General features: G+C 50.6%; 14 protein-coding genes and 1 long non-coding RNA gene across 26 annotated transcripts in view; 7 read left to right on the top strand and 8 right to left on the bottom strand.

Moving 5' to 3' along the window:
• Positions 1–9,066, bottom strand: part of LOC112585214 — a 13,527-nt gene extending 4,461 nt beyond the window's left edge. For all 3 annotated transcript variants that reach the window (XR_003109659.2, XR_003109658.3, XR_006551405.2), the window contains exons 1-3: positions 8,907–9,066; positions 8,523–8,674; positions 7,489–7,604 (exon numbers count right to left, since the gene is read on the bottom strand). This is a non-coding gene — a long non-coding RNA (uncharacterized LOC112585214). The remainder of the gene's footprint in view (positions 1–7,488; positions 7,605–8,522; positions 8,675–8,906) is intronic.
• A 10,162-nt stretch (positions 9,067–19,228) lies between these two features.
• Positions 19,229–26,427, top strand: SYVN1 (synoviolin 1). Of its 4 annotated transcripts, none has more exons than XM_044943695.1 (16): positions 19,229–19,443; positions 20,285–20,433; positions 20,659–20,751; positions 20,841–20,993; positions 21,121–21,169; positions 21,590–21,693; positions 22,331–22,457; positions 22,552–22,651; positions 22,726–22,791; positions 22,887–23,003; positions 23,098–23,261; positions 23,551–23,679; positions 23,772–23,927; positions 24,038–24,194; positions 24,991–25,142; positions 25,218–26,427. In XM_044943695.1, exons 2-16 carry the CDS (start codon positions 20,302–20,304, stop codon positions 25,322–25,324), a joined length of 1,806 nt encoding a protein of 601 aa, XP_044799630.1. In that variant the 5' UTR covers positions 19,229–19,443; positions 20,285–20,301; the 3' UTR covers positions 25,325–26,427. The 4 variants fall into 4 exon arrangements, with proteins under 4 accessions (XP_044799630.1, XP_006056554.1, XP_006056555.1 ...); XM_006056492.3 differs by having other exon boundaries at positions 19,231–19,443; positions 24,008–24,194; XM_006056493.3 differs by lacking the exon at positions 19,229–19,443 and adding an exon at positions 19,464–19,644 and having other exon boundaries at positions 24,008–24,194.
• On the bottom strand, positions 26,335–30,369 carry MRPL49 (mitochondrial ribosomal protein L49). Its single transcript, XM_006056491.3, has 4 exons — positions 30,237–30,369; positions 28,711–28,861; positions 27,804–27,928; positions 26,335–27,692 (listed from the first exon to the last, which is right to left on the bottom strand). Exons 1-4 carry the CDS (start codon positions 30,312–30,314, stop codon positions 27,546–27,548), a joined length of 501 nt encoding a protein of 166 aa, XP_006056553.1. The 5' UTR covers positions 30,315–30,369; the 3' UTR covers positions 26,335–27,545.
• Positions 30,370–30,438: 69 nt separating this feature from the next.
• On the top strand, positions 30,439–32,109 carry FAU (FAU ubiquitin like and ribosomal protein S30 fusion). The gene is made up of 5 exons (XM_006056494.3): positions 30,439–30,581; positions 30,849–30,931; positions 31,025–31,169; positions 31,716–31,771; positions 31,936–32,109. The coding sequence occupies exons 2-5, from the start codon at positions 30,857–30,859 to the stop codon at positions 32,059–32,061; spliced, it is 402 nt and encodes a 133-aa protein (XP_006056556.1). The 5' UTR covers positions 30,439–30,581; positions 30,849–30,856; the 3' UTR covers positions 32,062–32,109.
• Positions 32,110–34,661: 2,552 nt separating this feature from the next.
• ZNHIT2 (zinc finger HIT-type containing 2) lies at positions 34,662–36,003 on the top strand. The gene has a single exon (XM_006056495.3). The coding sequence runs from the start codon at positions 34,768–34,770 to the stop codon at positions 35,965–35,967; it is 1,200 nt and encodes a 399-aa protein (XP_006056557.2). The 5' UTR covers positions 34,662–34,767; the 3' UTR covers positions 35,968–36,003.
• A 154-nt stretch (positions 36,004–36,157) lies between these two features.
• TM7SF2 (transmembrane 7 superfamily member 2) lies at positions 36,158–40,930 on the bottom strand. Its single transcript, XM_006056497.3, has 10 exons — positions 40,697–40,930; positions 40,116–40,312; positions 39,956–40,010; positions 39,339–39,533; positions 39,156–39,259; positions 37,582–37,701; positions 37,324–37,492; positions 37,050–37,130; positions 36,840–36,962; positions 36,158–36,546 (listed from the first exon to the last, which is right to left on the bottom strand). Exons 1-10 carry the CDS (start codon positions 40,746–40,748, stop codon positions 36,386–36,388), a joined length of 1,257 nt encoding a protein of 418 aa, XP_006056559.1. The 5' UTR covers positions 40,749–40,930; the 3' UTR covers positions 36,158–36,385.
• Positions 39,413–57,319, top strand: TMEM262 (transmembrane protein 262). Of its 4 annotated transcripts, none has more exons than XM_025286648.2 (4): positions 39,413–39,550; positions 56,563–56,852; positions 56,958–57,057; positions 57,166–57,319. In XM_025286648.2, the coding sequence occupies exons 2-4, from the start codon at positions 56,676–56,678 to the stop codon at positions 57,240–57,242; spliced, it is 354 nt and encodes a 117-aa protein (XP_025142433.1). In that variant the 5' UTR covers positions 39,413–39,550; positions 56,563–56,675; the 3' UTR covers positions 57,243–57,319. The 4 variants fall into 4 exon arrangements, 3 of the variants coding, with proteins under 3 accessions (XP_025142433.1, XP_025142432.1, XP_025142434.1); XM_025286647.2 differs by lacking the exon at positions 39,413–39,550 and adding an exon at positions 53,038–53,175; XM_025286649.2 differs by lacking the exon at positions 39,413–39,550 and adding an exon at positions 53,050–53,175 and having other exon boundaries at positions 56,582–56,852.
• Positions 41,078–53,180, bottom strand: VPS51 (VPS51 subunit of GARP complex). 2 transcript variants are annotated; one of them, XM_006056496.3, is made up of 10 exons: positions 52,851–53,178; positions 52,257–52,386; positions 44,932–45,078; positions 44,639–44,858; positions 43,812–44,529; positions 43,225–43,440; positions 42,809–43,027; positions 42,262–42,383; positions 42,077–42,164; positions 41,078–41,462 (listed from the first exon to the last, which is right to left on the bottom strand). In XM_006056496.3, exons 1-10 carry the CDS (start codon positions 53,073–53,075, stop codon positions 41,202–41,204), a joined length of 2,346 nt encoding a protein of 781 aa, XP_006056558.1. In that variant the 5' UTR covers positions 53,076–53,178; the 3' UTR covers positions 41,078–41,201. The 2 variants fall into 2 exon arrangements, with proteins under 2 accessions (XP_006056558.1, XP_044799628.1); XM_044943693.1 differs by lacking the exons at positions 42,809–43,027; positions 43,225–43,440 and having other exon boundaries at positions 52,851–53,180.
• ZFPL1 (zinc finger protein like 1) lies at positions 54,315–61,374 on the bottom strand. 2 transcript variants are annotated; one of them, XM_025286645.3, is made up of 8 exons: positions 61,190–61,374; positions 60,760–60,869; positions 60,338–60,449; positions 59,025–59,218; positions 58,860–58,932; positions 58,640–58,786; positions 58,275–58,398; positions 54,315–56,087 (listed from the first exon to the last, which is right to left on the bottom strand). In XM_025286645.3, exons 2-8 carry the CDS (start codon positions 60,859–60,861, stop codon positions 56,069–56,071), a joined length of 771 nt encoding a protein of 256 aa, XP_025142430.1. In that variant the 5' UTR covers positions 60,862–60,869; positions 61,190–61,374; the 3' UTR covers positions 54,315–56,068. The 2 variants fall into 2 exon arrangements, with proteins under 2 accessions (XP_025142430.1, XP_006056561.1); XM_006056499.4 differs by lacking the exon at positions 54,315–56,087 and adding an exon at positions 57,290–57,765.
• A 97-nt stretch (positions 61,375–61,471) lies between these two features.
• On the top strand, positions 61,472–67,000 carry LOC102411827 (sororin). The gene is made up of 5 exons (XM_006056505.3): positions 61,472–61,633; positions 61,859–61,953; positions 62,027–62,203; positions 64,632–65,069; positions 65,261–67,000. Exons 1-5 carry the CDS (start codon positions 61,588–61,590, stop codon positions 65,339–65,341), a joined length of 837 nt encoding a protein of 278 aa, XP_006056567.1. The 5' UTR covers positions 61,472–61,587; the 3' UTR covers positions 65,342–67,000.
• Positions 67,001–70,926: 3,926 nt separating this feature from the next.
• Positions 70,927–79,088, top strand: LOC123333856. Its single transcript, XM_045165906.1, has 7 exons — positions 70,927–70,985; positions 75,045–75,121; positions 75,919–76,121; positions 76,312–76,421; positions 76,640–76,738; positions 77,672–77,738; positions 77,878–79,088. The coding sequence occupies exons 1-7, from the start codon at positions 70,927–70,929 to the stop codon at positions 78,190–78,192; spliced, it is 930 nt and encodes a 309-aa protein (XP_045021841.1). The 3' UTR covers positions 78,193–79,088.
• A 6,043-nt stretch (positions 79,089–85,131) lies between these two features.
• NAALADL1 (N-acetylated alpha-linked acidic dipeptidase like 1) lies at positions 85,132–101,889 on the top strand. Its single transcript, XM_006056502.3, has 18 exons — positions 85,132–86,350; positions 86,436–86,608; positions 86,691–86,812; positions 87,202–87,324; positions 95,304–95,587; positions 95,690–95,794; positions 96,831–96,916; positions 97,057–97,176; positions 99,084–99,169; positions 99,252–99,315; positions 99,399–99,466; positions 99,692–99,783; positions 99,865–99,955; positions 100,693–100,774; positions 100,858–101,028; positions 101,103–101,190; positions 101,297–101,389; positions 101,703–101,889. The coding sequence occupies exons 1-18, from the start codon at positions 86,151–86,153 to the stop codon at positions 101,887–101,889; spliced, it is 2,235 nt and encodes a 744-aa protein (XP_006056564.2). The 5' UTR covers positions 85,132–86,150.
• A 469-nt stretch (positions 101,890–102,358) lies between these two features.
• Positions 102,359–106,112, bottom strand: SAC3D1 (SAC3 domain containing 1). Its single transcript, XM_025286641.2, has 2 exons — positions 104,983–106,112; positions 102,359–102,948 (listed from the first exon to the last, which is right to left on the bottom strand). The coding sequence occupies exons 1-2, from the start codon at positions 105,554–105,556 to the stop codon at positions 102,446–102,448; spliced, it is 1,077 nt and encodes a 358-aa protein (XP_025142426.2). The 5' UTR covers positions 105,557–106,112; the 3' UTR covers positions 102,359–102,445.
• A 134-nt stretch (positions 106,113–106,246) lies between these two features.
• On the bottom strand, positions 106,247–117,795 carry SNX15 (sorting nexin 15). The gene is made up of 8 exons (XM_006056507.3): positions 117,619–117,795; positions 112,589–112,624; positions 112,258–112,378; positions 110,788–110,903; positions 110,519–110,687; positions 110,066–110,209; positions 107,092–107,349; positions 106,247–106,804 (listed from the first exon to the last, which is right to left on the bottom strand). The coding sequence occupies exons 1-8, from the start codon at positions 117,715–117,717 to the stop codon at positions 106,710–106,712; spliced, it is 1,038 nt and encodes a 345-aa protein (XP_006056569.1). The 5' UTR covers positions 117,718–117,795; the 3' UTR covers positions 106,247–106,709.
• A 7,513-nt stretch (positions 117,796–125,308) lies between these two features.
• ARL2 (ADP ribosylation factor like GTPase 2) lies at positions 125,309–132,930 on the bottom strand. Of its 2 annotated transcripts, none has more exons than XM_006056509.3 (5): positions 132,775–132,930; positions 128,502–128,612; positions 128,244–128,406; positions 126,630–126,710; positions 125,309–125,790 (listed from the first exon to the last, which is right to left on the bottom strand). In XM_006056509.3, exons 1-5 carry the CDS (start codon positions 132,837–132,839, stop codon positions 125,656–125,658), a joined length of 555 nt encoding a protein of 184 aa, XP_006056571.1. In that variant the 5' UTR covers positions 132,840–132,930; the 3' UTR covers positions 125,309–125,655. The 2 variants fall into 2 exon arrangements, with proteins under 2 accessions (XP_006056571.1, XP_044799627.1); XM_044943692.1 differs by lacking the exon at positions 132,775–132,930 and adding an exon at positions 132,562–132,667.
• Between the last annotated feature and the right edge of the window lie 310 nt (positions 132,931–133,240).

Raw genomic sequence — 133,240 nt, 5'->3', positions numbered from 1 at the left:
CTGAGCACCAAAGAATTGATGCTTTTGTACTGTGGTATTGGAGAAGACTCTTGAGAGTCCCTTGGACTGCAAGGAGATCCAACCAGTCCATTCTGAAGGAGATCAGCCCTGGGATTTCTTTGGAGGGAATGATGCTGAAGCTGAAACCCCAGTACTTTGGCCACCTCATGCGAAGAGTTGACTCATTGGAAAAGACTCTGATGCTGGGAGGGATTGGGGGCAGGAGGAGAAGGAGACGACAGAGGATGACATGGCTGGATGGCATCACTGACTCGATGGATGTAAGTCTGAGTGAATTCCGGGAGTTGGTGATGGACAGGGAGGCCTGGCGTGCTGCGATTCATGGGGTTGCAAAGAGTCGGACACGACTGAGCGACTGAACTGAACTGAATTGAAAGTATCTCCCCTCACCCAAGATATTTACTAACTACAAAGGGGAAATGAGTCAGTTTGCACTGGAGAAACCTGGCAGACACATCCTAACCAAGTGATCAAAGTTAATGTGACCAATAATAAGACAAGCCAATTTCACATACCACCCAGTAGGATACACTGAGAAGAGCACATCACTTCTGTATTATTCTTGCCCCTACTGAATAACCTCAAAGTAAGCATTAGAAAACATCAGATAAATCCAAACTGAGGGATCTTCTACAAAATAACTGGCCAATACTTTTCACAAGTTTCAAGTTCATAGAAGAAAAAGAAACCTGAGAAATTGTTCCAAATGGAGAAGACCGAGGAGACAGGACAGTTGTGGTAGCCAGCCTCCCAAGTGGCCTTCAAATGAGCCGGATATTCATGGAATAAGGCTGACCTGTGTACCAACAGGACATTGTGGAAATGACATCGTGTGATTTCTGAACCTAGATAGTAAAAGACTTTGCAACTTCAACCTTACTTTCTTTTCAATATGAAATTAAAAGACACTTGATCCTTGGAAGGAAAGCTACGACAAACCTAGACAGCATATTAAAAAGCAAAGACATTACTTTGCCAACAAAATTTCATATAGTCAAATCTATGGTTTTTCCAGAAGTCATGTCTGGATTTGAGTTGGACCATAACGAAGGCTGAGTGCCGAAGAATTGATGCTTTGGTATTGTGGTGCTGGAGAAGACTCTTGAGAGTCCCTTGGATAGCAAGGAGATCAAACCAGTTAATCCTAAGGGAAATTAACCTGAATATTCATTGGAAGGACTGAAGCTGAAGCTGAATACGTTGGATGCTGAAGCTGAAGCTGCAATACTTCGGCTACCTGATGCAAAGAGCCAACTCATTGTAAAAGACCCTGATGCTGGGAAAAATTGAAGGTGGGAGGAGAAGGGGACGACAGAGGATGAGATGGTTGGATGGTATCACTGACTTGATGGACATGAGTTTGAGCAAGCTCCGGGAGTTGGTGATGGACAGGGAAGCCTGGCATGCTGCAGTCCATGGGGTCACAAAGAGTTGGACAAGACTGAGCAACTGAAATGAACTGAATGATACCAATGAAACTGACAAACCTTTGGCAAGCTGCAATCAGAGTAATTTTTAAAAGAGAAGCCACAAACTAACAATAACAGAAATGAAAAGTGAGATGTTAGACAATAAAAATTCAAAGATGTTATAAACAACTTTATGCCAACTTTTATGTTTTATGCAATTTAAATATATTTATGGCAACTCACTCCAGTACTCTTGCCTGGAAAGTCCCATGGACGGAGGAGTCTGGAGGGCTGCAGTCCATGGGGTCGCTGAGGGTCGGACACAACTGAGCGACTTCACTTTCACTTTTCACTTTCATGCATTGGAGAAGGAAATGGCAACCCACTCTAGTGTTCTTGCCTGGAGAATCCCAGGGACAGGGGAGCCTGGTGGGCTGCCGTCTATGGGGTCTCACAGAGTCGGACACGACTGAAGTGACTTAGCTTAGCTTAGCTTAAATTATATAAAAATCGACAAGTCCTATACAAAAATAAAACTCAGCAAAACTAAAACAAGTAGAAATATTAATCGTGATTAGGGACTTCCCTAGTGGTCCAGTGGTTGAGAGTCTGCCTTTCAGTGCAGGGGACGGGGCTTCCATTCCTGGTCAGGAAACTAAGATCCCGTATGCCTCAGGGTGACTAAGTCCTTGAGCCACAACGAAAAGTCCACACAACAACAACAACAAAAATGCTGATTAATCCTATAATATTAAATTGAATCACTAGATAAAATGTTATCACAAAGACGTAGAGTGGATAAACAAGTTCCTATTATATAGCACAGAGGACTCCATTCAATATGCCATGCTAAACCACAATGGAAAAGAATATTTTGAAAAAAGAATGTGTACATGTGCATAACTGAATCATTTTGCTGCACACTGGTAACTAAGAAACACAACATTGTAAATCAACTATACATCAATAAAAAATTTTTTTTAATCTTATCACAAAGGAAAGGCCTCAATGGAAAATTCACTAGACATTCAAAGAACGAACACTTCTATCTTGTACAAATTCTTCCAGGGTATATAAAAAGAGGGACCTTTCCCATTCACATGTCATAAATGTAGCATCTAATCTGTTAAAGGGTAAATTACATTAATTAATTTTCTTATTCCTCACCTTGCAGTTTTGGAATAAATCCAACTTGGGGACAGTGTGTTATCTTGTTTATATATTACTAATTTGATTAATAATTTGCTTAGGTTTTTTACATCTGTGTTTATGAACCTGCAGTATTTTTTTTCTTATGCAGACCTTTTTAGATTTTGGCATCAAGTATGTTCGTACTTCAGGCTTCCCTTGTGGTTTAGCTGGTAAAGAACCTGCCTGCAATGTGGGAGACCTGGGTTCAATCCCCAGGTTGGGAAGATCCCCTGGAGAAGGAAATGGCAACCCATTCCAGTACTCTTGCCTGGAGAATTCCATGGATGGAGGAGCAGGACAGTCCATGGAATCGCAGAGAGTCGGACACGACTGCAACTAACTTTCACTTTCCCTTTCATGCTCATAATACAGGCTCATAAATGCAGATGTGAAAAACCGAAGCAAATTATTAAACTGGACCTAGTAATATATAGAAGGAAATGGCAACCCACTCCAGTGTTCTTGCCTGGAGAATCCCAGGGATGGGGGAGCCTGGTGGGCTGCATCTATGGGGTTGCACAGAGTCGGACACAACTGAAGCGACTTAGCAGCAGCAGCAGTAATATATAGACAAGATAAGACACCCTGCCCAAGTTGGATTCATTCCAAAAATGCAAGGTTAGGGATAAGAAAATTAATGTAATTTACCCTTTTAACAGATGAGAGGAGGGAAAAAGTGCATCATCTCAGAGAATGCCGAGGCTCACTGTGCTGTGCCCAGTGATAAAGACCCCATGAGGCAGAGGGGGACAAGTGGTTAGAGCAACAGTGGTTGAGATGGGATCAAAATACTGGCAGCTTTATCTGGAATGCAGTCAATTTTGCACTGAAAAGCAAATCCATTCAGTGATTAACTGGAACATTTTTGCAAGCATATTTACAATAAAATAACCACTTGGGTTTATGAGAAAAATAAAATCAAGGTAATGAGTTTAAAACCACTTAATATTTAAAAATAATATAATTGGGAATATGGTATCTTGGGGTGGGAGACAGGGAGGTGTCACGGGAGAGAGAAACAGGGAACTGGCGATGTTGCTAATAGTCTGATTCTCAAGTTGGGTATTTATTTTGACTTCACTCCATTGCTTAAGTATTTGTTATTGTTGTTTAGTCCCTAAATCATGTCCAACTCTTTTGGGACCTCACAGACTGTAGCCCACCATGCTCCTGTGTCCATGGGATTTCCCTGGGCAAGAATACTGGCGTGGGTTGCCATTTCCTTTTCCAGGGCATCTTCCCAACCCTGAGATCGAATGCAGGAGGATTCTTTACCCCTGAGCCACTGGGGACGCCCTTGCTTATGTATATTTGACATCAATTACTTTGTACATGTCAAGTATCTCATTACCTTACAAAGCGAACTCGACATGCTGCGTGCAAATCTGCTGTCTCTGGGAAGCCCCATCCTCAAGAACAATTCTACCTTCCACAAGAAGACTGGGGCAGGTGGTTCAGAGATTAAGACTCCACACGTCCACTGCAGGAAGCGTGGGTTGGATCCCTGGTTGGGGAACTAAGATCCCACATGACTGCCGTGCAGCCAAAAAAGGAAAAAAAAAATAATAATAATAAAATAAATATTTAAAGAGAGAAGACGACTGGGGCCTCTGAGGTCCTTCCCCCGCACACACAGTTAATCAAACACGGCCTCCTGGCTGTCATACCTTCAGCCTGTCCACCCTGCTCAGCCCAGCACCACTGTCTTGATCACTCCCTGAGCAGTTGTATCAGCTTCCTGACCACTCTTCCTGCTCCAGCTGAAGCTCCCCTCCCTCCTCCAGGCTGGTGCTTGTGCAGATCTGTTCAGCTATCTCTTGCTGAAACCCTGCAGGGTCTTCCTACTGACCTGGATAAACCCCAAGTCCTGTAGAAACTGTCGACAGGCCCCTGTGCCATCTGGCACATCAGGCCCCACCCACCTGCTCTGAACTCCTTTTTGGCCATTCTCAGCCTCTCTCCCCAAGCTCCAGTCGCCCTGGGATTCTCTTTGCTTCCTAAAATACAGACTTTCATGCCAGAGATATTCCCACTGATCTGTATGCCTTTCTCCCTTCCTACCCTCTAATCCTCTTTTGGCTCCATTTTATATGTCACTTCCTCATCCCACTTTTCATTACTCTTTATTATTCATTACCAGATACGGCCTTTGAAAACCTCCATCTCTTACAATCTCTCTCACTTTCTATATCCTCGACTTTCAGCCAAATGCAGAAGAGTTGCAGAGAACTCCAAAGGCCCCTTTGGGAATAGCAGGGCCATCAGATAGAAGGAGTTGGGTTCTTGAATATGCTGAGAGGAAGCCCACCCTTCAACTGCTCCTTAATCTATCCATGACACCTGGTGTATGAGTTAACTGTTGTTGTGTAAAAATTATCCCAGGACTCTATGGCTTAAAATTTTAAAAAGCAATTTATCTCACTGTTCTGTGGGTCAGGAATTCAGGAGCAACTTAGCTGGGAGGGTCTGACTCACAGTCTCGTGAGATTTGTAGTGAAGCTGGCCAGAGCTGCAGTCATCTGAAGGCCTGGCTGGGGCTGGAGGATTCCCCTTCCCCAGGGGTCACTCCCACGGCTGTGGGCCTCAGTTCCTCAGCACCTGGACGTGCCTGTTGGGCTGCTTGAGTGTCTTCTTGCCATGATGGCTGGCTTTCTCCAGAGCGACTGATCCAAGACAGAGCAAGCAGGAACCCAGAGTGCCTTTTGCGATTGGGTCTCTGAAGTCTCTGCGGAAACACTGCAGGGTCCTCCCACAGACCTGGATAAACCCTAAAGTCCTGTAGAGGCTGTCGACAGGGCCCTGTGCATCCGGCTCCACCCACCTCCTCAGGCTCCTTTTCAGCCATTCTAGGCTTCTCTCCCCAAGCTCCAGGCATGCTAGGATTCTCTTTGCTTCCTAAAATACAGACTTTCAGGCCAGAGGTCTTTCCACCGATCCTTATTCCTTTCTCCCTTCCTACCCTCTACTTCATTTTATTCTATTCATTACAAGCCAATCACTGAGTATGGCTTACATTCAAGAGGAGGAGAATTACGGTCCACCTCTTGAAATGAGAGGTATCATGAATGCATGGACATGTCCCCAAACTGCCACGCCCAGGAGGTTCCATCCCTGACTGAACACTTTCACCAACTCAGTACCTGTGCGGGGGTAGAAATCAACTCAGATAACCAGAAGGTTGTTTCACTTTGAACTCAGGGCCGGAGGGCCATAAAATTCTTTGGACACGTATGCTTCCTGGTACTCCTGCTGCAGCTCAATACAAAGTTCCTGTTCCCTCTTTCTGAGACAATTAATCCCAGCTTCTCCCCACTCACTTCTCTTTTCCTGCTCCTGTATCTACCTGAATCCACATCTACACCCACCTCCAGCTCAGACAGAACGGTCTCTCCACTTTTCAAACACTCAGGATCCTCCTCATCTGCTCCACCTTCTCTACCTTTTTTTAATTTTTAAAAATATTTTTTGTTTGGGATCTAAACTAAAGTGGGATCTTTAGTTTCGGCATTTGAACGCTTGGGCTTCCCAGGCGGTGCTGGTGGTAATGAACACATGGCTACTGCAGGAGACATAAGATGTGCTGGTTTGATCCCAGGGTGGGGAAGATCCCTTGGAAAGGGGCGTGGCTACCCACTCCAGTATTCTTGCCTGGAGAATCCCACGGACAGAGGAGCCTGGCAAGCTATAGTCCATAAGATCGTAAAGAGTCGGACATGACTGAAGCGACAACACACACACACACACACACACACACACACACACACACATGCTAACTCTTAGTTGCTGCTTGTGGGATTTAGCTCCCTGACTAGGGATCAAACCCAGGGCCCCTGTGTTGGGAGCTCAAAGTCTTAGCCACTGAACCACCAAGGGAGTCCCTCCTCTCCCCTCCCCTGTAGATTTCCCAAAGTCCTCACTTCCCTATGTGTTTCCTTGTTTGTCATCTTTTATTGACTGCATGCTCCAGGAGGGCAGAGATTTTTATCTCTTTTGTCTACAGATTCATTCTCTACACTTAGAACAAGGGCTGGCTGATGGTGACGACTCAGTATATACTTGTTGGATGAATAAAAACCCATGGGAGGAGGGAAACTCTATCTGTTCTAACAGGAAGAAGACAGGAGCAAGAGAGAAGCAGGAGGAAAGGTGTGTGCCTTAGGTTTCTTATCCTGGGCAAGAAGGCTCACGAGGGCGGAAGGGGTCTTTTTGCTCACAACTGAGTTCCCAGCACCCAGCCCTACTCTGACGCAGAACAGGTTCCACACAAGTGTGTTGATGGGCTGGGTGCCAGCTGATTGCCCAAGCCACACCTTTCTTTGTCTGTGCTAGACCTGGGCAATAGGTGCTGTCCCTGGACCTGTCCTCTGTGTCCCTTTCACTGAACCCCTGGTGGCCCAAGCTGAGTCCTGATGTGGCCTCAGACCTGGCTGCCGGGCAGAGACTTGGACTTCGGGCCCTGCTCTGCCCTCCTAGGACACCCAGGTGGTCTAACCCAGTGGCGGCTGTCCCCTGGCTTTGCCCAGAGACTGTTGGGAAGGACACAGCCCCCTGACCCTGCTTGGATTGGAGGTGGATTCATCACAGACCCTGAGGGAGCTAGGGCCAGACAGTGGGACCTGGTAGCTTACAGGAGGGCTGTGGTGTGTCAGGGAGCCCGACAGTCCCACCTCGGCTACTCTCCAGGTGGACTTAGGGTAAGTCCCTTGCCCTCTCTTGAGCCACTGCTTTTTCGTCAGTGAAACAAGTTGTCACAAGATTGAGAAGATGGACATGTTGCTAAGTAGGGAGGGTGAGAGTGGGGCTGTGGGGCCGCACTGCCCGCTTCACTTATTTATAGAAGTTCTCCTTTTTAAATTTAGTTATTTACCTTTAGCCGTGCTGGGTCTTCGTCGCGGTGCTCGGGCCCTCTCGTTGTGCCTGGGCTCTCTAGTTGCGGCGCTCGGGCTTCTCCTCGCAGTGACTTCTCTTTGCAGAGCACGGCCTCTAGGGTTCACAGGCTTCTTAGTTGTGCTGCACAGGCTTAGGTGCCCCTCGGCATGTGGGATCTTAGTTCCCTGACCAGGGATCAAACCTGTGTCCCCTGCATTGGCAGGTGGATTCTTACCCACTGGACCACCAGTGAAGTCCCCACACTGCCTGCTTTAAATCCTGACTTTGTCTTCCCTTATTAGCTGTGCAAACCTTGGGCAAGTCACTTAAATTTTCTGTGCCTCAGTTTCTTCATCTATAAAATAGGCATGAGAATAGGACCTGACTCACAGGACTGTTTTGAGGGTTAAACATGTGTCTGGTAGACAGTCCAAGCTCAACATGCAATGGGCTGTGTAACTATCCTTGGAATTTACAGCACATGTACAGAACTATTTTTTTTTTTTTATTCTGAGTCCTGCCCTGATGGAGGTCACAGACATTGGAGCAATTACAACATAGGGTTGCACAAGACTGTTACCATTGGGTCAAGGCCACTGGTGCCAAGACAAAGGAGAGACTCACTCAGATTCTTAGCTGATGCTAAAAAGTGTTTCTAGGTATGTGAGAAGGGTTTTCTGAGCAAATAGGAGACAGAGAGCATCTTACAAAAAGAGGAGCCAAAGAGGAGACAGCTAGTCTGAGGAACAAACATATTTCAGGGAATGGGACAAGTTAGTCGGCCATAATACAAAGTGGATCATGTGGAAAGGGGGAGGCAGGCTGGATACAGATTGTGCAGGAATCCAAATGCCCAATTGGGAAGGTCTTCGGCAGAGCAGCCGGTAAAAGCGGAAGTGGGTGGAGCCGACTGGCTCACTCAGCATCTGTTGCCACCTCCTCCCAGCTGCCTTCCTGGACTACAGAGGCTGGAACAGTAAAAACCACGTGTTCCAGGCACTCCTCGAACAGTTGCAATCATGCGAGACTTACATTTGGAGCTGAGTGAAATGGTGGCTCTCAGGCATCACTTCAGCCGCTGTGGTTCTGGCAGGTACGGTGTGGCTCTGGAACCCCTGCACCACAGAGGCTTCCACGTCTCCAGTGCAGTTATCATCTCACCCGAACGGCTGTGAGCACACTGCCTGTAATACGCTGCCCCAATTAGACCTAGCAGGCACTCTGCATTTATAAAAATCCCAGCAAAGACTGTTGCCTCATCCTCCACAAAGTTGTTACTCTTGGGATCCCTGATTCTGCCACAACCTACCACCCCCAGGTTACCAGGCCCAAGACAGTTCACTTATCCCTCCATCACCCATTCTTCTATCCATCTATTCAACCATCCATTTGTGCATTCACTCCTTCAATACTCACTGAGCTCTTATTTTTGTACCGGGTCCTGGAGCTGGGTCTGGGAACAGGGAGACAAACCAGACATGCTGCCGACTACCTGGGTTGTCAATGACTGTGGAAACAAAACGAAACACCTGAAACTTAGAGGTTTGCAACAAGAACAATCGTTTATTTCCTTACCATTTCGCAATTTGGTCAAGGCCTTGCATGAGCCTCACACGTGGTGCAGTTCTGCGGGGTCATTCTAGGAAATCGGGAGAGGCTGGGAGTACCTGGGAGTGTTCCATCAAGAAAGTGGACAGGACAGGACTTCCCTGATGGTGCAGTGGCACGATTCCAGGCTTCCAATGCATTCTATCATGCCTGTGTGCTAAGTCACTTCAGTCGAGTCCAATTCTTTGCAACTCTATGGACCATAGCCCGCCAGACTCCTCTGTCCATGGGATTCTCCAGGCAAGAATACTGGAGTGGGTTGCCACACCCTCCTCCAAGGGATCTTCCTGGCCCTGGGACCGAACCTGTGCTTCTTACATCTCCTGCATTGACAGGTGGGTTCTTTACCACGAGTGTTGCCTGGGGAGCCCAGCATCCCCTGCATGGATATATAATGTAACCACTTCCTGTTGACGGATGTGTAGGTTGTCTCTCAATTTTCTCTATTACAAACCCTGCTTTAATGACGTCTGTGTGAGGATAGGTTCCTAGAACTGGAATTCCTGGGTCATTGGCATCTGAATTTTCTGATTCATTGAAATGTTCAAAATCATTTTATAAATTATTGTACAAGTACTAATAAACAGGGTAAAACACAGTAATCTCCCCTCACAACACTCCACCCCCATTCTTTCTCTAGAGATGTCCATTGTTTAACATGTACCCTTCTTTAATAGGTGCATACAATACATATGTATATAGATATACACACATAGCTTATTTGTGTTTACGTAAATGAGATAGTGTTCATGTTTTTCCAAAAGTTACTGTTTTAAAACAATCATTTCTTAATTTACTCTGGGCTGTGCTGGGTCTTCATTGCTACACATGGTTTTTTCTAGCTGTGGCGAATAGGGGCTACTCTCCGGCTGAGGTGTGCCAGCTTCTCACTGAGCTGGCCTCTCTTATTGCAGAGCATGGGCTCTAAGGCTCAAGGACTGCCACAGGTGTGGCCCCTGGGCTCAGGAGTTGCGGCTCCCAGGCTCTATCTAGTGCAGAGGCTCAGTAGTTGTGGCGTACAGTTGCAGTTGCCCAGATCAGGGATCGAACCCATGTCTCCTGCATTGGCAGGCAGATCCTTTACCACTGAGCCACCAGGGAAGCCCTAAAAGTTACTTTTTTAACTTCATAGAATGTCTTAGAAATTTTTCTATAACAGGATACACAGATTTGCCTCATTCTTGTTACTTAAATATTTCAGATTACAAAAAGAGAGAAATGTAAGCACACACACATACCCCCCGACCCAGTGCAGGAAAAGAAACACCATAAACACAGCTGAGTATCTCTGTAGGACCATGTTGTTCTTATGTTGCCCCACTTCCATCCTAAATTTGGTGCAGTTCTTTATACTTTCACTAGTAAGTAAATATCTATCCATAAACAAAATGTAAGAAAGGGTGTCATATTCTATGTGTTCTTCTGTAACTCATTATTTTGATCAACACTTTCTAGAGATTTCTCCATGTTGAATTTGTTGTTCTGCTGCTAAGTCATGTCCAACTCTTTGTGACCCCATGGACTGCAGCACACCAGGCTCCTCTGTCCTCCACTGTCTCCCAGAGTTGCTCAGATTCATGCCCATTGAGTTGGTGATGGTATCTAACCATCTCATCCTCTGCCAACCCCTTCTCCTTTTGCCTTCAATCTTTCCCAGCATCAGGGTCTTTTCCAATGAGTCAGCTCTTCCCATTAGGTGGCCAAAGATTTGGAGCTTCAGCTTCAGCATCAGTGCTTCCAATAGACATTCAGGATTGATTTCCTTTAGAATTGACTGGTTTGATCTTTTTGCAGTCCAAAGGACTCTCAAGTCTTCTCCAGCATCACAATTCAAAAGAATCAATTCTTCAGTGCTCAGCCTTCTGTACAGACCAGCTCTCAGATCCAAACATGACTACTGGAAAAACTATAGCTTTGACTGTACAGATCTTTGTCTGCAAAGTGATGTCTCTGTTTTTCAAAATGCTGTCTAGGTTTGTCTTAGCTTTCAAGCATCTTTTCATTTCATGGCTGTGGTCACCATCTGCAGTGATTTTGGAGCAGAGTCCAAGAAGATAAAATCTTTCACTGCTTCCACTTTTTGCCCTTCTATTTGCCATGAAGTGGTGGGACTGAATGCCATGATCTTAATTTTCTGATTTTTTCACTCTCCTCTTTAACCCTCATCAAGAGGCTCTTTAGTTCCTCTTCACTTTTCGCCATTAGAGTGGTATCTTCTGCATATCTGAAGTTGTTGACATTTCTCCTAGCAATCTTGATTCCAGCTTGTGATTCATCCAGCCCAGCATTTCAAATGTTGTACTCTGCACAGAAGTTAAATAAGCAGGATGACAATATACAGCCTTGTCATATTCCTTTCCCAATTTTGAACAGTTGTTCCACGTAAGGTTCTAACTGTTGCTTCCTAACCCACATACAGGTTTCTCAGGAGACAGGTAAGAAGGTCTGGGACTTCCATCTCTTTAAAATTTTTCCACAGTTTGTTGTGAACACAGTCAAAGGCTTTAGTCAATGAAGCAGAAACAGACGTTTCTCTGGAACTCCCTTGCTGTCTCCATGATCCAATGAATGTTGGCAACTTAATCTCTGTTTCCTCTGCCTCTTTGAAACCCAGCTTGTATGTCTGGAAGTTCTCAGTTCATGTACTTCTGAAGCCTAGCTTGAGGATTTTGAGCGCCTTGCTAGCATGTGAAGTGAGCACAATTGTAAGGTAGTATTCTTTGGCACTGCTCTTCTTTGGGATTGGAATGAAAATTGACCTTTTCTAGTCCTGTGGTCACTGCTGAGTTTTTCCTCTGTTCATTTTCAGTATACAAAATTCCATCACATGATTAAATTACAACTTACTTATGCATTCTCTTCTAAGAATGCCTACTTGGATGTCTCCTCTACTTATGAAGAGCCACAGTGAATATTCTCTGTATGTGTCCTTTCTGTACACATGGGAGACTTTCTCCCATGTGAGTGAAATTGCTATGTTGAAGGGCAGCTATGTGTTTAAATCTACCAGATATTGCCAAACCACTCTGCTTTACCTTCTTCCACCAGAGTTGCTTTGCTTTACATTCTTTTTGGCCATGCCTCTTGGCATGTGGGATTTTGGTTCCCACCAGGATAACTTGTGCCCCCTGTGGTGGAAATGTGGAGTCTTAAACACTGGATCACTAGGGACAGGGATGTTAAGACTTTTACTTTTTGTCAACACTATGAATAAAAAATTGTATCTCATTTTTATTTGTACATTCATTTCCCTAATTATTGGTGAGGTTGAGTACCTTTTTAAGTTTTGTGGATTAACTGGTTTTATTACACAGTCCAGGAATCAATACAGCATTTCATCTAACAATTAGAAAAGCGCTCCAACCATTTTTCTTTCGGGTTTTCTTGTTGATTTGGAAGAGTGCTCTTCATATTCTGGACACGAATCCTTAGTCTTCTCCCAATCTGTCATGTATTGTTCCCTTTACTTATGGAATCTATTAATTTTTTTAAATGGCATAACTTTATTGATGCTTATCTGACATATGTCATTTGCCCACTTCAAGTGCATAATTCAACAGATTTTTAGTAAATTTATCAAGTTGTATAACCATCATCATAAATCAGTTTTAGGACATTTCCATCACCTCAGTATGATTCTTCATGTCAACTGTTAACCCTATTTATGGAATCTTTAGTGCATAGAAATTTTATGTTTTAATGAAGTCAAATTTATCCATATTAGTTTTCCTTTATAGTTTGTGCTTTTTGGGTCTTTTTAAAGAAATCCTTGACTACCTCATATTTCCCCATATTTTCTTCTGAAAGTTTAAAATTTTTGCTTTTTAACTTTTAAGTGAATCAATTTTCCTAGAACTGATTTTTGTATACAGTGTGAAATAGAAATCCAGTTATTTCCCACATGGATAATCAGTTGTGTCTGGAGGAGAAATGGAGATAGTTAATACTGAGTCATCTTAGAAATATTTATTGGTCTATTCATGTTCTCTATTCTGTGTTGGGTCAGTTTTACACACCTTTTCTTTTCTAGGAAATTATTCCTTTCACCTGAGTTTTCAAATGTATTGCCATAAAATTACACCTACTATATTCTTATTATTTTTAAATCTTTGCTGTGTTTATTCATTATATTATTTACTTTTACCTTCACTTTATGTTCTTAATCAGTCTTGCCAGAGTTTTGCCTATTAGCTTATTCAAAGAGCCAGCTTTGTACTTTATTCATCTTCTCCCTTTTATTGACATCATAGAAGTATTGAGTGTTCTGCTTCACAGATATGGTATATCTCCCCATTTATTTAGTATTTAATTTCTCTTGGCAATATTTTGCACTTTTCAGTGTACAAGTCTTGCATATTTTTACACCTCCTGACCTGGGAAGTTCATCTTTCAGTGTCATATCTTTTTGCCTTTTCACACTGTTCATGGGGTTCTCAAGGCAAGAATACTTAAGTGGTTTGCCATTCCCTTCTCCACTGGACCACATTTTTGTCAGAACTCTCCACCATGACCCATTCGTCTTGAGTGGCCCTACACGGCATGGTTCATAGTTTCACTGAGTTAGACAAGGCTGTGGTCCATGTGATCAGTTTGATTAGTTTTCTGTGATTGTGATTTTCTGTCTGTCCTCTGATGGATAAGGATAAGAGGCTTATGGAAGTTCCCAATGGGAGAGACTGACCGTGGGGGAACTAGGTCTTGTTCTGATCGGGGGACCATGCTCAGTAAATCTTTAATCCAATTTTCTGTTGATGGGTGGGGCTGTGCTCCCTCCCTATCGTTTGATGTCACCACCCTAATGGCAGAAAGTGAAGAGGACTAAAGAGCCTCTTGATGAAGGTGAAAGAGGAGAGTGGAAAAGCTGGCTTAAAACTCAACATTCAGAAAACTAAGATCATGGCATCTGGTCCCATTACTTCATGGCAAATCAATGGGGGAACAATGGAAACAGTGACAGACTTTATTTTCTTGGGCTCCAAAATCACTGCAGATGGTGACTGCAGCCATGGAATTAAAAGACGCTTGCCCCTTGGAAGAAAAGCTATGACCAACCAAGACAGTGTATTAAAAAGCAGAGACATTACTTTGCTGACAAAGGTCCGTCTAGTCAGAGCTATGGTTTTTCCAGTAGTCGTGTATGGATCTGAGAGTTGGACCATAAAGAAAGCTGAGCGCCGAAGAATTCATGCTTTTGAACTGTGGTGTTGGAGAGTCCCTTGGACTGCAAGGAGATCCAACCAGTCCATCCTAAAGGAAATCAGTCCTGAACATTCATTAGAAGGACTGATGCTGAAGCTGAAACTCCAATATTTTGGCCACCTGATGCAAAGAACTGACTCATTGGAAAAGATCCTGATGCTGGGAAAGATTAAAGGCAGGAGGAGAAAGGGACGATAGAGGATGAGATATTTGGATGGCATCACCGATTCGATAGACATGAGTTTGAGCAAGCTCCAGGAGTTAGTGGTGGACAGGGATGGTGATGGACTGCAGCCTGGCATGCTGCAGTCCATGGGGTTGCAAAGAATCAGACACAACTGAGACTGAACTGAACTGAAGTAGTATTTTTAAAGTTTTAATTTTCAATTGTTTACTACTAATATTTAGAAATGTAGTTTCTCTTGGATCCTGACCTTCCATCCTACACCTGCTGAACTCACTTAGTTCTAGTGGCTTTCCTGTGGATTCCTTGGTAGTGATTTAGCCACTCAGTCATATCCAACTCTGTGCCTTCATGGACTATATAGCACACCAGTTTCCTCTGAGATTTCCCAAGCAAAATTAGTGGAGTGGATTGCCATTTCCTTCTCCAGGTGATCTTCCTGATCCAGGGACTGAACCTGGGTCTCCTGCATTGCAGGTGGATTCTTTACCAACTGAGCCACCAGGGAAGCACTTAGTAGTATTATTTAGACAATAATGTTGACTGTGAGCAAAGACAGTTTTATTTCTTCTTTTACAATCTGTAATTTTCCCCCTTTCCTTAGTCTCCTGGCCAGGACCTCCAGCACAATGTTGAGTAGAAGTGGGAAAAACAGACATCCTTGCCTTGCTCATCTTCAGTTCAGTTCAGTTCAGTTGCTCAGTCGTGTCCAACTCTTTGAGACCCCATGAATCACAGCACTCCAGGCCTCCCTGTCCATCACCAACTCCCTGAGTTCACTCAAACTCATGTCCATTGAGTCAGTGATGCCATCCAGCCTTTTCATCCTTTGTCGTCCCCTTCTCCTCCTGCCCCTAATCCCTCCCAGCATCAGGGTCTTTTCCAATGAGTCAACTCTTTGCATCAGGTGGCCAAAATATTGGAGTTTCAGCTTCAGCATCAGTCCTTCCAATGAACACCCAGGACTGATCTCCTTTAGGATGGACTGGTTGGATCTCCTTGCAGTCCAAGGGACTCTCAAGAGTCTTCTCCAACACCACAGTGCAAAAGCATCAATTCTTCAGCACTCAGCTTTCTTCACAGTCCAACTCTCACATCCATACATGACCACTGGAAAAACCATGACCTTGACTAGATGGACCTTTGTTGGCAAAGTAATATCTCTGCTTTTCAATATGCTATCTAGGGTGGTCATAACTTTTCTTCCAAGGAGTAAGTGTCTTTTAATTTCATGGCTGTAATCACCATCTGCAGTGATTTTGGAGCCCCCCAAAATGAAGTCTGACACTGTTTCCACTGTTTCCCCATCTATTTCCCATGAAGTGATGGGACCGGATGCCATGATCTTCGTTTTCTGAACGTTGAGCTTTAAGCCAACTTTTTCACTTTCCTCTTTCACTTTCATCAAGAGGCTTTTTAGTTCCTCTTCACTTTCTGCCATAAGGGTGGTGTCATCTGCATATCTGAGGTTATTGATATTTCTCCCAGCAATCTTGATTCCAGCTTGTGCTTCTTCCAGCCCAGTGTTTCTCATGATGTACTCTGCATATAAGTTAAATAAGCAGGGTGACAATATACAACCTTGATGTATTCCTTTTCCTATTTGGATCCAGTCTGTTGTTCCATGTCCAGTTCTAACTGTTGTTTCCTGACCTGCATATAGGTTTCTCAAGAGGCAGGTCAGGTGGTCTGGTATTCCCATCTCTTTCAGAATTTTCCACAGTTTATTGTGATCCACACAGTCAAAGGCTTTGGCATAGTCAATAAAGCAGAAATAGATGTTTTTCTGGAACTCTCTTGCTTTTTCCATGATCCAGCAGATGTTGGCAATTTGATCTCTGGTTCCTCTGCCTTTTCTAAAACCAGCTTGAACATCTGGAAGTTCACGGTTCACGTACTGCTGAGGCCTGGATTGGAGAATTTTGAGCATTATTTTACTAGCGTGTGAGATGAGTGCAATTGTGTGGTAGTTTGAGCATTCTTTGGCATTGCCTATCTTTGGGATTGGAATGAAAACTGACCTTTTCCAGTCCTGTGGCCACTGCTGAGTTTTCCAAATTTGTTGGCATATAGAGTGCGACACTTTCACAGCATCATCTTTCAGGATTTGAAAGAGCTCAACTGGAATTCCATCACCTCCACTAGCTTTGTTTGTAGTGATGCTTTCTAAGGCCCACTTGACTTCACATTCCAGGATGTCTGGCTCTAGGTGAGTGATCACACCATAGTTATTATCTGGGTCGTGAAGCTCTTTTTTGTACAGGTCTTCTGTGTATTCTTGCCACCTCTTCTTAATATCTTCTGCTTCTGTTAGGTCCATACCATTTCTGTCCTTTATTGAGCCCATTTTCCAAGGATTTCTCTTGATTGAAATTTAATTCTATTGTGGTCGTAGAAATACTTTATATGACTTGAATTCTTTTAAATTTATTGAGTCTTGTTTACTGTCCCACAATAAATCCATCTCCCTAGAGCAGAAAGTGGCAACCCACTCCAGTATCCTTGCTTGGAAAATCCCATGGACAGAGGAGCCTGGCAGGCTACAGTCCACAGGGACAAAGACTAACACGAACGAGCAACTTAGCATACACACACTATCAGTCTAGGTAAATGTTCTGTTTTCATTTAAGAAAAACATGTATGCTTTAACAGAACATATATAAAGTGTTTTGTAAATGTTAATCAGGACAAGTTATTGATATTATTGCTCAAGTCTACTATGTCCTTGCTGATTTTCTGCCTACTTATTGTTCAGTCAATGAATGAGAGAAGATTATTAAACCCTTTGACCATTATTATGGATTTGCCTATTTCTCTCAGCAGTTCAACCAGGGAAGTCTCATCAGTCGTGATACTATTTGCTTGGAAATCTACTTCTGTTCAGTGTGGGGCAAAAAGACTCAGGCCTCCATCCTTAAGCTCAGCGCCTCTAAAAATGAGAGTCAAGTTCATTGCCAATGTCAGCCCAGGGTGCTGAATGCCACTATACTGGAAGCACAAGACATCATGGGAACACACAGAAGGGGCCCCCATCCAACTCAAGGAGTTAAGCAATGTTTACTGTGTTGATAACTGAGGAGAAAGACATTCCTTGGAGAAGGAAAGGACTTTGTGGACAACATTTAAATGAAGGAAAGAGGAAGAGGGCAGATACATAACTGGGGGGAACACAGAGGCATGTGGGGTCACAGAAGCTCAAGGAGAAGACTTTTAAGAATCAGAGAGATGGGGATGTCCCTGGCGGTCCAGTGATTAAGACTGGATACTTCTACTGCAGGGTGCACGGATCCCATCCCTGGAGGATCAGAAATCCCTCATGCTAATCGGTGCAGAAGGAAGGAAGGAGAGCGCGGTTGAGTCACGAAAGAACTGAAAGCTGCCCACTGGATATAGTCATTAGAAAGTCATAGATGGTCTTATAGGGGAGCCAGCTCAGTGACAGGCTACAAGTTAAACTGGTCAGGCCAACCCAGGTTAACAAGTGGTGATAAAGGTGACTGAGACTAACAGTATGGGAATTGAGTTTGACAGATCCGGTGTCCATCCCAGGACTTGCTAAATCTCTATACCTCAATTTTCAACATATAAAATGAGAATGTATAAAATAAGAACACATAAAATGGAATGCAGGAGACATAGGAGACGCGGTTAGAACCCTGGATCGGGAAGATCCCCTGGAAAAGGGCTTGGCAACCCACTCCAGTATTCTTGCCTGGAGAATCTCCTGGATAGAGGAGCCTGGCGGGCTACAGCCCATAGGTCGCAGAGTCGGACACAACTGAAGCAACTGAGCACACGGTACAAAACGAGACTAGCACCACTAGCTTATCATCTTTAGCGGCTGATGATTAAATGCTATGACGGAGAAACACGCAACGCACGGTGGGCGCATTAACTCTATTCTGTCAATGAGCAGACGAGGTTGGCTGACGACAGCCAAGATCTGGCGAACTGTGGCTACGGCGGCCCGACAGAACGATCTAAGAACAGCAACGCCGTAGGCTTGGGGAGGGGTGAAAGCATGCTACGGTGAAGTCACTCCCTTTGCATAGAACACTCCCATCGCAAGGTGAACCGGAATGAAAGGTCTATCTTCTACTCAGTCCCAGGTACACCTCCCTTTCGCGGCGCAGCAAACGTTCCCCTGGGGTACACTCAGAACACCCGCCCATGGATTGCGCCCTCTCTACTCGCTACCCTTCTGGGTTTGGAGCTAGCCCTAGGCAACGCTACCTTCCGCCCCTAGCAACGGCTCAACTGCTTTCCTCTTCCTATAGGCCAGCAGTTTTCGTTTCTTTTTCTGATTGGTCCGCGTAACTCTATTTTGAGCAATCAGTAGCAGCCACGGGGATCTAACACACTCCCACCCATTCTGGGGGTGATCTAGGAGGGAACACGTTTTTATTTCCTGCATCCAGTTCTCTGAGAAAGCGCCTAACTTATCAAACTGTTATGAGTCCCCTTGGAATGAGTCTCTAAGACATTCTGTTTATTTCTCTTAGGCCCGTAATGTCTTTCCCTTGCCTACGCAGCCCCTCCGAATGGTACGGCCCGCACGACTCCCCTCCCGCCCTCCTCGCCCGCTGGCAGCTTTGAGAGCCCGAGTCCTCGGCTAAGTTAAGTCCACTCAGCGGCGGAGACGCTACCATCTGTGCTTAGTAAATGGGGAGACTCTAATCTTCGGGTGCCCCTCTGCCGCTCAGACCACTTCTCGCCTCTCTCATCTGTTGCGCGAACAGTAGGCGCGAACCCCACACGGGTGGTGGCACTGCCGCTCCCGGTGCCACTGGCAGCGCGGGCATGGGAACGGGGCGCGTGGTACGACCCACGCCCCGCCCCGCCCCGCCGGAAGTGAGGTGTCTCACCCTCCAAGTTCCGGCTCGCAGGGGGTGGGGAGTGTTGTTAACCGGGGCCGCCTCCGCAGTTGCGGGCATTGAGCGGGCTCGCGGTGCTGGGCTCCTGGTGAGTGGGCCGGGGTCGGGCCGGGGTTGTGGTTGGAGTCGGGACCTGGGCGTTCCCCTTCGAGGCCTCCGGGGTTGACGCGCCCCCTCAGCCCCGCCGCCCGCTGTCGGCCTGTCAGCTGGCGGTAGACGGGCGCCCGCGCGGCCGCTCTCCCGGAGGCCCGGCCCCGCCTGCGACGCTCGCAGCTCCCGGCGCTTACAGGTGCGCGGCGGTGGGGGCGACCCGGCTCCCTATCCGTCCCACTCCTGCATCCTGACGGTCGGCCGTTTCTCCGGTGCCCCGAGTTGACACTGCCCCGGGGGGTGGGGGGCGCCAGGGTTCCAGGTTGACGTACCCCGCCCCGCTCCTGCGGGGCGCGCGTCAGAGCTGCCCACCCTGACCGAGCTGTCACTGGCGCTGCCCCTGCCCGTCTGCGCCCCCCAGCGCCTTGCCTTCTCCCAGACCAGGCGGCCTGTTCCCGCTTCTGGAGGTTTCTGCTTTTGTATCCCACCCCATCAAAGTCACTTTTAGGGGCAAAGGGAGCAGCTCCCTCCTCCGACTTTGCCGCCTTTCCTCATTCTTCCCTAGAGGCGGCGGTCTGGCAGGCAGCGTGGAAAGAGCCCTAGATTTGAAACGGGACTAACCCAGGCTCCAGGCCTTGCGTCAGTGTGACCACTTAACCCCTTTGAGTCTTATCCTTCTAATTTGTAAGATAGGGAAGCATATGTTATTCTTGACGCGATGATGGTGAGGACGAAGTGAGGTTTTCTTTCCTTTCTCCTGTTTGTTAACGCTGCGTCTCAGGCACGGTGCTAAGCTTGCACGGTGTGGGCATCAACAGTTCTTTCTTTTCCCCTTGCAGGTCCTCAGGCCAGGGCAATGTTCCGAACTGCCGTGATGATGGCGGCCAGCCTGGCGCTGACCGGGGCCGTGGTGGCTCATGCCTACTACCTCAAGCACCAGTTCTACCCCACGGTGGTGTACCTGACCAAGTCCAGCCCCAGCATGGCAGTGAGTTCAGGGCTCAGGGAGGGAGGAACTCCCTGGGAGGCAAGGAGGAGTCTGCTTCAGACAGGGGTGGGGCTAAAGGTCAGATAGGTAGGACAAAAGTGAAGTAGCTGCCAGACCTAATTTGGAACCAGTTGTGATGGGGATGTGGAGAGGTTCTTGAATGATGAGCCCCGGACAGAACAAGGCAGAAAGTGACCTCGAAACATAGCCTCTCTTCACTCCTAGGTCCTGTATATCCAGGCCTTTGTCCTTGTCTTCCTCTTGGGCAAGGTGATGGGCAAGGTGTTTTTCGGACAGCTGAGGGCAGCAGAGATGGAGGTAAGATGTTCATGGCTCCGAAGGTGAGGGGCAGGGAGCTGGGCAAACAGAATGTCTGAGTTCCATATCCTTCCTTGTTCAACCTCCAGCACCTTCTGGAACGTTCCTGGTATGCTGTCACTGAGACTTGTCTGGCCTTCACCGTCTTTCGGGACGACTTCAGCCCCCGCTTTGTTGCTCTCTTTACTCTCCTCCTCTTCCTCAAGTGTTTTCACTGGCTGGCTGAGGACCGTGTGGACTTTGTGAGTTGGGTCAGGGGATTCTCTGGAGCAGAATGGCTGGAGGGCAGACTCATGGAGTGAGGGCTGGGTTGGGGGTGTGGGGTGAGCCCCAGACTTCCTGACAGGCCCCCTCTCTGCTCTGCCTCAGATGGAACGCAGCCCCAATATCTCCTGGCTCTTTCACTGCCGCATTGTCTGTGAGTGAGACCCACGGGAGTGGAGAGGAGGGAGCTGGAGGGAGAAGAGGCGCCATGAAGGACTGGAACATGAAAAGTCATTAACCATGGAGCATGCTGTAGAGCATAGGCTGCCCGCTCCACCCACAGCTGTACAGGAAAGATAATTTAGGAAGTTAATTTGCATCATCTCTGCCCTGTTCCACTCCAGGGCTTCTCAACTGCCTGGCCCCTTATTAGCTCTTTGCCTCCTCACCTGGAGCTTGGGCCACCCTTAGGCAGAACCAGAGATCCCAGGGGGCTGGGTTTGGTGGAGTGTGCCCACCTGACTAGATGGCTGGGGCCATGGTGGGCTTGAGGGTGGGAGCTGTCTTGGAGCAGGAAGTGGCTGTCAGGCCCTGGGCTGACCCCACCAACCTCCCATTTGGGGGGTCCCCACAGCCCTTATGTTCCTCCTGGGTATCCTGGACTTCCTCTTCGTCAGCCATGCCTATCACAGCATCCTGACCCGAGGGGCCTCTGTGCAGCTGGTGTTTGGCTTTGAGGTAAAACTGGCTTGGGAGGTTGGGAGGACAAGCCTGAGGTGGCACTGCACGTGCCTTGAATCACTTCACAAACCTTTACTGAGCACCTGCTCTGTGGCCAGCCCGTGTGGCCACCAAGGAGCAGCTGTCAGTCAGTCCCAGCCCTGCCCACTACACACTCCTGGAAGAGTGGGCAAAGCCTAGAAAGGCACGTGTGGAGGAGCCCTGACCTGTTGCTCAGGGAAGGCGTCCTGGAAGTTGATGCCAGAGGAGCTGGCTGTTAATGGACAGAAGGAATTAGCTGGATGGACGGCTGGGGAGGCGTGTCTGGTGGTGATGGTTCATCTTTGTTGAGTGCTTTCTGTATGCCGGGCCCTGTGCTGAGCATGACCTGCGTCTGTTTTAATCAGCAAAGCAACACTGTTACACAGGAGCAGTTAATTCTGTCATTGACAGACATGCAAACTGAAGTTCAGAGTGGTCTAGTGAGTTGCTGAAAGTCACATCAGCTAGTGAGTGGAGAAGTGAGGAGGACCCTGGTGGCATCCAAGCCTGTGCTTGTACCGTGGCACTCTGCTGTGCACAGGCCTGGGGATAGCAGAGTTGGGCTGGAGCAAGGGGGCTGCATTCTTACGTTCCCTGCCCCCCTGCCCCCCAGTACGCCATCCTGATGACCATGGTGCTCACCATCTTCATCAAGTATGTGCTACACTCCGTGGACCTCCAGAGCGAAAATCCCTGGGACAACAAGGCTGTGTACATGCTCTACACCGAGCTGTTCACAGGTGAGGAGCCTGGACCTCCCCAACCTGTACCAGCGTCCCCAGCCCTGCCTACCAAGTCCTGTGACCTGCCACTCTCTGTCCCCCTGACGCCCAGGCTTCATCAAGGTCCTGCTGTACATGGCTTTCATGACCATCATGATCAAGGTGCATACGTTCCCTCTCTTCGCCATCCGGCCGATGTACCTGGCCATGAGGTGAGTCTAGCCGGCCCTGCCACACCTTGAACCCCTCCCCCTGTCTCCCTCCTCTACTGAAACTGTCCTTTCAGGCAGTTCAAGAAAGCTGTGACTGACGCCATCATGTCTCGCCGAGCTATCCGCAACATGAACACACTGTAAGTGGGCCTGTCCCAGCTGCTTGCCCAAGCTCTGCCCCAGGTGCCCCGCCTCCAGCTCTGGTCTTGACGTGCCCTTGGCCTGTTCTGACCAGGTATCCAGACGCCACTCCAGAGGAACTGCAGGCGATGGACAATGTCTGCATTATCTGCCGAGAAGAGATGGTGACTGGTGCCAAGAGACTGCCCTGCAACCACATTTTCCATACCAGGTGGGAGAGGCCCAGAGGAGCCTGGGCATCAGGGGTGGCTCTGGGAGGCAGAACCCCAGGGACCTGCCAACCACTGCCTGGTCTTGATCCCCAGCTGCCTGCGCTCCTGGTTCCAGCGGCAGCAGACCTGCCCCACCTGCCGTATGGACGTCCTTCGGGCATCGCTGCCGACCCAGTCACCGCCGCCCCCTGAGCCTGCAGATCAGGGGCCACCACCTGCCCCCCACGCCCCACCACTCCTGCCCCAGCCCCCCAACTGTGAGTGGCCCCTTCATCTGGCCGTCCAACACTGTTGGGTACTTGCCCTGAACTGGGAATGGGAAATCTTGAGGTGAAAGAGTCCCTGCCCTCTAGACGGGGTGGGGGGGGCCACAAGGGCTGGTCACAGGAAGAGACATAGATGATTGCGGTCACAAGTGATCTGTGCTGAGCTCAGAGAGGGCCTGTGGGGACAGAGGACAGAGGACGTCCAGACCCCCTCCCCCTGCCTGCATCCTGGATCTGTCTCAGTTTGGACCTTTTCTCACCACCGGTCTTCTCTCTGCAGTCCCCCAGGGCCTCCTGCCTCCCTTCCCTCCAGGCATGTTCCCGCTGTGGCCCCCCATGGGCCCCTTCCCGCCTGTCCCACCTCCCCCGGGCTCAGGAGAGGCTGCGGCCCCTCCGTCCACCAGTGCAGGTGAGCCCTTTGGAACCACATCAGCCAGGGGATGGAAGCAAGGGAAGCAGAGGCCCGTCAACACTTGCTGACTTCCTGTTCTTGCTCTTCAGCTGCCCTTTCTCGGCCCAATGGAGCAGCCACAACCACAGCCGCTGCTGCCGCCTCTGCCTCAGCACCTGGTCCTGCCTCCTCCCCGGAGGCCAGCCCTGCCCCCGGCTTCCCCTTCCCCCCTCCCTGGATGGGCATGCCGCTGCCTCCGCCCTTTGGTAAGTGGGGCCTCTCCAGGGGTGGTTTGGGGAGGTGGGGGGGTGTCAGGCCCAGGCTGAGCCTCTCTCTCTCCCTTCAGCCTTCCCCCCCATGCCTGTGCCTCCTGCAGGCTTTGCTGGGCTGACCCCAGAGGAGCTGCGGGCTCTGGAAGGCCATGAGCGACAGCACCTGGAGGCCCGGCTACAGAGCCTGCGCAACATCCACACGCTGCTGGACGCCGCCATGCTACAGATCAACCAGTACCTCACCGTGCTCGCCTCCCTGGGGTACGTCTACACCTGGGGCCAGGGTGGGCGGCGGGGGTGTGGAGCTGCCGAGAGCAGGCCCCCAGCGGTGGTTTTCGGCCCTTTTCTCCTGCCACCCGTTGATTCGGGCATTCTACCTGTAGGCACACCCAAGGTGTCAGGGTTCTCGGTGTCTTTTTATCCTGCCCCTGCACAAGGCCTGTCTGGATCTACGGAGGAGTGGGGTTTATCAAAGAGCTGACCTGAATCTTGTTCCTTTATACTTTCCTAAAGTCAAATTACTCATAATTCCTGGTACTTCAGTTTTATCATGTACACCCTCTTGACACAGGGTGACACTTTGGGAATCACGGCCCTTGATCTGAGACAGCAGATGAAGTCACCTGGAGCTAGCCTGGCCCAAGTTCAAGTCCTGATCCTATCACTCACTCACTTTGTGACCTTCGTTACCTTGTTTGAATAGAGGTGTTCTAATTCCTATTCGCAGGGAACGTGTACAAAGTGCTTGGTACCCAGCAATGTCAGTACAGACTTGGAGGGGAGCCTGAGTCTGAGACTCGTGTGCTTTGTGGGTTACTCCGTGGACTGTCTTAGTTGGGGGGACTCGGCAGTGTAACAGTGAATGCGGCCCGCAGTCCCTGCCTGTTCGTGGTTTACAGTCTGTGGTACAGAATTTCAAGGAGTCACGCAACACGTGTTCACTGGCGTCCGCTGGTGACCACGTCGGTGCTGGACTTCACCCTGCCAGGCGCGCCGAGTGCAGTCTGTCCAGTCAGGCCAGGATGCCACGCCCTCCTCTCATCCCTTCTCTTCCTAGGCCCCCCCGGCCCGCCACCGCAGCTCAGCCCACTGAGGAGACTGCCCCTAGCGCTGTCGCTGCCACCTCTTCCACCAGCATCCCCAGCTCTGAGGCCACCACCCCATCCCCAGGAGCCTCCCCACCAGCCCCTGAACCCGAGAAGCCTTCAGGTAGTTGCGGTCAGCCCCCAGGGAGTGGGCCAGGGGCCTTGTCTGGGTTCCACTCCTAGACCTCTCTGTCCCCAGCTCCTGAGTCAGCGGGCACTGAGGAGCTGCCTGAAGATGGGGAGCCTGATGCAGCGGAGCTGCGCCGCCGCCGCCTACAAAAGCTGGAGTCCCCTGTTGCCCACTGACAACGCCCCAGTCTTGACCTGCCCCCTCTCGAGCAGCCCTCGCTGGGACACATCCTGCCACCAAGTGCCAGCTCCCTCCCTCCCTGCACCAGGGAGCAGTAAGCCCCAGCTCTGAGGCAGAGGAGGTGGCACCCTAGACCAAGTGCAAAGAGGCTGGAGGCCCCAGCTGACCCCAGCCCTTGCAGTCCCCTGGCAGCCATGGGGATTTGGGGTCACTTCCAGGCTTCTTCTCCAACCTTTCAGCCCTGTATTCTGCTGGGCCCGTGAAGGCAGAAAGGTGCAGCATCTGAGACGCCCTCTGACCCCCCAGTGCCCTTCTGGGAGAAGGGGCAGCCCCTCTGAGCCCCGCTTGTGTGTGGAGTCACGCTGCAGTGCCGAACAGTATTAGCTCCCGTTCCCGAGTGTGGACTCAAGGGGCTGGAGGCAGGCCAGGAACTTGCTCCTGGCCCGTCCACCAAGACTGGTACCTAACCTCTTTTCCTACCTAAACTCTCCGGAAGTTCTTTGCGGTGGTCTGCTGTGCCCTTTGTGCCCTGTGGCACTTCCATGTCTTACTGGCAACCACACAACTCAGGGAAAGGAGTATCTGGGGGTGGAGGGGCAGGCGACAGCACCGAGGGGCCCTGCTGTGCCCCTCCCCCCCGGGCCCTTTTCTCCCTGTAGTTTAAGGTGAGACTCTGGTCTCACCCAGCAGGCACCGGGCAGCCTCACTCTAGGCTGAGAGCTCGTGTGTCTGATTCTGAACCACTGCAAGCCTCAGAACCTACGGAAAGGCCACTTCTTAACTTGCAGAATTTTTCTTGAGTTTAGAAGAATGGGAGTTACTTCCTTGCTGTCTTCTGGCTTAAATTTTGAATTGGAATGCCTGACCCCCAGGAAAGGGAAGCAGGAGTGCTGACTTCCTCATCTTTCCAGTTTAGAAAAGGCTCTGGGCCAGGTAGGGCCCACAGGAGCCAAGGCCTTGCCTGCCGTCTTTTTCCCCTTGGTTTTATGTTACAAGAGTTGCTAGAGACAGTTTCAGATGATTATTTAATTTGTAAATATTGTATAAATTTTAATAGCTTAAATTGTATATACAGCCAAATAAAAACTTGCATTAATGACTGGTGGAACTGGTGTGATAGGATTGGTGTGCCACACTCCCTTTTTCTAAACTCAGGTTGTAGACTTGAGAGTGGCCTGGAATCTGCGGGTTTATTTATACAAAGCAGTACTGTCCCTGGGCAGTGTTGAATTATTAAGGTCTTACTGAACCCCAGAGAAGGTAACTACCTTGCCTGAGGTCAGAGCAAGTAGGGGAGCCATGCTTTGAACCCTGTCTTGAGGCAGCCTGATGCTGAGGTGGGGGTGGGGTTGGATCTCAGGTCTCGGGCCTTTAGGACTCCCAAGGTGAGGCAAGTGTGAAGGTTCCTTGGCTGGGGCAGGATAGGACGATAGGGACAAAAGGTCAGTATCTTCCTGCCTCAAGTACGTTGTCCAGCCTTGATACCAGGTCAGTAACCTGGAAAGGATGGCCATGGGCTGCGCCAGGAACTCTCAAGGAGCCCTGCAGGCCAGCTAATCACTTAGCTTCCTGGAGCTAGAAACCCAGTCAGGCCCAACTCTAATACAGAATGAGATGGAGGCCACTTTTTACCTCTCCATGGGTAAAAGGAATGAGCCCAGGGTCTGACGTGCATGGCACTTGGAAATGAAGACCTCCAGGATCTGTGTCTGAGTCATCCTGGTTTCTCTGTAGTCTCTACCAAGCCAGGTCTGACCTAGAAGGGCTCAAGGATTTTTTGCAGCAGTGAAGGTCTGTGGGCCAAGGAAGAAATGTGCCCAATGGGTCTGCCCTGGGCTACCCTCCGGTAAACCAGGCTGGGCTATTGCTTTCGAGAGAGAGGCAGTTAACCTCTAAAGCTTGAGTAGCTCAAGTCAAGGAGCTCCAATGAAGGGAGAGCAGGATCACGCCCAAGTGGGGCCGCGAGGCAATTAACACTCCCCTCAAGCTTGGCTGTTTCTGGTGTGTCTCCAATGTCAGACAGCCCTCCCCCAGTGCTGGCACCCATACCGACTCCCATTTCCTCCTTTATGCATGCAATGCCTGCTCCAAAAGCCCTAAGCCCTGGTCTCTGTACCCCCTCTTTCCTTGTTGCTCCAACAGCCTCCTCCCTCCTCCTGGGATCCCCGGGACTGCAGTCTGAGGGGCATGCTGTCACGGAGGCTGCTCAGCTGGGCATCAGAAGCCCTTCTCCAGGAGCCAGGCTTTGAGCTGCTGATCAAAGTAGCCCTTGATCCGAAGGGTACCGGTCACCTCATTGACCTGGGTGATAGGTGTCTTCCCCAGCAGTGGGCTCAGAAAATCTTCCACATCCTTCTGCAGGGCCTGGGGGAAGATGACGGATCAGGCCTGGTCAGGAGACCCTTCTCTCCAGAGGCTCCTGTCCCTTCAGCCCTGAAAAGTCAGAATTGGACCCTGACCTACCCACCTACTTACCCAAATGTCCCCCTCCACCTTCCGGATCACAGTCATCTGACGGTTTCCATGCGTGATGTCCTTGTAGACTGGAATGTTGTGCATCCGAGAGCGCCGCACGAAGTAGGGCAGGTTGGGTGGGGGGTCTGTGACAGAGAGGGACAGGGATAAGTCAAATGTCCTCAGACTTCCTCTCACCTTGCCTTTCTCCCCGATGTGTAGAGGGTCAGTGAACACAAGGGCAAAGCCACCTCCAGACTTCAGATCAGGAGACCCGCGCTTTGCGTAAGCTGAGTGCCAGGACCAGCTTGTTCACACTGGTACCTCAGGGCCCAGCACGGGCCCGGCACCAGCAGGTGCTTAAGAAGTGAAGTCGGGGCTCTGCCTCCCTGGATCTTTGGATCCCCCTCTGGAGCCAATCGTTGCCCTTCTCCACTAGGTCAGGGAGGCTAAATTCAATCTGGCACAAAGGGATGGCGATTTACAAGAACCGAATACCTAGCACAGACCGAGCTCTGCACAATCCACTTTAATGTGCTAAGCAGATGATCTCTATTTTGCTGAAACTAAGGCTGGGAGAAGCTAAGCAACTAGATCACACTGGAAATGCATGGCAAAACCAAACCTGGACACAGAACTGCCCAACTCCCAAGCCATGTCTCAATTATGGCCAGGGTGGAAGTTTTTGGATCATCTCTCTATGCTTCACTTTTCCCACATGAGAACACCTCACCCCAACAGTGTGAATGGATGGGTCCTACTAAAACAGGTATGCAATCCCCGGCCCTTTGTTGAACCTAAGATGCTAGCTCTAAGTGATTTCAATATAACCCTCTGGGGAGTTGAGAGCCTGGGCCAGGGCAGACAGACCACTAGGGAGGGGGATGTTTCCCTGCAGCCTTCAAGTTATCCCCATCACCCAGCTCACCTCTAGGGGGCTGCCAACCACAAGGAGTGGGATAATGTTCGTGCTCTGGGGGCTTTGGGATGCTGGTAGGGGGTAACAGGCGCTCCACAAAACGGTATTCATCCACAGACTCCAGGAAGCGGGGGTAATCAGGAGTCCCCTGGGTCTGGCTCTGAGACAAAAAAAAAAAAAAAACCTCTCCATCAGCTGGCAGAACTTCAGTTAAGTAGAAAAAGGAAACATTACAGGCAAAAAGAATAGCATAAATAAAAGGCTGGAGTTTAACTAGTATAAAAAAAAGGCCGCTCACTGCACTGCCACCCCTTTCCTGGGGTCAGGAGGTAGGAAAGCACCAGACTTGAGTTTGCCAGGCTGCAGGGTACAAGTCTGAGGGTACAGGGTTACCCTCAGGGTACAAGGCTGAGGATATGATGGTTAGCGCCACGGACTCAATAGACAAACTCTGGGAGATAGTGAAGGACAGGCACAGCAAAGACTGGTGTGTGCTGCAGTCCATGGGGGACACGACTTAGTGACTGAACAACAAAGGGTACAAGTCAGGAACTCAGAAGGGCCTGCCTCTCAGGATTTTTGTGGGACTCAAATGAGAAATGTGTGTATACCTCTGGAAAGACGAGTAACCCTAGGTCTGACCAATCCGGCATTTTTCAATATTTTAGCTTCCTCTGAAGATTCTACTGAAATATTCTACCTCTGGGTTAGGGACTTTTAGCAATCGTGATAATTTTCCACTCACACTCATCTGACGTGACCTTCCCTCACCTGGAACATTTCACGCTCAAATTCTTATGGACATAACCAGGCACTAAGTGCTTACGGGTACTGTTTTCACTTAATTCTTTTAATTCGACATGTTAGGGGTTTTACTACCTCCTTCGTACGTCCAAGACAGATAAAGACATTAGCAAACAATATACCTAAGGTCACATTACAGTCTGTTCTTCCATACTTCTCCCAACAGAAAGCCCGGGTTCCCAGGGTTACAATGAAAATGAAAAGATGAAGCGGCCTATATATCTTGAGTCCTAGGTTCCCAAAAGCGTCGCCAATGATCTGGGGCCAATCCTCAACCTTTGCAACGGCTTCTTCAAAAAAAAAAAAAAAAAAAAAAAAAAAAAGGAGGCAGCCAAAAAAAGAAAAAACTAGAGAGCGAGAGTCGGATGTGCTGATTAACTCAAGTTGTCCTGTTAATTAACTCAAGTTGTCCTCCAATCATATTTCAATCCTGTTAATTTAATTAACTCAAGTTGTCCTCCAATCATATTTCACCTGTTAATTTAATTAACTCAAGTTGTCCTCCAATCATATTTCAATCCTGTTAATTTAATTAACTCAAGTTGTCCTCCAATCATATTTCAAGCCCCACGTTCGGAAACGCGCTCCAGGCCCTGCAACCTTCTCTGTCAATCTTGTATCTGAGCTCCAGAAAAGTGCCCCCTAGGGAGGGCGCAGTTTTTAGATTATAAGGCACACAGTGAGCCTCACACCTAGCCCTCTGCCCCCAGCTCCAGGATCAGCTCTCTCACCAGTCGCCGTAATCCGCAGCCCGGCGGGACACCGGTTCTCCAGCCCCGCAGCACAAACCGAAACGTAGCCACCGCCATCTTGAACTGTCCCCTAACTAGCTTTCTGCGCGCGCAATCAGCCTGGTCCCGCCCCTTCCTGTTCGCCCCGCCCGGGACCGAGAAGGCGCCTGCGCAATCACAAGGAGGCGGAGCCAGAACGGCTTCGGGAGGTACAAATATCAGAGGCCTTGGCGGTCGCTCCTCAGTGACGTCGCACGCAGCAGGCGGAGAGGACGTACGCTTCCTCGCTCCTTCCTCTTTCTCGACTCCATCTTCGCGGTAGCGGCAGCGGTGTCTGCGATCTAGGTAAGAGTTCGGCTACGGGTGGATCGGAAGGACTTAATAGCATATTGGCCTCGAGGTTAGAAGACGCGGAAAAAACAGGGAACGAGGGACTGTTCTTGGGGTTGATTCCCGTCGATCCTCCCTGGCAATTCGGGCCTTACCCACGTGAGACCCCGAGACCACCTACTTCCCTGCGCAGTCGTCCCCAGCCGCCCACCCATTTACCGATCCTCGTCTCTCCCAGAGTATTTATTCTCTTAGAAACCACCCTCCCTGTATTTTTTTCAGTCGCCAACATGCAGCTTTTTGTCCGCGCCCAGGAGCTACACACTCTCGAGGTGACCGGCCAGGAGACGGTCGCCCAAATCAAGGTAAGACTCCCTGGTGCCGTCTGGTTTTTGTGTGTGTGTGTGTTCTTCATCCTCGCTCCTTGCGGGAACGCTGAACCTTGTTTTTGTCCGTAGGCTCATGTAGCTTCGTTGGAGGGCATCGCTCCAGAAGATCAAGTCCTGCTCCTGGCTGGCACGCCCCTAGAGGATGAGGCTACTCTGGGCCAGTGTGGGGTGGAGGCTCTGAGCACTCTGGAAGTAGCCGGCCGCATGCTTGGAGGTGAGTTGGGGAGGACTGTATTTTGAACCGCTTGTAATCTTATGGGTGTAGAGTGTGTCCTCAATCCAAGGTGGTTCTTCCTGTTTACCTCCCTCAGAAGGAACTTTTGAGCGGTCCACAGGAGACTGAGCCAGAGTGTAGTTCTGTTTCAGTCACTTACTAGATAGACTCTTGTCTGTGTCCTAGTTTGCTCGCTAAAACTGGGTCGTCAGACCAGATCACCAAAGGGCTCTTTGTCATTCAGTTGCTAAATGTGTTCTTCTTTTTGCGACCCCATGAACTGTAGCACACTAGGCTTCCCCATCCTTCACTATCTCCCGAAGCTTCCTTAGGTCTTGTTTAAAGTCAGGAGCTAGAAAATTCTGAAGTGACACCCCAGAATGTACCAGACTAGACGTTCTTGGTCAAAGTTCAAATCTCTATGACTTTGTTTTCATTTCCTCTTGGGCCCATCTTGCCTTTAAAACCTTAAGTTGAGGGAGAAAGGATTTTGCTCAGTGGTGCCTTCTTGTTCTAACTGCTTGCTGTCCTCCTTTCCCACTACAGGTAAAGTCCATGGTTCCCTGGCCCGTGCTGGGAAAGTGAGAGGTCAGACTCCCAAGGTAAGTGAGAGTATTGGTGGTGGTGTTTGGATTTTGTTTTTTCTGGCACAGCTAAGCCAAAACCCTGGGCTCTTGCCCTGTTCGGTTTCTTTGTTATTGGCAATGAGCCAGAGGGAAGGCCTAGAAGAGGCAACCCAGGTCTGATCATCCCTCCCTTTTCCCAGGTGGCCAAGCAAGAGAAGAAGAAGAAGAAGACGGGCAGGGCCAAGAGGCGTATGCAGTACAACCGGCGCTTTGTCAATGTTGTGCCCACCTTTGGCAAGAAGAAGGGCCCTAATGCTAACTCCTAAGTCCTCTGTAATCTTGGCTTTCTCTAATAAAGCCACTTAACCCAGTCATACCATTGTTTCATCTTCATTTCCAGGGCCTGAGGGAATGATGTGGTTTCTAGGGCTAGTGGTATGAACAGGCCTCACTTTGGTTTCCTGGCATTATGGACTCAGTGACTGGACGGGAGTGGAAGAATGGTAAACATGTTTTTAAAAAACTTCCTGTGAAAATTGGTAACCACAGAGACCAGCCCTTGGGGGAATATCAGTCTAGTGTTTCTCTGAACTGGGAATAGGTGTGGCCTTCCTGGAGTTCAGGTCAGGAATCTGGTCTACCCTAGCTTTAGAAAGTCTTGCCTGATCACATTGGCACTGCAGTGATCATTTGTTGTGATTTCCTGACTGGCCTTGCTAACCTAATCATAGACGTCACAGGTGAGGTTGCTTGGTTGATGGGCTTAGTGCTCCCAGAAGTGGAGTTATCTGGAGCTGATTAAGGTTTCCTAGAAACACATGTATACGCATTCATTGATTCTGCTAAGGTTTTTGAACCTCATGGTTCTTGGGCTACAGCATACTATGGGGTAAAGACCTTGGGCTCTAGACTTAGGACTGTCTTGAGTCTGTATCCTTGTTCCATTTATTCATTGGCTTTTTTTTTTTTAACTGTGTTATGCAGCTTACAGGATTCTGGTTTCACAACCAGGGCTCGAATCCAGGCCTGGCAGTGAAAGCACTGAGTCCTAACCACTGGACTGCCCGAGAAGTCCACTGCCATCATCTCCCAGATCTGTGTAGCTCCATGGGGAACTTTGGTTGCACCATCAGGGATCTAGTTCCCTGACCAAGGATTGAACCTGAGCCCCCTGCATTGGGAGTGTTGAGTCTTAACCACTGGACCACCAGGGAAGTCCTTGCCATCTTCTCTTGAGAGTTGCTTTTGAGGATTAAAGGATATAAAGTGTTTATATCAGCTCCTGCCATCTAGAAAAGTACACAAATGTACTGGCTATTTTTGTCTTTTATAGTGAGCTTTCTAGAAAGACACTGGCCCCATCTCTTTTAGGAGTTTAGTTTCTTATGAGGAAAGCAAGAAAACTAGTTAAAAGTGTTACTAGTTACAAGAAAGTAAGCAGGGTGCTGTAATGAAAGAGGAAGTGAGTGGTGGACAGACAACTACCCTAGGAAGGTCTCTGAGGATGGGATATGTGAGACCTTAAACAGGAAATGATTAAGTGGTGACGTGAATTTTGCAGCCAGGAGAACTCTGGGGGTGTGGAGCAGATCCTGCAGGGTCTTGTCAGATGTGGAGAGGAGTGTGGTTTCAGTCCAAGTGCAGACCAGGGTTTTAAAGTAAGGGCCTGCTGGGATATGACTTGTGATCCACTTTCTCTGGCTGACTTTTCTGGAGGGCTGGCAAAAGGAAACTGGTTAGGCTGGTGTCATCTAATTGAAGAACAAGAAGCTTAGACCACCAGGGGTAGTGTGGGTGTATGTACACTGTTGCTCAGTTATGTCCGACTGCAACCCCATGGACTGTAGCCTGCCAGACTCCTCTGTCCATAAGAGTTTTCCAGGCAAGAATACTGGAGTGGGTTATTTCCTCCTCCAGGGGATCTTCCTGACCCAAGGATTGAAGCCCTGTCTCTTGCGTCTCCTGCATTGGCAGGCAGATTCGTTACCACTAGTAACACCTGGGAACCCACTTCCCTGGTGGCTCAGATGGTAAAGCGTCTGCCTGGAATGTGGGAGACCTGGGTTCAATCCCTGGGTCGGGAAGATCCCCTGGAGAAAGAAATGGCAACCCACTCCAGTACTCTTGCCTGAAAAATCTCAGCGACACCTGGGACGGGGGGATGCAAAAATGAACAGACTCTTCAAATCCTTCCAGATCTTGGTAGGGAAATAGATGATCCATATTGAGAGAAAAACAAGGTATTTTAAAGGTAGAACTGACTAGTTGTGGGACTGGATATGAGTTTTAGTTGAGGCAGGCACCAAAGAACCAGAGCTTTCATGGGTGCCATAAATCGAGGCTTAATGGCTTTGGGCACAGTTGGTGAGTCATCATCCCCAGTCTACCACAAACTCAGTTCCATTAGGACAGGTACCCCATCTCATTTTGCTCTTCGGTGTATTTTCTTTGGAAGTCAGGGAGGAGCTCAAAAATTTTAATGTTGCTTCCTCAAGAGGGGAAATGCCCCCAACACACCCTGTCTAGGCTAAGTACCCCTCCTTGGTCTTCCTTTCACTCTCCTTCCATTCTTCCCTAGTAGAATGGTTGCCCCTCCAGCGCAGAGACGCCTCATGTCCCATCGACTTGGCACAGTTAGTGGCCTAGAGTAGGTCAGTTCAGTTCAATTCAGTCGCTCAGTCGTGTCCGACTCTGCGACCCCATGGACAGCAGCACGCGAGGCTTCAAGTTTAGTCAAGATTGGGTTTTGCCAAAGCGCTTTATGATGCTAAAAGCAACCACTAGGGGGCGGGCTGGTACCGACCGAGCTCCCATCGCTCAGGGCGGGGCTACCTCACCGACGGCTCCTGTGCCGTATCTCGGGTCATGTGGGGGGCGTGGCTTGACCTCCGAATGCGGGCGGAAACTGCAGAGAACGGCTTTGACGAAGCGCTCCGTCGGCCCCGCAAAGAGGCGGAAGTAGCCGAGAAGCGCCGGAAACATCCGACCTGCGGCGCGTGTGTGGTCCTTGGTGGTGTGTTGCGCCAGTTGCCATGGAGCCGGCCGGGCCGTGTGGTTTCTGCCCCACTGGGGAGGCCCAGCCGGCTCGCTACACCTGCCCTCGCTGTAACGTGCCCTACTGCTCGCTGCGCTGCTACCGGGCGCATGGCAGCTGCGCCGAAGAATTCTACCGTGACCAGGTGCTGGGAGAACTGCGCGGTCGTAGCGCCTCGCCCAGCCGCCTGGCCACCTACCTGCGCCGGCTGCGTCAGCAACGTGAGACCGAGGATGAGCCCGGGGACGCAGGCCTCAGGCCTGGCCCGGCTCCCGGCGGCCTCTCAGGACTCTGGGAGCGGCTGGCCCCGGCCGAGAAGGTGGCCTTCGAGCGGCTGCTGAGCCGAGGCGAGGCCGGGCGGCTGCTGCCTCCGTGGCGGCCATGGTGGTGGGGTCGCGGGGCCGGGCTGCGGCTTCTGGAGGAGCTGGGTGATACCCCAAGCGGTGATGCCGAGGAACTGGAGCCCTCCCCCGCGATGATGCCGCCGGAACCCGTGAGGGATGAGCCCGCGGCCGTCGGGCCGGTTCTTGGAGACCTCCCCGGGGCCTGCCCTCCCGCCGTGCCCACCCGGATCCCCGCGCTGGCCAGCCTGAGCAGGGGCCGGACGTCGCCGCTCGTGCGCTTCCAGCTACCCAACGTGCTGTTTGCCTACGCACACACTCTGGCCTTGTATCACGGCGGCGACGAGGCGCTGCTCTCGGACTTCTGTGCCACACTGCTCGGCGTTTCCGGAGCCCTGGGCGCCCAGCAGGTCTTCGCCTCTGCCGAGGAAGCCCTGCAGGCCGCAGCCCATGTGCTGGAAGCAGGCGAGCATCCCCCCGGACCTCTGGGCACACGGGGTGCCATGCGCGAGGCCGCCCGCATCCTGCTGGGTGAGGGCCCGGCCAACCAGAAAAGCTACACGCTGGCAGCGCTGGGGGACCTGGCACAGACCCTGGGCCGGGCCCGGAAACAAGCTGTGGCCCCCGAAGAACGAGATCGCCTCTACCGAGCCCGAAAGAAATGCCAGTTCCTTCTGTCTTGGACCAACGAAAATGAGGACGCCCTCACACCCCTGGCTTTAGACTGTGCCACGGCCCACCGAGCTCACACTGTGGCGGCCGAGGAGGTGGCAGCCCTCACGGGGGAGCTGGAGCAGCTTTGGGGAGGCCCCCTGCCACCTGCCCGGAGGACTCTCATTGAGGAGCTCCCCGGCTGAACCCTTTGTCATTAATAAAAGGCTGTGACCGCTCTGCCCTGTCGCCAGTGCCCATTTCTGAGTGGTGGTTCTTGTCCCACTGTCCCCCAGACTCTTGGGCCCACAAACTACCTATCAGCTTCTCCTTGACTGGGGCTGACCCAACCAGTCTTTAAACAGCCTGGCCCCAGAAAGGGAGAGAAGCAGCACCAAGGATTCCAGCTGTTTATCTAAGGAGGAAGAGCAACACACACCCGCCTACACAGGCACTCCATTTTGGAGCACTGGCTTCATTTCCCCCTTGCTCCAGCCACCTATCAGGCTGTTCATCCCAGTGTTTTGGAGCTCAGGGCAGGGTAGGGTACAGGCCCTTGTGTCCAGGGTGCGTCCAGGCTCCTGGTGCCCAGTGTGCCGGCAGCCTGGGGTGTCTGGCGCTGCTTCAGTAGACGTAGGGCACGATTCGGTAGGGCACACGCCGGCAGTACTCGTGCCAGGCCAGGCCGTACTTCTGCCGACACTGCCTCTCATCCCGGTCCTCACGGTGCACCAGCAGCGCGGTGAAGTAGATGAAGTAGAAGTAGGGCAACAGGTGGAACACCCCTGTGGGGAAGGGGGTTTTTCTGACCACTCAACCAGCCTACCAGTTCACAAACGTTTCCACCGCTAATGGCTCACGGGGGCATCGGCTCAATGCTGAAAGGGCCAAAGTGTGCAGGGAGAGCTGGCATGCTAGGCTGTTCAGAGGTCTGCCCACCACAGCCTGAGTGCATCCCCAGCTTCCTGATTACCCCCTCCACTGGGGTGCAGCCCTGTTCTCCATTCCGCACCCAGACTGGGCATCCTCTACCTTGGCCCCCCACACACACACCTGTAGCCCCTCTCAAATCACTCACCACAAGGCAAGGACCAGGCCAGAGCCATGATGAGGTCTCCAAGGTAGTTGGGATGGCGGACCATACCCCACCACCCGGACACCAGCAGCCGTCGCCCTGTGGCTGTAGAGATGGTCTCAAGGTCTGGAGAAAGACACATAGCGGGATGGGGGGACCCTTGGAAATCCAGCTGCCCCATCTCACTCATGGCACCCAAGAAACCCAGCTCACCAGCCACTCTGGGATCAGAAGGATTCTTTCGGAAGGTGTTTTTCTGAGAATTGGCTCCACGGAAGATGTAGTAACCAACAGCTGGGGGAAAGCATGAGCAGGCGGTTAGGGGCCTTCCATCTGACCCTGACCAACTACCCACAGCCTAGACTCAGTCTGCCAGGAGACCGAGGACCCAGCCCTTAGCTTTAAAGAAGCATGTGAGGCTTAGCACCTACCCAGGGGGTGCTCAATAAATAATGAAAGGGGAAGGGAATGCTCCTTCCCCACTGACCATTGATGAGGCAGATGAATGAGGCCAGGGGCCACTCCAGAGGCTGTGGGTGATACAGCAGGAACTGGGCCTGCAGGCTGTAGGTGAAGGGTACCCAGGCGAGGTCCCCAAAGGCCAGCATGAAGCCAAACCCGTCATGGATGATGTCCATGGTGGTCAGGACTGCCTCCTGCAGGGACAGGATCCAGACACACTGGCTTAGTCCCCGCAAAGTCCTCAGGCACCCTCCCCTGCCTCCTCTGCCTCGTCCTGCCTCACCTCGTACCAAAGGGCATCACCCACATACAGTAGCTGGAAGCCATTGACCAGCCACATGGCCAGCGAGGGACTCCCCCGAAGTTCTGCTTCCTGCATCAGCAACGCCAGGTTGATGAGGACCTGGGGGTTAGGCGGAGGGTGAGACAGGGCAGTCTGTCCCCAGTCCACTTCTGCAAAGGTGACAGTGCCTGGAAAGGCAGTGACCAGCCTGTCCCCTGTCTCAGCTCTCCGTCGCTAACTCTCCAGGCCTGTGTTGAGTGGCTCCAGCCATGTCCCCAGGGACAGAGAGACTGCATTTGTCTGCCTCCTGACCTGTTTTCAGTGTTCCCTTTGGGAGAGCAGCATAGGGAGCAACTGGACACTGCAGGCTTGAGAGTTAAATCAGACCTGGTTTTGAATCTCAGCTTTGCCTCCTGGGCAAGCTGCTCACCCTCTCTAAAGCTCACCCTCCTTTCCCACCTCCACGTAGAAAATGGAGATAATCATGGACTTAATGTGTGTGCAGTGCTCAGCACGTGTGTTTGGCCATAGGAAGTGCTCAGTAATGACTGCTGCTGCTGCTGCTGCTAAGTCGCTTCAGTCGTGTCCGACTCTGTGCGACCCCATAGACGGCAGCCCACCAGGCTCCCCCATCCCTAGGATTCTCCAGGCAAGAATACTGGAGTGGGTTGCCATTTCCTTCTCCAATGCATGAAAGTGAAAAGGGAAAGTGAAGTCGCTCAGTCGTGTCCGACTCTTAGCGACCCCATGGACTGCAGCCTACCAGGCTCCTCCATCCATGGGATTTTCCAGGCAAGAGTGCTGGAGTGGGGTGCCATTGCCTTCTCCGCAGTAATGACTAGCTGGCATCGAATCTGTACTGAGCGTCCCCATTCAGGTAGCACTGGGCTTGGTGCTGTCAGTCAGGCTACCAATTCTAATCCTCACCATAATCTTGGGAGGAAGCTCTTACTCCATTTCACACATGAAGAAATAGCCTCGAAGGCCAGGATCCAGGCCCCTGATGGGCACTCAGCATTCCTCCCGCCTCTGGATGAAATAGTTTCCAGGGTGACGGGGACCTTGCCCAAGACACGCTTCAGGAAATCGTGACCATAGACCAGTATGCAGTGATTATAAACAAAAAACACAGTTGGCTGTTGTCAAGGCCACCAACAATGGATAGGTTCCTAAGTCCACTGATGAGTTTGAAGTTCTGCACCGTTCTGACCTCTAGCAGCACAGAATCATCTCTTCAAAATAGATTTTGCACTTGACAGCTTTATTTAAAATTGTCTCTCCTAATTCCCTCCGTGCTTTTTCCTTGTAGCATCCCCTGACATGTGACATATTTTATTCCTATTAGAATGTAGGCTTCATGAAGACAGACTTTTTTTCTTTCTTCCCTGTAACTATCTTTCTCTTTTGTCTCCCAGTACCTGGAGCAGTGCTTAGAGCACATGATGAACTCAACAAATATTTGTGGAATGATTAACGACATGTCAGCACAATTTTGGCCCTGCCCTGCCCAGGCACTGCTCACCCATCCCACCCCTCCCCCTGGTTGGAGGTCCACTTAGCCATGCCCAGCATACCCAGCCGATGAGGCCAGGCCGAAGTTCGCAGAAATATTTGAAGTCAAAGGAACAGATGCGTGGGTTGAGCTCCCGTCCCAGGAAAAAGTCGTAAATGAGATTGCCTGGAGAATAATGGAGGGTGAAGGTGCAAGCCAGCACCCGCATCTGCCTCTATCCTTACCCGACTGGGTGTCCTCTCACCTGAGTTCCCTCCAGGTGCCAGGGCCGAGGCAGGTGCTAGCAGAGCCTTCAGATACAGAAGGAGGCTGAAGATGAAGGCGGTGAGGGTGGCCGCAAATGCCAAGGGCAAGAGCATTTCCGGGAGCGCGCTCAGGGGCAGCCCGGCTGACACCCCCAGGCCCACCAAGAGCGCGGTCAGCACCAGGGCCTGGAAGCCTGAACCGCAGCACATGGTGAGTCCTGGGATTGAGACCCTCCACCTCCGCCGCCCCCACCCCTAAACACACACACACACACACACACACACACACACACACACACACACCCTAAAGCCCAGGGAGGTTGCCCCACACACACACACACACACACACCCTAAAGCCCAGGGAGGTTGCAGACCTAACCAGTAATCTGACACTTTGGCTCTTGGAGGCTCACCCCAGCCACTTCTCTGAGTGCTAGGAATGGAGGAAGGAGGCGTGTGGAGAGAACCAATGAAACCCCCTATGTCTGTCCTGGGTGTAAAAGAGGAGCAAAATAAGAGTTTGGGGTCGCGGGCGCATCTCCATGACCTTTCCATTGGGCCTGGGGCTCCACCCCCCAAACCCGCAGCTCCACTCAAGGACCTAGCCCCCAGGCACCGTTAATGGGGTAGCGCAGTCGACTCTTGTCCTTCAATTCCTGCCCCTCAGCCACCTGCGGGCACAAAGAGGTTCTGATAAGCGTTGAGGGGGGCCTTCCTTCTCGCCGAGCCCCCGCCCTCCGCCGCCTCCCCGGCGCGTTCGCGAGCAGAGGCCACACCTTGCGCGCCGGCAAGAGGTAGAGCGCCGCCTGCAGGCCGAGCCAGGTGAGACAGAGCAACAGCGCCCACGGGCTCCACAGCTCCTCCAGTCCCGGCAGGTAGGGGGGTGGGCCCAGGAGGCGCGCCGGGCCCGAGCGGGCCACCAGTAGCAGGTGGAACATAGTGACCGGGAGCAGCAGCATCAGCGCCGCGGCGCCTGGGAAAGGGGGCGATCGCGTCCGGGGGTCCGCTCTCCGGCTCTCCCTGACCCCCACAGGCACCCTTTCGTATCCAGGGCTCCCTTGGCATTCCCATTGCCCTCTTCCATATCCGGTTCTCAGCCCTTGGTCCCGTTCTCGGACTTCTATCTTGCTCCCCTCGAGGACTCCGCTCCTATTTCCCCTGGTCCTCCCAGTCCTCCACTGCACAAATCCCCAGCTCTGCAGCCCCTTCTCCCAACACTCCCCTGCAAACCCGTAGATCCCACTGCTCCCCGATACCCCGCAAAGTCTTTCACCCTCAGATCCCTGTTCACAGCTCAACCCTCCAGTTCTCCCTCTAAGTCTCAGGCCTTAAGTACCCCCTCTCTGCCCCCCATTACCCAAGGGTCCTCCGAATTCCAGCGGGGCCCGAGAGCCCTGAGGAGGGGCCATGGTCTCCGCTGTGCTGGGGGCTGGAACCTCTCAAACGTCTGTCAAGGAAACAGCCCACCCCATCCCCCAGGAGATGGGCTCACTGCCGAGGAGGACCGAGCCCAGCTGGGCTTGCACCTGTCTGGGCAGCAGACAGCGACCGCTTTTGTCCCGAGGTCTTTAAATGGACCCACCCCCGGCCCATGCTGGGCCCAGCGGGTCAGCCAATCGGCTCTCGGGGGCGAGACCAACGTGAGCACCTCCAAAGCCGCCTCTGCAGTCTCAGGCAGGCTCACAGCTCCACCCCAGTCCTCCAAGTCCCGCCCCGCCTCCCCGCAAGCGACAGAGAGGAGGAGGCAGCACGACTTTATTAGGCAGTAGGCAGAGCTTGACGGGAAGGGCCGCCGGGGCAGGAGACCAGGGGATGGGCGGATTGAGGCGACTGGGCAAGCCTGTGCATGGCCGTGACGGAGCCTAGCCGCGCTCACAGATGACCTCAACGACACTGGGTTCCATGGGCACTGGGTCCGGGCAGCGCAGGGCAGCTGAAGCCACCACTTCGTCCAGCAGCAGGTGCACAAGCTCCTCATCAGCCACGAAGCGCCACAGGTAGAGCTGCAGGAAGTGGCAGTCCACCTGCACCTGCTGCAGCCCGAAGCGCCCGAAGGTGCGCAGCCGCACGCACTCCAGCAGCGTCTTCAGGCTGATCTTGATGATGCCGGTCAGCACCGACACCTGTGGACAGGGACACGGGGATGCAGAGCCGCTACAGCAGGTGCTGGGGAGGGGTACTAGATCCCTGAAGGCACCTGCGTTCCGTGCAGGGGCCAGGGAGCCAGTAAAATGCCAGCAGCTGTGATGGGGTAGAAAGTCCCAGAACCCAGGTAAGAGGGAAATAGGGTGTCGGCCTCATCACCTGGGGGGGAGCAGACAAAGAGGGCCCAGCGATCTGAGGCAGAGATGGGGTCAGCATGGACATAGGGAGGGAAAGGCTTACTACGTTGGAGGGAGAGCACCAGGTCCCTGAGCACGGGCTGGGTGAGGGCAGAGATCATGGGGTGAACAGCAATCCCCAGGGAAGAGCCACGACTATGGAGGGCGTAAGAACAAAGGCCAAAGAAGCAGACTAGGTGACCCCTCAGACGCAGGCTTAGAGCACACCCAGGGCAAGGCCGAGAGCGATGAGATGGTCGTGGTGGGGCGCTGGGTGAGCACTTGCTCCTAGACACATTTCCCAGGAACAGAGACAAGGGGACTGAGTCCCAGGGCTTCCTGGGACCAGTGTGGGGCTGCTTCAGCTGACCTTCCCAAGGGGCCCAGGGAAGGCAGGGTCACTGGGGAATTCGAACCTTATTGAACTCCACAGGGCTGAACACATCAATACGCTCAGAGAACAGTTTCTGAATGTTGCTCAAGAGGTTGGTGTCCATTGGGGCACTGGATGGGGAGAGACAAGAAGTCAGAGCCCACCCCTGCACCCCAGTCTTCCTTCTTCCGCCCCCACCGCCCCCGGGGCTACTCTGACCACTCAGACCTGGGTGTATAGCTGGGTGCGTAGCGGCCCTGCTGCCGGGAGCTGCTGTAAACCGAGAAGGTCCTCTTGCTGGAGTCGCTGCTCTGGGCCTTCCGAACGCCCTCCTCATACAGGAGCCCCACCTGGTGGCAGAAGGAGAAACTGCAAGGAGGCCCGAGCATGGGCAACTTCCAGCCCATCAAGGATGCCCTAAGTTACACTCATGTTACAAGAATCACATGTTATAAAATAAACACAGGGTGGTTGGGGTGTGGAGGGGCAGCCAGGGGCTGTATACCTCGCTGGTACCCAATCATTATTTATAGAACCAGTGGAGTGCAGCAAAGGTGGAACGTGAGTTGGTACTGAGGCCCAATCTTCAGTGTCAACCCTGCCCTGATTTCCCCGGTGACTCTGGGCCTCAGCTTCCTCCTCTGAGGTGAAATGGGGGTGATGATGCCACCATGGCTGAGGGGAAGGAGGCCAGATGCAGGCACTGCCTGACCCCAGCTGTCTTGATCCTTAGAGGGCTGTTCCCCCAGCACCGCCGGCCAGCCTGGGGCAGCACCTGCACATCGATGGCTGTCGTGTCCTCCACCACCCGCTTCATGACAGCACGCACGTTCCGAGGCTCCAGGGTACTGAGCCAGTCCCGTGTCTCCACACTCTTGCGCAGCATCTGCGATATGACCAGGCCCTGCACCTTCACATAGTGGGTCAGCAGTCGTCGTGCTGTCTCCCTGGCCTCCGCACACAGTGTGCTCACGGGCGTCACTGGAGACTGGTCCTGAGCCACGGATGCAGAGAACAGGCAGTCAGTGGGTCCTGGGGGCAGCTCTGCAGCCAGTGCCCACGAGGAGCTCCGCACAGGCTTGGCAAGGGGGAGGCTGAGTTGGGCCCAGGCAGCCCTAACTGTGAGGGCACTGGCCAGTCTCCCGTGTTCCTAGCATCGCCACCCCCACCTTGCTATGGGTAGCAGTTCACCTGCACCAGAAACTGTTCATCGGTGAGGGTGAGGATGTAGGAGATGGTGGCCGTCTCGTAGTCCAAGCAGAGGCGGGAGAGCAGCAGGAGCAGGGCAGGTGGCGTGGCACCCCCCTTCTCCCCGGGGCTGTCGCAGAAGCTCTGAGCCGTCTGGCACATGGAGCGGATGAAGCCCACGATGAGGCTCTCACGGACACCCTGGCTGCAGAACTCGCCCTGTGAGGAGGAGGGGCCTAGATACACAGCAGGTCCCCTCTTCCAGGCAGAGGCTGCCAGTGATGTTCTACTGGGACCCCAAGTGCCCTGGCCTCTCTCATCCTGTTTCCAGTACCCGAGAGCAGATCCCCTGCTTGGAGAAGGGACTGCAAGGGGGCAAAACCTGCACTGGGGACCCTGCTTGCAAATGCCCTCAGAGCCTGTCCCACCCCTCCAGGCTGTGGCAGTCTTCAAGACAATCTGAAACCACATCCAGTCGGCGTGAGGCAAAGACTGAGGGCCCTGGAGCTGTCAAGTCACGTGCAGGATGAACAAAAGAATGCCATAAAAAGGAAAAAAAAAAAAAAAGGATGCCCAGGGACAGGCCGTACCCGGAAGTAGGGCTTGTTGGAGAAAGACACCTCCTTGGCGGTGAAGAGGTGCACAGAAGCCAGCGAGGCCTTAATGTGGCTCAGGATGGAACTGGCCACATTGGCCAACAGCTCTGCCAGGCCGGGGCCTTCCTTCCCAGCAATTCGAGGGGCGGCCAGCGCCTGCCGCACATCCGTCAGGCTGCCCAGGAAGGCCGCCTGCAGGCCCTGCAGATGGTGGCCCAGGCGCTCGCGGGCCACGCGTTCCACGATCTCGGTGGCAGCCTCCGCCAGCCCGGCAGCAGCCAGCAGGGCCCCGGGTGCGCGCAGGCGCCGGTGGAAGCGGTCCAGCGCCCGCACCAGCAGGGAGTTGTCTCCGCTGCCCTGCTCCTGCGCCAGCCGCCGCTCCACCAGCGCGAAGTAGCGGCTGCCCAGCTCCCGGGCAAAGGCTGCTAGCTTTTCGGCGCCCGCCGGGCCCTGGGCGGCAAACAGCTCCTGGTAGGCCGCTGCCACTTGGCAGAGGCCACCGACGAAGCCGCTGCCGCCGTGGTCAGTGAACTCTAACACGTCGGGAGCTGGAGGGGAGGGCCCCAGCTCAGCCTCCAGGCTTCTCAGCTCCTCCTCCAGCCGCCCTCGGGCGTGCGCCAGGAACTCTTCGCACAGCTCCTCCGCAGGCTCGCCGAGGGCCAGCAGGAGCTCCACGCACTCAGCTTGCTCAGGGGCGCCAGAGCCGCCCTCCCTGCAGGAAGGGAAACGGAGGTGAAGGGCAGGAAGACAGAATTCGGGGGGTAGGGGAGGAGCAGACCCGGGAGCCCAGCGGCAGCGGCATGGTGGCCCAGGACCCACACCTGAAGCGCTGCCGTAGCTGCTGGGCCAGGCGAGCCGTAATGACCTGGCAGTCGTCCTGGATGGCGCGGAAGGAGGGCAGGTGCTGGTACTGCTGCAGCACGGCCTGCGCGCGGCCCTGGTATCGCACGGCCTGCCCGTAGGCGCCCAGCTCCACGCACTTGGTGAGACGTGAGGGCAGCTCGAAGAGGAACTGCAGCTTCCGCAGCAGCGCGTGGACCCCTGGGGGACAGGCGGAGGTGGTGTCAGCCTCAAGGGTGGCCCACTTTAACACCGGCTCTGGGGCGCGGCCCACCTGCCAGCTTGGTGATGCGCTCGTGGCGGTCCTGCAGTGTGGCGCTGATGCGCGCGCTGAAGTCCGTGATCACCGCCATGTTGGTGGCCAACCGGTCCATCTCGTCCTCCATCTTCCGGAAGTCGTTCTTCATCTTCCGGATGGTGTCTGGGAGGACAGGGGCGCAGGAGGGAAAGGCGGATGACTAGGGGCGCAGGCGGGATTCTCAGCTTGACACGCGGCCCGGGTGCCCTCACACACTCACCCCCTCCCCAGACGCGCCTGAGCTCACTTCTGGAGGGTCACATGGATGACTTGGTGCTTGAAATGGGCGGCAGTGGTGCTTGGTCACTAGGAGCCAGGGTGAGGTGTCATGTCAGTGCCCCTAAGGTTTTTTGGGCACCCCCTGTGTGCCCCAAGCTTGGATGCAGAGAGAAGATGGCCCATGAAGCCGCAGTCTTTGCTCTCAGAAGATGCCCAGATTCAAAGGAGGGTACAAGGACCTGTCCGCTGGGTCCCAGGGGCATCCTCTATGCCTAGCACCCTGCCTGGCACAGGGCAGACAGTAAATACTTGTACACCCTTATCTTTTTCCTGGCCTTCCAAGCCGTTGGCCTTTTGGAACATGGGTGACCGTTTCTGAAGGGCCCTTCCTCTTCAGTCCTGACAGAAACCTACCTAAAGAGGCTGTTCTTCCTTTCCATCCAGGTGCCTCAGGGCTTGGCCCCTTAAAGCTCCTACACAGCTTCTTCTTCTCCTACCTTTGAAGACCATGGCATCAAACCACACCCCTTCTTGTTGCCATCCCACTGTCCTCTTTGCCATGCCTCTCAGTTGGGGATCACTCACCTTGAGCATCCACAAGGATGAAGCTTAGGACATTCCTGATTGTTTGCTGACCTCCTTAATCCATCAATTCCTGCCTCTGTCTCATCCATGCCACCCTCTCCTTGCCCTCACTAAGAACTGCCTCCTCTAAAACCTCAAAGCTTCCCTGGTGGTCCAGTGGTTAAGAATTTGCCTGCCAATGCAAGGGACACAGGTTCAATCCCTGGTCTGGGAAGATCTCACATCCTGAGGAGCAACTAAGCTGGAGTGCTACAACTTCTGAGTGCACGAGCCGCCAGTTACAGAAGCCTGTGTGCCCTAGAGCTGGTGCTCCCCAGCAAGAGAAACCGCCTCAATGAAAAGTCTGTGCACTGAAATGGATAGTAGTCCCTGCTGGCCACAACTAGACGAAGCTCTTGCATGGCAACAAAGACCCAGAGCAGCCAAAAATAAATATATTTTTTAATTTAAAAACATTAAAAAAATAAAATCAAACTTCAGCTTCAAGTCTCACTGCCTTCTGTAATTCCAACCACTCATCCTGTGGACCACACTCTAAAATTCCTTTGGCTTTTTCAGGAACTCCAGACCCATTGGCCCAACCACTGGTCACTGTTTGTAATGCCTCTCATGGCTGCACTGCCCTGCTCACTCTTCTTAGAATCGGTGGGCCCCCACCAGCATTGTCACCCATTTGCAAGCCCCCTTGCCTCTCTTGACCCTGACTCCCATTATTTATCAGCAAGACCTTACCACAGGTTAAGCCCAATTTGCAACCCACCACCTAAGAAGGAACAGTTGAAAATGGGCCACAAAATCACACCAACTGGCCTCCCCCTAATGTTACTGAATAGGACTTAGGTCCCAAAGCAGCACTACGTATTGGTCAGCCATCCTTCAGATGAATCTGTGTTCCCATTTTCCAAACTAACATTTCCTCCTCAGTCCTCAAAACTCCAATACATTCCCCCAACTCAAATGGTGACCCTGATTCACACTTCACAGAGAAAATACAAGTAAACATCAACTCCTTCCAAATCTGCAGAGTGAACAGACCCCTGTGGGGTCTCCTCCAGTCCCATGGCTGTGATGACTCAGACATTTCTGCCTCCGGGCCTGACCAGAGCCCTGCTAACAACTTACTTAACACCATGATGCAGATGGCAAACGGGCACCTCAAATATGACAGGTCCAAAACAGAATTCCTGACTCTCCCCAAACCTGTTCCTCCACTAATCTTTTCCATTCTGGCTCCTTGCCATTTCTTAAGAGTCGTCTTTGATTGTTCTCTCTCCTTTACCCTACATTCAGTCCATCAGCAAGTTGTGTAAAGTTTACCTCCAACATGTTCTTTCCAAGCCACTATCATTTTTTATCTAAATACTTCTAGTATTTCCCAACTGACTTTCCTAACTCCACTCTGGAACTCATCATCAATATGCGTAACAGAGAGCAATGAGGATGAAACTGAAACATATCTATTATAGGAGACTTTAACCCACTTCTGTCAATCCATGACAGATCAAAAAGACAAAAGCCAAATGAAGCTACAGAAGACCTCAATAACACAATATGGAAGACCTACTTGATTTATATTCAAGATTCCATAATACACCAAAACCTTACCATGTATCAGGTCATAAAGGAAATCTCAATACATTTACAGAAGAAACTGAAAAGATACAAAAAGCATTCTCTGATCACAATGCAATGAAATTAGAGATTAATAACAAAACTAAAAAATAAAAAGATCCCATTATTTAGAGAAAATCCTCATTCTTGTCAACTATTGGATCAAAAATGGAAATCCAAACAAAGGAAGCTGGGTCTTCGTTGCTGTGCTCGGGCTTTTCTCTAGTTGCGGAAAGTGGGGGCTGCTCTTTCTTGCGGTGCTTGGGCTTCTCATTGCAGGGGCTCCTCTTGTTGCAGAGCACGGGCTCGAGGGTGTGCAGGCTTCCAGTAGCTGCGGCACGAGGGCTCAGCGGTCGCGGTTCCCAGGCTCTAGAGCACTGGCTCAGCCGCTGTGGCACATGGTCTTAGCTCCTCCGCGGCGTGTAGGGTCCTCCTGGACCAGGGATAGAACCCATGTGTCCTGCACTGGCAGATGCATTCTTGACCACTGAGCCACCAGGGAAGGCCTGCTACACTTTCTTGAATTATTACTTCTCCTTTATGGCAATATTTTTTTAAATCTATTTGTCTACTTTCTAATTGTCATGGTTTTATTTTTCACTTGTTAAATAATATTCAAACATAAAAATGATCCATTTAGGAATGTATTTATTATGCATGATAATGTTTATCTTTTATAGATATGTAGCTCTTTCAAAAGCTACTACAGGTACTAGGAGAAAAAACCTGATTTTTTTTAAGTTATTTTTAGATTTGCTTTGTGTTTGAAACAAGGCATTAAACATTGTGTTTTACCTATAAAATTTTGACTGAGTTATTTAGCATCTCATTACCTGTTTCCCCATTTGTAAAATGGATATATAGTAAACTACTTCATATATGTGTAAGAATTTAATTAATATATGTTAAGCACCCCAATCAGTGGTTTTATATTAAACACTCAATAAATATTGTCTAGTATTAGCCAAAGTTGCTATTATTTATAATTACTAATAAACTAGTTATTACCAAAAAAATTCTATTCAATTAATCTGAAAGCTTACCCTATACCAGTATTATACTGTCTTGATTTTGTAGATTTGTAGTAAATTCTGAAACCAAGAAATCTGAGTCCTCCAACTTTGTTCTTTTTCAAGATTTTTTGGCTATTCTGGATCTCTTGCATTTCCTTATAAATTTTAGGATCAGCTTGTCAATTATGCAAAGAAAAAAAAAAAAAAAAGGCATTTGGAATTTTGTTAAGAACTGCACTGAAGGAAATGGCAACCCACTCCAGTGTTCTTGCCTGGAGAATCCCAGAGACGTGGGAGCCTGGTGGGCCGCCGTCTATGGGGTCGCACAGAGTTGGACACAACTGAAGCGACTTAGCAGTAGCAGCAGCACTGAATCTGTAGATCAGTTTGGAAGTATTGCCAGCTTAAATATAAAATAATAAGTTTTCCAGTCTATGAATATGGGACATCTTTTTATTTATTTAGGGATCCTTTAATTTCTTTCAAACTGTTTTAGTTTTCAATGTACAAGTCTTAAACTTGTACAGGTGGTAACATCCCCTTTCTCATTCCTGGTTGTAGTAATTTGAATACTCTCATTTTTTTCTTGGTCTAGCTAGGTTTGTCGATTTTGTTGAGCTTTTCAAAGAACCAACGTTTGGTTTCATTGATTTTCTCTATTGTTTTCTATGCTCTTAATTCTAATCTTTATTATTTCCTGACTTTTACTTACTTTGGGTTTAGTTTGCACATTTTTCCTCAACTTTCTTAGGTAGTAGGTTATTGATTTAAGATCTCTGTTTTTAAAACTTTATTTTTGGCTGCGTTGGGTCTTCGTTGCTGCGCACAGGCCTTCTTTAGTTGCGTGAGCAGGGGCTACTCTCTAGTTGCGGCGTGTGGGCTCCTCATTGAGGAGGCTTCTCTTGTTGCGGAGCCTGGGCTCTGGAGCTCACAGGCTTCAGTAGTTGTGGCGCACAGGCTTAGTTGCCCCAAGGCATGTGGAAGCTTGCTGGACCAGGGCTCGAACCCATGTCCCCTGCATTGGCTGGCAGGTTCTTAACCTCTGGACCACCAGGGAAGTCCTCTCTTTTTTCATGTAAGCATTTACAGCTATAAATTCCCCTCTGAGCACTGCTTTTGCTTCATCTCATAGGGTTTGGAATGTTGTTTTCATGCTCATTCATCTCAAAGCATTTTCTGACTTCTTTGTGATTTTTCCTTGACCCATTGGTTACTTTGGAGCATACTGTTTAATTTTGACAAATTTGCAAATTTCTCAAATTCCTTTCTGTTATTGATTTATAATTGAATTCCACTATGTTCAGAGAACACTAATCACTTGATTCCAATCCTCTTAAGTTTATTGAGACTTGTATGGCCTACGATATGGTCTATCCTGGAGACTGTTCCATGTATACTTAAGAAGAATATGTATTCTGCTGTTGTTGCAGGAGAGGGTTTTGTATGTGCCTGTTAGGTCTATTTGGTTTAAGTGTTGTTTTTTGTTTTTAAAAATTTATTTATTTTTAATTGAAAGGTAAATTGCTTTGCAGTCTTGTGCTCGTTTCTGCCATACGTCAACATGCACCCGCCATAAGTATACATATGTCCCCTCCCTCTTGAACCTCCCTTCCACCTCCCACCCTATCCCACCCCTCTAGGTTGTCACAGAGCCCCAGTTTAAACTCCCTGAGTAAGTGCTGTTTAAGCCTTCTATTTTCTTGCTGTCTTTCTAACTGTTCGCTCCATTTTTGAAAGTGGGATATGAACATTTCTAACTATTATTGCTGATTTTCTTTTTTCTGTCTTTAATTCTATCCAATTTTGCTTTATGTATTTGGGATTCTGTTGTTAGGTCCATATGTGTTTATATTCGTTAACATCTTAATGAGCTATTATAAAATGTCCTTCTTTCTCTTTAGTAACAATTTTTGTCTTACATATTATTTTGTCGGAATTGGTACTACTATCCCAACTCTCTTCTGGTTACTGTTTGTGAGAAGTATCTCTAGAGTTCTTATATCAAGACCATAATCCTTATCTTGTCTATAAAGGGCCCTCCTAATGTGGCCCCACAGGCTCCTCCAGGTTCAGGTCATGCCTTACTCCCCTTAAAAACAAAAACAAGAAAAAACCTAGCTCATTACGTTTCCATTCTTACACCAGATCTTGCAGTTTCTCACCACATCCGCCATCCAGTGTTCACATTGAAACTAGGGCATTCTGTTTATTCAAAGCTCCTCAACACTATGTCCTGCCAATGGTGCCCCTAACACTTCTCAGTTTACTTATCACTGTCCATCTCTACCATTATCATCTGGAGTAAGCTCCCAGAATCTCTGGTCTGGACTACTGAAATGGCCTCACTCTAACCACCTCTCCAATCTACTCCTTCCAATGCAGTTAGGAGGAGCTAGAGGGATCTTTTCAAAACAAAAATCATAACAGCTTGATTAGCTAAGTATGCTTTAGATAAAGGTTAGATTCCTTAATGTGCCCTGGAAGGTCTCTAGTTGAACTCTACCTACCTATCCACCTGGCTGGCTCTGGCCACAGTCTGCTTTCGCTCCTGCTAGAGTAGGCGGGCTCCTGGCCTTGTGTTCAGGCGAACCTCTCCACTGTGCACTGCTCCACCCCACTCCTTTCCTGAGGAACTTGCTTCTGTAGTTTCTCCCTCTCTTGCACCACTGATGAGCACTCCATGAGCTAACATATTGGTCAAGCTTATCAATTTCTTAGAATGCTTTTCTTCATTTATCTTCTAAGACACCCAGGGTCCTGGTTGTTCTCAAATTTCCCAAACGTTTGCTCCCTTGAAAAAGAAGATTTGTGAGAGTTTCCTTTTCTTCGTGACTTCCAGATCTTAGGATGCCCCAAGCTTCAGTCCTCAGACCTCTTCTTTCTGTACACTCCCTCCCTAGATCTCATCTTGTTCCACTTGTGTCTCAAGTTCCAGCCTTCTCTGAAGCTCAGATCCCTCAACTAACAAACTTTTAAGAATCTTGAGCCATTCTACTTTTCCACTGTACCCACCCTGGTCCATACAACCAGCATCTTGCCTGAACTTTTAAAACAGCCTTCTAATGGGTGTCTCTACCATCCTTGCCTCCCTATAGTCCATTTTCAACAGGGGACAGAAGAGTCCTTTTAAATCAAAAGTCAGGTCACCCCATCTCCTGTTCATTTCATCTCACTCAGAGTAAAGATAATATACACTGCAGGTAGACCCAAGAGATCTGCCTCTAGGACTAAGTATATGTGGGTCCAAAATTATTACAGAAGTCTGAGCAGTACATTTCCCCAACACAACACGGAAGCTAGCATGGATGAAAGATGAACACTGCCTAACACTGTCTTGAACAGAGAATAAAGGGAACAGAAGGGGGTGTGGGGAAGTCTTTACATGATCTTTGTCCCTTAATGACATACATTTTCTGTCTCTTTGCTTCATTTACAAAAAAACAAAGGAAGAGGAAAAGGGGAAAGAGGAAGGAAGAAAGGAAAGAAGAGAGAGAAAAGGAAAGAGAGAAATAAACCCATTCTTGATTCAGACTTGAAACAGAAGAAAGCTACCACTAATGAAAGAAACTGTTACTGAGGCATCCTTAGTGTCAGAGTGCTTCAGATAAACTCAAGTGCTTCAGATAAATTCATTTCTTTTTAAAATTTCATTTTGTCTTTTTCTCCCCTTTGGTCCTCAAAATAACCCTCTGAGAACAGTTATTACCTCAATGGTTATCAAACCACAAAAGCTCTAAGAGAGATGAGAGTGGATTCGCGTCAGGGCAGGACCATAACCTGGGTCTGCTCTGTCTAAACCCTCTGCTGGCTTCCCCAACACTGGCGGAACTGGGGGGTGTGGGACGTGAGGATTTGTGTCGCAGTAGGAATCACCTGTCGCTGAGATGAACTTGTTGTAGTTCTCATAGACCAGGGTCTGCATGTCGCTGTCTAGAGCCCGGATCTGCCGCACCATGTCCGTCTCACTGTCCATCAGCTGGGCCAGTGGGCACTCTCTACGCAGCTGGAGGAAATTAGGTGGTTAGTGTCCAGGACAGGGGGCATGTCCCCAACTGGTAGGCTTTTGGTGCAAGAAAATCCTGATCCCACCCGTGTCAAGAATTTCAGACAAGGAAACTATAAGTGGCATAGCTCAAGAGTTACCAGGTTAGACCCTACTTGAGGTTTGTCAGCATTTCAAAACCTCAGATTTAGCAAGTCCTGGTCCTTCCTACGCCAGTCAGCGCCTGGGACACGCCCTCTATCTCGGGTCTATCTGAATATCAGCCCAGGAGACCTCAGACTTCACACCACTTCAGGCCAGTTCAAGTCTGCCCACGCCCCCTTATCCTCCAGCTCTGCCCCTACAGCTCCGCCCAGGGCTGTCCTGCTTTTATGAACCCTTCCTCCCACACCCCCGCAAAAAGTCAGAGGCATGATCTGGGGCGTAATATATCGGGGGCCTGTTCCCCCTCCCCCTACACACACCTTATCCAGGTATACTTCCGGGTCGAAGTGCGCCCCATTGAGATCCGTAGGGTCCAAGGGGTCCGGCCCCGAGGGGCGTCCCGCCGCCTCCCCCTCTGAGAGGCCATAGTAAAGCTTCAGCATTCCGTGCGCCTTCCGCCGACGATCTGGACCCTCCGCCTCGGGTCCTTCCGGGGAGTCCCCAGGTCCAGACCCTGGGCCAGGCGCAGCGGCTGCCGCCGCCATGGCTCCAAGTGCAGCCCACAGGCGTGAGGCTGGGCAGGGGACAGGGAGGCGGCACTTCCGGGAGCCATAAAGTTGTTGCTGAAAAGAGGCAGTCCTTCAGGTGAAACGTCCCCCTGCAGCCTCGAGTCCTTCGAGGCTAGAGTTCCCCCCGCATGTTTTCTCCCCGAGCTCAGAGGTTCCGGGAAAGCCCTGGGTTCCCATCCCCGCACCCCCTCACCCCCTTCTCCAGCTTCTCAGATGGAAAGATTTTGCGAAACTGGTTGGGTCGCTGTCTTCCCGGAAGGAGGACGAGTCGTGGCTTCCACCCTATGTCCCTATATGCAGGCAGTGGAGGCAGCGTGGGCCAGTGGAGCCAGAGAGCGTGTGCCTGGCATCCTGCCACTGCCTTGTTGAGGGGAGAGGGGGAGGGCAGCAGCTTTTTCCTTCATTCCTAATATCGGGGTACATATTTAACAAGGGGACTGTGAGGGTTAAATGCATATATTCTCGCCTGGAAAAATCCCATGGAGCCTGGCGGGCTACAGTCCATGGCGTCTCAAAGACACTACTTAGGGACTAAAGGACCACCACAGTGCCTCAAGGGAAGTGTCTCTCATGGCCTGGTCCTCTGACGCATCAGAATAGCCTTCAGAATTACCTGTGGCGAGTTGTAAAGACTCTGGGCTCCCCTCAGACCTAGCTTCTTTTTTTAAGTCTTTAAGTAATTCTGATGCACTTAAATTTGAGAACTCCTGTTATACCCTGAGAAGACACACTTGGTAGATCTTAAGTCACTGATAAGGCTTCCCTGGTGGTTCAGTGGTAAAGAATGTGCCTGCAATGCAGGAGACCTGGGTTCCATCCCTGGGTTGGGAAGATGCCCTGGAAAAGGGAATGGCAAATCGCTCCAGTATTCTTGCCTAGGAAATCCCATGGACAGAGGAGTCTGGCCAGGCTACAGCGCATGCACTACCGAAAGACTAACTTTGTTTCCTCAAGTGACTGTTGAAATGCGCTGCCTTGAGGGGTTAGGTGGAGGTGTTGAAGGTAATTCTCAGGTTTCTGGTTGGGACAAATGTGCAGCTGTTCACTGAAGTAAAGAGCTGAAGGTAAGGAAAGACTTGGGAGTTCAAATTGAGACACGCTGAGTTTGAATGGATGAAAAAGGAGAAAAGACTTTGTCAGTGTGGTCTTTGAAACATATTATGGGTTGGGGGTCCAGGGTGGAATGGAAACTTTATTTATTCTTTGGCGCGGGCAAAACCTAAACCATTTAATATCTTGTTTTTCACAGAAAGTTTGTTGACCCCTAAATCTATGGGATATTCAGAGACTGTCTAAATATATATATATATATATGACGATTTCAGCTTAAGAAGCTATAATCTTAAGAAAAATGAAGACAAAAGTATAAAGATTTAGATCTACTCCAGGAAATCTATAAACTTAAAAAATCACAGAATACTGTTATGAAAAATTATCCAACAGTTGGAATAAAGACAGTGTAGCATGACCTTCCAATATCATACTGGGGCATTGTTTCACAAGCCCACCCAAGGACTATTTAATTACCCATATGAAGTTGCTCAGTTGTGTCTGACTCTTTGTGACCCCATGGACTGTAGCCTACCAGTTTCCACCATCCATCGGATTTTCCAGGCAAGAATACTGGAGTGGGTTGCCATTTCCTTAATTACCCATAGAAGTGTACATTTGTTTTTAATCTTGCTATTTAGATAGTGTTGGAGAGATGTGAAACATCTCCAGTGGAAATATCCAGTGGAAAAATAACCTCAAATTTTTTATTGCCCTGTAGGACATCAACCAATCTTATATCTAGTAATCATGTCCTAACACTCTTCTTTAAATGCCTATCAATACCTAGCTCTTCATGATGCATTACACATGAGTGAGGCGGAAACCCCTTCACTGAAGAGTTAATATATCTTAGTTGTGTTTATTCAAGTATATTTTTAACTTTTAAAATATTTATTTGGTTGTGCCTGGTATTAGCTGTGGCATGTAGGATCTAGTTCCCTGACCAGGGACTGAACCCAGGCCACCTGCATTGGGAATACGGAGTCTTAGTCACTGGACCACCAGGGAAGTCCCATGTTAACTTTTAAAAAATTATATTTTAACAATATGTGTGGCATGATTTTTTAAAATTATGCATGTAGATACATACATGCAGGTGTATGAAGTTACATCAAGGGACTCCAAAGATGCCCACTCACCAAACTGTTGAAGGGGTTACTTCTGTGGGGGGAGGGGTGTGGAGGAAGATTCCTCTGTATGCTTGTGTATCATGCAAATCTTCCTCAAGAACATACTCTACTTGGATAACTTTTTAAAATGGCATTGAGGTAGGAGACCTAACCAAAAAAAAAAAAAGTTCATCTGTATTCAAATGAAAACTAAAGTGTGAACAAGTATTTCAACAGTGTGAACACAGCGGGGGAACAGGCATCACCCCTTCAATGTGTTAAGATGAGGCCTGAGGGTTTTGTGATTAATGACACTGGGCAGCAACCATGGTTGATGGGGTCAGGTTCTAACCTTACTCCTTCCAAAGGCAGGAGATTTCAGATCTTGGCCAGGCCTGGAACCGGACTTCTGGGGCAGTCAGGCAGGAGGAAATGGGGCTGGCCAAGTTCAAAATCAACTTTTTCTACTTTAGTTCCTGGGAGATTGCACGTCCCTCCACACCATCTTGGGCCAGTTTTCGGCCTTATTTTGTTGACAGTCCTGGAGGTCTCACAATTTTCTTTTCTTGGCTTCTGTTCTTGCCCATTCCACAGCCTTGGGTAGAACTGGATCTTAGTCTCAGTACCAAGTCCCTTACTGTCTGTGAAAACTTGAGCAGACAATCCCTCTCTGTGCCCCAGGTCTGTGTGTAAAATAGGCTTTGTGCCACCAATCCCAGCTTTCTCCTGGGACTCCTGGCAGAGTAGAGGCTATGGGTGTGAAGATGCTAAGCGTGGGAAGGTGGCAGACGGGAGAGCTGGTCGGCATCATATGTTGGAAGAACATCTAGGAGAAGATGGAAAAGCCAGTTGCTCTCCAGGCCATGCCTGGGAGGTTGTGGGAAGGTCCCTTCCCTTACATCAGGAGTTGGAACAAATACTTGTAGCTTGTGATCCAGCTCAGGCCTGCCCTCACCTGGTTAGATAGGATCACATCTGACCTCTCACAAACCTAAGACGCCCTGAGGATCTACATGCCCCTCCCCTTTTCTGGATCCCAGTTCTTCATCTGTGGAACATGACCACACTACCTCCTGCGTGGACATGTTGCGGACTCAGTGAGAAGACTCACACCAGAGCACAAACTGGGATGAGGAGCGCTGTCCCTTCCTCTGCACGATAGGGCCCCCCGCTCTGTATGTTTAGCCCGGCGCCCTCCACCAATTCAGAGCTGCCCTGGCCACCCATGAAACACCCCTGTACTGGCTGGAACCAGCCCATGTTCTAGAATCTTGTTCTCTACAATGTCCTTCTTATTCTAGAATCCCATGGCTATTCCAGACTGGGCGCTCCAGAACCAGAGGGGTCGGCTGCTCTTCCTGGACAGTGTCCGCTGCTCAAGCTCTGCCGCCCGCCTTGAGTCTGTACTCCTGCCATGATGCGCTGGCGGGACCGTGTGGCTGTGCTCTTCTTCCCACAAGGCATGATTCTCACCATGGCCGCGCTGATGCTCTTCTTCATACACCTGGCTGTTTTTGCCAGCGACGTGCACAATTTCTGGGTCACCTACCGCTACGACCGCATGAGCTTCCGCTACACCGTTGTCCTGATGGTAGGCTGGGGCGGGGGCTCGAGAGGTGGTCCGGGGAGGCCCAGGGGCTGATGGAAACCCCACTGTTGTGTCAGGGGCCACTCTCCCAAGGGATGGGGCCTACAGTTCTCCCAGGTAATCAGCATCTGCTGGGCCGCCATGGGGTCACTCTACGCGGAGATGACATATGACAAGTTTCTTCGCTGCTTTTCCCTGACCATCCTGAGTGAGTAGGGAAGGGAGGTGGGCTTAGGGGGAGGGGGGAGCTTTGGAACGCAGAGACACAGCAAGGAGGGGGCAGGCAAGGCTGATGGGGGCTCTCTCCTCTGCCCAGTGCTCAATGGGGCCATGTTCTTCAACCGCCTGTCCCTGGAGTTTCTCGCCATCCAGTACCGGGAAGAGAGCCACTGAAGCCTGGGACCCGGGCTGAGAAGGGGGAAGGAAAAGGCTGCTTCGGGTGTTTTAATAAAGTCTATCATTTATTTCCACCTGTTGGCTCCTTTTGGTCGGCGGGAAGAATGGGGAAGCGGGGTAAGCTGGAGACCCAGGAGGAGCAGGTCAAATGCTTGATCCGCAGGGACCCCAAGCCTAGCCTGCAACCACTCTGGTGGACTTGACTTTGGGTCTGGGATCTTAGTGTCTCAGGCTTGAGAGAGAGAGGAACAGAGAAGGGCCCCCCCAGACGGCCTCCCCTACCCACCTCCTCAGGCCCCCAGGTCCTAGGCTGGCCCAGCCATAGGCAAGGATTCAGGAGGGACCCACACGGATGTGAGGGTTCATGAGTGGGTCCAGGTTGGGGTCGCTGTCAGCAGCAGCCCGGCCCAGGCGAGACATGAGGGCCAGCAGGGCCAGGAAGCCCAGCAGCCCCAGCAGCAGCAGCAGCCCCGCCCGCTGCAGCAGGGTCAGCGGCCGCTTACGGGACCCAGCCCGGCTCCTGGGGGGGTGAGGGGAAAGTCAGGTCAGGCCTTAGGACCCTGGTGGCCCTGTGGCTGGGAGAGGAGTGCCAGCCATGACCCTTGTCTTCTGGCCCCAGTGCCACCAGCCCTGAGCCTTGTTTCCTCAGATGTGCCATGGGGACAAAGGGGGCGGCTCATCCCTGAGCCTGCCCGCTACAAGGATGATTGTGCAGCTCAAAGCAGCTGAGGCAACAGCTGTGTTCTGGAAGCCAGAATGTGTCAGGCGTAAGGGGAGTCACCAAGACCAGGGAGGTGTCAGAGCGGGAAGGGCCTCAAGAACCTGAGTCTGAACCTCATATGCAGCAGGCGAGTAAAGAGCTGGAGAGGGGCAGACCCCAGCCCAGACCTCCATGCAAGGCCCCAACACCAGGTCCTGTTATTACCCAGGACAGGCCTCCTTTATCATGAAACCGTCCCCCCAGGGCCTCTGGCTCTCACTTCCCCCACTCCCCGTCCCTAGCATCCTGCCTCACATGACCCCATGTACCTGAGCAGCTGGGCCAGCCACCCCAGGGCTGGCCGGCGCCGGTACTTGTCATCGTCACAATCCCGGTGGAGGCCTGGTGCCCGCTCATCATCCCGCGTGTCATACACCTTCCTTGGGGCTGAGGCTGCAGGGGCAGAGCCACCGGCATCCACAGGCTCAGGAAACTGGGCCAGAGAGGGGTAGGGATGGGGGAGGGCAGGAGACCCTGGCCCTATTCAGCCTGACAGAGCATCTTGGGATCATGGGGAGGTGATGTCTGATGGAACAGGAAGGGTTCTGTGGTTGGGTGGGTGGACTGCCGAGGTCCCTCCGCATACCCACCCCCCATTCTATCCCCCTCTTGCCTGGACAATTGCCCAGCTCACCGTGAGTCAGAGGCTCGGGATTGCCCATGTGGATCACCGTGTGCTGTTCAGGCCGGCTCGGGGAAGCAGGGGGCCGGGGGACTTGGCTGTAGAAGGCTGGGGCAGCAGAAGTGCTGGCTGTCTCCTCCTGTTCGGGGCTACCGCTGGCTATGGGCAGGAAGAGAGCGGTCAGCAGGGTGGGGAGGCAAGGACCCCATCAGCAGTGGAGGCTACCACTTACCATTAAAGCTGGACCAGTCAGAGAACTCAGACGTGTTGAGGGGTTCAGGCTCTGGGCTCACCAGCTCGTCAATCTGGAGGAAAGAACTGATGTCACCAGTCTGCCCGGTGCTGTCCCCACCCACCCCTCTGGCCCAGGTGGGACCCAGGGCAGAAAGATTCTCACCAGGGGAAGACCCAGTCCTGCCCGGGCCCAGTTGACCGTGGCCAGCTTCTCTCTCAGCGCAGAGGCCACAGGGCCAGCCAGGTTGGTTGGAGGGAAGATGGGGCCACTGCAGCTGGGGCACTGGTAGCCAGCAGGTGCTGTGTTTCGGGGGAGCTGGGCAGCACGCTCATTGAGGCAGGCCCAGTGGAAGAGATCTTAGAGCCCACGAAGTAGTGGAGGAGAGACATGAGGAAGACTCTTAGGACCCCTAGTCCACTAGCCCACTGCAGAGATATCTGCACACGTATGTGTAAGCCCAGGGCCCCCTCCTTCCCAGGTCGATTATACCAGTGTACCTTAAGACTTTGGTCTTCCTGGCCACCACTGTCTGACTAAGACAAGGCAGATGCTACCAGGCTGCCCAGCCCCTAGGGGCTCAGGGTAGGTGGGAAGAATATGCCACCTAACCTCTCCGTGAGTCCTCTCTGGACCTACACTCATCACAAACTCACTGGGCTAAAAGCTCAAAAGGTTATTAGACATATACACAGGTACCTGTATGCGTGTACATATCCATTGGCACAAATGTACACGTTTATATACATGTAGTCAAACCCAAGTGCCATCCCCTATATCCACACTTATGGGCACATTAACTCTCACATATACTCAAGTATGCTAACACCCAAGCATTCACACCCAGGAATTCTGCAAGCACACAACACACTCATATGTTCATGTACAACACTGACCCATTCACTCACCCACAATACCAACGAACACACTAACAGGTAAAGACACAACGCACATTTAACACATGTACATATAAACACACACTCACAGTGAGAAACACATATGTTAAGCTCACTCTTTTACACTAGTTCCTTCAAAAAGTGGAGCTAAGGCTCTTACAGCAGAGTCGGGTCAAGACCATGACACATGCCTCTGCTGACTTCTTTTAACTGACGTCACTGTGGGAAATTCAGTTCCTCTCTGTGTAATGCTGGAATTAGAAATGGATCCTGAACGTCTGAGAGCCCCATGCTTTCAGCTCACTACAGGTACAGCCAGCTACTGCTCACAGCCACAACCACACCCGAGAGATTGGCAGGGAGGAAGCTAGGAGCTTAGTTTTTAGGGAAAAACACTAAGGCCTAGAAAGGGAAAGTGACTTGCCTGAGCTCACACAGCAGGTAAGTTACCTAGTGGGACCAGAATCTGAGTTCCAGCCTCCCAAGCTTGAAGGTCTCACTGTCCTGCTGCTTGGGGAGCCGCTGGAAACCAGGCACACTGGTCTTGTCCAGATCCCCACCCCCAAGGTGCCCAGGCCTCACCATAACAGATGAGGCGGGTTGTCTCCCGAGCAGCCAGGGGTATGTTACACAGGCGGCAATTGGGGTTGTAATCGCTATCTTGGAGCCACTGCAGGTAGGACTGGACGATGCACTGAAGTGGGAGAAGGGGGTCACAACTGGAGCCAGGGCTCCACAGCCCATCTCCCCAAGGCCCAGGTGCCTCTTTTTCTGTCATCACAGAGGAGATTCATTCTTTTGTTTGACCAATCAATTAACATTCATTGAGCACATATGTGCCAGACTCTGTCTTAAGCATTGGGGATACAACAGTGAACAAAATAAACTAAGTCCCTGCCCTTGCGGAGCTTCCATTCTAGGGCCGGACCTTTCATAAATTTGGAGGAAAGTCAGTACGACCTGCCCACCTAGCGCCCTGCTCAGTCTCTACCCTGAACACCCACCTTGGCGTGATTGGCTACCAGGCAGTGCTCGCAGACGTTGACCCGGTGTTCGAAGCAGAATAGGTTGGTCACCTTCCTCTTGGGGCACTTGCAAAGTCCCATAGTCGACCCTGAGGAAAGCGGCACAGTTGGCAGGGAGCCAGATTCTGCTGACCTCGACACATTTACCAGCCCAGTTTGTTTCCACTCTTATTAACTTCCCTAGACACCGCTCGTATCCGCCCCAACACCAAACTCCTGCCCACCGTCCCTCTACATTCTGGGCCACGGCCCCTGCATAAATCCCGCCTCCTGAGACCCCCGCATTCGTCCCGCATCCCATCCTTGGGCAGGCCCCTCCATCAGTCTCTCCGATACCACCGGCCCCGCCCCCAGAGGTCCCTCCTGAGCCCCACCCCCTCCATGCCCCGCCCCCACCTTCTCCACAGACCCCACTCTCTGTGTTACTAATCGGCTGCGGCACCGGTCCTCACGGGCGCGAGCGCCGGTCCGAAGCGCGGAAGGTCAGACCGCGTTCAGCCAAGCTCTCGCCCAGCTCTCTTCAGCTCACAACGCTCCGATTATCCCTCGGCTGCCACGTCTCTTCCGGGTGCGGCGCGCGCTGATGACGTCAGGGAGACAGTGACCACCCCCCCCCCCCGCCCTCCCCTGTAGACGCTAGACATGGAGGAGGGTGGAAAAATGAGTGATCGAAGCTCGCGGCCCTCCCCCTTACGTCACTTCCGCTTCCTCCCGGGCAAGGCGGGTAATTCGAACGTTTACCTTTCGGGTTGGCGCGCGCTCTGGTGGCGGCACCTGCGGCAGAAGGGATAGAGACCAAAGCTAGACATGTCCGAGAGACGAACCCGGTCCGGAGGGGCATTCCAGTGCCTCGGTGAGCGGAGGGGGCGCGCGGGAAAGGGGGTTAAGCCGTTTGAGGGACGCAGTTCGGTGAGGAACGCCACCCCACCCCCCGCCCTCGAAGGCTCTCTCGTCTCCTGGCCAGGAAGGCGCCCCCAGAGGGCCTGTTTGGGAACCTTCTCTCTCTTTCTTCAGAACCTGTTGTCTAGACTCTGAGGCCTAGAGTCCTCCCCTACCTCCTACATTTTTCTGATTGCAGGACCCAGCGCCCCAACTCCCACTCGGTCTCTGCGGAAGTCCCAGCGGAAATCAGGCTCTGATCTCTCAAACACCCTTCCGGAAATCTGGCCTAAGGTGAGCCTCAGGTTCCTCCTGCTCTGGAAGCCTCTGGGCTAATATAGACCTCATGTTCACTCCTCTTCTCCAGGCGCCTCAGGAGGCTCCAGCCAGAAAGCCCATCGTCTTGAAGAAGATCGTGGCCCATACTGTAGAGGTGAGGGCTGAGAGAGGAGTTGTAGGTGGAGAGCCAGGATCGGGAGTCGACTGTGTGATCAACTCTTCTCCACAGATCGCATCCATTAACTCTCCTCGAAGAAGCCCCCGGGTAAGTTCATTTCCATTTCTTAGTTAAGGGGAATGCAGGACAGACACTCTAGAGCTGGGGCGGGATATAATGGCTGCTCATGTGTCGTGGCTCCGCTGGTAAAGAATCCGCCTGCAATGCGGGAGACCTGGGTTCGATTCGTGGGTTGGGAAGATCCCCTGGTGAAGGGAAAGGCTACCCACTCCAGTATTCTGGCCTGAAGAATTCCATGGACTGTATAGTCCATGGAGTCGCGAAGAGTTGGACACAACTGAGCGACTTTCACTCACTCACTCATGTCTGCCCAGGGAGTTGTTTTTGCTGTATTTTGAAACAATTTGCCTTTGGACACCTGCATATGTTGCCAGGCTTGCTTACTTCTTACACACTTGGTGCGTTTAATGCCCTGGTATTCTCAACCATTTTCCTTTTAAAGTTGAGCTGCGTCTTACTACTCTTTTTTCCTTTTGGCCTCTTTTTCTCAGTAACTTATAATGTCTTGAACTGTTTTAGCTGAAGTTATTGTTAAAGGTGTCTCATTAACAGAAGATCTGCATGTGAAGATATAATGAATGAGAAATGTTACCTGCCTTTGAGTAGCTCATGAGGCTTGTAGTCAGTTGGGGAGAAAAACAAGTGATTAACATAGTATGCTGAGGACTGTAATAAAGAAAGTAGTAGATGCTGTAAAGATACCTAACCCAGACCAGGTAGCTCGGGGAACGTTTCACAGACGTGTTTGAACTGAGTCTTTGAAGACAAGTTAGCAGCGTTCCATGCAAAGGAAGCTGTGTTTGTAGACACCTGGAGTCCACAAGGAAATGCACAAAGTTTCAGGAACAGCACTTTTGGTGTGTCTGCAGTAGACCTTGTCAGGAGAGGGAGTGTGCTGAGCCAGAGCAGATCCTGATGAACTTGGACTTCATCCTTCGTTCTGTGGGCAGCTTTGGAGAGTCTCAAGGTAGTGACTGAGGCAGCCTTGGGTTTTTTAGAAAGATCCTTCTTGGGTCTGGTTGGAGAATAGGTTGGAGAAAGCCTTCTGGGGACTCCAAGACCAAGTAGGAGGACATCAAAGGAGTCCTAAAGTGAGACATTGGGTGCATGAAGTAAGGTAAAAGCAGAGCATTGCTGGAGTACTGCTGGAGAGCCCCATCACACAGGACTCAGCTCAAAGGATACCTCCTCCCTGAAGCCTTCCCGATAGGCCTTATGAATAGCCAAGAGTACTTTGTCTTGAGGGCAGGCTTCTGTCTCCCTGATGGTGGCCATTCTTATTGGTTGAATGATAGATTCATGAGATATTGGACCAAAAAAATGTGCAAGGACTTGGATGGCTATAGGGACTGACAAAGTGGTAGTCTGGGTGAGCCTCATTTTGTTCAGCATCCCTTTTACTAAGACTGATGGGATAGATTCCCCAGAGCCTATAGCCAGGAAATGTCTCATGATAACGTAATTCTTTTAAACCACAAGGGTCACTAAATTTGTCCTGTTTCTCACCTTAGTTATCAGAAAGCTCAGTGTCAAGTTTTGTGAAAGTCAGTTAAGTCTTTATGTATTGAACACCTACTCCATGCAGGGCTCTGCTGAAGGTGCTGGGCGTAGGCCAGGTCAACCAGACAGGTGAAGACACCTGCTCACGTGTGACATGCACATTCTAGCTGAGGTCTCAGCCAACCAGCAAACAGTCAAAATCAGGCAGTGATCTCGCTGGCCAGGAAAGGGGTGACAGGCAGAGGTAAGGAGGGGCTGGCCTCCATTCCATGGTAAAGGACCATCTCTGAGGAAGCAGCTCTAGAGCTGAGACTGGAATTATGAGAAACCAGTGTGTGAACATCTTAATACACATGTCAGATTAAGCATTTTCCTGTTCACAACCTTGCCGTGGCTCCCTGGGCCTCCCCTTGAATAGTGGCCTGTAAAACATGCCCTATAACACCTGCATTACCTCTTGAATCCCATCAGTTCCTCGGCTCACTCCCTCTCACTTCACCCTCACTGCCCTTCTTGTTCCTTGACCCTGACTGGCACAGTTTCACCTCAGGACTTTGCACTTTCTGTTCTCTGCCTGGGACAGTTCTCTGGATGACTGACTCCTTTGCTTCCTTCAAGTGCTACCTGTATCTCGGTGAGGCCTACATTGACCTACACCTATTTAAAATTCCCGTGCACCCCATGTACGCTCCATCCCGTTCTGTTTTTTTCCCAAGGTGCTTAGCACCTCTAACATGTGACACGATTCCCCCTGTGTCTTTTTTCCCGCTCGAATGGAAGCCCTGTGGAAACAGGTGTGTATTCTTTGTTTTCTTCCCTGCTGTCTTCCCAGTGCCTGGCAGGTGACCAAAAAGGACTTAGTGACTGGATGGACATTTTAGATCCTTGGGCCTTTCTTGAAGTCAGTAACACAGTTAAATAACTGGGAGGCATTCTCTCTTCTGTCCTGCTACAGATCGCTTTTTTATTGGAGAAAGAAAACAACCCTCCTAGCAAGAAGCTTACTAAGGAGGACCTCTTCCAGACCTGCAGTGTCCCTGTCACCACCCCCTCCACTCCTGTGCTATGCCCCGTGAATGCTGAGTCCAACTCCTGGAAAGGAGACTTGGACGCCAGAGACTTGGAAATGTCAAAGAAGGTCAGGCGCTCGTACAGCCGCCTGGAGACTCTGGGCTCCGCGTCCACCTCCACCCCAGGCCGCCAGTCCTGCTTTGGCTTTGAGGGGCTGCTGGCAGCTGAAGACTTGGCTGGAGTCTCGCCAGTGGTGGATTCAAAGTTAGCTGAGGTCCCCAGGGTTTCTGTGAAGCCCTGGGCCCCAGACACAACTCTCCCTGGAATCTCCCCTCTGGTTGTGAAAGAGAAACGAAAGAAGAAAAAGGTGCCGGAGATCTTGGTGAGTGAGGGGCAGGGATCTTCCTCTGCTACCACTCCAGACACACGGGGAGACACATCAGGACACAGGCAGGGCAGGGGCTCAGCCCTGGCTGTTGTGGTGGAAGGGCAGTGCCTGCAGAGTATGGGTGGAGATGCACAGCTGACGTGCCCCCTTTGCCACTCACCTGCCCTCCATTTCTCTTCCCCCAGAAATCGGAGCTGGATGAGTGGGCCGCGGCCATGAATGCTGAGTTTGAAGCCGCTGAGCGCTTTGATCTCCTGGTTGAATGAGATGAAGTGGGGGTGTCCCTGGCCAGACTCTGCCCTCCTCCTGTTGTACATAGTTCCCTCTCCTTGTGGAAAAGACGCTTGGGGTCCCCTGCCCTGGTCTTGTTCCCCACGCATGTGCTGTTGCTGCACGTGGGGCCTGTCCTCTGGGGGTTGGTGCAGTGGCGGCAGCCATCTGAGCTTCCTGAAGGGGGACCTCCCTGGCTCAGCATCGCATTGGTGTCCCGTCTGTCGTCAGTGACCTACCATCCTCTCCCCCCACCTCCCAGAGTATCCCAGCCACTTTCCAGTCAGGCCACAGACTAGGGAGCAGGCATCACTGGCCCAGCCAGAGGAGGTTAAAGGGCTGGGGGTCGGGGGGAGAGAGGGCACCTCTCTGCTCCTGTGGGGAAGTGACGCTCTTCTGCACCAGCCCACCGGAGACAGGTGTGGGGGCCATGGCCAGCCTCTGGCTTTCTCTACTGAGTCACCTCTGCTGGGGCTTGGTTCCCCTCCTTGAGCCCATCTAGGTAGCGAAGCTTGGGTTTCCTCTTAGATTCTGTAGATGGTCCGGGAGCACTGAACCCGTGGATTGGAGAAGTCCTATCTGTGAGGAAGAATCTTGACCCTGGGCCTATAGAGTCTTTTTTGTAGGAGAGAGGGAGGCCTTGGTTGCGTCTCAGACAGTAAATGTCTACTACAAGGAAGCTGTATTTTATAGTTCTGTGTGTTGCTGCTGAGATGTTGGGTTAAATGCAGGCTGATGGAGCAACGGCTGCTTGAGGTGAAGAAGGTGTCTCGAGAAAACGTAGAACCTGAGGCTCAGGGATTCTGGGGCGATGCCTGCAGTGGCCCGGGAAGGGGCCATGGCTGAAGGCGCCTGCTCTTGTTACTCATACCTGTTTTTTACAAAGTGTACAGTCTACTCAGCTCTAGAAGAAAAACTTTGGGGTTGTATGGTCCTGGCGACCTTAGTGTTTTGTAAAGTTCTAGGAAGCTTTCCTCACGTACCAGAAAGGGGCCAGGTTGAGAGCAGCTTTAACTTTCAGCTTCCTTAGCGTCCTCTCACACGAGGACCCTGCCTGAGGTAGGTACTAGGAGTTGAGCTGGGGGAGGAAGGGGTCATCTCATTGTCTCTGGTGAGCCTCATGCCCCCGCCCTTGTTTCTCTTTTCTCAGTGTTGGTAAAAGGTGAGCTTGCAATGGCTGCCCAACCACAGCTTCCGCTGTAGCCCAGGCCACTGTACCTTTTGATGATTATGGATTCATGGAAGTAGAAGCTAAGAGGAGTGCGGAGGGGCTAGTGGATAGCAGAGGACATCAGGGAAGATGAGTGTTTGCTTGGTTAGGGTCCCTTAAATGGCACGGGCCTGGTGGGTACCAATTAAGCTCTGCAAGGCCGAGGAGCCCTAGGCTACCTGTCCGGTGCTTCATGCTTTGTCACGCAAGCCCCTTTGCCAGGGTGAACCCAGACGCCCTTGAACTGGACTGTACCTGGAGAGTTGTCCTTGCTGACTGGCAGGACAACTCCTGGGAAATGTCTTTGTCCTGAAAGCCGGAAGTCACCAGATGATGTTCAGTTGATGTTGTTACTACAGACTTTTCTCTGTCCCTGAAAAACTAAGAATAGAGTTTAAGAGAAAACTGGGACTTCTTTTCAAAATTAAAACAAACAAAAAAAGTTTCTGCCTGTTCATAGACTCTTTTCTTTTGTTGGCTCAAAGGCAGAGCTGAGGGTGTGGGACCCAGGAAACCATGCTTTCTTTGGGCTGGTTGTCTGTTTTTAAGGGGGACTGCCAGCCTGGCCTCCAGTAGCCCTGTGGTAGATCACTCCCACCCCCAGGTCTGTGTTTTCTGTCCAGTCACTCCTCCAAGAAGGGGAGCCCCATACCCTCATGTCCCAGCAGGAAAGAAGTCGGTCTGGGGTGAGGCTGCTAAGAGCTTCACTCTTAGCACCTGGGCACCAACCCTCCACCCGTCCCTGAGTCCAGCTCTTACCCTGCTTCCTGTCCCTGACAGATTCCTGTGAAGGAGCCAGTTCCGCACTGGCTCAGCCTGGGTGCTCGACAGCAGTGGGTGCAGAACGCCCTGGGGAGCTAGTCAAAGCTGTGATTCCCAGGAATTCTCCCACCAGGCCAGAGGAAGCCCAGGGACATAAACGCATCTTTATGCAGGTGGCACACCCACTCCCTTTCCTCATCCTTTCTATACTTGCCCTTGCCTCCTCGTTTTTAGAATAAATGCGCCACCTCCTTGCTCAAGACTTCCTAGGTTTTTTTTGCTGTACTGAGTCTTCCTTGCAGCGTGCAGGCTTCTTTAGTTGCGGTGCACAGGCTCTCTAGTTGTGGTGTGTGGGTTTAGTTGCCCAGCGGCGTGTGGGATCTTAGTTCCCTGACCAGGGATCAAACCTGCATCCCCTGCATTGGAAGGTGGATTCTTAACCACTCCACTACCAGGGAAGTCTCAAGATTTTACTAGTCTTTATCTCCAAACCATACGTCTCTACTGAGCTCAAACTGGAATCTAGAACTGTCTTCTAAAACTATCTCAACTCAGAAGTCATCTCAAATTCAGCTCATCCACCAACGTGCCTTTTTCTGTGCTCTTGTTATCAACACCACCTGCTGACCCAGTCACACAGCCAGGAACCTGGGGTCATCTGTAGGTCTACCCTCTCCTTCACCCCATCCCATCAGCCAAAACCTCCTCAACACCCCTCCATCCCACCTCTGTGGCCCCTGGACATTCGCCCTGGCCTCCTAGTGGATCTCCTTAGAATGAGTTCTAAGAGACAAAATATGATGCTGTTTCTCTCCTGCTTAAAACCCTTTGATACAATAATCCCACATGTTATCTGACTCAATCCTTAACAACAGCCCTGTGTATTACGTGGATTTCTGTCCACTGTACCATCAGGCAAGTCCAGAGTGGTGGTTTTTTTTTTTTTTTTTTTTTTAATTTATTGTGACAAAGTACATAACATAAAATTTACCATTTTAAGCATCTTGAGTGTACAGTTTGGTAGCATTAAACACTCACAATGCTGTGCAGCCACCACCATCATTCATCTCTAGGACCTTTTCATCCTCCCAAAGTGAGACTGTCCCTGTTAGACAGCAAGTAATTCCCTATTCCCTATTGCCTCAGCTTCTGGCACCCACCAGCCTACTTTCTGTCTATAAGGAGTCAGAGAATGTTTGCCCTTTTGTGTCTCATTTCTTTCTTAAAAGTTTTTAAAACTTTGTTTATTTTTATTTTGGCTGCACTGGGTCTTCATTGTGCCACTCCGGCTTAGGTGCCCTGTGGCACACGGGATCTTGCATTGGAAGGCGGATTCTTAACCACTGAATCACCAGCGACATTCCTTTATGTCTCATTTCACTTACCCTGTTTTCAAGGTTCATCCATGTTACAGCATGTGTCAGAATCAATTCCTTTTAAAGACTGGATAATATTCCATCGTACCTATTGTGTATAACAAAAATGTATATTGATACAATTCACTTCTGGGTACAATATCCAAAAGAAGTGAAAGCAGGGTCTCAAGATATTTGCACCCATGTTCATAGGAACATTATTCACAGTTGCCAGAAGTTGGAAATAGCACAAATAACCATCGATGGATGAATGGATAGAACGTAATATATACATTTTTTTATATTCTGTTGTACGTATAAGTACACAAGTTTGATCTTTGGTCCAGGAGTATCCCATGTGCTGCAGAGCAACTAAGCCAGTGTGTCACAGCTGCCTAGCCTGTGCTCTAGAGCCCACGAGCTACGCTGAGCCCGTGTGCAACTGCTGAGCCCGTGTGCTTAGAGCCTGTGCTCTGCAAAAGAGAAGCCACTGCGATGAGAAGCCCACAATGAAGAGTAGCTTGCTGCAACTTGAGAAAGCCTGCGTGCAGCAACAAAGACCCAGCACAACCCCCCCAAAAATAAAAGCAGCCATGAGAAAAACACCCTTTGTTAACTTCCCATTGTCCATGCAGTCGTGTAATGGATGTTATCAGGTTTTGGCTGCCGAGAGTGTCAACCCCTACAAATGGCCCAATAGCAAGACCCGCTTTTCTTCTTGGGCATGAAGGGGTCAGACACTTGCTTGCTCTGATCCCAGTGACCAGAACATGCACATCTGACCTGAGTCAACCAGTCAGACTGTGCATGAGGACCTGGACCGAGGACCAGGAGGAGAGGGAAGGATCGTTGAGGATTCAGTGAGGTGAAGGCCTCACAGGTCCAGTGGCAGCCCTGGACCTCTGTGGTCCAGTGTGGAGATGGCAGAGCACTGTGGTGGGGTCCTCATGTGGTTCTGGCAGCCAGCATCCCACACCTCTGGTCCTTTGAGTCTTCTTCCTCAGAGTTCCCTGACTCCCCAGTATCCTTCCTTGTTTGCTCAAATTACCCAATGCTGTTTTCTCTTATTTGCAACCCAGAGCCCTGCTGGTCCAGACTGCTTGCTGGCGCTCATGAGGACTCCAGGGTGAGGCTGCTGGCCAGGTCTCCAGTGTAGGGTCCAGAGACCCAGCGCAGGCCCTGAGCTGCTGCAAGGTCCTCACCTGCTGAGTTCCGCCTTGATTAGGTGTGGCTTTGGCTCAAGTGTCACATCTGCTCAGTCTTTCCTACCCGCCTATCCCAAGGTTTCAATCCCTGATCCAGGAGGATCCCACGTGCCCCGGGCAACTAACCCCCTGGGCCACAACCACTGAGCCCACGGGCCCTAGAGCCTGTGCTCCACGATGAGAGAAGCTACCACAACGAGAAGCTCGTGCACCGCAACTGGAGAGTAGCCCCCACTCATTGCAACTAGAGGATAGCCCATGAAGCAACAAAGACCCCAAACAGCCAAATATAAATAAATAAACATTAAAAAAAAAAAAAAAACTATAGGCTTCCCAGATATCTGAAAATAGAGCATTCCTGTGAAACCTTTTGTAAACCGAAATGGTGTAAAGTGAAGAAGCAGTTACCTTAGGACACAACAGCTTGCTAACAGAAGCATAGCATAAATCGAGGTGGAGCACAGATGCTCACGGTGCTGCGATGGGTGCAGTTTCTGGTGGAGTTGCTTGGCAGGGCTATTCTGGCTGCTTGGAGTGCAAGCTGCCTCCAAAACTGCTCCCTGCAAAACCAATGCTGAATGCTGTTTTGCTTCTTGCCTTTTTTCCTAAAAATGAGAATTTTCTCCACTTTCCTAAAACTGAAAATTTCTTTCAGTTAGCAAGAACAGATGCTAGTGTTAGGTCTTTTCGTAAAAGCAAGTGGCATAAAGTGAACTTTGGATAAGTGGGGAATAGCTGTCCCCACCTCATGTCGTTTTGATGAGAATGAGAGGAAATGATATGAGTAAAGTGCATAGTACATGATAAGTACTCAGTGAACAATAGGTATTTACAGGTAGGCCTGACCACGCCCGCCTTTCTAACTCCCCAGACCGTGTGCAGACCCCTCACAGCACCTTTAAGCTCGCAGTCTGTCTGTTGGACATAAACATTGACACGGTAGTCTGAGCTCTGAGGGTGGAGGTGGAATCAGTCATATTTAGCTCTCCTCCCAGCGTCCAGACACATGAAGGATGAAGAGGCGTGATGATTTCCCTCCAGCCTGGCCCATGGCAGCTCACAGCCTCCTGGAGAGCTTCGAGCACTCTGGAGGAAAGAGAGGGGCCGGGTGAGTCAAAAGCAGTGGCACCTGGGTGGCCTGAGGCAAGCATGAGACCTCAGCACCCCCGCCCCTCCGCCCCCAGTACGAATCCTGGACCCAACCACAGGGTTCACACTGATCCCCATGGCCCTGGGTGTAGACTTCACTCGCACAGGACAGCTCCCTACCCAGCCCCCACCCCTCCCCCACCTCTTCATCCTGAGTCCTGAGCCCCTGTGACCTGCCACCTCTTCAGGCTTGAATGAAGAGGCTTGAAGGCCTTGGCCCAAGGCTTGAATGGTCCTGAGAAGGCTGCCTTCCCCACTCCCACCACCAGCCCGTGTGCTCCCACCATGTGACTGGCAAGTTGCCAAACTGACAGCCATCAGACTGGAACTCGGAAAGCCCTGGCTCTGAACCCCACCTTTGTCTCTTCTGAGACCACAGCCAAGTTACTTAGCCTCTTCGAGTCTCGCTTTTCTCTTATGAAAAGTGGAGCTGATTCCACCTCTATGACTGAGTTGCTCTGGTCAACTGGTTGTCCAGGTTGATGGTCACACGCATAGCTCCTGGTAGAATATTTAATAATTGACCCCTGGCATCCTTATATGAGGTCCATAACAGACTCCCCAAAGGAGGGAATTCCTTTTTGTATCCTCTCCACATTCAGGGCAGGGCCCGGTACAAAATCAAGGCTCACTGAATATTGGTGGAGTGGAATTTTAGTTGAGCTATTTCAAATCCTAAAAGATGATGCTGTGAAAATGCTGCACTCAATATGCCAGCAGATTTGGAAAACTCAGCAGTAGCCATAGGACTGGAAAAAGTCAGTTTTATTTCCATTCCCAAAGAAAGGCAATGCCAAAGAATGCTCAAGCTACCGCACAATTGTACTCATCTCACATGCTAGCAAAGTAATGCTCAAAATTCTCCAAGCCAGGCTTCAACAGTTTGTGAACCGTGAACTTCCAGATGTTCAAGCTGAATTTAGAAAAGGCAGAGGAACCAGAGATCAAATTGCCAACATCTGTTGGCTCATCGGAAAAGCAAGAGAGTTCCAGAAAAACATCTACTTTTGCTTTATTGACAATGCCAAAGCCTTTGACTGTGTGGATCACAGCAAAATGTGGGAAATTATGAAAGAGATGGGAATACCAGACCACCTGACCTGCCTCCTGAGAAACCTGTATGCAGGTCAAGAAGCAACAGTTAGAACGAATGTGGAACAACAGACTGGTTCCAAACTGGGAAAGGAGTACATTAAGGCTGTATATTGTCACCCTGCTTATTTAACTTATATGCAGAGTACATCATGTGAAATGCTGGGCTGGCTGAAGCACAAGCTGGAATCAAGATTGCCGGGAGAAATATCAATAACTTCAGATATGCAGATGACACCACCTTTATGGCAGAAAGTGAAGAAGAAATAAAGAGCCCCTTGATGAAAGTGAAAGAGGAGAGTGAAAAAGTTGGCTTAAAACTCAACATTCAGAAAACGAAGATCATGGCATCTGGTCCCATCACTTCATGGCAAATAGATGGGGAAACAATGGAAACAGTGAGAGACTTTATTGGGGGGGTGGCTCCAAAATCACTGCAGATCATGACTGTAGCCATGAAATTAAAAGACACTTGCTCCTTGGAAGAAAAACTATGATCAAGCTAGACAGCATATTAAAAAGCAGAGACATTACTTTGTCAACAGAGGTCCGTCTAGTCAGAGCTATGGTTTTTCCAGTAGTCATGTATGGATGTGAGAGTTGGACCATAAAGAAAGCTGAGCACTGAAGAATTGATGCTTTTGAATTGTGATGTTGGAGAAGACTCTTGAGAGTCCCTTGGACTGCAAGGAGATCCAACCAGTCCATCCTAAAGAAAATCAGTCCTGAATATTCTTTGGAAGGACTGATGCTGAAGCTGAAACTCTTAATACTTTGGCCACTTGATGCAAAGAACTGACTTATTGAAAAAGACCCTGATGCTGGGAAAGACTGAAGGCAGGAGGAGAAGGGGACGACAGAGGATGAGATGGTTGGATAGTATCACTGATGCAATGGACATGAGTTTGAGTAGGTTCCGGGAGTTGGTGATGGACAGGGAAGCCTGGTGTGCTGCAGTCCATGGGGTCACAAAGAGTCGGACACAACTGAGCGACTGAACTGATATCCATTTTATAGGCTAGGAAACTGAACCTGAGTGCTTGGGGCTGCCCCATCTTTGAATCGCAGAGCGAGACTCCAACATGGGTCTATGGATTTTCAGCTTGGAGCTGTCTTCTGTCTAAATCTGAATTAATCACCTCTAATGCTTGGCCAGTGGAACCCTGATGGGGCACCAAGGGAATGCCAGGCATTCTCTGGGAAAGTGCTCGGTGGCCTGGGGGAGAGAGCTTTCATGCAGTCAGCTGTTAGACAGCCAAGCTGAGGCTGATGTGGACACAAAGGGAAGTCAAAGAACTAGTGACCCTGGACTCCCTATCGTGTTACAACTTTCCATATTTCTTATTGTTCAGATACTCTCCTATATCTCCAATCATCTTTTCCAATACTTTCTGGTTACTAATTCTAGCCAGAAAGCTGTTCGTGCCTCCCAGTTTCCTCTGATGGGCACCAATAGGTGGGCATGGCGTTAGGGTTGCCCACAAAAATATGCAGGATTCCTGGTTAAATTTGAATGTCAGATAAACAATGAATTTTCTACTTAACGTAATCATGTCCCAAATTCAATAAATAATAATCTTGCAGGACAAGTATGTCCCTTGCAATATTTGGAATATCATCACACTAAAACAAAACTCATTGTTTATCTGGCACTCAGATTTAACCAGGCATCCTGTATTCTATTGGGCAACCCTGTGTGGTGCATTGGTGCGTAGCATATGCAGACCATGTGAGGCCTGCGTTTGTGGCCTGACAGCGTCTCATGCTCGCCTTCCATGGTACAACTCAGAGTAGACACTTGTCACAGGCAGCAGTCGTGAATGCCACTCTCCTTCACCCTCAAGGCCCTGAGCTTCTGCCCCCAGGGTCTCCTCCTCCCGTCCACCTGCCCAGCCACGGCTGAGACGATCAACAGAAACACCCAAAGATCTCCCACACTGACGCTAAAATCTTGGCTCCCGGTTCACTGATGCTGACTAGAAATACAGAGACAGAGTTTGGAGGAAAAAAGGAAGAGTAGCTTTATTCTTTGCCAGGCAAAGAGGAAACTGCAGGCCAGCACCTCAAGAACTGTGCCCCCAGAAAAGACAGAGGTTTTATATCCTCATGAAAGTCTTGTGGTTTTTTGTTTTTTTTTTTTCCTTTTGCAAGATTTCAAAACAGGGACTTCCCTGATGGTCCAGTGGTTAAGAATCCACCCGCCAATGCAGTGAACTCAAGTTTGATCCCTGGTCCGGGAAGATCCCACATGCCATGGAGCAACTAAGCCTGTGTTCCTAGAGCCTGTGCTCTGCAACAAGAGAAGCCACCACAATGAGAAGCCCTAAGTACTGCAGCAAAACAAGCTCCTGGCAGCCACAACTAGAGAAAGCCTGCGTGCAGCAATGAAGACCCAGCACAGACAAAATAAATACGTAAAATTTTTAAAGAGAAATAGATATTTTTTTAAAAATTTCAAATCAGCCACAGCTGGCATCAGGCAGATGGTAACTGGGGTTGGTCTTTTCTGGTTATCGGCCCGTGACCGTCTTTCTGAAATGAAGAATGCTACGGAAGAGTGTGGGGGAGAAGAGTGCTGGGTGCAGAGTGTGATTCATGTGGAGTCAGAGAGTGATTTGCTCTGTTTGGCTTTGTGAAGGACAAGTCCAGCTAAAAGCTGTTTGTTAGCTTTTGTAACAGTAAAGAATACCCAAGATTGCCTAACTATTTCAGGCCTGTTTGTGCTGTTTCCCCAGCCTGTTCATTGTTTCCTTATTTTTCTTAGTTATCAGGAAAGTCTCATTTCTATCTTTGCTGCAACAAATTCCCCACCATTACTTCATTCCCTCCATATCAATGGAGGAAGGAAATGGGGCATGGTTCTCACCTGGCTGAGGACAAAGCTTCAATTTTATTCCACTTGACAAACACCAGGTCTCTGGCCCAGGGGCCCATCTATCTCCTACTTCAACTCTTCCTTGTCCCCTGGGGGCCACAGCCCAGGCCTGCTCACCCTGGCTCTCAGTGGGAGCACCCCACGTCTGAATGTGTAATGTCCGTTGGCATCATCCTGCCCAAGCCACTTCCTCTTTTGGATTGCCCTTCTTCCTTCTTTGGCCAAGACACTCCACTCGTAGATCAAGCAGCACCCGCTGGTGGAGTCTTTCTGGATTTCCTAAGCCAAGTGGCCCTCTCAGTCAAGGCTTTCTTTACAGGCTTCTGGATGGCACATGTCCCTACACAGTGGGCATCTGAGAGCCTCGGCCACCCCTGCCCCCATCTCTGGGGGCTTCTGGGCAGAACTTGGTCACAATCATCTGTCTGTGTGGTCTCAGTATCCAGCGTAACGCTTGGCTCAAGGACAGAGTTTGGTGGACCAGTGTTTACTGGAGACCATTAACTTCAGAGTGGATTGCATTCTATCACAATCATAAGTCATTGCTTACTTCCCTCTCCTTGTATTTGGGCCCTTTAGGCAGGTTTCAGTTTTTCTTCTGGCTGTCAGTCGGCTACTGTGGACCTCTGTGTGAATTATTTTTATTTCTTTTGGAGATATTTCTAAAGCAAAGTTTCCAAGCAAAGTTACCAGGAACACCTTGCATTTGCAAGAATTCAGTTGACAAGATACCATTACCATATAGCTTTGGTAGGGTTGCCAGATAAAACACAAGACACCCCAGTGAAATTTGAATTTCAGATGAAAAACAAACACTTTTTAAAGTATGAGTGTGGCTTGTGCAATGTTTGAGATATGCTTGAAAAAATGACCATTTATTCTGAAATTCAAATTTCACTGGGTGTCCTATATTTTACCTACTGAGGCCACTGCAAGAAAAGCAGGGGAGGCTGGAAAGGGGAGACCAGTGGGACAGTGGGGGTGGCTCACCAAGTGAGTTACCATCTCCCTCAGTGTCCCTGGGATGGACAAACAGCCCACTCGGAGCCCGAGGAGAAGCCAGCGCCGCCACCTGCTGCGGAGCAGAAGTCAGAAGACACTCAGATCTCCGGAGAGCCGGACACAGAGGTGACCGGACCTCCCAAGGCCGAGGGTAGCGGGGGTGGGGGGGCTGGAGAAATTCTTCTTCCTGGAGGGAGGCCTGAACCCCTCGCCACTGCACTCATCCTCTGACTGTCGGGTGTGGGAAGACCCCAGTTCTCAGGCGGCCAGCCAGCCTCATGCCGCCTCAGTCACCAGGGCACCCTCTCTGCCAAAGCCATCTTTTTCAGATTCTTCAGAGCAGCAGCTGGGCCAGGAGCAGGAAGCCAGCGCCCCATTCCTGTTTACCCTCCTGACCGCAATCGAGCCCGCCAGCGACCCTGCAGAGTAAGGCCACGTGAGCCGGGTGAGAGGGGAGGGGGCAGAGGGTGCCTCTCCACCATCAACATTCAGACCTGGGCCAGGACTCAGCCTTGAGGCGTGTGTGTGGGGGTGGCCCAGGCAGGACTGAAGAAGCCTGGGCCTTGGGCTGGGTTTCCCCTCTGCTCACCCCACCCTCCCCAGCCTCCAGCCTCAGGTCCAGTCCTCACTGTGCACCCACCCAGGGACTTGGACCTCCAGGAGTCCCAGTTCCTGGATAAGGAAGACTGGGGCCCTCAGCAGACCTCAAAGGAAATGAGCCATTTGCAAAATGTTTGCCTGAGGTGAGCCGGACAGGGCCAGGTGGGGACAGGGAGGGGGACAGGGTTTCCCAGAATGGAGTGCAGGGCCTGGGGCTTGATGTAAGTTGGCGCCTTCACTGGGCCCTCTTCCTTCCCTCCTTCCCTTTCCTGCTCTCTGTTCTGCTCTGGGTGACCTCCTTACTAGCCAGTAGGTCCCTTCCCTCTCAAGCATCAGTGGCTTGTATGTCCTGTCCCAGAGGAGTGGGGGCCACAGCCCTTTCCCATCAATGTGCCCATGTGCCCGATTAGCGGGCAGTCTATGACGTTGCCTGCAAGGGGCCGCCATCTTTAAATGTCCAAGAACTTGAGAGGTATTTTGGTCTGTGGAGAAAGGGGATGGGGGTGGTCAGTTCTCTGGATGTCAGGCTCTGGAGCTTAGGTCTGCACAGTCCCATGGCCGCTTGTCTATCAGTGGCGATGCCAGGGTCCAAACTCCACCTGGAGACAGAGGTCTTGGGGTGGGAGGAGTGTGACAGTCATTCCCCAAGGCTGCAAGAGATTCCCACAGCCATGGATCTGAGTGGTCAACACGTATTCATCTACAGCTGGCCAAGGAGCTCGGCCAGGCTAATTCCACACAGAAACCACACAGAACCCTGCCACAGCCCCCACTGCAGACCAGAGGGGTGGGCGGCTAGCCCAAGGCTCCTTTAGAGGGTTCCCGGGCCAGTACATGCAAGACAGCAGCTGGATCTCCCCTTGCTAAAGAAGAGAAGCAGGATTCATCTGCCTCTAGGTCCCCTGCTGCCAGTCACAAGGGGGAAATGAATTCCCTCCCTGCCTATGGCTTTGCCAGAACCAGACCGGGCTCCTGGTGAATCCCTGGGCTTGTGGCTATTCCAGATCAGGAGCTCATGGGGGGCTGCCTAGGACAAGTCTGGGGGCTGAGGGGGCGGGTCTCCCTTTCAACCCTAGGCTTCAGGAGTCGCTCAGCACTATCCAAGCCGACAATCTGGCTCTCGGGGAGAAGCTTCGAGACCTGGTGAGACCTCAACCCAGGACCCGCCTCCTTTGTGGTGCCCCCTCCCCACCTCTCAGCCCTGCTCCTAGGCAGGCCCCTGGCAGGCTGTCCTGCCTGGCGTCGTCTACCCACCTCTGGCCCCTGCAACCCTTTGTTCCAGCCTGACTCCTTGTATAAAAGCCTGAAAGAGGAAGCAAGGGCCATCCTGGAGGGAGAGAAGGCCATCCAGGAGGAGGGTAAGGCCTTTCAGGAGGAGGGTAAGGCCATCCAGGAAGGAGCCCAGGCTGTCCAGGAGGGGGCGCTGTTCCAGGTACCAGGAACTCCACCCAGCTCTGGGTGGGGTGAGACGACCAGTTTGCCTAGCGCCACTCAACCGGTTCCCCCCTGTCTGCAGCAACCCAGCTCCCAGATGGCAGGACTGGTCATCCTGCAGCCTGACCCTGCCCTCAACAGCAGAAACACATGTCAGCCCTAGGCCCTAGCTGAGCCAAGGCTGGAGACAGCACATCTCCTTGGGGAGCCCCCCTGGCTGTTCCTCTCCAGCTCCCCGCAGTAAACTTTACCAAATCTGAGCCATGGCTCCCCCTGCCTGTGTGTGGGCCCTGGGAATCGGAGCCCACCAGCTCCAAGTAGGCCATCCTCCAACATCCTCCACCTCCCTGGGTCCTGAGCTGCCCCCACCCCAGAGGAGGCTCCAGATCTGGCTGTTATCATCCTCAAGGTCAGCAATCCTGTGATAAGCGCTGGGGTGGGACTGGAAGGGGGCCGCACCCTCTCCTTGGGAGGCTGGAAGCCCCAGGTCTAACTCCAAAGGGCAGATTAGGGAGGGGCAGGAAGAGCCACTTTCCACCCTGTGGCCTTGGATGAGTCTCTTCTTTTTTGTCAGTCAAGTCATGGGGGAGGGGGGAGTGAGAGCCCCAAAGGGGCCCCAAACCCACATACTTCAGGCCTGGAAATGCTGCTGGAATTTGAATTCCCACTCCCACCTCCAACCAGGGTCTCCTGGGGCCCTGCCCTGAGACCTGCTCCCCTTCACCAATGATGGTCTTCCTGTCCTGAGTCATAGATTCCACCCCTACCTCATCCATGGACCCGAATGTCCAGCTGTAGTCCCTGTGCTCCAGCCACCGAAAGGCCCTCAGGGCTTGTACCCCTCATCTTCATTGCCCTCAGACTTGGCCCAGCCCTGGGAGCCTTCTTAGGCATACCCTGATTACTAATGTAATGAGAGAGAGAAGACAAGAGACAGATGCACAGAGAATGTATAGGTAGAGTATTCAAAAACTTAGAAATTTTTCCCATACCACTAAACAAATAAAGTGCTTTAGATATTTTTTTTTAACTCCCTAACGAAGGAGATGACAGAGCCAGCAAGATGACAAAGCCTGTTCAAAGGAGGATACAAGAAAGCAAGACACATATATGTTCAAGGGAGAAAAAGAGGAGGAATCCTGAAACAAGATTGCTAAATGAGATACAAAATTGGTCAGCATGCTATAGGACAGCTTTTGGCAAAGCCCCATAACCCTAAGGGCGGCATTGTTTACTGGGCAGAATCCTCTAGTGTGGCATGGAAAGAACCATGACCATCTCTCTGCCTTCATATACCCACTGCAGGGGACACTAGCTGGGGGGGTGGAAGTCCAGGTTGGGCCCCTTGTCAGACCCAGTTTGACTTATACCAGACCCGTGGGATCCTGCCCAGGCCAAAACCTGATGATTCACTGGACCAGTGAAGGTTTGATTTGGTCACAGCTTTAGACCGAGCTGTGTGTGTGTGCGTGCTCAGTTGTGTCTGACTCTGCAACCCCATGGACTGTAGCCTGCCAGACTTCTCTGTCCATGGAATTTTCCAGGCAAGAGTACTGGAGTGGGTTGCCATTTCCTACTCCAGGGATTGAATCTGAGTCTTTTGTGTCTCCTGCATTGGTAGGCAGATTCTTAACCAGTGAAACCTATATGTAGGTCAATAAGCAACAGTTAGAACTGGACATGGAACGACAGACTGGTTCCAAACAGGAAAAGGAGTACGTCAAGGCTGTATATTGTCACCCTGCTTATTTAACTTCTATGCAGAGTACATCATGAGAAACGCTGGGCTGGAAGAAGCACAAGCTGGAATCAAGATTGCTGGGAGAAATATCAATAACCTCAGATATGCAGATGACACCAGCCTTATGGCAGAAAGTGAAGAGGAACTAAAAAGCCTCTTTGATGAAAGTGAAAGTGGAGAGTGAAAAAGTTGGCTTAAAGCTCAACATTCAGAAAACGAAGATCATGGCATCTGGTCTCATTACTTCATGGCAAATAGATGGGGAAACAGTGGAAACAGTGTCAGACTTTATTTTGGGGGGGCTCCAAAATCACTGCAGATGGTGATTGCAGCCATGAAGTTAAAAGACGCTTACTCCTTGGAAGAAAAGTTATGACCAACCTAGATAGCATATTGAAAAGCAGAGACATTACTTTGCCAACGAAGATCTGTCTAGTCAAGGCTATGGTTTTTCCAGTGGTCATATATGGATGTGAGAGTTGGACTGTGAAGAAGGCTGAGCACTGAAGAATTGATGCTTTTGAACTGTGGTGTTGGAGAAGACTCTTGAGAGTCCCTTGGACTGCAAGGAGATCCAACCAGTCCATTCTGAAGGAGATTAGCCCTGAGATTTCTTTGGAAGGAATGATGCTAAAGCTGAAACTCCAGTACTTTGGCCACCTCATGTGAAGAGTTGACTCATTGGAAAAGACTCTGATGCTGGGAGGGATTGGGGGCAGGAGGAGAAGGGGATGACAGAGGATGAGATGGCTGGATGGCATCACCGACTCAATGGACGTGAGTTTGAGTGAACTCTGGGAGTTGGTGATGGACAGGGAGGCCTGGCGTGCTGCGATTCATGGGGTTGCAAAGAGTCGGACACGACTGAGCGACTGAACTGAACCTGAGCTGGGCTCTGATTTACCTGCCCTCCACTCCCAAGACTCCACCCTCTTCCCTTAGCCAACCAGTGACCCAGGGGTACAGCTGAGTTCTTTTCCTGAAGGGAGTCATACCATAATGATAATGAAGAGGATAGATCAGCTAAATGATTAAATCAGTTTAACCACTTCTATCTCCAAGATATTGCATGGTCTCGTTTGATAGGTGGCAGGTTTTTAAATTTTTATTTTATTGAAGTATAGTTGTTTTCTGATGTTGTGTTAATATCTGCTGTGCCTGCATGCTCAGTCACTCAGTCATGTCTGAATGTTTGCAACCCTATGGACTGTAGCCCACCAGGCTCCTCTGTCCATGGGATTTTATAAGCAAGAATACTTGAGTGGGTTGCCATTTCCTCCTCCAGATTTCTGCTTGTATAGCAAAGTAATTCAGTTAAATAGGATTGGCCAAAAACTTCTTTTGGGTTTTTCCATAACATCTTATGTGCATATGCATACATTTTTTTTTTTCTCTAGACTGCCTCTTTTATAAAGATTGGATTAGGGTAGGTGAGAATCACAAGTGAATCACTCTTTTCTCCCCCATGGACTATACAGTCCATGGACTGCTCCAGGCCAGAACACTGGAGTGGGTAGCCTATCCCTTCTCCAGCAGATCTTCCCAACCCAGGAATTGAACCAGGGTCTCCCGCATTGCAGGAGGATTCTTTACCAGCTGAGCCACAAGGGAAGCCCGAGAATCACAAAGATTTAAAAAATAAAGAGGAACCCATGTCAAAGCTGCCATCAGGTAGCACCAGTGACAATTTCTTGCACTTTTCTTCCCTGTCTCAGTAATCGCCTCCACAGAAGGCAGACTTGATTGGAACAGCTCTGTCTTCCCTGTCAAGTCTCTGCTGGCACCAGTTTTCTGGCACTGCCCAGCAAACCTGGACAGTGGGGGAATGCCTGCCTTAGGCTGGTTTTATCACAGGATATTGGATATAGTTCCCTGTGCTGTATTTGCAGCATGGGGGATCTTTAGTTGCAGCATGTTTTAGAACCTTGCTTTTTTCTATTCTATATGTAATCATTTATACCTGCTAATCCCAAACTTTTAATACATCCCTCCCTTACCCCACCTCGGCAAGCTATGCAGCAGTTTCTATTTTATGCATTTATTTATTTTAGTTTAGTTTTATGTATTTATTTGTTTTAATTTTGGCTGTGCTGTGTCTTCATTGCTGCGTGAATTTTTCTCTAGTTGCAGAGAGTGGGGGCTACTCTCTCTTTGCAATATGCGGGCTTCTCATTGCGGTGGCTTCTCTTGTGGAGCCCGGGCTCTAGGGCACTGGGCTCAGCAGTTGTGGCTCCCAGGCTCTAGAGCACAGGCTCGATAATTGTGGCACACAGGCTTAGTTGCTCTGCGGCATGTGGGATCTTCCTGGACCAGGGATCGAACCCAAGTGTGCTGCATTAGCAGGCAGAGTCTTTACCACTGAGCCACCAGGGAAGCCCACGTGCCCATATTTTGTATCCCTGTGCTTGCCCTGGACACCCCTTAAATATCAGACAGCTGAGTATGAATGCCCAGGGTGGAGGAGCTGAGCTCATTTGGGTCAGGTTTTCATCCATTCTACAAGTATTTGTTGAGTGCCTCCTATGTACCTGGCACTGCTCTGGGCTCTGGCGATTCAGTGGTGAATAAAACAAAGACATGGGCCCTAGCAGAACTTACATTCTACAAGGGGAGATAAGGGATAATTAATATCAGAACAGTGATGGATGCAATAGAGAAAAATGAAGCGGGAGAGGGGAGGGAAAGCCTGAGAGGTAAAGGAACACAATTTAGAGAGAGTGGCAGGGAAGATTGCTTGCAGAAGTGACATTTGAGCAGAGATGTAGAGGACCTGAGGGAGGGACCACAGTGGGATGTACAGCCATGAGATCGCCTAGGAAATGGGTGTAGCTAGGGAAGCCATCCAAGGCTGAGCCCTGGTCGTCTGACACTAAGAGGTCAGGAGATGAAGAGGACCCAGCAAAGGAGACTGAAAAGAAAGAAACCGGGCGAGTGAGATGTCCTGGAAGCCAAGTGACCAAAGCACAGAAAGATGACAGGTGATCCGCTGTGAGCAGCACGGCAGCCGATTCAAGTAAGAAAAGAGGACAGAACTGACCAGTGCATTGAACAACATGGAGCAAAGTGGACCTTTTCAAGAGTGATTTCAGTGGAATAAAGCCTAAACGGAGTGGCCTCAGGAAAGAATGGGAGGAGAGACTTTCCTGGTGGTCCAGTGGCTGAGACTCCTCACTCCCAATGCAGAGGGCCTGGGTTCAATCTCTGGTCAGGAAATAGACCTCACCCACTACAACTAAAGATCCCGCATGCCGCAACAAAGATCACATACCCCAAGTGCCACAACTAAGACCTAGCACAGCCAAATAAACATCTAAAACAAAGAAGAAGAATGGGAGGAGATGAATTGGAGATAAGCATGGTCCACTCTTCTGAGTTTTTTTGTAAAAGGGGACAGAAAATGGGACAGTTACTAGACGAGCAAGTAGAATTGAGAGTTCTTTTTTTTTTTTTTAAGATAGTGTTAAGCACCATAAACAGGTGATTTAGGTGGGTGGAAGTGATCCAGTAAAGGCAGGGAGACTTGTGGGGCCACATCCTTGAGCGGTGAGGGCAGGGTGGGTTTTGCTCAGGGTAGAGGCTCCCTTGGATGGAAGTGTGGATCACACAAGGGGATGTTCCTTCTGATTTTCTCAGTGAAATAGGAAGCACAGTCTTCAGCTGAGAGTAAGGGTGGAGAAGAACGAGTTGGAAGCTTGAAAAGAGAGGAGGGAATATGAAACCACCATCTAGGATGAGGGGAGGGACTGCGGACCAGGGAAGGATGGTAGGACTGCTGGGCAGTGTTGAGGACCTGCTTGAGGCCCCGGATTATAAACTTAAGGTGAGATGAGTGAGGTCATCTGACTGCACAGGTACATTTGGGGTCAAGGGTGAAGGTGAAGTGTAGGCAGAGGGGCGTGTGTAACCAGGTCAGGGGTTTTTCCAGTGAATGTGACCAAAGCAGAGAGGATCAAGGCAGTGGAGAGGGTTTGCAAGAGACTCCGGCTGGGTGAGGAAGATAAGCACACTTGGGAGTGGAGAGAGGACAGGAGCCATCACCAATGGACGGGCCGTCACGGAGGATCGAAGAACTCTGAGCCTGAGGGATGGAGGGAGTGAGGTGGGAAGATAAGGAAATCAAGAGACTTCCCTGGCGGTTCAGCGGTTAAGACTGCACGCTCCCACTGCAGGGGTGTGGGTTTGATCCCTGGCCAGGGAACTAACATTCCACATGCTAGGCAGTGCGCCCCAAAAGTAAGATAAATGGATGAGTGGCTGGACATAATCATTCACTAAAGGAAATCAAATGCATTAGCTCTCTGAAGGGATTTCCATCAATATCCACAGTCCATCCAAAATGTTCAGAGGGACCATACCATCCTCCCAGTCAAAATGGAGAAAGAGTGATCAAGTTAACGTCTGGTGCAGACAGCAGAGTTGATGTCAGTTGATTCCAACAACCTGAGCTGGAGTTCTCCAATGTCACCCGCTCAGATGTCACACACTCTTGTCCAGGTGTCATGTCTGTGGCCTCACACTTTCCAGGACAGGGGTAGGGCAGGATCATGGGGTTTCTGTCTCATGGTGTCATCACCACATCTGTTCTTTAATTATCAGTTGACCTTGATGTCTGGCTGGCTGCCCAGGGGTGACTGTCCTCTCATGCCCTTGTAAAGGAATGTGTGCACTCCCCACACTGATGGGCTACAGATAAGATCACATCCTGGGTGCTGATAATCATCTCTCCAATACATGGCTTTTGGGGGAACCTCCCTGAAGTCCCTGATCACACTGTACCCCACCCCTAGTCCTGACACGCTAATGTGCTAACACTCCTGACCAATAGCAAGAGGGAGGTGGGCACCGTGGCACAGGTGAATAGGGCTGTAAGCAGTAGGAAGGGGGCTGCTCTGCTCTGAGAGGGTGCTGTGAAATCACACACACACACACACACACAAAGTCTACCATGCCCAGCTCTCCTGGATCTCCAGGAATCTTTGGGCCGATCAATAGATTGCAGCCTGGCTGGACAAAATCCCAAGGCAGGATAAGCCATGGATGGTGGAAGGAGTCACATATGAGTCCCAGGGATCTTCCCAGTCCTTCCTGGCTCCCTTTGAAGTCAGAAAGAGGCTAAACACTTATACTGAGTACTTGGTGGCTCCCTCTCCACCCATCCTCATCTGTATGGATGGCCTGCCCCTTGCCTTTTCTGCATGCCAAATACTATCTTATCATTGGAAGATCCCCTCAAATGTTCCCTTCTGGACAGAATTTGTCATTCATTCCACTGGGAGCACGCTGGTCCTCCCCTCTATAGGGGTGCTCACCACACGGCTCAACACAAAGCCTGCCTGGCTCCTCTGCTGGACCCGAGTTCCTGGGCACTCTGGCTTCCCCAGAGCCTGGCATGGGTCTGGCATAGGGCTGAATAAATGAAATATGCTGGCAGTTAGAGTGAAGGAATGAATAAATGAATGGATGGATGGAGGGGAGGGCAGAGGATGGGTGGATGGGAGAATGGGTGAATAAATGTGGGGGTGGGTGCATGAACAGATGGATGGATTCCTGATACAGTCAGGGGATGATGAGGAGGAGGAGGTCACCTTATCAAGAAAGTGTGGGCTTCCCCAGCTCCATCCTCTAGAACAGTTTTAATTTTAAGGGTCCCACTTCCTTCCGTAAGCTCAGATCCCTGCGGGATAGATACAGAGAGTTCTGGGTCTCTCTTCTTCCCTTAGCTCTAGGCTTAGCATTTTTAGGGGGTTCAGATGAGGCAGAAATGGCTAAAATATACTGAGTTCCCACTATGGGTCTAACACCAGGCTAGACATTTTTTACAGATGTGGCCTTGTTTAAAAAAAATAGCACCCCAGTTCTGTGAAATTGGTTCTATTATATTATCTCATTTTTACAGTTAAGAAAATGGGCTCAGAGACACTAAGTGAATTGTCTAAGGTCTTACCGCTAATGTCTAGCAAAGGGTGGGATTTGAACTTAAAACCTACTCAAGGAGCCAGGGCTGGATGGGCTAGAGATCAAGTGACAAAGAGGAACCAGAGGCTGGGATGGCGAGCAGCAGGGCCAGCCCTGCTCTGGATACAGGGGCTCTGAGTTCTAGTCCTGGCCTGGCCTCTTTTACTGGCAGACAGTGGGTGAGACTTTGCCCATCTCCAAGCCTCAGTGTCCACGCGTGGATCTGCTGCCCCTCGGGGGTCTCTTCCAAGTGAATGTTGCAGAAATAGAGGTGGATGTAAGGAGCTCCTGGCCCTTCCTTGGGACGTCCCCTCTTTTCTCTGCCAGCTAGTGACCAAAGGGCAGGGCTGCCCATTAGATAATAGTTAACTGGGTCTGAGGTCCCATCTATAAGGAGGCCACCGAGCTGGCCAAGATTCCACAGGATGCAGTGGGTGAAGGTGCTGGGAGGGGTGGTGGGGGCCGCTGCCCTCTTGGGGCTGGGGATCATTGTGGGTCACTTTGCCATCCCCAAGGGGGCTGACTCACCAGCCCCCAGTGCCTCAGCCTCCCAGGACCTGGACCTGAAGATCCTCGAGACCGTCATAGAACAGCTAGATGCCAACAGGATCCGGGAGAACCTTAGGTGAGAGGCCTGCCTTTGCACCTCTCCCGTGTGCCAGAGGCCCCTCCCTGACCCTGGACCCACCCCTCTCTGGCCCACCCTGCAGAGAACTCTCCAAGGAGCCACATCTGGCCACCAGCCCCCGGGATGAGGCGCTGGTGCAGCTGCTGCTGCAGCGCTGGCAGGACCCGGAGTCAGGCCTGGACTCAGCCAGGACCACTGAGTACGAAGTGCTGCTGTCCTTCCCCAGCGGGGAGCAGCCCAACCGTGTGGATGTGGGTGAGTCCCGGCCCTGGCTCCGGGATTCCCGTGGGCTGGGGGAGCCGCCGGGCCCCGCTCCTACACCGCCCTCTCTCAACAGTGAACTCCACTGGGGCCATCCTCTTCTCCTGCCGACACAGTGAAGAGAACCTGACTGGGGAGCAGGGGGGCCCCAATGTGGTGCCGCCCTATGCTGCCTATGCTCCCCCCGGAACCCCGCAGGTGGGCCTGGGATGCCCTCTCCCCACTGCCGGCCCAATTCCCCCTTGTTCCCACCTCAGCTGCTCCCATCCTGACCCCAGGGGCTGTTGAGAAGTGCCTCAACTGGGGCTCAGCCCCCACCCAGAATGTACTCGCTTCCACACTCCATTACTACTCCTTTTGCCCATTGCTTAGTCATTCAACAAACACTAACGGGCCCTGCTCCAGGCCTGGCCTGATACAGGGTACCTGGACACAGAGCACAGAGAAAACCAGGTGTGACTTGGTCTTGGAGAGCTGAGAAGCTCTGGGTGAGGTGGGGGGCACGGGATCTAAACCCTTCATCCCGCCATTCAGCCTTTCCCTCTCTTTCCTGGGCCTGGCTTCAAGTCACCTTCTCTTGGGAGTAGGGCCCCCTCGTCTATGCCAACCAGGGCTCGGAAGAAGACTTCAAGGAACTACAGAAAAAGGAAGTCAAACTCCAAGATAGCATCGTCTTGACCCGCTATGGGGGTGTAGGGCGCGGAGCTAAGGTAAGCAGCAGCCCCCAGTGCAAGGGGCTGGGTGGGGAGAGGGGCTGGCAGTGGACAGGAGGAGTGAGGGAAAGGGGATGAGCAGTGCTGAGTGGGGCACCAAGCCCTGGGCTTGGGGCAGAAGAAGGGGGTGATTCCTCCTTCCACCCACGATGGCTGCTATGGACTCCGCCCACCCAGATTCTAGTCCATGGGTATGCCCAAAGAATACTTCTGTGCTATGTAACCATGTAACCATGGGTGCCTCCCCCAACATCCCTGAGCCTTGGGAAATAAAGGAATTGGGGAAATTTTTCAGCTTTCATATTCTGGAAGTCTAAGTCCTCCTGTAAATATCTCCTGTGAAGTTCTCCTGAATATCTGACTTAAATCCCTCCTGTTGTCCCCTTCCACCCACCAGTTTGCTTTGTGTCAATACAGAATTTTGACAGAGGATTCCATGCCTATTGCTATTCATTATTATTTTATTTATTTATTTATTTTTAGCTGCACTGGGTCATGGTTGCTTGGTGCTGGCTTTCTCTAGTTCCGGGAACAGGGTGGGAGGCTATTCTTCATTGCAATGCACGTGGCTTCTCCTGTTGTCTAGCACCAGCCCCAGGGCACTCGAGCTTTAGTGGTTGCAATGCATAGGCTCCACAGTTGTGGCTTAAGGGCTTACTTGCCCTGCTGCACATGGAATCTTCCAGACCAGGGTTTAAACCAGTGTCCCCTGCATTGCAAGGCAGATTCTTAACCACTGGACTACTAGGGAAGCCCTGTCTATGGTTTTTAAATGTTTATTTACTTACTTATTTTAAATATTAAAAGGTATATAACAAGAGATGGGACTAGGGAATTAGTGTTTAGTGGGTTAAGAGCTTCAAATTTGCAAAATGAAGAGAGTTCTGGAGATAAATGGAGGTGATGGTAGCACAGTAATAGAAATGTGCTTAATGCCACTGAACTGTACTTTTTTTTTCCTTAATATTTATTTGTTTGGCTGTCCTGGGTCTTAGTTGTGGCACTCGGTACTCTTTAGCTGCAGAATGCGAACTCAGTTGTGGCATGTGGGATCTAGTCCCTGAACTGTACACTTAGATACTAAATTTTATGTTATGTGTATTCATCACAGTTTTTTCTACAATAGTAAAGCATATTTATCAGTTTTCAGAATCAATAGCTAGGAAAAAATAAAAGATTATAATTGCAAGCCATAATGAGAATATGATTAAGCTAACAATATAAAGCATCTGCCTGCAATGTGGGAGACCTGGGTTCAATCCCTGGCTTGGGAGGATACCCTGGAGAAGGAAATGGCAACCCACTCCAGTATTCTTGCCTGGAGAATCCCATGGACAGAGGAACCTGGTGGACTACAGTCCATGGGGTCGCAAAGAGTCGGACATGACTGAGTGACTTAACTTTCTAAATTTCTAACAATATAAAATAATTACATACAATTTGGGGGATCAAGCAGAGTGATGTGGTAAGTGGAAGTGCATACATACACATGTATGCCACCCAGCCAGTCTATATCTCTTGGTTGGTGCATTTAATCCATTTACATTTAAGGTTATTACTGACATGTATGATCCTATTACCATTGTCTTAATTGTCTTGGATTTATTTTCTGTAGATCTTTTCCTTCTGTTGTGTTTCCTACCTAGAGAAGTTTCTTTAGCATTTGTTGTAAAGCTGGTTTGGTGGTGCTGAATTATCTTAACTCTTGCTTGTCTGGAAAGCTTTTGATTTCTCCATCAATATGAATGAGAGTCTTGGTGAATATGGTATTCTTGGTTGTAGGTTCTTCCCTTTCATCACTTTAAATGTATCATGCCATTCCCTTCTGGCTTGTAGAGTTTCTGTTGAGAAATCAGCTGATAACCTGATGGGAGTTCCCATGTATGTTATTTATCAATTTCCCCTTGTTGCTTTTTAAAAATATATATATAATATTTATTTATTTGGCTGCCCCAGGTCTTAGTTGCAGCACATGAGATCTTCAGTCTTCATTGCAGTCTATGGGATCTTTAGTTTCCATGTGCAAACTCTTAGTTGTGGCATATGGGATCTTTGTTCCCTGACCAGGGGTCTAACCTGGGCCCCCTGCATTGGGAGCGAGGGGTCCTAGCCCCTGAACCACCAGAGAAGTTCCTCCCTTGTTGCTTTTAATATTTTATCTTTGTCTTTAATTTTTGTCAGTTTGATTACTATGTGGTTCAGTGTGTTCCTCCTTGGATTTATCCTGCCTGGCACTCTCTGTGCTTCCTGGACTTGGTTGACTATTTCCTTTCCCATGTTAGGGAAGTTTTCAGATATTTTCTCAGGTCTTTTCTTTCTTTCTTCTCTTTCTGGGACCCCTATAATACAATTGTTGGTGCCTTTAATGTTGTCCCAGATCTCTTAGGCTGTTTTCTTTCTTTTTTTTTTTTCATTCTTTTTTCTATATTCTATTCTCTGGCAGTGATTTCCATATTCTATCCTCCAGATCATTTATCTGTTCTGCCTCAATTATTCTGCTATTGATTCTTTCTACTGTATTATTCATCTCTATTTCTTTGTTCTTTCGTTCTTCTAGTTTCTTGCATCTTCTCCATTTTCCCAAGATCCTGGATCATCTTCACTATCATTATTCTGAATTCTTTTTCTGGAAGGTTACCTAACTCCACTTAATTTAATTGTTTTTCTGGAGCTTTATCTTGGCCCTTCATCTGGGATGTAACTTTCTGTTTTTTCATCTTGATTAACTTTCTGAAATGTGGTTTTTGTTCTAACCAATTGTGGTTCTTCTAGCTTCTTTTGTCTGCCCTCTGATGGAAGAGGCTAAGAGTTTTGTGTAAGCTTCCTTATGAGAAGGACTGAGTCTTGCTCTGGTGGGCAGGGCTGTGCTCAGTAAAGCTTTCAGATCAGATCAGTCGTTCAGTCGTGTCTGACTCTTTGAGACACCATGAATCGCAGCACACCAGGCCTCTCTGTCCAACACCAACTCCCGGAGTTCACTGAGACTCATGTCCATTGAGTCAGTGATGCCATCCGGCCATCTCATCCTCTGTCGTCCCCTTCTCCTCCTGCCCCCAATCCCTCCCAGCATCAGAGTCTTTTCCAATGAGTCAACTCTTCACATGAAGTGGCCAAAGTACTGGAGTTTCAGCTTCAGCATCATTCCTTCCAAAGAAATCCCAGGGCTGATCTCCTTCAGAATGGACTGGTTGGATCTCCTTGCAGTCCAAGGGACTCTCAAGAGTCTTCTCCAACACCACAGTTCAAAAGCATCAATTCTTCAGTGCTCAGCCTTCTTCACAGTCCAACTCTCACATCCATACATGACCACAGGAAAAACCATAGCCTTGACTAGATGGACCTTTGTTGGCAAAGTAATGTCTCTGCTTTTGAATATGCTATCTAGGTTGGTCATAACTTTCCTTCCAAGGAGTAAGTGTCTTTTAATTTCATGGCTGCAATCACCATCTGCAGTGATTTTGGAGCCCAGAAAAATAAAGTCTGACACTGTTTCCACTGTTTCCCCATCTATTTCCCATGAAGTGATGGGACCGGATGCCATGATCTTTGTTTTCTGAACGTTGAGCTTTAAGCCAACTTTTTCACTCTCCACTTTCACTTTCATCAAGAGGCTTTTTAGTTCCTCTTCACTTTCTGCCATAAGGTTGGTGTCACCTGCATATCTGAAGTTATTGATATTTCTCCCAGCAATCTTGATTCCAGCTTGTGTTTCTTCCAGTCCAATGTTTCTCATGATGTACTCTGCATAGAAGTTAAATAAGCAGGGTGACAATATACAGCCTTGACGTACTCCTTTTCCTATTTGGAACCAGTCTGTTGTTTCATGTCCAGTTCTAACTGTTGCTTCCTGACCTGCATACAAATTTCTCAAGAGGCAGGTCAGGTGGTCTGGTATTCCCATCTCTTTCAGAATTTTCCACAGTTTATTGTGATCCACACAGTCAAAGGCTTTGGCATAGTCAATAAAGCAGAAATAGATGCTTTTCTGAAACTCTCTTGCTTTTTCCATGATCCAGCAGATGTTGGCAATTTGATCTCTGGTTCCTCTGCCTTTTCTAAAACCAGCTTGAACATCAGGAAGTTCACGGTTCACATATTGCTGAAGCCTGGCTTGGAGAATTTTGAGCATTACTTTACTAGTGTGTGAGATGAGTGCAATTGTGCGGTAGTTTGAGCATTCTTTGGCATCGCCTTTCTTTGGGATTGAAATGAAAACTGACCTTTTCCAGTCCTGTGGCCACTGCTGAGTTTTCCAAATTTGCTGGCATATTGAGTGCAGCACTTTCACAGCATCATCTTTCAGGATTTGGAATAGCTCAACTGGAATTCCGTCACCTCCACTAGCTTTGTTCGTAGTGATGCTTTCTAAAGCCCACTTGACTTCACATTCCAGGATGTCTGGCTCTAGGTCAGTGATCACACCATCGTGATTATCTGGGTCGTGAAGATCTTTTTTGTACAGTTCTTCTGTGTATTCTTGCCACCTCTTCTTAATATCTTCTGCTTCTGTTAGGTCCGTACCATTTCTGTCCTTTATCAAGCCCATCTTTGCATGAAATTTTCCTTTGGTATCTCTGATTTTCTTGAAGAGATCTCTAGTCTTTCCCATTCTGTTTTCCTCTATTTCTTTGCATTGATCGCTGAAGAAGGCTTTCTTATCTCTTCTTGCTATTCTTTGGAACTCTGCATTCAGATGTTTATATCTTTCCTTTTCTCCTTTGCTTTTCACTTCTCTTCTTTTCACAGCTATTTGTAAGGCCTCCCCAGACAGCCATTTTGCTTTTTTGCATTTCTTTTCCATGGGGATGGTCTTGATCCCTGTCTCCTGTACAATGTCACGAACCTCATTCCATAGTTCATCAGGCACTCTATCTATCAGATCTAGGCCCTTAAATCTATTTCTCACTCCCACTGTATAATCATAAGGGATTTGATTTAGGTCATACCTGAATGGTCTAGTGGTTTTCCCTACTTTCTTCAATTTAAGTCTGAATTTGGTAATAAGGAGTTCATGATCTGAGCCACAGTCAGCTCCCGGTCTTGTTTTTGTTGACTGTATAGAGCTTCTCCATCTTTGGCTGCAAAGAATATAATCAATCTGATTTCGGTGTTGACCATCTGGTGATGTCCATGTGTAGAGTCTTCTCTTGTGTTGTTGGAAGAGGGTGTTTGCTATGACTAATGCATTTTCTTGGCAAAACTCTATTAGTCTTTGCCCTGCTTCATTCCGTATTCCAAGGCCAAATTTGCCTGTTACTCCAGGTGTTTCTTGACTTCCTACTTTTGCATTCCAGTCCCCTATAATGAAAAGGACATCTTTTTTGGGTGTTAGTTCTAAAAGGTCTTGTAGGTCTTCATAGAACCGTTCAACTTCAGCTTCTTCAGCATTACTGGTTGGGGCATAGACTTGGATTACTGTGATATTGAATGGTTTGCCTTGGAAATGAACAGAGATCATTCTGTCATTTTGAGATTGCACCCAAGTACTGCGTTTCGGACTCTTTTGTTGACCATGATGGCTACTTCATTTCTTCTGAAGGATTCCTGCCCTCAGTAGTAGATATAATGGTCATCTGAATTAAATTCACCCATTCCAGTCCATTTGAGTTCGCTGATTCCTAGAATGTCTACATTCACTCTTGCCATCTCTTGTTTGACCACTTCCAATTTGCCTTGATTCATGTAAAGCTTTAATCCAATTATTTGCTAATGGGTGGGGTTGCACTCCCTCCCTGTTAGTTGTTTGGCCTAAGAGGACCTAGCCCTGGGGCCTATGGGCTCTATGATAGAGTTAATGGCAACCTCCAAGACAGCTTATATGAAGGGGGGCCTTCCAGGAGTGCTCCTGCCAGCGCCCCCATCCCTTGGTGACCCCCTGCTGACCATCGCCTCCACAGGAGACCCTGCAATACTAGCAAGTGGTTTAGTCTCCTGTGGGGTCACTGCTCCTTTCCTCTGGGTCTTGGTGCCCACAGATTTGGTTTGTGCCCTCCAAGACTGGAGTCTGTTTCACCCAGTCCTGTGGAACGCCTATAATCAAATCCCACTGGCCTTCAAGGTCAGATTCCCTAGGGGTTTCCAGTCCCTTTGTCAGATCCCCAGGCTGGGAAGCCTGACGTGGGGCTCAGAACCTTCACAACAGTGGGAGAACTTCTTTGGTATATCGTTCTCCAGTTTGTGGGTCAACCACATAGCGGATATGGGATTTGATTTAGTCGTGATTGTGCCCCTCCTACCCTCTCATTGCAGCATCTTCTTTGTCTTTGGAAGCAGGGTATCTTTTTTTGATGGGTTCCAGCGTCCTCCTGTTGATGGTTGTTCAACAGATAGTTGTGATTTTGGTGCTCTAACAGGAGGAGATGAGTGCATATCCTCTACTCCACCATTTTGAACCAGAAGCCCTCTCATCACAATTTTAAAAGAAGTAAAAATAAATACATATGTACATACATACATAAAAGAAGTGCCCTTGATAAGAGCTGGTGGGGAAAAAAAAAAGAAAGGAAAGGGGAACAGGTGTGGTAAAATGATACAGACAATGAAACTCTCAGTTTTTAAAAAAACGTATAGAATGAGAAAAGTTTTCTCATAATGCTACCCTCCAAAGAGGTAGCTTTGTTTGTTTATGGAATGTGATCCAGAGTTTCCTTGGGAAGAAGAACATATGAAGGTATATTCTTCTTTCTCTTTTTTTATATAAAAATAGTGTACAATACCCACTGTTCTGAACTGTGCTCTTTTCATATTAATATATCTTAGAAGAAATTCCCTGGTGGTCCAGCAGTTAGGACTCCTTGCTTCTACTTCAGGGGGCCCGAGTTCCATCCCTGGTTGAGAAACTAAGATACCGAAAGCCACTCAGCCTGGCAAAAAAACAAAAAACAAAACCAACCCCAAACCAAACAACCAAACAAAAAGTCATCCTGGTGATCATTCTCAAGTGGTACATAAACTCTGTCTTTGATCTTCTTTTTTAATGTACTGTTTTGTTTTCATTGACTTAAAATATATGTAACATAAACTTTACTATGTTAACCATTCTTTAATGGGCCTTTGTTGCTGTGAGGGCTTTTCTCTGGTTGCAGTGAGCACGGCTTCTCATTACAATAGCTTCTCTTATTGCAGCTCCTGGGATTTAGGGCACAGGCTCAACAGATGTGGCACACAGGCTTAGTTTCTCTGAGGCATGTGTGATCTTCCTAGTTCAAGGATTGAACCCGTGTCCCCTGCATTGGCAAGCAGATTCTTTACCACTGAGCCACTAGGAAGCCCAGTGAACTGTTTTTTAATGTACGTTGCAATTAAGAACATTCACAGTGTCAAAAAAAAAAATTGTCGTGCAGCCATCGCTATGACCCATTTCCAGATTGCTTTCATGGTTCCAGGTGAAACTCTGTACTCATTTAACACCCTTATTCTCCCTCTGCAGCCCCTAGTAACCTCTATTTGACTTTCTTAGCCTATTCTAGGAAGCTCACGTAAGAGGAATCATGCAATATTTGCCTTTTCATGTCTGGCTTCCTTCACTTAGCACAATGTTTTGAGGTTCATTGATGTATCAGAGCTTCACTCCTTTTTAAGACAGTAATTGACGTTTGCATGCTGTATAGTAGGTTTTGCTTATCTGTACATCAGTGACGGATAGTTGAGTTGTTTCTATCTTTTGGCTACTATGAATAGTGCTTATATGAATAGGGGTGTAGGAGCACATTCTCCTTCCTTCTTACAGCTGCATGTTACTCCTCTGCAGGGTACCTCAGTCTAACGGCCCCACTGATGAGCCGTTGTCTACACTCAGCAGTCTTCTGCTGTCTCAAGCAGCACTGCAACAAATGACTTGCGTAAGAGTCATCTTGCTGGTAGGAAGGCAGGCCTGTACTGGCTTCCACAGTGATGAAGGGAAGAAGAGGAGCAATGTGAGATGTGTCCCCCTTTCACCTCCCTTCCCTAAACACAGCCTCCTCTGCTTCCTGCAGGCTGTGAATGCTGCCAAGTACGGGGTGGCTGGAGTGCTAGTGTACACGGACCCCAAAGACATCAATGACGGGAAGAGCTTGCCAAATGAGACCTTCCCACACTCCTGGTGCCTGCCTCCCTCGGGCGTGGAGCGAGGCTCCTACTTCGAGTATTTTGGGGACCCCTTGACTCCTTACCTTCCAGCTACGCCCTCCTCCTTCCGCCTAAACTCTGACAATGCCTCTGGATTTCCCCCAATTCCCATTCAGCCCATTGGCTTCGAGGATGCACAAGTCCTTCTCTGGTGAGCTTGTGTCCTAGGGTCTCCTGCCCACTCTCCGGTGGTGGCCCCCAACTTCAACCCCACGTCCATATTTGCTCTGAAGGGCCTCCCCCTCCTCCCCAGTAACCTTGGAGGAAACCTTGCGCCGGCTGACTGGCAGGGAGGACTGGGCTGTGACTACAATTTGGGGCCAGGCTTCCGGTCGAATGGTATCTTCCCAGAAGACGGGTAAGATGGAGCCCCCTCCTCCCCCAACACTCCCATTCTCTTCCCTTGTTATACTTTCTTTTTTAAAAAAAAAATGTATGTATTTATTTTTTTATTTTTGGCCGTGCTGGGTCTTCGTTGCTGCACGTAGACTTTCTCTCATTGCAGCAATCAGGGGCTGCTCTCTAGCTGTGGCATGCCAGCTTCTCATTGTGGTGGCTTCTCTTGTTGCCAAGCACAGGCTTTCGGGCACGTGGGCTTTAGTAGATGCGGGCTCAGTAGTTGTGGCTCACAGACTCAGCTGCTCCACGGCACCTGGCATCTTCCTGGACCAGGGATCAAATCGGTTCCCTTGCATTGCAAAGCGGATTCTTGACCGCTGGACAACCAGGGAAGTGGGTTATGCTTCCCTGACCCTAGGCTTCCTCGCTGCTCACTTCGAGGCCTGGCCCTTCCCTTTCTCCTCTCTCCCAACCCCTCCTTGATTCCAAAACACCTGTCTTGTCCTGGGGAAGCCTGTGAATCAGTTGTGTGCTCCACAAGGCTCTGTGGAGTCCCCCGACCTCACCTTGGACCTCCGTTCTCCAGCCACCCCCTCTCTTGAACGCACCAAGCTCCTTTCCAAATCAGGGCCTCTGGACTTGCTGTTCTGGCTGATGGAACACTCTTCCCCAAGCTCTGCCATTCCTGGCCTGCCCTAACACCCCACCTGCCACCAGGCACCTAGTCAGTGTCCCCCCAAGCTCCCTCACTGCCTGCAGTTGCTCACTTCCTTGGGGTCTGGCTGCTCCAGGAGAGGGAGATCCGACGAGGGTGGGGTCCATGTCTGTCTCAGCCATTGCCCAAAGCTGGTACGATGCTGACATACACTAAGTATCCAGTAACCGAGTGAGTACAAAGAAGACTTGGAGTCAGAAGAGCTGGGCTCTAGCCTCGCTGTCTCTCCTGGTATTTCCAAGCAGGTGACTTTTCCAGGTTCCTTTCTGACTCTGGGCCTCAGGTTTTCCTGCATTTTGGAGGGGGAGTGGGCGGTGCCGAGACTCCTGTCCCCCTCCAGCCAGGTGAACGTGAGTGTCCACAACCGCCTGGAGCTGCGGAACTCCTCCAATGTCCTGGGGATCATCCGCGGGGCTGTGGAGCCAGGTGAGCGCCTCCTCACGGCTCCCGGCGCCCCCAGGACCCCGCCCAACCCTTGGCGCCGCTGACCACGCCCCCTCGGCCCCGCCTGGCTGCCCCTCCCACCCACGCTCCTCTGAGGTTTCTGACTCTGCTCCTCCTGCCAGACCGCTACGTGCTATATGGAAACCACCGGGACAGCTGGGTTCACGGGGCCGTGGACCCCAGCACTGGTACTGCCGTCCTCTTGGAGCTCTCCCGCGTCCTGGGGACTCTGCTGAAGAAGGGTGAGCGGCCCGCCCTGCCTCGGTCCAGGGACTCGCTCCCCAAGAGGGCACCTAAACCCAGTCCTCCCTGAATTTTGGGCGCTGACACCCCCTCCACTCTTGCATTCGCCTGTGCCCAAGCCTAAGGGCCCTCGGGACAGACATGCATGACACTAGCCCTGGCTTCGCTCAAGCAGCCCAGTGCGGTACAGGGAACTCTTGCAATACCTTCTGAGGGTCTTCTGCACCCTTCCAGGGAAGCGAGATCAGGTGTGGTCGGGAGCAAGGCTGTGCCCAGGCTCTACCCTCGGGGAGTCTCAGCTTGGTTGAGGCAGGGGGACAGACAGTCGTTAACTCTACAAACACTTAAGCCATGCCTACTGTGTGCCAGGCCAGCTCTAGGCACTGGACGTCCCCCCAGAGAACCCCAGAATTGACTGTAATGACAACTATGAAACATGCTATTAGGAAAAATATCTACCAGGCTTTCCAGGTGGAAGCCAGAGCTCAGGGAGGTGGCAGTTCCAGGTGGGGGTGGGGGTCCAGGTGGGAAAGAGTGGCTGCACCAGGTGGCAGAACTGTGTATTTCCTAAAAATAGGGACATTTTCTTTCATAACCACGCTACAATGATCAGAATCAGAAAATTAAAATTTTTTCCAGTTGTTCCAATAACTTTCAAAAATGATTTATTTATAGTTTGGCTGGTCTGGGTCTTCACTGCCCCTTGAAGGCTTTCTCTGGTTGCAACGTGCAGGCTTCTCTTGTTGTGCAGCACAGGGCTTAGTTACACTGAGGCATGTGAGATCTTAGTTCCCCGGCCAGGGATCGGACTTGTGTCCCTTGGAAGATGGATTCTTAACCACTGGACCACCAGGGAAGTCCTTCCTTTAACATTTAGAGCAAAAGAATGTTCTGGTCCAAGAGTCAATCCAGGAGCACAGGTTGCCTGTGTAGTAATCGCATGGGTCATCTGTAATAGTTTCTTAGCTGTTCTTTCTTTCCTGATCCTGATTATTTAGTTTGTTGACTGTCTCTCAATTTCGGTTTGTTGGATTAGATTCAGGTTATGCATTTTGGGCAGAAAAAAGCGTGGGAGCTTTCCACTGCAAGCATATAATCATTTTATACTTAAAAAATTTTTGATTTAAAACAAAAAGATGAGAAATGATCAAAGGGGACTGAGTTGCAGCCAGAGATGGGAGTACAGCCCAGAGCACACAGTGCCATGGAGGGTGAGGGGAGTCTGAAGGAGGTGAGGGGCAAGCAAGGACCCCGAGGCTCCCAGGAGGTGACTGAGGACTGTGGCAAGAGCAGTGAGAGCATGAGGCGGAGATGGGAGCCAACCTGCAGGAGGCTATGAGAGCGATATGGGGCGTTGGTTAAGCCCCTGGATTCTGGAGCCAGATCCTGAATTTGAACTCTGGCTCTGCTGCCTACCAGCTGTGTAACCCTGGGCAAGTCATTAAACCTCTTTGTGGCTCCATTTCGTCAATGGAGACAATGAGAGTCTGTCTCTCAAGACCTTCTTGTAAGGACTGGCTCAATATGGATAATGCTCTAAGGACAATGTGTGTTTCATCACCAAATGAATAGGAGTAGGGGCCGGTTTTGCATAAGATGCCAGGAAGAGAGTTAGGGGATCCAGAGAAGAGGGGCAGGGCATTCTGGCAGAACGGACCACCGGACTGAAGGAGATTGTTGTCGGGGGTGGGGGCCAAAGTTGAGGTGTCACAGCAGAGGAGAGGCCCTGGTAAAAAGAGGGCGAAGCCTCAGCGAAGGTTTGGCCGGGGAGGTGCCAATACCTAACTCCAATGGCCAGCTGCCCTGTGGGTTCCAGCCCTCTCTCCCTTCACATGCCCAACCTTCCCCCTAAGCCACCCCGAGATCTGGGGGATCTTGCCCTCCAGCACTTTATCCTTCTCCCCAGGCACCTGGCGTCCCCGCAGATCAATCGTGTTTGCGAGCTGGGGGGCAGAGGAGTTTGGTCTCATCGGCTCCACAGAATTCACGGAGGTGAGTGAGCCCCGCAGCTGGGCACTCGAGGGGATTCCCGGGGCGGGCCGCGCGGGGCTGACGTGGTCGGGTCCACCTGCAGGAGTTCTTCAGCAAGCTGCAGGAGCGCGCCGTGGCCTACATCAATGTGGACATCTCGGTGTTTGGTATGAGGGGCGGCGGGGCTGACTCGGGGAGCGGGGACACGAAAAGGCGGAGCCCGAATAGTCTTCCTTGGATCCTCTCACAGCCAATGCCACCCTGAGGGTGCAGGGCACGCCCCCGATCCAAAGCGTCGTCTTCTCCGCTGCCAAACAGGTGGAAAGGGGAGTGGCTGGGAGCGGGGTGGGAGGAGGCTTGTCGGGGGCGGGGCTACACGGGGTAGGCGGAGCTGATACTTCGGAGAGGGGCCGGCGGTGGGACTGAGGCTGCGGGGAGGGCCTTGAAGAATCTAAAGGATTGCGCAAGGGCCGGTGCGGAGGACCTGCCTGGCTGTTGGACCTGGGGAGGAGCCAGCGGCAGACTAGATTCCCCTCCACTCAGATCTCCGCACCGGGCTCCAGCGGTCTCAGCATCTATGACAATTGGATCCGATATTACAACCGTAGCAGCTCCGTGTACGGCCTGGTCCCCAGGTGAGCCCGGGACCGGGATGGGGACCCCAGGCTGGTGAGCTGGCCCAGCGCCCTGCAGCCTGACCATATTTCTTCCCATAGTGTGGGGACTCTGGGCGCTGGCAGCGATTATGCCCCTTTCATTCACTTCTTGGGCATCTCCTCCATGGACATCGCCTACACCTATGACCGGGTAAGCAGACACCCCTTAGTCCCCAGCCCGGGACTTTGCTCCACTAGCCCCCTCCTCTCTCGGGCTGCTCCTGTGCAAATGCATCCATCACTCAGTAGTTGTGCTACCTCGACCAAGTTTCTTTACCTCTCTTAAGCATGTTCATCCTCATCTATATTATTTTATCAAATTTAAGACACCACTGAGTATAAGATGCACTGTTGTGATATGCATTATTCAGAAGGGAAAAAATACACGGTCAGTTGATTGCAGGATGACATTGACTGTAAGAAGCATCCTGATTTCAGAGATCTTAAAATGTGAAAAAAAGTTTGTCTCAGAGTACATTAAAAAACAGTATAAAACGGGTGATTTGATGGTAAAATGAGATAAGGGCTGCAGAGTGCCAGACTGTTTCCCTGTTTGATGCTCCAAAATACCCTTTCTCCCCTCCATGGCCATTCTGCTCCTGAGTGGTGGAGCTGGGATGTGAATCCTCCTGTTTGACTGCAAAGCCTCAGGTTCTTCTCCTTCATGCAAAACAGGAAGCTGGCACCTGACCCAGCTCTGCCACTTAGTTGTGTGATATCAGGAAGGTTACTTAACCTCTCTGAGCCCATTTCCTCCTCTGTAAGGTGGGAACCCTAGAACCTGCCTCACAGGTGTGGTGACAACTGACTTGAGATAATGGCTCTACATTGAACTCCTCCTTCCACTTCTCATCCCAAGCCTGTCACCCATGGGTCTTGTTTCCTCAGAGCAAGACCTCAGCCCGGATCTACCCCACCTACCACACAGCCTTTGACACCTTTGATTACGTGGACAAGTTTTTGGACCCTGGTGAGGAAGGGGGCAAGGGGTCTCCTGCGGCGGGAGGAGGCAGGGCTGAAGGCTGAGCCTGGCCTCATCACCCTCCCCACCAGGTTTCAGCAGCCATCAGGCCGTGGCCCGGACTGCGGGAAGTGTGCTTCTCCGGCTCAGTGACAGCCTCTTCCTGCCGCTTAACATCAGTGACTACAGCGAGACCCTCCGCAGCTTCCTGCAGGCTGCCGAGAACCTCAGGGTCCTATTGGAGCAGCACGGCATCAGCCTCGGTACGGAGACCCCGATATTGAGGCATGGGGAGCCTTATGCCCCCAGGGCTAAGATGCTGGCTGTTCTCCCACAGGACCTTTGGTGACTGCGGTGGAGAGGTTTGAGGGGGCAGCCACGGCATTCAACCAACGCATAGCAACACTGCGAGAGGGCACCCCTGAGTAAGCAAGGGTTGCAAGCAGGTGTCTGGGAGGCCAGCATCCAGGGCAGGATGCAGGCTGGCAGCTGGGTGGTTGTAGGGTGACCAGAGGGTCTTGTCACCCTCAGTCCCCTGCAGGTGAGGATGATCAACGACCAGCTGATGCTCTTGGAGCGGACTTTCCTGAACTCACAAGCCTTCCCAGAAGAACGCTACTACAGGTGAGCCTGTCCAAAGCTCTTGGGAGGTGCGGTGAGATGAGGCTGGGCAATGGGTACCCATCCAAGGGAGGAGAATGTCACTTTTTCTGGCCTTTAGAGCACAACCCAGTCCCTTGAGATGGCTGGGGAGTGAGGCTCAAAGATGGGGAGGCAAATCAGTTAAGGTCACCCTGGGACTACAGCCTACATCTCCTCCTACTACCAGCAGAGAGGTGCATTTGTCCCTAGCTGTATACAGGAGCTGTTGCAGGCTGAAGCTCTGCTCATTCTTGGCCCCTGCATGACCTTGATCCTCCTCCATTTCTCCCTTCAGCCATGTGCTCTGGGCACCCCGCACCGGCTCTGTGGCCACGTTCCCTGGCCTGTCCAATGCCTATTCCCAGGCCCAGAACGCAGGCCACGAACCTGCAGCCTGGGCTGAGGTGCAGAGACAGCTCAGCATCGTGGTGGCAGCCCTGGAGGGCGCGGCAGCCACCCTGAGGCCTGTGGCTGACCTCTGACCCCACCCTCATTCTTCAGCTCCCACCTACTCTCTATCCTACTCACTCCCCCTCCAGGTTTCTTTGACTATGTCCCCATCTCCCTTCATGCTAGGAAAGGGCACGACCACAGGACCCTCTCAAACTTCGGAGGGGTCCCACAAGTGTGGACGCTTGAAGGGAGTGACAAGCCCCAGATGAAAATTTCCCTCTTGCTGGATCTTGGTTGGCAGAGGGTGAACAGGAGACAGGGATGAGGGGAATGACAAAACCACCAACTGCTCTTGGTAGCAGATGAGTGAAGATGGGACGCATAATGCCAACCTTAAATGTCAACTAAGAGACACCAGAGCCACCCCCCAGTGATCAGCAGGGAAACTAAGGCCCAGGGTGGACAGGGCATAGTCCAATTTGGGTTCCTCTTCCCCCACGCCCCCAGCACGTCTCAACTCCTCCCTGCCCTCCCCAAATAAATCAATCCGAGCTTTTGTTCCTTGTACTGTGCGGGAATCATGAAAAAAGAAACCCGAGTGGTTCAGCCCCAGTCTCGGGGCTCTGGGAGACCACACAGTCCTCTTCATACCTCTGTTGTGGGTCTGTCCACAGCCTCATCTTCCTCCTCTGCCATGACCACGTCTTCCAGAGTGCGCCCTCCAAGTTTGTTCCCCACCAGTATCTGGCAGGTCCCGGCAGGTGGCAGCCCCTCCTCAGTGTAACGACCCCTCAGGAACACCACTCTCTCCTGTCCATCTAAGGGTAGTCCGTGGGCCTGGCACAGGTCCCGTGCCTCCTTGGGCCCATCCAGGGCCAGCAGGTGGACCATGAAGCCCAGGGGCAAGGTCTGGCCCTTGTGGGTGCTGAGTGCACGAGCAAGGCGGGCCAGGGCTCCCCGGCGGGCACGGCCCACGTGGCACTGCACAGCGCAGCTCTGAAGGTAGGGCAGCATCCTGAGCAGGCGAAAGAGGCGGGCGGCATTGCCTTCCCGGAAGGCAGAGTCAACTGCCAGGGCGGTGCGCAGGGCGGGGCAGGAACGCAGAGCTGCAGGCAGCCGCAGAACCTCATGAAGGGCCTCTACCGAGCCTGGAAGGGCGAGAAGCGCGAATGAGGATGCTGAGTCCGGGACCAGGCCCGCCTTCCGTGCCATCCCCTTTCAGTGGTGTCGGACTCTTGGCAACCCCATGGACTGTAGCCCACCAGGCTCCTCTGTCCATGGGATCCTCCAGGCGAGGATACTGGAGTGGGTTGCCATTCCCTCCTCCAGGGGATCTTCCCAACCCAGGGATAGAATCCCTGTCTCTTACATCTCTTACATTGGCAGGCAGGTTCTTTACCACTGGTGCCACCTGGGGAGCCCATCCCCTTAGGTTTCCCCATCCCCCTCCCACCTTCATGAATCTTCAACCACCTTCTCTGGCCTTCCCCCACCCCCAACTCACTCCTCCTCCACCAGCTCCTGCTCTGGCCACGCCATATCCCAAGCAAAGCCAACCCTCCCTACCCCTTAAGGTGAAGTCGCTCAGTCGTGTCTGACTCTGCGACCCCGTGGACTGTAGCCTGCCAGGCTCCTCCGTCCATGGGATTTTCCAGGCAAGAGTACTGGAGTGGGTTGCCATTTCCTTCTCCAGAGGATCTTCCCGGCCCAGGGATCGAACCCAGTTCTCCCTCATTGTAGGCAGACGCTTTACCGTCTGAGCCACCAGGGAAGTCAGCCTACCCCTTAGCCCATTCCTGATCCTTATCAGAATTTGTTGCCAGTGATTCTAGAATCCCATCAAATAGTCTGGGTCCTCATAATAAAGTGAGGCTGTGTTTACAGATGAAGGAAAGAGGCTGTGATCATTTAATGACTTGCCTGAGACTGTCCTAGAGCTCATGTATATTTAAGAAGGTGACCCAATCAAATCCAAGTTTTCTGACTTAAAGCCCAGCCCTTTCTCCACTGCCCTAGCTGCCCCAAGGTTTGGTAGTTGGCTCTGCCACACCTTCTGCTGTCCACCTGGTAAGGCAGTTTCTTTTACAAATTCTGCTTCTCCCCTTCCAAGGAGAAAGACAACACTGGGACCTTGGGTAAACCGAAGCTTCTGACCCATCTGCTGTTCACTCACTGTTGTGTCTGACTCTTTGTGACCCGGAGGACTACAGCACACCAGGTTCCTCTGTCTTCCACTATCTCCCAGAGTTTGCTCAAATTCATGTCCATTGAGTCTGTGATGCTATCTAACCATCTCATCCTCTGCTGCCCCCTTTTCCTTCTGCCTTCAGTCTTTCCTAGCATCAGGGTCTTTTCCAATGAGTTGGCTCTTCACATCAGGTGGCCAAAGTATTGGAGTTGCAGCTTCAGCATCAGTCCTTCCAGTGAATATTCAGAGTTGATCTCCTTTAGGATTGACTGACCCATTAGTGGGCCGTTAACTCAATAGCATTTCATTAAATTAAGTAGAATTAATTCAAAAGCATCATCCATCTATAGGAAAAAATCTAGTCTTGAACCTTCTATCTCAGATATATTTGTTGGCATATGTGTTCTTGGCTGTTTTGCAATACTGACTGAAATGGAGATTTAAAAGAAAAAGCTTGAAAATCACTGCTGCTACTGCTGCTAAGTCACTTCAGTCGTGTCCGACTCTGTGCGACCCCATAGACGGCAGCCCACCAGGCTCCCCCATCCCTGGGATTCTCCAGGCAAGAATACTGGAGTGGGTTGCCATTTCCTTCTCCAGTGCATAAAAGTGAAAAGTGAAAGTGAAGCCGCTCAGTCCTGTCCTACTCTTAGTGACCCCATGGACTGCAGCCTATCAGGCTCCTCCATCCATGGGATTTTCCAGGCAAGAGTACTGGAGTGGGGTGCCAGTGCCTTCACTATCTAGGTTCAATTGTCACATTCCAACTCTATCCCCTCCACTTTCATAATGAGAAAGCCGAGACACAGAGAAGGGAAGGGACTGGTCAGAAGGTTCATGTAGGGGCTCAGTGGATCTTGTGCAATGGCTGAGATACATATTTAGGAGACATTTAGGATGGAGAGGGAGCTAGTGGTGAGGTCTGAAAGCTTCTCCTTCCTTTCTTGGCCTCCACTGTCCCGGACTCTGCTCTGCCGCGGGGACCCTGACTCACCCAGGTTATACAGCAGAAAGAGGCCCTGGAAGGTGGCCTGGCGGGGGTGGGGACCGGCGCCCAGCGCGTAGCAGCGGCGCAGAGAACCGAAACTCTCCTGGACCTGGGCTTGCAGCAACATTGGGTCCACTGGCCCGTGCGTCGCGTTGGGTCCGAGCCGCGCCACCACGGCCAGCAGCACAGCCAGAGCCGATTCCAGCACCAACGCCGTCTCGACGTCGCTCGCGCTTTGCAGGGCCAAGTCCAGCCGCACCGCGCGCAGCCGGTCCGCCACGAAGCTGGCCACCTCCGCGCAGGAAGCGTCGGTGCGCTCGGCCACCTCGCTAGCCAGGTAGCGCACGGTGGCCAGCAGCACGGACGGCGGACGAAGCTGACTCGGAGGGGGCCGGATCTTCCCGGCGGCCGGCCGACTGTACTCCTTCACCGCGCGCTGCGGGTCGGCTCGGGGCCTGTCCCCGCGGCACCCCGGCACCACCTCGAAGCGGTGCAGGCGGCACTCCTTTTCGCGCTGTGCGCGCTCGGCGGCCGGACACATGTCCAGGCACGTGCCCACGGGCAGCTCGTAGCCGGGCATAGGTGGGCTGGGGGGAAAGGACGGGCTCTCAGCATCCGGTGGACAGCGGCGGCCCCTCGCCCCATTCTGCGGGAGAGCACGCCAAGGCTGGCGAAGGCGGGGCCAACCCCTCTCGGCCCGCCTCCCTGCCCTGGTCTGAACCTTCCCCCCGCCCGTCTGGCCGCCGCAGTCCTCACCGAGTCCTGTCACCTCCCACAGATCTCCGTGCAGGCCTCCCGAGATCCTCTGCGTTGTAGTTCAACGTCACCAACACTGTTCCTCACGTTCAGGTCCCACTAAAGCCCAACCACAGTGCACCGCTATAGTCGGACCACTCCCATGATGCACCACTTTATAGTTCCCTTCCGCAACCAATCGCTTTGCAGGAGAGGCGGGGCAAGTGTGGAGCCACGCCTTCCCGGGCTCCCGCCCTCTAATCCTATCATTGTTTAGCTCTGAACCACCTGACCCAAGTGGGTACACCCACTTTGGTTCTTCACCCGATAACCTGACTCAGTCGGCCTTACTGCCGTTCTTTTCTGTTTTCCTTGAGGACTCTTCTCCCTGTTTTCTAGATCAGGGGTCAGCAAACTTTTTCTACAAAGAGCCAAAATAGTAGATACTCTTGGATTTACAGGTCACAACCAATCACTCAGCCTTGCCGGTCTAGTGAGAAAGCAACGGTCGACAACACTAAATGAAAAAGCCTGGTTGCGTTCCAATAAACTTTTATTTTTTAGATACTTAAATTTCATTATAATTTTCACCTGTCACAGAATATTATTATTTTGGATTTTTTCAACTATTAAAAAACAGTAAAAACTCTTCTAGTTCATGGGCCTTACAAAAAAAGGCAGTGGGGCATATCCGGCTGTGGGCGGTAGTTTGCAGACCCCGGTTCTAGATGGATAAACAGATGGCTTACGGACCAGAGCTGCAGCCTCCCATATCAAGATAGAAACAGGCAGGATCAGACATGTGAGTCCCTGATTCCAAGGTGGCAGGTGTTGTCAGGGAGCTGAGAATTCATTATTTTTCTCATTCCTGGTCCAGTTACATACAGAAATAGCCAGTTACAGGACCAGGAGATCAGGCACCAGGGAGAGAAGAGGGTGGCTGGCAGTGCTGGAGCCAGAGTCCCGGGAACGGGTCCACTCCCATCTCGGGGTGGGAGTTAGGACAGATGCAGATGCAGGATTTCCTCTGCCCGCTTCAGGTACTCGGCCGCCTTCTTCTTCACACCCTCTCGGCGGGCAGGTGATGGGTCACCTGGGAAGACAGAACGGCTCAGCGGGTACCTGGATTCAGAACCCCTGGTCTAGCTCCTTACTGTCCACAGAACATCACCATGTGTCTTTCCCTGTTCCTTGGGAGTCAGATATATGCTCCCCATTTTACAAATAAGAAAACTGAGGCCACAAGAGATAAAGCAGCAGCCCAAGCTTACACAATTGGTCAGTGAGGAGCAATTGTGATCCTTGTTTTTCACTTTCCTCTCCCTTCACTGTACCATCCAGGATCCCAGGCCTGACCCTCCAGCCTCCAGTCTTGCTCACCAGGAACTCCCTGGAGCAGGATGTGCACGCCGTCCCGGTAGCCCTGCAAAGCGGCAGGGTAGGCGCCTGCCTTCTCGTCCCGTAGGGCCTGGGTGATGAGTTCTGTGGCTTGGCTCAGATAGGCAGGGGCGGGCTCTCCGTCCTCGTCGTCCTCCTCTGCTTGTCCGCCTGGCTCCCAGGGTTCCTGGTCCGGCCTTCCAGATTCTGCTTCCAACGCTGCCAGCTCCCCTATGTGGGTAGGACTGGGTCCTGCACCTTCTGTCATCAGATGTGGAGGACTCAGGTCAGATGGGCCCTCTTTTTCCCTGGGCCTGCTGCCCAACCCCAGACCTCTCTGGCCCAACAACCTGCCCTGGGTTTCTCAGTGCCTGAGCAATCCAAAAGCCACTTGTGCATAGCACACTAGCCATGATCTATTTGGTTGGTGGAGTTTGTGTGCTTTTGTAAAAATAGTCTTACTTCCCTAATTCTTTGTTTATAGTGAGATAGAGTTGATTTACAATATTATATAAGTTTCAGGTGTACAACGTAGCCTAACTCTTTGTGTGCATGCATGCTCAGTTGTGTCTGACTCTTTTGAGACCCCAAGACCCGCCAGGCTCCTCTGTCCATGGGATTTTCCAGGCAAGAATATTGAAGTGGGTTGCCATTTCCTACTCCAGGGGATCTTCCCAACCCAGGGATTGAATCCAGGGGTCCTGTGTCTCCTGCATTGCAGGTGAGTCATTATTAACATTTTACCATTGAGTCATCATTAACATTAATTTGCAAGCTCCGGGTCACTGGTTCTACTTCCCTCCCGACTACAACAAATCCAAGAATTTCCTTCACAAAGTTTAATTGAAGGATGCTAGGCCAAGCATGCCAGGTCAAGGGTAGAAATGCTCCAAGCTTTGGAATCTTAGAATAATGGATCCAGAGAACCTCCAGGCTTTTTAAAGTCTTTCAATTTCAGCTGAGGCCCCAAATGGGAAGAAGTGGGTGGAATATATTCACACATTCCAGAGAGAAGGGCTCATATATCCTCTAGGACTGGCAAGGAGATGGTCAAAGATTCCCTCTGTAGATTCCACAAAAGAAGGCTAGCGATCTGGTGAACCTTGGATAAAAAGGCCTTTAAAGGGAAGGTGCAGGACTAGGAACCACCACTGCACACCAATGGCCTGGAGAGGGAAGGGTGGGCCTCTCTAGAGCCCCACCAGAGGGACCCCATGTGGAGACCAGGGGCCTTATAGGAAGGTAAGGTGACATTTCACTTTCCAGTTGGACTACAGCCCTTCCTGTGTTGCTCATGAAGCAGAAGACAGAAGAGATCTTGGGACACCCTAGTACTTGAGTTCAAGAGCCTGGTGTATGTAATGAAGAGAGAGAGAGATGAGTGCCAGCCCCTCACCTGGAGAATTCTGATGGTAAAAGGTTGGCTGGACGAACCCACAAAGTGGGGCAAAGACAGGAGGCAGCATCTGAGCAAAGTGCCCCTCCAGCTTGGTGGGGGCGAGGATTTAGGGGTTTTTCCATGGGCCGAGGGAACATCTTATGGGAGCTGCCTTTGAAGAGTCTTGCCAGGCTCTTGCCTAAGTACCTGGGCACTGGGCATCCCAGAAGGCTTGGCTGGGGCCAGGCAGAGTGCCTGGATCCTGCCTCTCTGTAGCTGGGTTCATCGGCCATGGTGACATCACCCCTGCCTTTCTCCTCCAAAGGACATTCCTCACACCCTGGTTACCATGGCCGGGGGCCCAGCCACCAATCAGGCCCGAGTTGCGGGGGCAGGGGGCGCAGGGTGAGGCTGAAAACTGGATGCAAGACTGAGGTCCTGGTTTGGATCGGACCCCAGAGCAAGAGAACTCAAGTGCCTGAAACAATCAGAAAGCCAAGGGGCTGCCCAAGAGGTCACCAAAGGGTAGAGAAGGCAAGCCAACAAAACAGGCTGAAAAAGACAGCTGAGGAAGCCAAAATGAAACTGTCATGATGATCCGAAGTGCAGTTGACCACTTCAACACCCTAGCTGCAGTAATAGCATAAACTCAGAGAATTTTAAAATGAAAAGATCCTGAGTCTCAGAGCTGGGGACTGTCAAGCTCCTGATCTGACAAGGAGCTCAGGACCAGGGCCTCCATGGGGGGCCCTTCCACGTCTGGTGCCCTCACACGCCAGAGGCTGCCCCAGGGGCTTCCTCTGCTGTCCTTGGAGCCCAGACCTCACTGCCCTTCACTGACAGGATCTACAGCCTTCAGATCTACAGCCAGACCCTGAGCCAGCCAGGAAACCTTCACCTCGAGCTTCGAGTGAAAGAAGTCAGACCCTCCCAGAGCAGTGTGACACCCTGCTGGTTCCAAAGCATTCTCAGGGAGAGGATCCATGGTGGGAAGAGGCTCATTTCCTCTACATTTGCTCACTGTGCTGGAGTACCCAGCTGCCCAGGGCAGCAACAGCACCTGGGAAGGGGCAGTTCAGTTCAGTTGCTCATTCATGTCTGACTCTTTGCAACCCCACGGACTGCACCACGCCAGGCTTCCCTGTCTATCACCAACTCCCAGAGCCTACTCAAACTCATGTCCATCACGTCAGTGATGCCATCTCATCCTCTGTGGTCCCCTTCTCCTCCTGCCTTCAATCTTCCCCAGCATCTGGGTCTTTTCAAATGAGTTGGTTCTTTGCATCAGGTGGCCAAAGTTTTGGAGTTTCAGCTTCAGCATCAGTCCTTCCATGAATATTCAGGACTGATTTCCTTGAGGACTGACTGTTTTGATCTCCTTGCAGTCCAAGGCACTCTCAAGAGTCTTCTCCAACACCCTCCTTGGGAAGGGGCACTGCTTCTAATTCTCATCAAAGCCACCTTTCGCCCACAGGGGGCGCCTTTCTCGGATTTACACAGGCAAGGTGCAGCTGGTGGCTATGCCTCCCTATGGTAAGGACCTCCTGCCCAGCTCCACCCCCTCACCCTACCCCGACCCGATTCATCCCAACTTGTTACCTTCCTTGGAGAAGGGGTCGAACAGGGCAAGCTCAGCCTCGGTGAGGGGGCCTCGGGCAGGGGAATTGGATGCCTCCTCCGTGCTCCCACAGTTAAAGAGGAGATCCAAGGCCTCCTGAGCAGGGCTGGATGGTGGCGGGTCCGCTGAGGAACAGATCAGTGGGGACATTCATGCCTGCTTTTATTATTTCCCAGCTTTCAAAATGTCATTACCCGCTTACTGAAGCCTTGCAGCAACCACGGGCATAGACAATTCCATTCTTAAAGTTTGTGCCCATTTTACAGATTAACAAACTATAGCCCTGAGAAGGAAAATGACCTGGGCAGAGTTCACCAGCAGGATAGTGGTAGAGGAGTCGGGAAAGGCTTTTCACTGAGGACAGAGTGGTTCCCACTCCCCATACAGACAGGCTTTGGACCCTCCACCCTGGCTCGCTCTCCCGCCCCACGTACCTGGCACCTCCAACTCCTCAAGGCCCCTTCTCTCTGCAGGAAGCGGCTGGGGCAACCAGGTCTCATGAGGCTGGACCCGGGGCTCGTCAGGCGGTGGTGTGGGAATCAGAGGGGGGGGCAGGATGTGCAGGTCTCTGGACACCTCGGAGGGCCGTGTCACCTCCCCACCCTGCACGAGAGAAAGACCAGCTGGGGGAGTCACAGGGGACAGCCTGTGGGCAGGTACGCTTCCCAGGTGCTGAGGACCGGGGAAGAGCAGGCGCACATACCCGGAAGAACTCCTTGAGTTGGGGGCTGTTGTTGAGCGCGGGGATGTGCACAGTGAAGCGAAGCAAGTCCTCGGCCCCCTTTCGCCGCTCCTCAATCACCGAGGCTTCAAACCGGCCTGCACCCGCCAGGACAAGGGACAAGGAGACAACAGTGACCCACGGGGACTTCTGGCCTCCAGGCCACTTTTCCTGGTCCTGCCTGAGAGGATCTGAGCAGCCCCCTGGCCCCTACCCCATTCTCCCAGAAATCCACCTTGGCTCTGCCTGGGGCAAGGGTCTCGCAAGGAGGGACCTATCTCCCTATTCATCCATTTACCAGATGAGTATTAAGCACCTACTATGTGGTTGGTTCAGGAGGCGAATGAGAGCAAAGCGAGGTCTCTGCCCTCATGGTTATTACATCCCATACAGGGGGAAGCAGGCAACCAACAAGAAACAAATAATTTCAGATGGTTTCAATGTATTAGGGAGGAAAGTAAGACTCAGAGCGGGGAAGTGACTTGCCCAAGGTCACACAGAAAGTAGCCCCGTGTTTACAGCTTCTCTGCTCGGTTCCAGGCATCATGTAGAGTTATTTAACGCTGGGCTAGTTATCGTGCTGCCAGGGGGAGTTATCCCACTGCCTGGCATAATTTGCTAGCGAGGACCTTTCACCTTGCTACACAAGAACATCTCCTGTGAGTCCAGAGACACAACTAACAGACCAGCCCTGTCTGGGAGAAATATAATATAAGCCTCATATGTAATTTACAATTTTCTAGGAGCTGCATTTAAAAAAAAAATTAAAAGAGACAGATTAAATTTTAATTATATATTCTGTTTAACCCAGTATATCCAAAATAGTCTCATTTGAATATATAATCAATATATCAACTATTGAGATAGTTTACACTGTTTTTTCAGTGTATTTGACCCATAAACACATCTCAGTCCAGACTAGCCACATTTCTGGTGCTCCTCAGCCATAGGTGGTTCATGGCTGCTCTTTCTAGACAAGTGCAGATCTAGAAGAAACACCAGGTTGTGGCTTGGAGTTCTGGCTCAAGCCCCTTCATCCTGAGCCTCAGTTTCCTCATCTTGAAAATGGGGCTAATGAGGACAGGAATTAATATTAAAGGGCTCAACACACAAAAAGGGCAGAGCCATTTCCCCATGTGTAAAATGAGACCGTCTCTAATGATCCCTGGGTCAGGAAGGTCCCCTGGAGGAGGGCATGGCAACCCACTCCCGTATTCTTGTCTGGAAAATCCCATGGACAGAGGAGCCTGGCGGGCTGCAGTCTATGAGGTCACAAAGAATCAGATACAACTGAAGTGACTTAGCACACACACACACAAGGGCCCTTCCAGTGGTCTGAAACACATCTTTGCCAGGAATTTCAGACCCGTTCCATCCAGCCCTCAGCAGCAAGTGTCCCCTTTGCCCAATGCTATCTCCATCTTTGGCCTGAATGCCTGAATCAAGACTCACCAAACACCTGGCCGCGGGGGAAGGCTGGGAACTCCTCGAGGCGGCGGAAGAGGTTGCGGTGGGTGTAGGCCAGGTCTCCGTGCAGCTTTCGAAAGTCACTGTACCGCTTCCAGACCACCACCTAAGAGGGACACGTGACTTGACTGGGCTGAGCAGTGGTGGGACGCGGCCTTCGCCAGCCCCAGCCGGGCTCCAGGCTGTGTGCGCGTTAGGGCACAGCAGCCCCTCCTCCCAGGGAGAGAGGGGCGCTGGTCTGTGCAGTTACCAGTGTCCCTGCACTGGTTTTGGATCTGGAATCGGGAGATGGTCCCCTTCCTCCTATGAGGCTCACCTCTTTGACATCCTCCGGGTCCCTCTTTGAGATGAACTGAGGAAGAAAGGCAAAAACCAGTGAGACCGACATCCATCCCCTGTGAAAGATGGCCCAGCTAGCTCCCAGTCCCCTTCAGAAGAGCAGAGCCCTTCAGCCAGTGGTATCAAGGGGTCCTGGTTTAAGGCCCTGAGTATAACTTTGAGCAGTTTTTGTACCATGTACCTTAGTTTCTTCATCTGTCAAACTGTTACCGACCTGGGTCCTTGGACTCTTTAATCAACAGAAACTGATGAGGCTGGCCGAGAAAATCAGGCAAGGCGTTAATGGAACCCAGATGCAGCACAAGGGATGGAAAACAAGCGACAGGGACCCTTATGCACTCTCTCCGAGGAGGGCTGGCTGGTTCCTTAAATGGTTTGGGCCCGAGGGGTGGCTTGAGTGATCAGCTCATCCCCTTGGTGGTGCGGTGTGCAGGCACCATGCACAGCACCCTGCTTTTGCGCCAGAGGCACCTCTGAAGTGGCAGTAGGTTTATGGCCTTATTGTATCTCATGGTTCACAATTGCTTAGACTTAGCATGCAGGCAGTTATTTTGAGTCCCTTATAGCTTCTTTGTCTTTTTAAAAAATATCTATCTAACTATTTAGGCTTCCCTGGTGGCACAGATAAGAAAGAATCTGCCTGCAATGCAGGAGACCCGGGTTTAGTCCCTGGCTCGGGAGGATCCCCTGGAGAAGGGAATGGCTATCCACTCCAGTATTCTTGCCTGGAGAATTTCATGGACAGAGGAGCCTGGCGGGCTACAGTCCATGAGGATGCAGAGAGTTGGACACAACTGAGCGGCTGACACACACCTTCTGTTTACGTGAGTATTTACTTGGCTGCACCAGGCCTTAGTTGCAGAACACGGAATCCTTTAGTTGTGGCATGCAGATTCTTAGTTGCTGCATGTGGGACCCAAATCCCTGATCAGGGATCGAACCTGGCCCCCTGCACTGGGAGTGTGGAGTCTTAGCAACTGGACCACCAGGGAAGTCCTAAAAGTTTCTTTGTATTCTGTTTGTCTAAGGGCAAGTGTAAGTACGCCAGTACAGGGTCCCAGGTCCCAGCCAGTCTCAAAATGGGGGGAGCCCTAAAGGCCCGTCTAGAGGGCTCCATCCTCAACCCGGCTTTTATCTCACTTCCTTCAAAGGGTAAGCCCCTGCATCTCTTTCTGAAACCAAAGACCTCCAAGTTCTCTAAAGAATGAGGTTCTGTCCCAGGAGCCACCCCTCCGTTCAAGGAGGAAGCTGCTGTGGGTGAACACTCCTGGACACGGAAGAAACCTCACGGGGGTTGTGAAGAGCAGACTGGTGTCTGAGACGGAAAAAAGACTCCATTTTCATTAGGGCATGCTCATAAGAATTAAAAAATAACATCCTACAGCTTGAAGTAGCTCTGACAGTTTCCAAACATCTCCAATTCATTATTCTACATCCCAGGGAGGCACGTATGATTCACATGCCCATTTAGGAGATGAGGAAATGGAGGTTTAGAGAGGGCTCCTGACCTGTGGGGGGACTGCTAGCATTGAAACCCTGGCCTTTGCTTTTCACAACAGGCTTGCTTAAAATATTTTGGGTAAAATAAACTATATTGAAAAACCATTGAGGAATATATACCTGACAAAGGACTCCTTTCCACGATATATAAATAACTCCCATGTGTGTGCTTAGTCATTCAGTCGTGTCCGACTCTTAGCAACCCCATGGACTGTACCCCACAGGCTTCTCTGTCCATGGGATTTCCCAGGCAAGAATACTGTAGTGGGTTGCCATTTCCTTCCCCAAGGGATGTTCCCAACCCAGCGATTGAACCCATATCTCCTGCATTGGCAGGATTCCTTACTACTAAGCCACCAGGGAAGTCAAAAGTACCCCTATAGGTACATATATACACAGAATATTACTCAGCTATAAAAAAGAATGCAATAATGCCATTTGCAGTCACATGGGTGAACCTAGAGTTCATCATACCAAGTGAAGTAAGTCAGAGAAAGACAAATATTATATGACATCACTCATATGTGGAATCTAATTTTTTTAAAAAAGTTGCAAATGAACTTATTTACAAAACAGAAATAGATTTACAGATATGGAAAACAAACTTATGGTCACCCAAGGGGAAATGGGGGAATAAATCAGGAGCTTAGGATGAACACACACACACTGCTATATATAAGATAGATAACCAACAAGGACATACTGTATAGCACAGAGAACTCTACTCAATATTCTGTGATAAACTATAAGAGAAAAGAACCTAAAAAAGAATATATGTATCTGTGTAGCTGAATCACTTTGCTGTACACCTGAAACTAACACAACATTGTAAATCAACTATACTTCAATAAAATTAATATAAAAAACAAACAAGAAGGGGAAATCTTGTAGTTCATGTAAGGACTATTGGAAACAAAGTATAGAAAATAGTAAATTAAAAAAAAGAACGTTCTATAAATGAATATCAAAAAGACAAACAACCCAACTTTACAAAATGGACAAAATACTTGAACAGGCAACTCCCACAAAAGAAGATATTTGAATGGCCAAAAAGATAATGAAAATATGGTCTTTAGTCCTAAGAGAAATGCAAATTTTAATATCCCAGTGAAATACTACACACCCACCAAGAATGGCTAAAATTAAAGATGCTGATGATATCAAGTGTTGGTGAGAATGAGAGTATAAAATGGTACAATTACTTTGGAAAACTGGCAATTGCTAGGAAAAGTTACACATATGCCCAGCAAATGACCCAGCAATGCCCAGGTACTCTCTTTTTTTTCAACTCTTACTTATTATTGAATTATAGTTGATTTTGAACTTATTTTTGAACTGTGGTATTGGAGAAGATTCTTGAGAGTCCCTTGGACTGCAAGGAGATTCAACCAGTCAATCCTAAAGGAAATCAGTCCTGAATATTCACTGGAAGGACTCATGCTGAAGCTGAAACTCTAATATTTTGGCCACCTGATGTGAAGAACCGATTCATTGGAAAAGACCCGGATGCTGGGAAAGATCGAAGGTGGGAGAAGGTGACAACAGAGGATAAGATGGTTGGATGGCACCACCGACTTGATGGACATGAGTTTGAGTAGGTTCCAGGAGCTGGTAATGGACAGGGAAGCCTGGCATGCTGCAGTCCATGGGGTCGCAAAGAGTCTAACTGAACTGAGATAGCTGATTTACAATATTCAGGTGTATACAAATACACAAATAATCTTTTTCAGATTCTTTTCCATTATAGTTTATTAGTTTATTACAAGATGGGATCCTGGTGGCTCAGATGGTAAAGAATCTGCCTGCAATGCAGGAGACCTACGCTTGATCCCTGGCTGGGGAAGATCCCTAGAGAATGAAATGGCAACCCATTTCAGTATTCTTGCCTGGAGAATTCCATGGACAGGGGAGCTTGGCGGACTATAGTCCATGAAGTAACAAACGGTTGGACACTACTGAGTGACTAATACTTCTTATTACAAGATATCAACTATAGGGACTTTCCTGGCAGTCCAGTGGCTAAGATGCCAGGCTTCTATTGCAAGGGGCATGGGTTTGATCCCTGGTCAGGGATCTAAGACCCCATATGCCTGGGGGTGAGGCAAAAAAAGAAAGATATAGCCTATAGTTCCCTGTGCTATACAGTAGGGCCTTGTTGCTCATCCTTTTTTTTTTTAAAGATTTATTTATGTATTTTTGGTTGCGCTGGGTCTTCATTGCTGGGTGCAAATTTTCTAGTTTTGGGGAGTGGGGGTTACTCTCTAGTTGCGGTGCGCAGGCTTCTCATTGTGGTGGCTTCTTTCATTGCAGAGCATGGTCTCTAGGGCACACAGGCTCAGTAGTTGTGGAGCACTAGCAGCTGCTTTGTGGCATGTGGCATGTTCCCAGACCAGGGATCGAACTCGTCCCCCGCTTTGGCAGGCAGATTCTTAACCACTAGACCACCAGGGAAGCCCTAATCTATTTTATATGTAGTAGTTTTGTATCTGCTAATTCCAAACTCCTAATTTATTCCCCACCCCCCTTTCCCTTATGGTAACCATAAGTTTATTGTGAGTCTGTTCATTTTAAAATAAGTTGATTTGTATAATTGTTTTAGATTCCAGATATAAGTGATACACCATATGACATTTGTCTTGGGATTATCTTTTTATTTTCATTTTGTAAATTTTTTTTTAATATTTGCATTTTTTAGATACAGGAATGACAAAAGATTTGAGGAAAGACCATTTTAAACATCTAGGATTCTGCATTTAAATCATTTCGGAAGCCTTTACATTTCTGCTTTAACAGTTATTAATGCACCTGTTTAATAGTTGCCTACTTCAAAATTGTAAAAATACAGAAAAATTTACAGTGAAAAATCTTCCCCAATTAGTTCTTGTATGTCATTCTACAGATAATATTATACTGTTTCTATTTTTAATCCCTTTCATGATATCCTGTCTCTATACACTTATAACGTTATTACTACTTCATATACCAACTTTCCTCTTTATCTACTGACTTCCTGCTGTGACTGTGAAAAGACTTATTCCTTTATATCTTTTCAAGTGTATGAATTTTTAGTCACACACAGGCATAATTTTTTGAAAAAATTTATAAAGTAATTCAACTCCTTAAAGAGTTTTCATATAAATATCAAACAAACCAATAGACAAAACTTACTCCAAGAGACTGGAGACCTAATCAATATTTGGGATGAGCCAGTTTTCAAGTTAATTTAAAGAAATTCACAGCCTGACGCCAAGCTGCCATGCATTGGGCGTGGACACACCTCGCAGTCTGGGAACTGCCGTCACGCCCTTTTAAAAGAGCAGCGCCCTCCTGTGGCCCCGCCCCTTGATGGCTAAAGAAGTAAACTAAGGCCGGTTAACCACCCCCCCCCTTAAAGGGGAAATCCATTCTGTCGTCTAAAATGGGAGCCTCCAGCAGCGTCTTGCCTTAAAGTAAAACACGGCCCCGCTCTTGTTAAAAGGGTAAAGTTCCTGCTGGGCCCCACCTTACCTGCGCCGTCACTTTGTATTCAGTGTAGCCCTTGGGGTGGGTCCGGGGGTCGGAGACTGTGTAGTGTCGCAGAAAGTCGTCTTTCGCCTGCCGGGACATGGCAAACAAATTGGAGCGGAGCTGACCGCCGGCCTCCGCCTCCTCCACACCGCCCCCGCCCCCGCCCCCTCCCACTTCCCCTCCAGTTCAGTCTTCCCGAGTCGCCGCTACGCCCGGGCCTGCGCCCTTCATCCTACGGCCCAGGGAGCTGGTCGCAAGTGACAGCGCAATTCTCAGCCAGGCGCTTGGCCAAGGGAGCGTCTAAAAAGTTCTCGATGGTTGGTAAAGCTGGAACCAAGTGATTTGGGAATGGATTGGGGAAGAGTACGGAAGGCAATGGCAACCCACTCCAGTACTCTTGCCTGGAAAATCCCATGGGCGGAGGAGCCTGGTAGGCTGCAGTCCATGGGGTCGCGAAGAGTCGGACACGACTGAGCGACTTCACTTTCACTTTTCACTTTCATGCATTGGGGATGAGTAAGGAAGGCAATGGCAACCCACTCCAGTGTTCTTGCCTGGAGAATCCCAGTGACAGGGGAACCTGGTGGGCTGCCGTCTGTGGGGTCGCACAGAGTCGGACACGACTGAAGCGACTTAGCAGCAGCAGCAGCAGCAAGGATTGGGGAAGCTGGATCACTCAGGTCTGCTTTGAGATAAACCCACCCCATGCGATGGTAAACCCTCATCACATATCAATGGCTTCTTTGCTTCCCAATTCCCTCCTTTTATCCATTCCCCCAATTTTATTGTGTTCAATATGTGCCAGACATTGGCAAATCATTTCCCTTTCTTCTTCCCTGCTGCTGCTGCTAAGTCGCTTCAGTCATGTCTGACTCTGTGCGACCCCACAGACGGCAGCCCACCAGGCTCCCCCGTCCCTGGGATTCTCCAGGCAAGAACACTGGAGTGGGTTGCCATTGCCTTCTCCAATGCATGAAAGTGAAAAGTGAAAGTGAAGTCGCTCAGTCGTGTCCGACTCTTCCAAACCCCATGGACTGCAGCCTACCAGGCTCCTCCGTCCATGGGATTTTCCAGGCAAGAGTGCTGGAGTGGGGTGCCATTGCCTTCTCCTTCCCTAGGATTCGCTAAATTCATGTTTTCTGTAAGGGTTCAGTTCAGTCGCTCAGTCGTGTCCGACTCTTCGCGACCCCATGAATCACAGCACGCCAGGCCTCCCTGTCCATCACCAACTTCCGGAGTTAACTCAGACTCACGTCCATCGAGTCAGTGATGCCATCCAGCCATCTCATCCTGTCGTCCCCTTCTCCTCCTGCCCTCAATCCCTCTCAGCATCAGAGTCTTTTCCAATGAGTCAACTCTTCGCATGAGGTGACCAAAGTACTGGAGTTTCAGCTTCAGCATCATTCCCTCCAAAGAAATCCCAGGGCTGATCTCCTTCAGAATGGACTGGTTGGATCTCCTTGCAGTCCAAGGGACTCTCAAGAGTCTTCTCCAACACCACAGTTCAAAAGCATCAATTCTTCGGCGCTCAGCCTTCTTCACAGTCCAACTCTCACATCCATACATGACCACAGGAAAAACCATAGCCTTGACTAGCCCGACCTTTGTTGGCAAAGTCATGTCTCTGCTTTTGAATACGCTATCTAGGTTGGTCATAACTTTTCTTCCAAGGAGTAAGCATCTTTAATTTCATGGCTGCAGTCACCATCTGCAGTCATTTTGGAGCCCAAAAAAAACAAAGTCTGACACTGTTTCCACTGTTTCCCCATCTATTTCCCATGAAGTGGTAGGGCTAGATGCCATGATCTTTGTTTTCTGAATGTTGAGCTTTAAGCCAACTTTTTCACTCTCCACTTTCACTTTCATCAAGAGGCTTTTGAGTTCCTCTTCACTTTCTGCCATAAGGGTGGTGTCATCTGCACATCTGAGGTTATTGATATTTCTCCCGGCAATCTTGATTCCAGCTTGTGTTTCTTCCAGTCCAGCATTTCTCATGATGTACTCTGCATAGAAGTTAAATAAGCAGGGTGACAATATACAGCCTCGATGTACTCCTTTTCCTATTTGGAACCCGTCTGTTGTTCCATGTCCAGTTCTAACTGTTGCTTCCTGACCTGCATACAGATTTCTCAAGAGGCAGGTCAGCTGGTCTAGTATTCCCATCTCTTTCAGAATTTTCCACAGTTTATTGTGATCCACACAGTCAAAGGCTTTGGCATAGTCAATAAAGCAGAAATAGATGTTTTTCTGGAACTCTCTTGCTTTTTCAGTGATCCAGCAGATGTTGGCAATTTGATCTCTGGTTCCTCTGCCTTTTCTAAAACCAGCTTGAACATCTGGAAGTTCATGGTTCACGTACTGCTGAGGCCTGGCTTGGAGAATTTTGAGCGTTACTTTACTAGCGTGTGAGATGAGTGCTATTGTGCGGTAGTTTGAGCATTCTTTGGCATTGCCTATATTTGGGATTGGAATGAAAACTGACCTTTTCCAGTCCTGTGGCCACTGCTGAGTTTTCCAAATTTGCTGACATATTGAGTGCAGCACTTTCACAGCATCATCTTTCAGGATTTGAAATAGCTCAACTGGAATTCCATCACCTCCACTAGCTTTGTTTGTAGTGATGCTTTCTAAGGCCCACTTGACTTCACATTCCAGGATGTCTGGCTCTAGGTCAGTGATCACACCATCATGATTATCTGGGTCGTGAAGATCTTTTTTGTACAGTTCTTCTGTGTATTCTTGCCACCTCTTCTTAATATCTTCTGCTTCTGTTAGGTCCGTACCATTTCTGTCCTTTATCGAGCCCATCTTTGCATGAAATGTTCCCTTGGTATCTCTAATTTTCTTTAAGAGATCTCTAGTCTTTCCCATTCTGTTGTTTTCCTCTATTTCTTTGCATTGATTGCTGAAGAAGGCTTTCTTATCTCTTCTTGCTATTCTTTGGAACTCTGCATTCAGATGTTTATATCTTTCCTTTTCTCCTTTGCTTTTCACTTCTCTTCTTTTCACAGCTATTTGTAAGGCCTCCCCAGACAGCCATTTTGCTTTTTTGCATTTCTTTTCCATGGGGATCGTCTTGATCCCTGTCTCCTGTACAATGTCACGAACCTCATTCCATAGTTCTTCAGGCACTCTATCTATCAGATCTAGGTCCTTAAATCTATTTCTCACTTCCATTGTATAATCATAAGGGATTTGATTTAGGTCATACCTGAATGGTCTAGTGGTTTTCCCTACTTTCTTCAATTTAAGTCTGAATTTGGTAATAAGGAGTTCATGATCTGAGCCACAGTCAGCTCCCGGTCTTGTTTTTGTTGACTGTATAGAGCTTCTCCATCTTTGGCTGCAAAGAATATAATCAATCTGATTTCAGTGTTGACCATCTGGTGATGTCCATGAATACAGTCTTCTCTTGTGTTGTTGGAAGAGGGTGTTTGCTATGACCAATGCATTTTCTTGGCAAAACTCTATTAGTCTTTGCCCTGCTTCATTCCGTATTCCAAGGCCAAATTTGCCTGTTACTCCAGGTGTTTCTTGACTTCCTACTTTTGCATTCCAGTCCCCTATAATGAAAAGGACATCTTTTTTGGGTGTTAGTTCTAAAAGGTCTTGTAGGTCTTCATAGAACCGTTCAACTTCAGCTTCTTCAGCATTATTGGTTGGGGCATAGACTTGGATTACTGTGATATTGAATGGTTTGCCTTGGAAATGAACAGAGATCATTCTGTCATTTTTGAGACTGCATCCAAGTACTGCATTTCGGACTCTTTTGTTGACCATGACGGCTACTCCATTTCTTCTGAAGGATTCCTGCCCGCAGTAGTAGATATAATGGTCATCTGAATTAAATTCACCCATTCCAGTCCATTTGAGTTCGCTGATTCCTAGAATGTCAACACTCACTCTTGCCATCTCTTGTTTGACCACTTCCAATTTGCCTTGATTCATGGACCTGACATTCCAGGTTCCTATGCAATATTGCTTTTTACAGCATCGGACCTTGCTTCTATCACTAGTCACATCCACAGCTGGGTATTGTTTTTGCTTTGGCTCCATCCCTTCATTCTTTCTGGAGTTATTTCTCCACTGATCTCCAGTAGCATATTGGGCCCCTACTGACCTGGGGAGTTCCTCTTTCAGTATCCTATCATTTTGCCTTTTCATACTGTTCATGGGGTTCTCAAGGCAAGAATACTGAAGTGGTTTGTCATTCCCTTCTCCAGTGGACCACATTCTGTCAGATCTCTTCACCATGACCTGCCCATCTTGGGTTGCCCCAAGGGCATGGCTTAGTTTCATTGAGTTTGACAATGCTGTGGTCCTAGTGTGATTAGATTGACTAGTTTTCTGTGAGTATGGTTTCAGTGTGTCTGCCCTCTGATGCCCTCTTGCAACACCTACCATCTTACTTGGGTTTCTCTTACCTTGGGCGTGGGGTATCTCTTCATGGCAGGGGAACATAAAGAACTCCAGAGAAGTACAGTAGTGACATGTGTTCTGAAGTCACACATCTTACTAACTACAAGAGTTTTCCTTAACTACTTGAGCGACAGTTTCTCATCTCTAGAATGGGGATGTTGATATAGAATCTACCGCAGTGGCTGTTTCTCTTTTTCCTTTGTGGGTCCGTCTAGCATTCGCCCCTGCCTCTTTCTGTTAGCACCATAGCACCAGATCTTTCGAGGTAGTTCACTAGGATGTGCAGCCCTCCAGCCTCTTAGCTCAGAATCCAAAGGTGCCAGCTCCTTTCCCTGCCCCAGGTGCCAAGTAGGGGTCGGGGACTCCCTCCTGAAAGACTTGACTCTTGAGTGAGGGACAGGCACAGTGCCTGGTGAGGGGACAACGTTCCTCGAGTACAGTGTCAGCTGTGGGTTTGGCTGCCCAGCCTTTGGAGCTGTCCAATCTCCATCGATGTGCCCTGAGTTCCCAGTATTTGCCCAAGAAACATTCTTTCTGCTGAAGGCAGTGATCTGTGTCTGGACAGCGTACCCAGGACCCCGAATGATCCCACCACCACCACGCTGTGAAGCCTAAATGGAGTATCAGGGGTGGCCACTCTTCTTACTGGAACTCAGATGAGTGGGTGCTGTAACTTCAGAAACACAAAGCAAACTCCCAAACCAGACTCTTGGGAGCAGTGGAAACAGGGTAGTTCATCCAGAGGTGTTCGTGAGGAGGCTGGGATGGGGTGTGTCCCCTCTTACAGCATACACAGGGCTTCTCTGAAGACCCCTTTCTTGGTTGGGAAGACCCCTGGAGAAGGGAATGGCTCCCCACTCCAGTATTCTTGCCTCAAGAATCCCATGGACAGAAGAGCCTGGTGGGCTACAGTCCATAGGGTCGCAGAGAGTCAAGACAGGACTGAGCGATTAACAGACATGCACACCTGGTTTTCAGAGTTCTCTTGGCAGAGCCCTGGCTTCAGGTCCCCTTCTCTCCCATCATTCCCTCCCCTCCCTTGCCCAGCAGCTCCGCATTCTCCCATTTCTGCCTTCTTCATCCATCGAAGACCTTTCCCACCTAGGTCAGCTTAGCCTCTGGCCTTTCTCCTTCCATTAGGAGTTCCGTCACTGGTAGAAGTGAACAGAAGAGCCTTCTCAGAAGGCAGAGGAGAAGGAAAAGCTGCAAATGCACAGGGGCAGGGCAGGGGGTCTGCTCCCCACATTCCCACTGTGTCGGCTTGACCACGTGATGCAGACTTTCTGCTGCAGCTCATCCCCCACATTCAGGGGACTTGTGATGACTGTAACCTTGTTATTTTTCTTATTTGTCTCTGGACTTCCCTGATGGCTCAGATGGTAAAGAATCTGCCCGAAATGTGAGAGACCAGGTTCGATCCCTGGTCAGGAAGATCCTCTGGAGAAAGGCATGGCAACCCACCCCAGTATCCTTGCCTGGGAAATATTTGTCATTAACCATGTATAATTCACCTTTGAATGAAAGCATGCTGCTTACTAAGGGCCCCTAGGAGGGCTTGAACACTGGGTTGACTCACCCAGATCAGTGGATGTCTGAACTCACATTGGATCTGTTTGAACTCCTACTGGTTCAAATAAAAATAATTATAGCTGACCTATAGTGCATACGACGCACAAGGCAACCCACCCATCTGATTCTCCTCCCAACCCTAGGAAGTAGGTGACACTATCTTCAACCCAGGTGGGGACCCCAAGGCAGAGACAGGTTAAGCAACTAGCTCTTCATCAATCAGTGAGTGGCAGAGCCAGGGTTTGGCTCTGGAGACTGGATATGTCTGCTCCCCATAGGGATGAGAGCCTGGGACATGGTGTCTATCTTGCACAGAAGACATGGCAGGTGGTTCTCAATTTCTATGGTGATGGACAGTTTATACTCTTAAAAAAAATACTGATTTTCTTATTTTATTTGGCAGCATCAGGTCATTTGCCACATGGGGTCGTCATTGAGGTGTGAGGGCTCAGTAGTTACAGCACCCGGGCTTAGTTGCCTCACAGCATGTTCCCCAAACAGGGATCGAACCCGCATCCTCTGCACTGGAAGGCAGATTCTTAACCACTGGACCACCAGGAGTGTCCTGCAAGTTTATATTTTAAGGTTGTCCACCCAAAATCCATTTCTCTTCTTCCATTCTAACAGAGTGCAGATTTGCGGAGGTCTCCACCCTCCGGGGAGGGCTCCTGGAGCAGTGAATCTGTGTCTCTTTCTCACCTGTCCCTTAGGAAAACTCACCTTCCCTCATAAACATGTTATGCCAAATTCCATCTGGCACTGGAATTCTGAGCACAGAAACAAAAGCAAAATGGTGAGCAGGGTGTAGTGGCTCAGTGTGCTGGGTTCAAATCCCAGCCCCACTACTTCTTAGCTGAGGGGGGTTTAAGTAAGTCACATGACCTCCTGGAGGCTTTGTTCCTACATAAATGGGGCCATATATGGTTGGGCTTATAATTCAATGTGATGGTAAGTGAGAAGTGCTTCAAACAGAGCCATGCAGAGTAAGCCCCTACTGGAAGGACTACAAGCAGGGCGCCCTGTCCAAATATCCATTTATCCTGCCACCTGGATGGGGGCCCTGGGTCCCCCTGGTTCCCATCCTTTCCCACCCTGGCCCTTGCCTCAAAGAGTGCCTGGTAGCCTTCAGGGAAGGTCCTTTCCCAGCCCTGTTCTCAGTTAGCTAACCGGCCTGATGTCCACACCCTCCTACACCGGAGTCATCACCCCTCCGTTTCCCAAGAGCCCTTGCTCTTCAGGCCTCTGTCCTGTGAGTCCCTCTGCTTGAACCAGCGCTGCCTCACACAGCCGTGCAGGCTGCCCACTGCGCAGATTCCTGGCTGCCAGTGGGAAGCTGGGAGCTGAGATTCAGCCCCTGTTCCGTTTGACAAGCTGAGAGGCCTGACGTCGGGGTGCCTTCCTTTTTCTCATTCATACCTCTGAGGGCAGCAGTTGCTCCAGTGAACTGTCCTCCCTCCTCTGGCCGGAAAACTTCTACTCATCCTTTACTCTCAGCTTTCACGTCACCTCCTCTGGGAAGCCCACCTGAACTCTTCCACATGGAATTCCAATACCCTGTCCCGTGCTTCTGTAATTCTCTGCCACTTCCTTGACACAGCGACAGTTGATCCTCTGACTGAAATGATGTCTTTTTCGTCTCCCACTGGGCAGTGGGCTCTAGGCACCCTGCAGGGCTGTAGAATCAACAAATGACTCAGCCAGGAACGGGAGTGGGGAACAATTTATTCTCACAGCTGAGCAAATGGTGAGGCCCACAGCCTCGATAGCAGCAGAGGCAGCCCCCTCCCAGCCACAGCCCTCTCTTCCTGGTCCCGCAGCTGCAGGCGGGCAGGGTCAGGAGCCAGGGGGACAGCCAGGGTGACAGGCCTCCCGCCTCGGGAGCCGGCTGGCCACAGAGCAGCAGTGGGCAGCAGTAGCAGCAGCAGGGTATGGAGGGGGGCGGGGGCTGTTAGTTGGGCTGGTGGACTCCCACCCTTCCAGGGATGGTGCTTGGAGGCGGGGTGGGGGGTGCCTGGACTGTGAGCTGAGTGGGGGGGCATCACAAGCGGCTCAGTCGGCCATGAAGATGCGGCTGGAGATGTCATCCAGGAGCCAGTCGATGCCAGGCAGCAGGTTCTCCCCGGTGACGGCGCTGCAGCCCTGGATGCGCCAGTGGTGGCTACGGATGGAGTCCAGCTCCAGGGCCTGGGAGGGCAGGAGGTGATGGTGGCCTCGGGGACCACAGGCCCTGCCCACCCTCCGCCCCTTCCCTCCCCTGCCCAGGGGAGATCCAAGCCCCCATGAAGGGCCTGCTTTGGGAAGCCTCCCCTGGCCCCTGGTGAAGATCCGCTGGCCTCCCAGGGCACCCGGGCTCTCTGCCACCACCATGCCAGCACTACCCCTTATAATATGATCACAACAAGGGCCCCTGACATCGTGCTATGGGCCCTACAAATGTCCTCTTATCCATTCGCCCCATGGCCCCGTAAGCTAGGGATTGTGATTGCCATTTTACTGAGGAGAAAACCTCAGAGAGGTTAAGCAGCCTGCCTCAAGTCACACAGCTAATCAGTGGCAGAACCTAGATTCTAACCCCACTCTTTCTCATTCTGGTATTCAAGCTTCAGAGTCAGATGAAGATGCAACCTGCGGTCACATAGGCCTGTGTTTAAATGGCTTGTCTGCTTCTTGGCTGTGTGACCTTGGGGGAGTTACCTAACCTCTCTAAGCCTCCTTCACCATCTGTAGAATGATGATAATGGTTCCTACCTCAGGAGGTTGCTGTGAGAACTGAGTAAGTTAATCCATGCAAAGAGCCTAGCACAGAAAAAGCGCCTACTGCCTGTTGGTTACTGTTATCCCCGGGATAATCTACTTGCAGATCTGCCGTCCCCCAGGCTGTGGAGCACAACTCCATCTTCTATCACTGACTCTCCAGTACCCTGAATACACACAGCAGGGGCTAATAAATGCTTTCTAAATAAATGAACAAAGAATTACAGGCCCCTTTTCCTCTGTGAGCTTGTGCCAAGGCCTGGACTCACCTCGCGGATGGCGTTAGAGGACAGTGCTCCGGGCAGGTCTTGCTTGTTGGCAAAGATGAGGAGGGTCGCTCCGGCCAGGCGCTAGAGAAGAGAAACAGAGGGTAAGGGGAGGCGGGGTGGAGGCTCAGAGGGCAGCCCAGCCTCTGCACTAATCACCCAGAGCAGCTGGGGTCAGAGAGCAGTCTGGAAGATTAGAGCAAGGTCCCATGGTGGTTGCAAAGACACAATTAGTGTGGGCAGTGTGAACACGGCTTCCTGTCCAGCCATTATGGGCTGGAGGGAGCTGGGCTGGGCTGAGACCCTGGTTCCAGCACAGTCACACCCAGTGGGCACCTCTCTCCTCTGTGCATCAGATTCCTCTTCTATAAATGGGAGGGGGTGATGGACAAGGGGAGGGGGTGATGGACAAGGGGAGGGGGTGATGGACAAGGGGAGGGGGTGATGGACAAGGGGAGGGGGTGATGGACAAGATGATCCTCAAGCCTCTGCTTCTAGATTGCTGTGACCTGATGACCTGACATCAAAAAACGCGACTATCCCAGGGGCTGTGGCGGCTGTGGGCAATGAGCTTCCCCTCCTCCAAGTTCATACAGTCCCCTGACTGTCCCATTACCCTGACAGGCCTTCCTCTCTGCCTGTGATTCCAGCTACTTCCCTCTGTGTGTTTGTGACCGGGAGTCCCTCCATGTGGATGGCAGCTCTACCCCTTAACAAGGGCCTTGAGGTGCCAGGCCAGGGCTGAACATTCAACAGCCAGGACCTCACTGGACCTGCTTGACTGCTGTTTAGGCCTATTGTCCCTAAATAATTATTAACAACTCCCTCTTTAACTCTCAAAAGTGTCCTGAATTTCAGCTAAATGCAGTGGAGTAACCTGGATTAAACCCTGGAACAGAGAAAGGACATTAATGGAAAAACTGGTGCAATCCAAACAAAACCTGTAGTTCGGTTAACAGTAACTTGTTAATTTCTTATTAAATAGTTTTAACAAGTGTTTGGCAGTTCTGTGAGATGTTCACATTAAGGGAAACCAGGTGAAAGATACATGGGTAACTTTTCACTATCTTTGCAACTTTTCTATAAATCTAAAATTTTATTTAAAGAAAAGCATTTTGGCTCAGACAGTACATTTTAAGATCACCGTAATTATTAATATAATGCCCATCTGAGAGATGCAGTGGCAATTCAGAGAAACTAAGTGCCTTGCCTAAGGTCACAAAGCAACAGCCCAACTCCTGAGCCAGGCTCCACTGCCTGCCAAAGCTTCACACACCAGCCTCAAGTCATCCTCCCCGAAGCCTGACTCAAGGTGCAGAAACTGAAGCTCAGGGTGGTGAAGCAGTGACGCTGCAGGGGTGTGAACCGCATCTCAGACCACATGGACCCATGTTCTGCTTATGGCACTGTAAGCCTCCCTGGGGCGGGTGTACTGGTTGTCTCTGCCTCCCCAAGGGTGCTGGACACGTGGTGAGGGCTGGGTGAGGGAACAGACCCCAACTGAGTGTCCCCCTGGGATCACGGACCCCACAGGGAGTCGGCTGAGGGCAGTGTTCACACACCCACACAGGTGCGCGAAGCACCGGGACCCAGGAGCTGGGGGAGCCCCCTGCCCACCTCCTCCACCAGCAGGTTCTGGAGCTCCCGCTGGCAGTCCTGCATGCGCTGGCGGTCGGCGCTGTCCACCACCCAGATGAGGCCGTCGGTGCTCTCAAAGTAGTTCCGCCAGTAGGACCGCAGGGACTTCTGGCCACCCACATCCCAAATGTTCAGCTTGAATCTGGACAGGGAAGTAGGGGCTGCAAGGTCAGTCTGGCCCCCGCCCGCCCTCCCTGCCCTGTGCTGGGCAGGCCCGCCCTTGGGGACCCCGCTCACCCTCGGTGCTCCAAGGTCTTGATGTTGAAGCCCAGTGTGGGGGAGATGGTGTCGATGTCTTCGCCGTTGAACTTCTTGAGGATGGTCGTCTTGCCGGCATTGTCCAGGCCCCTGGGGGCACGCCGGGTTAAGGAGAAGGCCCCAGGCTCTGCGGGCTGGTGACACCATCCCAGGGTGTCACCCTCTCTGACCCACCTCTCTGACCACATATCAAAGTATGTTGAGTACCTGCCTGACCTACACGATAAATGTGAAAATATATCATCTTCTGACCAGATGCTCTTAATTCATCCCACAACATATACTGTTGGCCAGGCTACCCTGGTTGCTCAGTGGTAAAGATTCCACCTGCCAATGCTGGAAACTCGAGTTCGATCCCGGGTCTGGGAAGATTCTACATGCCAAGAAGCAACTAAGCCCGTGCACGACCACTGAGCCTGTGTTCTAGACCAGGAGCCAAAACTACTGAAACTTGTAGAAGCAGGCCCTAGAGCCCCTGCTTCACAAGAGAAGCCGCCACCAGGAGAAGCCTGCGCACCACAGCTAGAGAGTAGCCCCCACTCACCGCAACTAGAGAAAAGCCTGTGCGGCAAAGAAGACCCAGCACAGCCAAATAATACAAAAAATAAAAATGTACTGTTGGCCAAAAAGTCCCTTCGGTTTCACCACAGATGTTACAGAAAAACCTGATGAACTTACTGGCCAACCCCATGCTTAAGGCCTACACTGCTCCAGAATACCTCTGGCGCTGGGGGTGCCCTGGAATCACGGTCCCTGCCCTGTGCGGCTTCCACTTCAGTGTGAGACGGCTGGACTGAGGCCCAGACTGCAAGGAGCCGGCTTTTTGAAGGACTAGGGGAAGAAGATCATTCCAGGGAGCAAGTATCTGGAGGCAGCCACCCTTGCCCTTTTGTTTCTGGAATATTCCAAACCCTTTGCTGCTGAGTGTGCAAATGGGTAAGTTCACCAGCTGGAGAAAACCACCCTCCTTTTTCCTTCTAACACCCAAGGGGGCTTACAGCTGGGACTGGGGGGACGGGGGTGAGAGGATCTCTCCCGAGACCCGGCTTTAGTCCCTGATCACTGGTGGCTGATTGCTCTCCTCATCGCCCCCCACCCCAGCTCCATCATCCTGCTTCCTTCTCCACTGGATCATTTTCATCAGCTGATGCGTGGATGTCTCTCCCACCAAGAAGAAGTGAACACCACCCTCTCTTGACCCCTCTCCCCCTGACTTTTTCCTTTATTTCGTTCCCTTTATAGCAAATCTCAGAACTGTTGTCCATACCCACCCTCTCCAGTTTCTGTCTTCCTGCTCCTTTGTGAACCCATAAGACCTCTGCTCCCACTGCTTCCCCGAAACTGCTGTGGCCAAGGTCAGTCCTTAGAGACGCCTTGCTCTCCACTGACCAGGTAGTCCTCAGCCCTCTTCCTCCTGCTCCTGACCAGCCCCCTCCTCTACTCCGGGACACGGGCTTGCCTGGCTCTCCTGACTTCCCTGGTTACCCTTCCTCATCGCCCTGGCCTTTTGATCTGAGCTCAGCCCTAGGTTCTCTTCCCTGTCCACACACACTCTCTCAGTGGTTTCATCCAGAATTATGGCTTCAAATACCATCTTTATGCTGATGACTCCGAAATTCGTACGTCCCACCCGGCTGCTCCCCTGGGATAGAGAGACATTGGTCTCTATACCCAGCTGCCAGGGTGACATTTCTAGGATGTCTCAGCAGCATCTTACAGGACCAGTCTGAGCTCTTATCTTCCCCCTGAATGTGTTCCCCACCCGCTTCTATAATACCTGTCAGCAAGTGGCTCCTCAATCATCCTATCACTAGGAATCACGCTTGACACCATTCTCCTAACGCTCACGGCCAATCCAGCAGCAACTGCTGCTGGCCTTACTATCAAGATTTAAATCAACGTCTGTCACTGCTTCCATCCTGATCCAAGCTACCATCCTACCTTACCTGTGTTATTGCAGTGGCCTAACTAGTCTCAGCTCTCACTTCCTCTCTGCACTTCTCATTAAAGCAAACATCCCCTACTCTATAGTACGGGGAACTCTACTCAGTATTCTGTAATAACCTATACGGGAAAAGAACCTGAAAAAGAATCAGTTCAGTCACTCAGTTGTGTCTGACTCTTTGTGACCCCATGGACTGCAGCATACCAAGCTTCCCTGTCCATCACCAACTCCTGGAGCTTACTCAAACTCATGTCCATCCAGTCAGTGATGCCATCCAACCATCTCGAAAAATGGATGGAAAAAGAATGTGTGTGTATATATATATATAACCAAAACACTCTGCTATACACCTGAAACTAACACAATATTGTAAATTAACAATGTGCATGTGTGTGCTTAGCTACGTCTGACTCTTTGCAACTCTATGAATTGTAGCCTGCCAGGTTCCTCTGTCCATAGGATTTCCCGGGTAAGGATACTGGGAGGGGTTGCCATTTCCTGCTCCAGGGGATCTTCCCACCCAGGGACTGAACACCTGTCCATTTCGTCTCCTGCATTAGCAGGCAGATTCTTTACCACTTGCACTACCTGGGAAGCCCAAAAATCAACTGCAAAATAAAAATTAAATTAAAAATTTTAAATTTTAAATTTAATGCAAAATAAAATTAAATTAAAATGCAAAAATAATTTTAATTGAAAAAAAAAATAACAAAAATATGGGACTCCCTGGTGGTCTAGCGGTTAAGACTTCACCTTCCAATTCAGGGGCTGTGGGTTCAATCCCTGGTCAGGGAGCTATGATCCCACAGGACTCAGAGCCAAAAAACAAACAATATAAAACAGAAGAAATACTGTAACACATTCAATAAAGACTTTAAAAATGGTCCTCATTAAAAAAAAAAACAAAACACAAAAATAAATAAATAAATAGAAGAAAAGTTTAGAACTAAAGGACCCACCTGAAATACCTCTTCCATCTGACCTAGCCTTCCAGTGTTCTCACTCCATCAGCTCACACTTTCCTCCTTGACAGTCCTTTGAACACACCAGTCGGCTTCCTCCTCGGAGAGCTTTACACTTGCTGTTCCCTTTGCTTAAACATTTTCCCCCAGATCTCTACATAATTCATCCCTCACCTGTCTAGATTCAACTGTCACTTTCTCAGTATGGTCTTCTTTGACCACCGTATTTATGCAGGATTAACTTTGTTAACATTTTCTTCCCTTAGTATCACACAAAATGTCCGAAGGTAGGATTTTTGTTTTGTTTTGCTGTTTTCCCTAGCCGCCCAGGACAGAACTTAGCACCTAACAGTGAAGTGAAGTCGCTCAGTCGTGTCCGACTCTTTGCGACCCCATGGACTGTAGCCTATCAGGCTCCTCCGTCCATGGGATTTTCCAGGCAAGAGTGCTGGAGTGGATTGCCATTTCCTTCGCCAGGGGATCTTCCCAACCCAGGAATCGAACCCGGGTCTCCCACATTGCAGGCAGACGCTTAGCTCAATAAATGTTTATTGGATGAGTGAATTCTCTGTGCCCGTCTCAGAGTTCTTAAAAACAGACATGATGTAAATATTACCAAGTTATTTGTGCACATAAATGTCTCCTCTCTGCTGGGGGTGAGGCCGGCCCAGCTCTTGGATCTCAGCTTGCCCCCCACCCCGCCCCAGCCTGGCACGGAGGGGGAGAAGGGATGTGCACGCCTGCGAGCGAGACTCAGAAAGTCGGCAAGGCCCTCGGGCCTACAAGCGGTCAACCGCGGGGACTCCGACTGGCCGTGAGACAGCAAAGAGATGGACAGTCGGACCCGCGCGAACCTAACGACCGCAGAGGGCGCCCCTCCTCCTCCGCCCTCTACTGGGAGAGTAGGGCGGGGCCCGCACGCCCCCGAGAGGCCGACCCTGAGGGCGGGGCCGAGGCCTGGCACCCTCCAACTAGGGGAGGAGGCGCCCAGGGCGGGGGAGGACCGCGGCCCCACGCTCGGGCCGACGGGTGGTAGCGTTCGAGTCACCAGCCCCGCCTCCCCTTATATTGGGACACCTGGTCCGGCCGCCGCGCCGTGACGCCCACACCTTGGAAACGAGGCCCCACCTACCGCGTCGAGCCAGTGGTACGGCCTCCTCCCGGCTCCCCCCCGCCAAAAGCGATGGTAGGGCCCATGAGCGTGACGCACAATGGGCAGTTGGTACAGGCCGGCCGGCCGTACAGGCAGCGCCCGGTAGGGGGCGCCTGACACTGCCCGGTCGGCGGGCTCCCCACCGCACCGCCGCTACCCTCGCGGCTCCGGCTCCGGCGTCAGGAAGGATACAGCATGAGCAGTCGCAGCTCCCGCTCTTTCTGCTTCATCTTCTTCAGTATGGTCAGAAGCCCCATGTCCCGGTAGCCCCCTCCCGGCCGCCGTTTCTTCGTATCCCGGGACCCCTTTCCCTGCTCCTATTGGCTGTCACGCCCACGGACAGCACAGCCTATTGGCTGGCTCTTCGATTGGTCCCGCCCTCGCTCCCACGTGACCGCGAAGGCGCCGGGAGGTGCTGGGATGCACGATCCTTCTAGCCTGCCGGGGGTTGGGAGGTGGGGGCGCGCTTCTGGGTGGCCATTCGCGTTAACTCTTCGCATCCCCAGTTCCTGGGTGACCATAGCACCGCCCTTCTGGGACCCCAGGCCCGACTGGAACGGAAACCTGAAGTTCCGGTGCTGTGTCTTAGCTGAAGAGGGAGTCGGAGTTCTGGAGTCAGAACCGAGAGCCCCAAGGCCGTTGACGTCACCCTGGGGCT

Source organism: Bubalus bubalis, chromosome 5 (genome assembly GCF_019923935.1).
Source record: "Bubalus bubalis isolate 160015118507 breed Murrah chromosome 5, NDDB_SH_1, whole genome shotgun sequence".
In the NCBI taxonomy this organism is placed as follows: Eukaryota; Metazoa; Chordata; class Mammalia; order Artiodactyla; family Bovidae; genus Bubalus; species Bubalus bubalis.
The sequence above is the reverse complement of the archived record's forward strand: the minus strand, read 5'-3'. Positions and strand labels throughout refer to the sequence as shown.

What these genes read in the sequence shown, in the direction of transcription:
- TM7SF2 (XM_006056497.3), bottom strand. Translation starts at nt 40,748, where the DNA reads ATGGCCCCTCCTCAGGGCTCTCGGGCCCCGCTGGAATTCGGAGGACCC. An exon ending in GGAATTCGGAGGACCCTTGG is followed by an intron (nt 40,313 to 40,696) that starts GTAATGGGGGGC and finishes CCCCTTTCCCAG; the next exon opens with GCGCCGCGGCGCTGATGCTG. An exon ending in ACCTCTTGCCGGCGCGCAAG is followed by an intron (nt 40,011 to 40,115) that starts GTGTGGCCTCTG and finishes TTGTGCCCGCAG; the next exon opens with GTGGCTGAGGGGCAGGAATT.
- SYVN1 (XM_006056492.3), top strand. Translation starts at nt 20,302, where the DNA reads ATGTTCCGAACTGCCGTGATGATGGCGGCCAGCCTGGCGCTGACCGGG. An exon ending in TGAGGGCAGCAGAGATGGAG is followed by an intron (nt 20,752 to 20,840) that starts GTAAGATGTTCA and finishes TTCAACCTCCAG; the next exon opens with CACCTTCTGGAACGTTCCTG. An exon ending in ATCCGCAACATGAACACACT is followed by an intron (nt 22,792 to 22,886) that starts GTAAGTGGGCCT and finishes TGTTCTGACCAG; the next exon opens with GTATCCAGACGCCACTCCAG.
- ARL2 (XM_006056509.3), bottom strand. Translation starts at nt 132,839, where the DNA reads ATGGGGCTTCTGACCATACTGAAGAAGATGAAGCAGAAAGAGCGGGAG. An exon ending in AGAACCTGCTGGTGGAGGAG is followed by an intron (nt 126,711 to 128,243) that starts GTGGGCAGGGGG and finishes TCTCTTCTCTAG; the next exon opens with CGCCTGGCCGGAGCGACCCT. An exon ending in CCTCTAACGCCATCCGCGAG is followed by an intron (nt 125,791 to 126,629) that starts GTGAGTCCAGGC and finishes CTGCCCTCCCAG; the next exon opens with GCCCTGGAGCTGGACTCCAT.
- NAALADL1 (XM_006056502.3), top strand. Translation starts at nt 86,151, where the DNA reads ATGCAGTGGGTGAAGGTGCTGGGAGGGGTGGTGGGGGCCGCTGCCCTC. An exon ending in GGTATCTTCCCAGAAGACGG is followed by an intron (nt 95,795 to 96,830) that starts GTAAGATGGAGC and finishes GTCCCCCTCCAG; the next exon opens with CCAGGTGAACGTGAGTGTCC. An exon ending in CTGCGAGAGGGCACCCCTGA is followed by an intron (nt 101,191 to 101,296) that starts GTAAGCAAGGGT and finishes TGTCACCCTCAG; the next exon opens with TCCCCTGCAGGTGAGGATGA.
- ZFPL1 (XM_006056499.4), bottom strand. Translation starts at nt 60,861, where the DNA reads ATGGGACTTTGCAAGTGCCCCAAGAGGAAGGTGACCAACCTATTCTGC. An exon ending in TGGTAGCCAATCACGCCAAG is followed by an intron (nt 60,450 to 60,759) that starts GTGGGTGTTCAG and finishes CTCCCACTTCAG; the next exon opens with TGCATCGTCCAGTCCTACCT. An exon ending in AACCCGCCTCATCTGTTATG is followed by an intron (nt 59,219 to 60,337) that starts GTGAGGCCTGGG and finishes GTGGGCTCTAAG; the next exon opens with ATCTCTTCCACTGGGCCTGC.
- ZNHIT2 (XM_006056495.3), top strand. Translation starts at nt 34,768, where the DNA reads ATGGAGCCGGCCGGGCCGTGTGGTTTCTGCCCCACTGGGGAGGCCCAG.
- SNX15 (XM_006056507.3), bottom strand. Translation starts at nt 117,717, where the DNA reads ATGTCCCGGCAGGCGAAAGACGACTTTCTGCGACACTACACAGTCTCC. An exon ending in TGAGGAGTTGGAGGTGCCAG is followed by an intron (nt 110,210 to 110,518) that starts GTACGTGGGGCG and finishes TCTGTTCCTCAG; the next exon opens with CGGACCCGCCACCATCCAGC. An exon ending in CCTGCTCCAGGGAGTTCCTG is followed by an intron (nt 106,805 to 107,091) that starts GTGAGCAAGACT and finishes CTGTCTTCCCAG; the next exon opens with GTGACCCATCACCTGCCCGC.
- VPS51 (XM_006056496.3), bottom strand. Translation starts at nt 53,075, where the DNA reads ATGGCGGCGGCAGCCGCTGCGCCTGGCCCAGGGTCTGGACCTGGGGAC. An exon ending in CAAGTTCATCTCAGCGACAG is followed by an intron (nt 45,079 to 52,256) that starts GTGATTCCTACT and finishes CTGTCCTCCCAG; the next exon opens with ACACCATCCGGAAGATGAAG. An exon ending in GCGCATCACCAAGCTGGCAG is followed by an intron (nt 44,859 to 44,931) that starts GTGGGCCGCGCC and finishes CCTGTCCCCCAG; the next exon opens with GGGTCCACGCGCTGCTGCGG.
- MRPL49 (XM_006056491.3), bottom strand. Translation starts at nt 30,314, where the DNA reads ATGGCGGTGGCTACGTTTCGGTTTGTGCTGCGGGGCTGGAGAACCGGT. An exon ending in GCTGCGGATTACGGCGACTG is followed by an intron (nt 28,862 to 30,236) that starts GTGAGAGAGCTG and finishes TTTTTGTCTCAG; the next exon opens with AGCCAGACCCAGGGGACTCC. An exon ending in AGGTGGAGGGGGACATTTGG is followed by an intron (nt 27,693 to 27,803) that starts GTAAGTAGGTGG and finishes ATCTTCCCCCAG; the next exon opens with GCCCTGCAGAAGGATGTGGA.
- LOC123333856 (XM_045165906.1), top strand. Translation starts at nt 70,927, where the DNA reads ATGGCAGCTCACAGCCTCCTGGAGAGCTTCGAGCACTCTGGAGGAAAG. An exon ending in CCGGAGAGCCGGACACAGAG is followed by an intron (nt 76,122 to 76,311) that starts GTGACCGGACCT and finishes TCTCTGCCAAAG; the next exon opens with CCATCTTTTTCAGATTCTTC. An exon ending in TTGCAAAATGTTTGCCTGAG is followed by an intron (nt 76,739 to 77,671) that starts GTGAGCCGGACA and finishes TTTCAACCCTAG; the next exon opens with GCTTCAGGAGTCGCTCAGCA.
- SAC3D1 (XM_025286641.2), bottom strand. Translation starts at nt 105,556, where the DNA reads ATGCCCGGCTACGAGCTGCCCGTGGGCACGTGCCTGGACATGTGTCCG. An exon ending in CTTTCTGCTGTATAACCTGG is followed by an intron (nt 102,949 to 104,982) that starts GTGAGTCAGGGT and finishes TCGCCCTTCCAG; the next exon opens with GCTCGGTAGAGGCCCTTCAT.
- FAU (XM_006056494.3), top strand. Translation starts at nt 30,857, where the DNA reads ATGCAGCTTTTTGTCCGCGCCCAGGAGCTACACACTCTCGAGGTGACC. An exon ending in AGACGGTCGCCCAAATCAAG is followed by an intron (nt 30,932 to 31,024) that starts GTAAGACTCCCT and finishes TTTTGTCCGTAG; the next exon opens with GCTCATGTAGCTTCGTTGGA. An exon ending in TGAGAGGTCAGACTCCCAAG is followed by an intron (nt 31,772 to 31,935) that starts GTAAGTGAGAGT and finishes CCCTTTTCCCAG; the next exon opens with GTGGCCAAGCAAGAGAAGAA.
- TMEM262 (XM_025286648.2), top strand. Translation starts at nt 56,676, where the DNA reads ATGATGCGCTGGCGGGACCGTGTGGCTGTGCTCTTCTTCCCACAAGGC. An exon ending in GCTACACCGTTGTCCTGATG is followed by an intron (nt 56,853 to 56,957) that starts GTAGGCTGGGGC and finishes TGGGGCCTACAG; the next exon opens with TTCTCCCAGGTAATCAGCAT. An exon ending in CTTTTCCCTGACCATCCTGA is followed by an intron (nt 57,058 to 57,165) that starts GTGAGTAGGGAA and finishes TCCTCTGCCCAG; the next exon opens with TGCTCAATGGGGCCATGTTC.
- LOC102411827 (XM_006056505.3), top strand. Translation starts at nt 61,588, where the DNA reads ATGTCCGAGAGACGAACCCGGTCCGGAGGGGCATTCCAGTGCCTCG. An exon ending in AGGGGCATTCCAGTGCCTCG is followed by an intron (nt 61,634 to 61,858) that starts GTGAGCGGAGGG and finishes TTCTGATTGCAG; the next exon opens with GACCCAGCGCCCCAACTCCC. An exon ending in AAAAGGTGCCGGAGATCTTG is followed by an intron (nt 65,070 to 65,260) that starts GTGAGTGAGGGG and finishes CTCTTCCCCCAG; the next exon opens with AAATCGGAGCTGGATGAGTG.